Source organism: Onychomys torridus, chromosome 8 (genome assembly GCF_903995425.1).
Source record: "Onychomys torridus chromosome 8, mOncTor1.1, whole genome shotgun sequence".
In the NCBI taxonomy this organism is placed as follows: domain Eukaryota; kingdom Metazoa; phylum Chordata; class Mammalia; order Rodentia; family Cricetidae; genus Onychomys; species Onychomys torridus.
In genome coordinates this window covers 42,369,951-42,491,846 of record NC_050450.1, presented here as the reverse complement: position 1 = coordinate 42,491,846, position 121,896 = coordinate 42,369,951, and the positions used below count along the sequence as shown (strand labels likewise).

Genomic DNA, 121,896 nt, shown 5'->3' with positions numbered 1-121,896 from the left:
AACAAACTGGACGTGGTAGAGCGCACCATTTTAAGAAACTATATCTTTTGCCAGCTGGTGGCAGTGGTGGTTGCTGCTGCTGCTGCTGCTGCTGCTGCTGCTGCTGCTGCTGCTGCTGCTGCGTGCGCACACCTTTAATCCCAGCACTTGGGAGGCATAGGCAGGTGGATCTTTGAGTTCAAGGCCAGCCTGGTCTACAGCCAGAGCTACACAAAGAAACCCTGTCTCAAGAAAGGAAAGAAGGAAGGAAGGAAGGAAGGAAAAAAGTATATATTTCTTTTAGTTTATGGTTGGTTAGATGACATTGAGAAAATATTAAAGACCATCCTCATGATGGAAAATTTTTAAGAGTTGTTTGTCCTTTGGAAGACTGAAAATTATTTAAATCCAGGTCATGGTTAATAATAGCAAGGGTTCCAGCAAAAAGGCCTGCACAAAGGAAAGCCTCTTGGTGCACCTAAGCTGTCCATAATTAATCATGTCTCACTAAATTAAAGTTTGGGAAAACTTACAGGTGATGCAGAATATGCTGATGCAAAAGCTTCATGCTTGGGTACCAAATACACCATACTGATGATTATCAAACATGTTCCCATAAGGGAATTATGTCATAGAAGCATATGACAGAGAAAGAAATTGTAAACAATTTTGAGAAATAAAAAAAAAACTTTATTTTTTACAAAAGTTTTCATAAGTGCATTTTGTATTTGATGTTCATGCTGTTATAACAAAGCAAACTAAAATATAATTACAGTTAAGGTACATCTATGCATATTTAAAAAGTAATATTTTAATTTCTTGATTTTCAAAAGTTGAAAGTAGAATACGCAATTCTTCAAAAATAGCCATTTCCCCCTCCCCATGCAATCATGGCAATGATTTAACAAGGAAAAGTAAAATGAGTGGTCAGATGAATGAATGCTTAACGGGCATTACCACCTCCTGAAAACCCTTTGTGTTTGGGACTAGATTAGAAACGCTTGCTTACATTTTCAAATACACATCACCTCTGCAGTACAACTATTAATGTGTTCTCAATGAAGAGATTCTCATTCGGGGACTGGTCCTCATGGATGCTGCTCTCATTCTCATGGGATTATTTGTAGATACACAGGCAGAATTGTGCAGCATACTTAAGAGAGAGCTTAAGACTGTCAGGATCCTTTTTATCATTGTAGTGTTTTCTTAAAATTAAAACTGTCAAGAAAATACAGCCAACTTATAATTTATCAGTTTTACATTTGATGATTCATTCTTTTGTCCTGAGATATTAAGCAATTTTGTAAGTAGTTTATCTTCATGCAAAAAATATAATTTTCCATTTTTTTACATTCATTTTCTAGTATTTTGCATTTAAAATAACTGCATCACATTTGTGCTTAATACATGTGAAACATACAGAACAATTTGTTTATTATGGCAGAATAATTAATAACCATTGGTCCTCTCATGGGCAATACAATCAAATTTTAAGTGCTGATTTCAAATTGCTAAAACATTAACTGGCTGTAAAACTCTCAATGGAGACTTTTGGGGTCCCCCTCCTCAGGCTTGTGAGGAAGACAGGGCATGGCTACTCCTTGAACCTGAGTTTGAAATCCTAACACACGGAGCTAGGCCTGCATACCACACCCTATTAGTCTTCTCTACCATCTGAAGGGGATGTCTCACTACTACGTATAAAGACATCTTTTGTGGCTAATGGGGGCAATGTAAATATTGTTTTGTAGTGTTTACCCAAACTGGGTTGATTTTTTTTTTTTTAAAAAGTGAGAATTAGTAACACATTTGAACATTTGAGTGACAAATAGATACAAATGCCAAACATTTAAGAACATATTTATGATTAAGAAATTAGTCTCTGTGGCCTCCAAACTTTAAACAGTATATGGTGCCCATTGGGATTATGACAAGTCTTAAGTACTTAGCCTTTTTCCTATATTGGTCAAAGAGAAACACAAACTTATTTTTCATCACCTGAGATAAGATTGAGAAATATGAAGCAAGAAGGATTTTTCCATTGATGACATGCTGTTTCATTTCTTTCTTGTTACAAACTTAAGTAGTGTTTCACAGAGGAGCAATAGGGTATACGATGCATTTAAGGCCCACCATTGACTTTCTAAGCACATCTGCACCCTCCCATGAAGTGTGATAGTTCCCACACAGATTGGGAAGTTCAATAGAAATGCAAAATCTTTTGAGAAACAAGCAACAAACAAAGGTTGTCCATATTTAATCACATCTAACTACAAAGAAGAATAAATAGAACACAGATAAATTTTTAAATAATTTGCTTAAATTGCACTGTTAAAAATTCTGTTGGAATCAAAGTCAGCTATGAGATTTTAGTCAAGTAGGACAATGGAAAACAGCTTCTTTTATTTGAAATGCAGAACTTCTTGCCCTTAAAATAATATGAGTATCTAATTCAGGTAATGAACTTCAATTTAGTTGTCAAATATGTATTAAGTATCTAAAAAGCCAGTGCTTCCCACATGTGGCTTTGGATGTGTTATTTGTCTAGTCAGAAATGTCTTCCAAATTTAATGCACACTAGGAGTGGAGCTCAGTAGGACAGCACTTGCCTAGCATGTGAAAGGATCTGGTTTTGATCCTCCACCCTGTGAAACAAATTAATGTGAACAGAATTTGCTCATTTATTCAAAGTCAAATTTATAAGTGCAACAATGAGTCTTCAGAGAGATTATGCCCAAGGAATATACCCGAATTTTAAAAAAAAAGTACCCGAATAACTATATCAATTGAAACAGAGGTCAAGACTCAGCATGATTGAAACACATGTGTGATCAATGATGTAGACCGTGCAACAGACCTACATGATGATGCAGGTTCTAACTGATAACATTCACCTACAAACAGGTTGAGATCATCCAACAGGCCTACATGATAATGCAGGTTCTAACTGATAACATTCACCTACAAACTGATTGAGACCATTCAACAGGCCTGCACAATGATGCAGGTTGTAACTGACAACATTCACTTACAAACCAAGTTGGATTTCCTCCAGGGCTAAGGAATTCTTGTCCTGCCACACTGATCACATATGTATTTGGAAAGGTCATGTGAACTGCCTGAGTTCTCCATATACTTTCAGAGTCCTGTTCCAACAGAAGAGAAAGACTTCCCTAGGGACCTTGCTCTCCTCAGGAACAGGATGTGTAAAGCTGACCCGAATTGCGCTGTCCATGGTATCGAGGCTTTTAGTGACATTAGAATCATGGCACCCAGATTCAGGATGCATCTAAATATGTGGTATAATTAAGGTTTAATGGTCAAACTTGGTAGCATCTAGAGATTCTAAGAATGGAATTATACCATTTGCAGGTCTTGCTCTATGTTGAATTTAAACGGTTTTCTGGGAAAATTTTGAAGAAGTGCTCCATACATGTCATTGGAGAGTTATTTGGAAATAGCATCTAGTCCTCCTGGCATTTGCCTTAAAAGTCATAAGAGGGAAAGCAAAGTTGTTCAGAAGTTCAGCCATACTGTGTTTCCCAGACTTGGCATAGACATACTGAAAATGGAAAGGGGAAAGATTCTAGCAGGAACACAAGTACATGAATTGTCACCCACCCTGGGAAATCACGGAGTGTCGTCCCCTACGTTTTTTGCCACGACTCCATTTGCTGAAGTCAACAGATATCTTTTAAGCTTTGTTATGGTAAGAATTCTGTAAATACACATACCTTATATGTAGTTTTTTATGTAGATTCTGAATATTTCAGTGAGTTTGATCAACGAGAAAATGTACTGAAAGAACTTTGGGAGTTATTAAATAAATATAATACTTTTAAAAAGAACATCTACATTTCCATTTTTTATATAAAAGTAAAAATCAGACAGAAGGCTTTTGCATCAACAAGGATGGTCATGTTAGAGGATGGAAGTCAGGTCACATGCAAACTACCATGTTTTGTTTGGGCGTGACTTCCCACATCTTGCTTTAAGTTTTGAGTCTGCCCTAACTGCGACCTTTGACGGTTATTTAATGAGGTAGTCCACATTGCCTAGACATTCGCTGTATCTGGTTATTATTCCACAAATAATTAAGTACAATATATCAGTTATGGTTTTTCCTTTATGTTTAATGGAATTCTGTGAACATTGCGAATATATTACTTTTAGTGGTACACAGTTCATGAGAAAATGTCTTGATTTGTTTTTACATTGCCATTTGCAATATTTTTAGCAGCTTGCTACAATATCATTTAATAAAAATAAAGTATACTTGGTGATGGTAGAGAAAATATTGTTAGAGACTTCATGGGTTGGGAAAGGCTCAGTCGCAAGATCGGGTGCTCATTCCTTATCAGCTGCGTCCCTCCGATTCCTCTCTTTCAAGAATAACCGTAATATTGCTGCAAAGTTCATTGGACTGAGAAGAACCCTCCTTGAGCTTCACATGGAGACCAAGTAAAGCTCTTCTATTTGTTTTTTGAAGTACTCTCTCAGCTCGGGTCTCTTAGCCTTCAGTGTTGGTGTCAGCAAACCGTTTTGAACTGAGAACATGTCACAATGGATGTAAATGGCTTTAACCTAAAAAACAAATGCAGAGATATCTTTAATAGGAAAAACCCCACAGCATTTATAGCATATATGTTCAAAATAAACAGGCATAAAGGAATAGGCATCTTGACTTTAGCATACCATGCTAAGACAAAATTATATTCAAACATGTTTCCGCCCATTTGATATCTCTGAAAGCCACCCTTTCCTCTTGTCACTCACTCACTCATTCATTCACTCAGCAACTCAATAGACATGAACAGGTTGCTTGCTCTGCTAGGCACTGAGAATACAAGGAGGAGTCTTAAATACCAACACCCAAAGTGGTGTAAGTTAGTGCTTACAGAGCAGACTGAAGGACGCTGGGCAATTTTTAACATGATGTGCCGAGAATGAAGAGCACAGATCTGAGTTAGGGAAGAGAGAGGTGTAGTCAGGGAAGGTTTCACAATCAAGTGAGTGTTAAAAAAAAAAAAAAGAGAGAGAGAGCAACAGTTGAGGCTGGGGATGGCTGGTGGAGTACTACCATGTATGAGGTTTGGGTTCAATCCCCAATATCTTATAAAAACAGGGTGTGGTGTCGCATAACCAGCACTCATGAGGTAGAGGCAGGAGGACAAGAAGTTCAAAGTCACCCTTGGCTACATATCAAGTTCAAGTTCAGCTTAAGATACACGAGACCCTATCTTAAATAAACAAATAGTCAAACAGTAAACAGGGAAATGTAGGTGAAGGAGGATACCATGGGCACAGTCCTCAAGAACAAAACCAGCAGCTGAGAAGAAAGCAGGTGTCTAAAGGGATGGCTAAGTGGTTTCTTGTCATTACATAAGAAAGTCAAGTGTGGGAGGTATAAGGCTAAAGGCATAGATAGTCCAGTGGTGGAGAAAGAGAAGGTCAAACTTTATCCCAAGCATAAGAAGAAAGGCCTGGAATTTATTTTTTATTTTTTATTTTTTGGAGACAAGGTTTCTCTGTGTAATTTTGCTGCCTGTCCTGACTGGAGCTCTCTCTGTAGCCCAGGCTGGCCTCGAACTCACAAAGATCTGCCTGGCTCTGCCTCCTGAGTGCTGGGATTAAAGGCGTGCACCGCCACTGTCCAGCTGGACTGGAGATTTTTAAAGAGTGCAACAGCACATGCATTGTAGAAAGAGGGCTCCAGGAGAAATGGAAGATGGCTTTGAGAAGAGTTAAGAATGGAAGTAAATGTCCTCAGCCTTCCTAAGCTGTCTTTTAATATAGTTCCTCGTGTATGGTGACTCCCAGCTAGAAAAGTTCTTTCATTGTTACTTGTAACTGTAATTTTGCTGCTGTTATGAATTGTAATATAAGTATCTGATATGTAGGCTATCTGATATGCAACCCCTGTGGAAGGTCATTTGACCCCCAAAGGCCTTGCGCCCACAGATTGAGAAACGCTGATCTACACATAGGGCAGAGGCAGACAGAGATAGGCAAACAGTTCGGAATGAATTGGAGACACGGTGACAAGGTGTGATACAGAGGGGGGCTGCCATGAGGACTCGTTGGTGTCTGCTGTAGATGACTGCCTAGAGATGCTGTCATCTACTGAGTGCAAAGAGACGGGAAGACACAATGAGGTGGAACAACGTTACTGTGGACAGTTTTGGTTTTTGAGACAGGATCTCATGTAGCTCAGGCCGGCCTTATTCACTATGTAGCTGAGCATGCTCTAAAGCAGTGCTGAGTTGATGGGTAGACATTACTACACCAGTTTCTGCATCACGGAGGGTAGGACCCAGGGTGCTGGGCAAGCACTCTACAATTGAGCTACATCCCCAGCCCATGCCACGAACTTTTGTTGAGTCTTTTAGAGGGGGCACAGAGGATCTGATCTAGCTCTCACTACTTCTGCCTTCTATGAGGCAGAGCCCTGGCTTCTCAGACAAAAGCTCTTTGCAAGGCAGAGTGATTACACGGAAGGATGGAGGGATGGCCTAGGAGTCTCGTACTGGGCTCCAGCAGGAAGACTCCCCGGCAGTTCTCGGAGAATATTCTATCTGAGCTGGGGCTGAACACTGGAGTGGTACAGGCCCTAAGAAATTGTCTCCTGCTGAGTGGGACCAAGTTAAGTGATTTCTGTTGTTTAATGAGTTTAATAATTTCTATTATTAAAGAGTGAGCTGAGCTAAAGATTGCTTAAAAAAATAAAAAGCTAAAGATACTTTAAAACTGTATCAAAATGTGTATGTTAAAATACAAACACAGATTCAGGAATAGCTTTAGATAATCAATGTTCACTGAGCATATACAGTGTCAGGTACTGTGTTTCAGGGATACAAAGACACACAAATAGCTCTTACTCACATGGAACCTACAATTCAGCAAGAGATGCCAGAGCTGAACATAACTACTGTAGGGTGAGGAATACCAGTTCTCTGGTATCCATCCTCACTCCCTCATGCTAATGAACCCGGATTTAGTTTGGATCCAGGACATACCATGACAGTCCTGATTTCTGATTTCTCAGCTCTGCATTGTGGCTAGAGGATAGCCATGAAATCCATATTTGGTTACTGAGAAAGAAAAAAAATTTGCTTCCCTAATAAAAAATTCAGACATGACTACCTCCACCTCCTCTCCTTCTCCCGACTTGAATGTGGGTGGGGTTGAGAGCTGTTGTGGCCACCTTTCACCATGGGTGAAAAGTGACATACTAAGATCAGAGAGAAGTGGAAAGACAAGAAGAGCCCGTGTCTTTGGGGACCTGTACCCGGCTGGAATCATCCATCTTTCCACTTATGCAAAGAAGGAAAACCAGTGGACTGTGAGCCAGTTTTTTCTGTGTGCATTGACTGCATTTCTTCCTGAGAAGTCATCCCCCAGGCTTGGCAGGGTTTGGGCTGTGTTTCATTTTTATGTTCCTTTTCATCATTATGACCAAAACACCTGACAGAAACAATCTAAAGGAAGACCAGTGTCTTCTGGCTCAAGGTGTCAGAGGGATTAAGTCCCTCATGGAGAAAGACAATGCACTGGAATGCAGTAGCTTCAAATTCTCTGTGATTTCATTTCATAAAAACATGAACTTTCTGGGGCTGGAGAAATAATTCCATGGTTAAGAGCACTGGCTGCTCTTTCAGGGGACCCGGGTTCTATCACTAGCACCTACATGGCAGCTCACAACTACCTGTAATTCCAGTTCCATAGGATCTGTTGCCCTCTTCTGGCCTCTGAGGGCACTGCGTGTACATAGTGTGTGGGCATATACCCATACAGGCAAAACATACACATAAAATATTAAAATTTTTCTCAGTATGCTTGCTACTCAAAACAGGAAAGATTTCTCAAGACTAGGACTACAAGTCTTTGTACCTTATGAAAAAGTTTCCCCCCAGTGTGTTGTTATCACACATAAACCATCCTAAGACACTTGAAGTTCTTTGAAACAGGTCCCAAGTGAGAAGCTCAGAATACTGAGAAGCACGAAACATACACAGGCCACTTCTCAGGTGGTGTGACATGCGGTGTAGGTGGATATGAGAGTCAGAGACAGGAAGGCTGGGGTAGGGAGAGATAAAGAGGTTTGTGGAGGTGGGGTGAAAGAGGGGTAGGCAGGAAGGTCAGATGGTTAGAGATGAGGAAGTTAGAGAGATTTGAGCTCTGGCCCCAAACCAATAAGAGAGCACATTTTATGTCAAATGTCACAGAAGTTCTACTTTTTTTTAAATCGGAAATTACAGGGCTGGAGTGATAGATGGGGGTGTTAAAGGCACTCACTGCTCTTGCCAGGACCAGGGTTTGGTTCCCGGTACCTGCACGGATGTATACAACCATCTACACCAGTTCTAGGGGGTTCTGATGCCCTCTTCTGGCCTCTGTGGACTTTGCATATACACAGGGAGAACACTTACATAAAATAAACATGAATAATAACTTCAAAAAACTTTTTAAAAGTTTAGATATCACCATTTTGTGGTGAAATTTTTTGGGTTTATTCATTTGCTTTGTTTGTTTTTTAAAACATGGTCTTGAGTAGTTTGAGATGGTCTTCAACTCCTTATATAGCTGAGGATGGCCTTGAACTCTTGTTCTCCCTGCTCCCCCATCTTGGGATAGTAGGGCTACACCACCACACCCTTCTCCTACCTTCTTTTGTTTATGAAGTTATTATGATTTTTTTCCAAGGAGAGGCAAAGGCCAGGATACAACGTCTGCAGCCTGGCTACTAGCTCTTCTGATTTCCTAGTGGGACATGGGGAGCACTTGGGTTACTTGGGCAGGACTCTACATTCAGTCCAGGGGAGAGAGACTGGAAATGTAGCTGTGATGGCAGAAGCCACAGAGAGTGCAGCATAGGAACAGTAACATTCACAGGGAGAGCGGCATGACACTCTTTAGGGGGTGTGGACACTGAAGGGACAGAGTCTCAAGGGGAAGGGCTTAAACCAGGCAGATTTTGGGTATCTGTCAAATCAGCTCCTGGAGCGCAGCCGAGCACACAGCCCTTCCATACAGCTGTCTGCAGGACTGCTCTGCCTGAACTTGAACCACCAGATCCAGCCCTGCAAAGAATGCCAAACAGGCCCCGGGGCCTGAATCCAGCTCACAGTTTATCCCCTTAGTGAGCAGATCAGAGCAACACCGCCTTCAGGCCATCAGGAGCTGCCTTGGGTCCTTTACATTCTTCCAGAAAACACTTATACAATCGACTTGAGTGCCCAAAGTTTGGGCAGTAGATGGAAAAAAAAAAAAAAAGAAGAAGAAGAAATCAGATCCATTGTTAATGATGACCTTAACTGTGGGCATCAAACTTTGAGCTGTTTTCAGGAGGGAGGTCAATGATAAGGCATGAATTCATTTTGTGCACTAATTATATGCTTTCTAGAAAGTTGTCTAACTATGAATGTACTAAAGAAGAGGATTCTTAATCTTCATTTATGTCCATGAAACCGGCTTTCCAATTTTATTTATGTAATTATTTTTATGTGTATGAGTGTTTTGCCTGTGGGTATGTCTGTGAGCCATGTGTGTGCAGTGCCTGTGGAGACCAGAAGAGAGCATCAGATCCCTTGGAAATGGAGTTGCAGACAGTTGTGAGCCTCCGTGTGGGTGTTGGGAATCAAGCCCAGGTCCTCTGGAAGAGCAAAGACTTCTCTTAACCACTGAGCCATCTCTCCAGCCCCATATGTATATATGTGTGTGAGTATGTATGTATGTATGTATGTATGTATGTATGTATGTATGTATGTATGTATGTATGTATGATGTTTATTTTTGAGACACTGTCTCCCACTGTGCAGCTCTGGTTGGCTTGGACCTCTCTATATAGACTTATAGGGATCCACTTGCCTCTGCCTCCTGAGTGCACTACCATGCCTGGCTCTTTCTAACTTTTAATACATTTTATAGAAGAAATGAGAAAGAAAATGCCTAACAGTAGCTTTCTTTCTTGAAACTTGCCACTGAAATGAGATTTATAGAACTTTCATTAAAAAAAAAAATACTGTAGCATTTAAACATTGCATTGGAATGAAGTATCTCCACATTCTCCATTTATTTCATCTCTTAAGAACATGAACTTTCTGGGGCTGGAGAAATAATTCCATGGTTAAGAGCACTGGCTGCTCTTTCAGAGGACCTGGGTTCCACTACTAGCACCTACATGGCAGCTCACAATTAACTGCCTGTAATTCCAGTTCCATAGGATCTGTTGCCCTCTTCTGGCCTCTGCGGGCATTACACATACATAGTGTGAGGGCATATATCCATACAGGCAAAACACCCATACACATAAAATAAAGATATATAAAATCTCAAAAACCTTTTATAAAAAGCAACAAAAACCCATAAGCATTTGTATATCTGAAGAACCATAGTACTTTCAGTTCTTCAAAGGTATCAACTCAAGTTTGATTGTAGATAATAAAGACAAAATAAATAATTTAAGATGAAAGATAGAAATAAAGAAAAATAAAACATTTCCATGAGTCAGGAAAATGATAAATCCATTCCTGAATACAGTGTGTCTAAGGAGAGGTCCACTGGTTAGAACTTGAAAAAAAATCTATTGTGTCAAATTTCGTTTTGTATTGTCTATGCAAATTAATGAGGCACACAAATACAAAGAACATAATTAAATCAAAACTAAGTGTGCTCAAATATCTGCTAGTCATCCACATCACTTAATTGTTGATAGAATATTTTAACTATAACTTATCTACTTAGTAAAATACAAATCTTTCAAAGACCTCTGTAAATTACTAATGGCTGACCTAGTTCTTAGAATTGCATGTTTCTTGAAATGATGCTACAGTGAATCCATTTTTTTTTTCTGATTCAAAGCTTAGTGCAATCAACCCAGCTCAGTAAATCCAAACTCCTAAAGTTTGTATCGGATGACTTAAATTCTGGACTTAGTTATGTCATTCTTCGTGTTTCCAGTTAACCTTCAATTGCCCCTTTCCCCCCACCTTGAGATAGAGTCTCACTACATAGCCCAGGCTGGCCTTGAATTTATGATCTTCCTGCCTTAATCCCCACTATCCTTGACTGACCTATTTTTTGTTTTTGTTTGTTTGTTTGAAACAAGGTCTCATGCAGCCTCGGTTGGCCTGGAACTTGCTTTGTGGTTGGGATGGACTTGAACTTCTGATCTTTCTGAATCTACCTCTCATGTGCTGGGATTATAAGAACGTATTGTCTCCATGCCTAGTGTATGTGGTGCTGGGATCAAACCCAGGGCTACATACTAGACAGGTACTTTGCCAGGCAAGCATATCCCAAGCCTCTGCCCGTTTATTTTTGAAAAGGGAAAAGATCAAGACAAAAATGGATTGTGGATCATCCAGGACAGCTTCCGTGAAGAGCCATGTCTGGAGCATACCTCCCTCTGGGCAGGAGCCCTGCGGCTTGGTTTGCTCTGGTCAGCTGAGGTTACATGTTAACTGTGCTGGGGAAGAAGCCACAGAGCGGTGAGGAGAATGAGAACAGAGGAAAACCAAGAGGTTAACAACTTTGGCGATAAAACTAAAGACCTCTGGGATGCCACATGACTTCCCTGCATCTGAGGTTACTATGGTGAGGGCAGATTATTAGAGCAGAAACGGTACAGGGCAGACAGAAAGTCAAGATCGCTCTCCTGTCATTAATGCTCTAACCAAAGGCAATGGAGAATAGTGGAATTTTAATTGAAGGTTTCTTATAAAATAACCATAAGAATATCACACACACACACACACACACACACACACACACACACACACACACACACACACACCATCCTTTCAACCTCCTTTCACTCCCTCTCCCAGTGAGCGGGTTTTTCAGTGTCTTGCATCCTATCACCAACAGAGGGCGTGCAGAGCTTACGAATCCACAAGGTTGTACCCAGGTGGAGTCCCAGTCTGTCCTTCAAATCACCCCAGACTGCAGGGTCTGGGACCACTCAGGGGTAGCGCCTAGACCACACAGCTGATCCCAATTAAGGAAAGAAGACAACATAAGTTCTACCAAATTTGGAGATTGAAATAATCATAGGGACAAAAATGGACCTTCTACTCTGAAAAATAAAGAACGCAGCCGGGATACTTCAAATTCAAGCTGTAGCTGTCCTGAAATAGTTACTGACAAATCCAAGTTTGTTTCTCAAACTGGCTTAATTTAAACATCTGTTTCAAGAGAAAAATAATCTCAAACACTGACACTATTTTAGATTTCTTTAGCTTGAGATTAAGAAATTAAAACCATAGCTGGGTATAGTAGGTAGCTGTAATCCGAATATTTGGATCATCCTGGGCTATGCAATAAGTAGCAGGTCAGCCTGCCCTGGCCCAAAAGTACTACAGCATGACACCCTGTCCAAAACCAAACCAAAACAACAATAAAAAAAAAAATTAAAAAAAATCTTTGTACATAGACACATTTTAATTTCAGATTAAACATAAGAATTTTACATTTAAAACCAATTTAAAACTAGTTCTAAGCTACCATCAAACCAGTATACAAAAATTTAAAATTCTTATAAGCCTTGTAGATTCCTTATACTATATTTTGGGGCCATTTTTTATGTGGAAAACATTTGTTTGTTTGTTTTTGAGACAGAATCTCTCTACAGAGCCCTGACTGTCCTGAAACTTGCTGTGTAGACCAGGCTGGCCTTGAACTCACAGAGATCTGCTTGCCTCTGCCTCCCACATGCTGTGATTAAAGGTGTGCGCCACCATGCTTGGTGAAAAATTTTTGTTACAATTCTCTCTGTGTGTCTCTCTCTGTCTCTCCTTCTCTGTCTCTGTTTCTCTGTATGAGTGAATATGCACATGCATGTGGAGTTCAGAGGTCAACTTTCAGGAGTTAATTCTCTCCTTCCATTATATGGGACCCAGGGACTGAACTTAGGTCATTCGATGTGGCAGCAAGCATCTTTACTTGCTGGGCCATCTCACTGTCGTCCCCCGCACCACTTCAAAATTATGAAATGTTGATTTTATGAAAGACAATTATTTCAAAATCCAAAGGATCAAAATTTCTATCAGTCTATTACTATTTTCTGCTGGACATTTTTCTCTTTGGCTTTTACTCAAGCGCGTAGATGATTCATGAAGTAGAACTGAGCATGCTCAGTCCTGAGCCCAGCTACAGTAGGTCTCAGAGGAACTGAGTGTCCTTTCTCTGTGGGTACTTTGTTTCCTCCTCCTTTGCAGAAGGCCACTGGGCCGATAGTGTCCTCCTAGCAAGTAAGCTGCCAAGAAGGCTGTGCCCATCAAAGTAAAAATAAGGTAGGGCACTCGGGAGCCCAAGTAGGCCCATGTGACCTACCAGTGACAGCAAGGCTTCTATTTCGGCCTTATGATCACCTGTGGTTAGAAGGGCAACAAGCACAGTCTTACTTGTCCAGTGACCTATTTTAGTTCAGGAGCAGGCAGTTGCAGTTGGCTTGAAACAGGCCTTCGGGGGTCTGTCGGTGTATAGCCTTCCGGCTAGCCACACCACGGAGGTGAGAGTCTAGGTCAGGGTCACCAGGCTGCTATGCAAAGTGATATAATGGGTGTGGGAAAGGGCACAGTTACCTGTTCAAAGGAATGGAGTCCACTTTTCTTCCCCAACTCCACCATGTCGTCCAGAATGGCTTTCTTCAGCTCCTGAATTGAACCATGGAAGCAAACCAGTGAGAACGAACACATTTCAATGGGGATAGAATTAGGAAGAAGGTTTTGAAGTAAGGTTGCCCAGTGACCCAGCAGACACATGCTCTCTCAGTCCCTTCCCTGTTAAGGGTGACCTGGTGCCATGCCAATTACTATCTCTCACCAGGAGAGAAAGGGATGCAAACGGCCAAAGAGGTCACTGTGAATGAGTTAGGGCATGCTTGAAGTGTTCTGTTGGTCAGCCCGGAAGGCTATACACCAACTCCTATGCATGCTCGGGGCTCAGCGAGGGAAAGTGGAACCAGAGATGCCAGCCTATGTCTGCTGCCGAAGCAAAGAACAACAGTCCTCCCCGGTTCCGTGAAGGCAGGAGTGGTGGATGCCCTAAGGTGGAAGAACTGGGTTACTATTTCCATTCTATCCCTACCTCTCAACCCAGAGATCTACCTTCTCTTGGCTTCAGAAGGCCTGTGTTCACATCTGACTCTCCCATGAACCATCTGTGTGGCCTGGGACAAGTCACCTCCTCTCCTTTCAAGCTAGGGGACAATAGGCTAGATAAACCTGGTGTGATGGCTCCTGGACCTAAGAATTTGGTGGCTTACTCGGTTTCTAGAAAGTCAACAGGAATACCTTCAGCAACTACAAGATGACCAGCCTCTGGTTTAGGGTTCCTAGCATGTGGAGAGTAACACCAGACACCCGTCCGCATTTAGACCTCATTCCTGTTGGTTTCCTGTGCCCTTGCTATGTGACTCATCAAGTGCTCGGCAGCCTGTCAGGAAGCACCGGGGTACAGACCTGATTTGTGCAAAGCTCCTGATAGGTCCCTCTGATTCCTTTCTTATGAGCCCAGGAAGGCATGACTTCAGGGTCAGGCACGATAATGCCAACCAAAAAGGCCTACAAAGTCCACCAGAAAACACAGTCATGACACAAGCTTTTAGAGTTCTCACCTGTGGTCCGGTATTAAAAAATAATCTCTTGGTATTCTCAGACTCCACCCTTTCCTAAAAATAAGTCTTCCGTTATGAAACGTTTGTTCAGAGGTTATAAAACACTTCCACCAAGAGTGCCACACAGTCCTGACTGATTGCTTCTGACAGAGGGCTGCTCAGTAGCTAGGCATTTGATTAGCACGCCTGAGGCCTGGGTTCAAATCCAAGTACCAAAAGCCAAAAATTAAACACACACACACACACACACACACACACACACACACACACACACACATGGATACACACACACACACACGCACGCACGCACACACACACATGGATACACACACACAAAGACACACACGTACACACAGACACACACAAAGACACACATGTGCACGCACACACACACACTTTCTGATATCTCTCTCTGATTTTCATGTCAATCTCAGATCTGCACATCACAGAGGACATTAATCAGACAACTTTATTGATCCAAAGTCTGTGAGTCAAAATACATTCCCAGAACTTCCAAACTACTTCAAAAGTATTTGTGAAGAACTATTTTAAGTTTTTTGGTTATTCTTTAAAAGTGATTTAAGGTTTAATTATATAAGTAAATGCACAGGATAGAACAGAGTCAATAACTCTGATACCACAGAATATATTTTTGGTCTTTCTGACTGTGATCTAAATGATATTGACAGGAAATATTTTAATACTGATAGTGATATTATCATTGGTACCATTCCTTATATTACTATACCCATTTACTCATATGATTTTTTTGCACAGCAGGGCTTAGAGGGCAGTGTATCTCAGTGGTTAGCCTGGTTAGCATGCAGGAAGGCCCTGAGTTCAACCCACTGCAACACACACACACACACACACACACACACACACACACACACACACACACAATCAGAAAAGCAAAAATACTGAATTTGTATTTATTATTGTGCCTCAAGAAATTTCCCCCTTGGAAGTTAGTGAACATACATTAAAATTAGTAGAAATGTTTATTTCTACATGTTCAAGCAACTCATTTGCCTTACTGTAATTAACCAAACCCTAAGTAGTTAGGATTTCTTCTGTAGTTTTGCTTTGAGGCTGAGGCTGGCATCAAACTCATGATCCTTTTGCTTCTGCCCCTGGATGTACTACCATGCCTGGTTTTATGCTGTGCTAGGCACAGAACCCAGGACTCTCTACGTGCCAGGCAAGCACTCTACCCAGTGAGATAGATCCCCAAGTCCCACAGTTTCTCTTTAAGAAAGGATTTTTTTCCCTCTTAACCTGAAATGTATGGGTAAATCCTGATGTTTGACTAGAAATCACAATCTACTCTGGAGTTTTTGGCAGGCCAGTATGTGTAGGAGTGCTGGAGCACCATTGCTCACCTTTAAGCTGTCCCCATGGACATAGATTTGTGCCACAGGCTCACTCCGGATGTAGATGTTCTCAATTTTCTCTGGTGCAACGTATTCCCCCTGAGCAAGTTTAAATATGTGCTTTTTTCGATCGATGATTTTAAGGGTTCCCTCCTGTGGAGTCGAACAGACAGCATCCTCAGACAGCACTCCCATTTCCAAGCTGGAACCCCGCCTCCTCAGTACAGACTTACCCTGTACACCCCAGCACAAGCTGCTCCGCTCTGTGTCTACAGAGATGTTGCATGGGGCTTGAGGGAGCCATCGCCCACCACAGGTGGGTGACATGGCAGTTCTGCTGGACCCTGAGCATCCGCCATCCTTTCTTCTGGATCAGCCTCACCAGGTCCCTCTGCTTCCCCAGCCACCCTCACCCCAGAAGCAGGCATTCATCTGCTTCTGCTCAGATCCATCTCTGCCTCATCGGGGCTCCTCTTGGCCAGGCCCACCCTCAGCTGCACCTTTTCTCACCAACATCTCCAGGTCCACCCTCTTTGACCTCACTAGGGTCTATGGCCCCAGCTACTGCCTCCACCCCAGAGTGCCCTTGCCATTTCCTGGTGGACAGCAGACTCCTCAGAGAGCCTGGGGCCTCCACCTAACCACCAGATGGTGTCAGAAGCCCCAGCCTCTCCAGTATCCACTGGCAGGGAGTACAGGGAGTGAGAGCTGGTGCCAGTGGCCTCTGGGACCCTATTCACTTCACTGACCCAAGACCTGTTTGAGTGCCTGGGGTGCTTAAGTGAATGTTGTATTTCATTATCTCTGAGAACAGCACAGCAGGGTTAACCATTTCCATACACCTAAGTTCTCAGATCTCTTCATTGGCTCCCGGCGCTCGCCGCGGGTCAGTGACTCCCATCAGGCTGTGAAAATCTGTCCACCCAGAATACAGCTCACCCAGAATGAGGCTCCTGGAGATCACTCCCCTCAGGTCTGACCCAGGCTGGGGTCATTCCTGTTTGCCTCACCTCTCTCTCTTGGCTCAGGCCTATCAATCCTCACTCCCAGAACCCTTTCCCACCTACCTTTTCCTCCTCCTATGGAAACTACATCTGGAGCAGAAAGAGCCCTGCATACCCTCCGTCCCCACTCCATCTGTTTGATCCTCCAGGGCCAGAGCAATCTCCCCAGGAGAGAGGAAGGAAGCAGGCCTGTTTTCGCCAGCACTGGGGCTGGATCTCCTATGTTTCCCTTACGCTAGCTCCTTTGATCTTCATAGCAACAGCCAGCTGTGGTCACCTCTGTTCCTCTAATGAGGAAAATGAGGGTCAGACACATTAGTTAACTCCTCCCACAGACTTGAGAACAGAGGACTCAGGGTTGAGAACCAGGACTTTCTGGATTAGAGGTCTATGCCTTCTCCTTCATCTATTACTATAAAATAATAACCTTCTAAGCACAAATACCTCTTAAACATAACCATTGAAGCCTTGCACATGGTCTTCCAGAAAATGGGAAAAACACGAGAAAAACATCACTTATCCATTCATTCAAATAAACTGACACCAAGGCCAGAGTCGTATTTTAAAAGAAAAATTACAGATTGACCTTGTTTATGAGTAGAAACAAAAAGGCCAAACACAATGTCTAGGGAAATGGTGTCAAGGAAAATCACATCATAGCTAAGATGAAGTTAAACCATGACTGCTCATTTGGCCTGAGAGACATGGAAAGCATAAACATTTATTTCAAATGGAGGAACAATTTCAATTAAAATTCAGCCCTTATTTAGAAATGATGATAACTTTTGAGACTGACTCCATGGGCTGTTGGCAGCTTTTGAGTTTTTTGTGTCTGAGCATACCAGCTACTCCATAAGAATTTATTAACTCACTTCTTGCCTCGCCCTGAGAGGTGGGAGGCTTCATTCAAGTTCAGTGCTTCAGCTCTGAGTCTTTACGGTTCTGAGACCCTTTCTTTATGAAAAACAAACAAACAAACAAACACAGAAACCAGGCATTACAGTATGTGTCTATAACCCCAACACTTGGGAGGTTGAGGCCAGAGGATGGCAGCACTTTGAGGCCACAATTGAGGACTATACAGAAAGACCTTCTCAAAAAACCTGTCATCACCACCATCATCATCAATACAAAATAATAAATAAACAAACAAACAAACAAACAAACAAATAAATAATCCAATTGACTGCAGGGCTTTGAAAGGGACCCTTGCAAGTGCAGGGCCTCGAGTCTCAATCTTCCTTGGCTTATGGGACATCTGTCCCTCCACAAGTGTCCATGTTCCACAGACCTCTCCTGCCCCTCTCCTACACATCCATTCTGCTGGAGCTGATGGTCTACTGATCCTGGCCCAACTGTCCCTTCTCTCTCTTGTTCTCTTGGCCTGAGAGTCGGGTCCAGTGAGTGCCTGTCCTCTGCTTCTTCCCTGATGCTTGTACCCTCAACCCTACTCACACTAAAAATAAAAATAAAAGTGTATGCCTTCCCTGAGCAGAGTCCCTGTTCCAGGGAACACACTGGGGACTTGTCCTTGTCTGCCACAGGAATGAGGGTGTCTCAAAGGCAAGTGCACAGGCCCGAGCAGAGGCCAATTGGCTCACCTGGCCCCAGAGCCCGTGGGAGGGCTCAGCATCACTCATGTGTCTGATAAGCTCAACGCCTCAGATTCTGACCAAACAGCAGCAACTTTCCAGACATACAAAGAGGCCCCTGGCCGAGCGACACCAGGCAAGGGCTCTGGGTGTTGGCCACAGTATTTTGTTTTCTTAAAGGGTTTGCATAGTTGTCTGATCCATGGCAGACACTGTGCTAAGTGCTTTGTAGCCATGATCTCATTTGCTCCTTGTGACAATGACTGCAGAGGCAGACGATGTTGTATCCTCATTTTTAAAATAAAGGGGTGTGGGCCTGAAAGATGGCTCAGGGTAGAGGCACTGTCTGCCTAGGCTATGACCTGAGTCTGAGCCCCAAGGCCACAGGAGAAGGAGAACCAAAGCATGCAAGTTGTCCTTTGACCTCACAATCACCATGGTCACACCCACATACACAAGCACACAGGAACACAGAACACATAAATTATGTCATTATTAAATGAGACAATGAGGCAAACTGGTTTGGGATAAAAGTTGGGAGCCATAGCCAAAGAGCGCTGTGAAGATTCAGTTTCTACAAATGGGCCAGGGTGTGCCCCAAAAGAGGAGTGTGGCTTTGTTCAAGGTGACAAAAACAACTTCCAGCAGAGCTAAAAGAACGGAGGCGTCCCTTATCCACCGACTCCAAGGTTTTCCCTTCTCCAGATGTCCAGTGTCGCTGGCTGTGGCAGTTTGAATGAAAATGCCCCCCATAGTCTCATAGGGAGTGGCACTGTTGGGAGCTGGGGCCTTGTTGGAGAAAGTGTGTCCCTGGGGGTGAGCTTTAGGGTTTCATAAGCCCAAGCCAGGCCCAGAGGCACCCTCTCTTCCTGCTACCTACCAATCTGGATGTAGAACTCTCAGCAACCTCTCCAGCACCAGTCTTCCTGCACACTGCCATGCTTCCTGCCATGATGATAATGGACTGAACCTCTGAACTGTAAGCCAGCCCCAATTAAATGTTTTCCTTTATAAGAGTTGCCATGATCATGGTGTCTCTTCACAGCAATAAAACCCTAACTAAGACACTGGCTTTCTCAGATCTGCTCAAGAAATGTACCTCCTTCTACTTAACCACCAGGCTCCATACACCAGCAAACCCTTTCCTGGAACCCACGAAGTATAGTAAGTTGGTTCTAAGGCCCAAGTTCTGCCCTCCACACAGGCCACTGTCACTTTCATTGGGACAATAGGAGCAGGAAGCTTGGGACAAGTGTGGGGTGCATATGGAGAGGTACCCTCCTCAGTGCCTTGAATCTCACACCCACTCATTGCTGGCATGTGGAGCACCAGCCTCCAAATGTACATACCGGCAGCCATTTCCCGATGTCCCCAGTGTGAAGCCAGCCGTCGCTGTCCAGGGCCTCCTTTGTCCTGTCCTCATCTTTTAAGTAGCCTTTGAACACATTTGGACCTTTCACACATATCTGTGGGGGCAAATACCATGGCTTTGCTCACTCATGACATCAGGGATCCAACACCACCAGACTGTCACCAGGCATGAGTGTAAGTGTGCTATCTATCTATTGGAAGGCCACTGTGGAGACTGTGACAGACCAGAGGGCATGAAGTCTCTGCTGTCTCTGCTCATGACCTGCCCTTGCCTTCTCTGAAGTAGCCTACCCCTGCCCTGGCCACCCTTTCTTCATTTGCTACCCCTTCTGCCTCAGGAGTCCCTGACCCTGGGCCCATGCTGTTCTGTGACACTCACCACAGATACTGATGACTGGCCAGTCCCACTAGAGCTGCTCAGGCCCCCTCCTTCACTGGCCAACAATCTGTTTCTCCACCTACTCCCTAGGGCTGAGCAAGAACAGCCCAGCGCAGCCCACTTCATTTGGCCTACTTGAATATGGCCATGTTTCTGATGAAACATGTTGTACTGCAGCGACCCATGCCACAACTGGGCATGTATGTGGGCATCTTGATATAGTCCACTAAGGCCCAGTGTTGGGTTTTGGTTGACTCAAGTACATGGATAACTTTAAATGGCTTTGTATGCAAGTAAGGAGAAAATGGCTCCAGCCACACTGTTCTTGCTTTCAACTGGCTACCCATAGAAGCAAGAGATGACATCTTAAGCTCACCTCTCCCTCTCCTTTGCTGGTCCAGTAGTTGAGTTCCTCTGCATCAACCAGCTTGATATGATTGCAAGGCAGAGGTGCCCCTACATGCCCTAGGACAGCGGAACAAGATGACGCTTGTCAGTATTTCAGCACTGATGGTGTTCAGCACCCCAAGACATTCCCCAAGCATCCTGGCATGGTGGAGCATGCCCATGATTCCATTCTACAACTTGAGAGGTGAAGGAAAAACTACCAGGAGCTCAAGGTCATCCTTGGCTGCATGGTGAGTAGTTTGAGGCTAGCCTGAGCTACATGAGACCTTGCCTCTAACAAAACAAAACACAGACAAAGCAATAATGGAAACAAAACTCCAAGTGGGTGAAAGCAGGGAGCCTTGGGACCTGAGTACCACACCTTCACACAGGTGCTGGTCAGGTGTAAAAGGAGGAACCGAGGACAAAACTAAGCTCCAGAGAAAGCAGAGGCTGACCTTCCATTTACAATTGATTACATATTATTACACAGGACTGTTCTCTGTGTAGCCCGGCTTGTTTTGGAATTTACTATAGCGCCCAGGCTGGTTGCACACTTGTGATCCAGTGTCAACCTTACCAGACTTGCAATTATAGGAGGGCACCACCATGCCAGGCTTACATTTGGTTCTTAATTTTTCCACATTTGTTAGTATAGTGTGTGTGTGTCTGTGTGTACATGTAGTACACCATAGCACATGTGTGGAGGTCAGAGGATAGCTTGGAGGAATCAGTGGATTCTGGGTTATCGGGCTTGGCAGCACATATCTTCACCAGCTGAACCATCTCCTTGGCCCTTCTATTTGGTCCTCACAGAGTGAGGACAAACTTGCGTGGGGCCTGAGTAAGGTGGGAGTCTCATGTCCACTGTCCAGGTGGACAGAAGGTTTTACAGTGGTGCCTACATCAAAACATTTTCTTTCCAGCTGGGCACGGTGGCGCACACCCATAATAGTATCATCCAGGAGATGGGTGTTGGAGGATCAGGAGACTGAGACCAGCATGTGCTCTATGAGACTTTATCCCAAAATAAAATGTTTCCCCCGATATCAGATCATAAATCTTGCTTGTGGGTCATAAAATACAGTCATCATTTCTTTTCCCCTGGTAAGGCTATTGATTGGTGCATACAGAGATAGCCTAGAACTCTTGTTACACTGCAGATTTGGACTCAGGTCTGGGATGAGGCATGAGGGTCTGTGTTTCTCATAGACACCTAGGCAATATTGATGCTATTAAACTAAACACTACACTTAGGTGAGCAAGGAACAAGAAAACAGGGTGAAGTTACTCATTCTCAGACAAAAAAATCAAATTCCAAATTTTGTTGTTTTTACATACTCCAGCCACAAGATCCTATCTAGTCATTCACTAGCCTTTGCGGTCTTTACACTTTGACCAGCCAAAGGAGTGTTAAACAGGCGCTGGCCAAGGTCCTGAAACCTTGGCTATGGGGATAAAAAAGAAGGCTGTGGCACTTGGGTTTCTCATTCAGAAGATACATTGCCAAACCTGTTCTGATGCTCTACAAAGAGATATCAGTCTTCTCACACCCAGAATCTTAGGTTTTCTAGTAAGGATGAATAGCAAGTCAACAGTTTTACATGGGAAAATGTTTAAGGATGGCCTCCAAGGTACATGGGTGCAGAGTGGGCTCAGTGGGGAGAAGGGCCTGTCACTAAGCCAGATGACCGAAGTTTGATCCCCAGAAGCTATGTGGTGGACAGAGGGAATAGACTCTTGTAAGCTTTCTTCTGACATCCATATGTACACCGTGAGATACATATGCTCTCCTACACCAATAAATAAAATAAACGAATATAATTTTTTAAAAGGTAGAGTGAAAGTGTCTAAAAAGAATGGAAATTGTGGAATGATGGCTCAGTATGATGGACACAATGAGAGAAAAAAAAGCTAGGCACTGGAGAGCTGGCTCGGCAGCTAAGAGGGTTTGCTGTTCCCACAGAGAAGAATTTGGTTTCCAGCATCCATGTTGGGTAGCTCACAACCACCTGAAACTTCTTCTTCAGGGATCTGATGCCCTCTTCTGGCTCCCATGGGCATGTGCACTTATATGCACATACGCCACCTCCCACATACACATAATTAAAAACAAATATTTGAATACTTTTGAAAATTAGTGAGCATGACTTCCAAAGATGGTTCCTGAAGAATATCTGGTAGCAGAAAAGTGACCAAAGAGCTTATATATGGAGCAGTTTTTACCCAGGTTGAGTCAGAGTTCATAAATTAATATTCCTTATCTGCTCAGTCAAATGCACTTTGCATTTTGAGTCTACATATCATGTTTCAAGATGATGTAAAAGACTATTGCATTCACTAGCATTTTTTTTGCATACACATCATTCTAAATTTTCCAGTTTTTATTTGAGCAAAAGTAAGCACAAACATTGGCCTTAGGAGGAAGAGTCCTAAAGAATTCTCTTGCTAAGTGCTTTCCAAGTTTGCCCAGTGTCTACTCTGAATCTGGTGCTGGATGACCCAAGGGCTAACTGCACTACTACAGACCTACTTCTGTCTGCTTAGGAGGAGGACTCTCCTTGTAGTCAGAGTGTGCATGGACCTCCTTTTGAGATTGCCACTGGCCTCCTCTAGATATATCCCATGAGCCCCATCTTTAGGAAATAATCCTCAGAGGAGCTGGAGAGATGGCTCAGCAGTTAACCACTCACTGTTCTTCCAAAAGGATGGGAGTTTGATTCCTAGAACCCACATAGTACCTCATAGCCCTAGTTCCAAGGGGATCCAACATTCTCTTCTGGCCCCTACAGGCCCCAGACACACCCACTGTGCACATATGTATGTGCAGGCAAAACACTCACACACATATTTTTTAAAGAGAGAGTTGTCTATTATAAGTCACACTCAACTCACAGCCTGATTCTTTCATGCTATTAAAAAAAACAGTTCTAAAATAACTGTCAGCAGGCAGTGTGGTTATCTAGAATCTACAAAACTCAATGTGCTGGTATTATAAACATCTACCACACGGAGTTATATCCTGTGATCTATATTTTGCACAACTTCTATTTATTTAGACAAAAAACAGGACCGGTTCTTGAGATAGACCAGTGGGCAAAGATACTTGCTGCCAAGCCCAACAAATCTGAGTTTGATCCAGAAATCTACATGACAGAAGGATAAAACAGACCCGTGCAAGTTGTCCCCTGACTTCCACATGCGTGTCACGGCGCGCGCGCGCACACACACACACACACACACACACACACACACACACACACGTAAACAAAGTAAGCAAATCAATGCAATTTTAAATTACAAATAAAAAATTTTAAATAGGGAAAATATGAAAAGGAAGGTGCAAAAATTTGCAACAAAGAAAATATCAGATCCACAGTATCACAACCCAGACCTAACCACTGTTAAGTTATTTTTTTCTGTTTCTTTTGCTTTTTTCCCTAAGTTCCTGTGCAAATTTGATTTCCAGAAGGGAGTGTGGGCTGGAGTCTTGATATGGAGTGGACCACGGACTGTTCCCCTAACACCTGCCCCACCCCCACCCCTGCCACCTCCCATAAATTGTTCTACCTGAGGTCCAGTCTCCTGGCGTTGTGAAGGTACACCCAGCTGTGCATTCCGTTTGCCCATAACCTTCATAGACCTTCAAGCAAAACACAGAAACCATGATGTGAGCCACACTGTTCCAGAGCTGTCTGTGGGTCCTTCTTGGCCCGCTTGCCTCCCACTGATTATCTGCTGCTCCCAGCTGAGGAAGGTGGGAGGCATGGAGCCCTGGGCAGCTCACTCCTGTGGAACCGAATACAGCAGGGCTGTGCTGCAGCCTTTTGCTGTGAACACTGAGGTTGAGCACCTTGAAATAAAGGTTTCTGGCCAAATTTCAACTGTAGGCTCTGTTTTCACTTGGATAATGCATACTCAAGATAAATATTCTGGACCTACTACAGGTCTGATTTTATCTTTGAACTCTCCAGAGTTCAAGGCATGTAAAGCATAAAAATCGAAGCATTGTGCCTGGGAAACAGACATGTTTAACTTCCCCTGGATCCCTGCTGCAACCATGACACCATACCCTGCTTCTGCAGAAACTTGACAGATGTTCCCTGAATGGATAAACAAAGGGATACTTTTGCTTGTCTGTTTTGTTTTTCTTAGAGATAATCAAATAACAACACAGGAATGGGCTCTTCCTCTCTGATGCTCTTGCTTTGAGATGGGAGATGTTTCAAAGGCTGTAGAGTGCTGAGAGGCAGGACAGTGTGATACAGAGTCTCCAGCCCAGCACGGATGCATTTATATTTTTATTTTTTAAAACATTATTTCATGTGTATGTATGTGTGTTTGAGCATATGTATATGCACCATGTGTTCAGGTACAGTAGAGGTCAGAAGAGGCCATTGGATCCCCTGGAACTGGAGTTATAGACAGTTGTAAACCCCCATGTGGTTGTTGGAAACCAAGCTCAGTCCTCTGGAAGAGCACAGGTGTTCTTAACCATTGAGCCATCTCCCCAGCCCCTAAGGATACAGTTATAGTTCATCTGATTCCTTTTCCTTTTGCTACAACACCCAAAGTCCCAGGTAAAGGACTCTCCTAGCATGGATATACCTGGGGGTTCCCAAAAGACGGCATGGCCATTCTAGCTCTCTGTGGCTGTGGGCTTTTCTTATCCACAGAATGAAAGGCTTGCCCACCCCCCGGGATCTTCCTCTGTACAGTAGAGCATATAACAGCTGTACCCTGGCACACATCCCACTGCCCCCGAGGAAGGTCCTGGATGATAATACCTGGCACCCCAGAGCTGCTCGTAGGAATCCCAGAACTGTTGGTGATGCGGGGGCTGCTCCAGTAACAATCATCCTCACGTGCCCCCCAAGACTGGCCTGTGGGAAGAGAGAAGCTGTCAATGCTTGTGACACCTGAGATGGTCTTCATTCAAGGTCAACTTTCAACAACTGGATCCTGGATGCCGGGACTCAGGTCATGAAGGAAGCTATGTGCTGAGGAAGCCCCCTCCCCTTCCAAATAGTAAGCTTGATCAGTCGACAACTTAACCCACAACATGTTCAATCCTGTAGCCGGTTTGAGATAAGTGCTATTATTCTATGTAGCATTTTTTAAAAAAATACTACCCTTCTCCCTCTTTAAAGGATGCAGCTGCTTTCCCACTCTCTCATTATTCACAGGCCTCCAAAGCAATTACTTAGGACAATTTTCTCCATCTCCCATTTTAATGGCATTGCCTTTTTCTCATGTATAAATCAATACCATGCTTTATTTACTATGTTCTGCAGAGCACAAAGGATACTTGAAACACTTTGTTGCTGTAAGTTGAGCCAAAAGAGTTTAAATATTAATTTTCATGGCTAAAAATAGAACAGCAAAAAAAAAAGAGTGAGCTGATAGTACCGGTGAACTAGATTCCTGGGGGTGCAGAGCATGGAGACTGTGGTGACGACACAGCAAGGGCCCTTCTGCACTGGCCTGATTTGGGGGAGTTGAAGGGATGGGACACCAGAAAAGGGAGAGAGGACTCCTGGTAGTCTGGTGAGAAGCTGGTGCTATTGAAAAGTCACCATAGCTGACTGGTGGTGGCGCATGCCTTTAATCCCAGTACTTGGGAGGCAGAGCCAGGCGGATCTCTGTCAGTTCGAGGCCAGCCTGAGCTACAGAGTGAGATCCAGGACAGGCACCAAAACTACACAGAGAAACCCTGTCTTGAAAAAAGAAAACAAAACAAAACAAAGCCCCAAAAAAGAAAGGAAAAAGAAAAGCCACCACAGCTAGCTCCCTGGGGATGGCATGAGGCAGCCCAGGCCTTTGGGCCCCAGGAGTGTCTTAGTGGAGCAATGGCTTGACCTCGAGGAAGGTGGAGGCCAGAGGACCTACTTTCTAGGGGCCTTTTAAATATGTATATATGTGTGTATGGATGCATGTACATATAATATTTTTAATTAATTCTTTGAGAATTTCATACTACATTCATGCCCCGTTCCTCCTGTTAACTCTACAGGGTCCATCCCTGACTCCCTCACCTCTCCCAACTCCCTGTCCTCTCTTTTGCCTTGTTTTACATCCTATGGAGCTCAGCTCGTGCTGCCCATATATGCATGGGTATGAGGTCATCCACTGGGGCATGGACAACCTAGGGGTCCTTCATGCTGGTTGCTTTTTAGCAAATATAACACATCTCCAAAAATGGAAGGAAAAAAAAATCATGGCTCTAAAATTCCAGCGGCAGCTTAAGCTTTGACTTCCTGAGCACAGGAGTTATTTTTCTCTCCTTATTACAGGTCACTGGCACAGTCTTCTCCATTTCTCCTGTGGGATCATCCACCGGGCACAGAGTCACTGTAGACTCACAGCCCCGTCTCCTTACCTGGATCTTACTGAAGAAGAGCTCATCCCAGATGCTGTTGTTCCTGATGACTCCACTCCGGACCTCGGCCTGCTTTCGTCTTGCTGCGAACTCCAGGAGCCAGCGTTTTAATGAGGTGTCTGCCTGATGGAAGATCTGAGGAGCACAGGCAGGAGACACAGGCTCTCAGGGCCTGACCAGCTTGCTTCTAAACACACCCTCCAGGAAGAGGACCCAGACCAGCCAGCAGAGAAGCCGTGCTCCAGGGTACCCTTGTGAGAGGTCACTGGATTTGTGGCATGAAGCTGGAGGTTAGCACTATCAAGGGCCAGGAACATTTTGGAGATGGGGAGGGGAGGGTTGGGGAGGGCAGAGCAGGAGAGCGGAAGGAGGGGAGGAAGGGGACAGAAGGTCAGGCCTCTTTATCCAGAGTTTTGTAGGCTGGGGAAAAAAATGAGAAGGAAGTGCAGGGAAGAGTCAGGGGACATAAGAAAGGAAGCTTCCTTTTAGATCTGGGTTGGAGGGAAGGAAAGCCTCCCTGGCACCCCTGATTCTGTCCACACAAGCAGATGTGAAGCCCTCCAGTCTGTGGAACTCACCTTGTCATACATCCGATTCAGCAGCCGTGGGACCACAGGGAAGATGGTGGGGCGGAGAGCCTTCATGTCATCTGAGAGGAGTCGGATGTCTCCCTGGAAAAAGCCCACACGGCCTCCATGGCAATAGACAACAGACTGAAAGGAGAGGATAGAATGTGGGAGTCATTTAGGGTGGGTACTCCTGGCTGCAGCCCGGAGAATACCCCAGTCCCCACCCAGCCCTGGCTGCTGCCATAAGACACTCAAGAGTGCCCAGTGAGTGACCCACCCACCTGCAACCTTTGCACTGAGTCCCAGCCAGGCCTGAGAAGAAGGCCAAGGGGAATGATACTGAAGTACCTGTTCTTGTTGGTACCTGACCCCTCACAGGCACTCTTAACCCTAGACATGAGCCACCCTGCTCCCACCCTGGACACTCAGGTCCATGAAATGTTCTATTATCCACACTCTGTAAATGTGTCTGCTCAGGTCCCTAGAGGGGCTGCAGATTTCCCAGAGACATCTCTGCAACTGTGGTATGATGTACCATTCTCGCCAGGTACTAGAGCTGGTGGGAGACCCGGGGCTCCTGGCTGGTCCCTATGGGGCCAGAAGCACATGAGGGGCCTGATCTGCGCTCTGTTCTTTGAAACCCAGGACAGCCTTTTAAGGAAGGCAGTATTTCCAGCATGAGCATTTGTGGGAGAAGAAGGCAAAACTCAGAGATGGAAAGTGACTTGCCTAGATCAATAAAACTAGTTGACAATAATGGCTGGCAGTCTAATCCAGGTCCAGAGAGGTAGAAAGCAAGCCCCATGATAGCAGATCTCCCTTCTAGACAAGGTAGAAATATATTTGAAAGATCTATTTTATTCGCAGGCTGACCCTTTGAGTGACGTGTGCATGGCAAAGTCTTTGACTCCACCTTCCTACATGGATTCCTGCCTTTGCTCGCTCTCTCTATTCTCACAAGATCTGTCTGAGGACCAATCTTACACAGTCCAGGTCCACAGTCCTAGGAGCCGTGACAGTCCAATACCACATTGTTGCTGCTTTAGTTTGTCTTTTAGGAGTTTGTGAGTTATGGAACAGAAGCATGTTGTCTGTCACAGAGCACTTCTGCATATCTGTAATGCTCTTGGAGCAGACGCCACCAACCAGGCCCTGGCCCAGCTGAGGTGTGTCTATGAGCAAGATGAAGTGGGTGGGTGGGTCTGGGTGTCTCCTGAAGCACGGCTCCTAGGAAGGACAGGCAGGGTGGCCAAGGTCCTCAGATCCCTCTGGCCCCTTGTGCTACTTTCTCAGGATGGCATATTTGGTTCTACTTCACACCAGCAGTGACGAGAGACAGCCTGCCCTAAGTGAAGATTCTGGGCACAGAGGGTGCCTCCCTGATGCCAGGGCCTTACCTGCACCATTCGCTCAAACATGTGTGCTAAAGGCAAATAGGAAAAGTGCACATCCGCACAAGTGGGAGCCCACTGACTCTGCAAGAAAACACAAGGAGCCCAGGCAAGTCCCGGTCAGCCAGGCAGGTGTCTTACCTGGATCACTCTCTCAAACATGTGAGCCAGAGGCAGGAAGGAGATGAGCACATCGTCCTGTCTCGGAAAGATCACTTTCTGCAGGTGACGGGCATGGGAGACAGAAAGGAAAGAAACACTGACAGGAAGACAACGAGAGAGTCATAAAACAATAAAGAGAAAAATGGTCATGGGGGAGGGGTGGGCAGGGAGTGGGGGGGGGGGAGGGGGAAGGACAGCGAGAGGTGAGATGAGAGGAAAAAATGATGAGAGAGGAGGAGAAGGAAAGGGTGGAGAAGGGAGAGAGGGGACGGAGGGAGGGAGGGAAGGAGAGAGAGAGAGAGAGAGAGAGAGAGAGAGAGAGAGAGAGGCAGCATAGGAAGCGAAGTGTTAGGTCGCAGCGCCAGTGGGTGTAGGTTATCTGCAGAAGCAAAGAGCCACATGAAGCACACATAAACCAGCAGAGCCAGGCTCCGCAGGGAAGTCTCCTCTCGGACGGCCTGCACCTCCCTTGCAGTCTGTCTGTCTGTTGGTGTTGGCGCCAGCCTGACTCTCTCCCCTCCCTGTCCTTCCTGAAACATCTGCCGCAGCAGCAGCCTCCCTGGGCCACCCGAGTAGAGGCTGGTCTTGCTTTGATGGTATTTTCTAGGTCTCAGAGAGTCCCTCATCTCATCTGTGCCAGCTGGACTGAGCTACGGGTGGTGACAGAGGAGCAGAGGCCAAGCCACAAACAGGTGGCCAGACACAGCCTCCCGAGCCTCAGCCGGGAAGCAGGGCCTTCCTTAAAGGAGAAGGCACAAGCTGGGCACTAGCCCACATCTGTCTCCCAGATGGGACTGATCCCAGAGACACGAATGCTCCGGCCAGCAAAGGGGGGGGGGTTTCCTTGGAGGGACCTAACTGCTCTGTCTTGTCACACAGTCTTCACCCCCCTTTTGCCTTCTGAACCAACGTGGACAAACTTGGGGATCCTGAATCATGGCTTAGGACCTGGTCTCAACCAGCAACCATGCCTCAGTTTCCCACCAAAGCATCTCTGGGTTTGGAGTCTACGCTCCGTAGTACCATGTAGCACACACTCGGAGAAAGATTGTTTTCCCAGCAGAGGAAGGGGCTGGCCCCCTTTCTCAGGAAGGAAGCTGTGGCACATACTCACCGCGCTTGGGACAGTCCTCCTTTCTCAGCTGCTTATAAACACTAACATGCTTTTGTCAGGCCGAGAAAGCAAGCTTTGGGGACTTTACAGTTACCTTTAAGCACAGCCTTACAATTAGCAGCTGCCGCTGTTTCTCAGACTCTAGTAGTCCTTAAACACAAAACGACCAAATTAAACCCTGGCCTGCTTGAGAAACCAGTCATGGAGGCTTACTCTTGAGACAAAGGCACACACAGGAGCTCAGGGAACTCACTTTTTTTTTTTTTGAGGTGAAAAATGAAAAGCAGGTTTACACGCTCCCCACCCCCACCCTGGGCTCTTGGCGCTTTTAGATATCAAGTGAAGGTTGGGGGAAGGGTCTTTTGGGCATTGGGGTTGAAAGCTGGTCTGATGGCTGCTGCCTGTAATCTCAGCATCTGGGAGACTGAGGCAGGAGGACCAGGTATTTGAGGCCAGCCCAACCAAATGAGACCCCCAACCAAAAAAACAGCATTAGGGGTAAAAGCGGCTGTAAAAGTGGGGTTGCGCTCTGGAGGACAGAAACTCCGGCCTGCAAGCGGCTACCCAAATTACAAAACCCTGGAACAAGGACAACAATGCACAGCTGTACGCACATCCAACCTGTGGCCCTCTCTCTGAGCCATCTCAGCGTAACTGAGAATACATATGGTCTCACACCTTTGGAGACGAGACTCGAGGGTCACATGGTAACATCCAAAGGCTGGACACCCCTGCTAGGAAAGCTGGAAGTGTCCCCTTGAGAAACACCTGCATAGGAAGTTCACTTTATTCACCTCTGTCACTTTCAGAAAGCCAGAGAAATCAGCCACCACGTTCCCATGGGTGAGCATCGCACCTTTGGGGTTCCCTGGAAACAGAAGGCAAGAAGGGCTATTAATTAGGAGCTACCCTTTGACCTCCACCTATGTACCGTAGCATGGCACATCATGACGTGGGTGTACCCACCCAACCCCTGCACAAAATAAGTACATGTTAAAAGATTCAACAACAATTTTTAAACGGCTAATATAAGCTAGACATGGGGCTCACATCCATTCTCCTATTTCTCTGAAGGCTGAGGCAGGAGAATTTCTGTGAGTTAAGGCCAGCCTGGACTATAGACTGAGACACTGTCATAAAAAGAGGCTGCTTATTTTACATGATGTGTGAATTTTGCCTCCAAGGAGGGAAAAACGGAGAGAAAGAAGCAAGATTTGTGAGGAGGATTTCTTTGGAGAGGGTTACACACAGCCACAGATCTCAATCCTAACCTGAAACCTGAGCTCACACCAGCGCTAATAGGATCTAGGGAACCCAGTGAGGCCCCAAGGCAGGAGGCAGTCTACAGTCCAGAGTCAGCCTGAGGTGGCAGAGAGGATGCTGTGTTAGAAGGAACCTGTTCACCAGGCTGGTCTGCCAGGCATTTTGTCAGTCAATGAGAAATGTCCCTTCCCCACAAAACCCAGGAGAGAGTTGGTGCACACAGAGTCAGGCACTGTGGTGGGGGAGGGCTCAGGTAGCCCAGGAGAAGCACTGCCTACATCAGAACTCAGAAAAGTATCTATCAATGAAAGTGTATGTTTTAAATATTTCTCTCAACCACCGCCCAACTTCCATAACAAACTTGCTCATTCTTGATTACCCTCCCTCCCCCCAGGTCAAACCTGGTAGGAGAAGACAGAATTCCCCACTAACAAGGTTGGGGGAAAGGAGAGGCAGACAGGAGAGGAGGATGGGGGATTGTACCCCCCCTTCACACCAAACCCATAGTTTAGACTGCCACTGTGTTTCTGAATTCAGCCTCTGTGACTTGCAGTGACCATGGGATACTTTATTAACCAGTAGTGACCAGGAAGACATTTATCGAGAGAGAGAGAGAGAGAGAGAGAGAGAGAGAGAGAGAGAGAGAGAGAGAACGAGAACTTCCCTCCCTGATCAAGTGGAATTTAGTAACAGAGATAAAAATAGATTCTTTCTCATAATTATATTCCCTGAGGCCTGCTTGCTCATCCTGCAGGTGACCCATTTGGCATTTTTTAATACAGCGACAGAGGTGTTCCTCTGCTTAAGACGTGTGATGGGTGAGGTCTCAACTTATATTCTGGTGCTTTCACTCATGATGTCAACCACAGAGATGGTTCTGGGGGACAGAGAAGTTTGTGTTATTTGAAAATTGACTTTTTTCCCTAATAGGTAGTTGTCAAAATGTTTTCCTTTTGCAAAGAGAAAGCCCCACAGGACCTGCCTCACCTGCATGTGGCTCTTTATCCCAGCACTCCCTCAGGCCAGAGTCTGTTATTCCCCTTGTTGACTGTCAAGACTACAGAATCGCAGAGCACTTAAAGTATTCCAAGAGTCACCTGGCAATTTTCACCTTCAGGTTCTGGAAGTTTCTAAGGATCATTCTCCAGATAGCAGTCACAGAACAGAACTGTCACAAAATGGGTTCTTTTGCCACCGAGTTGTGTGTCTGTGGGGCTGGCTGACATGTGCATGACCAACATAACCCAGGACGGAAGATCTCAGGACCAGGAGAGAAAGTTGTCTTTACAGACAAGCATTCTCCACAGCCTTCTCAGCTAAGGCTGACAGCTGGCAGGTCTTCAGATCTGTGCCCTTTTCTTCTCCAGCATAATGCCAAAGTTCAGGCCTTTTAGAAACACAAATTTTCTTGCAGATCCAAATGTCACTTTATAAATGACCTACAGGACTCTTAAAATATTCCCAGAAATGTTCAGATTATTTCCACAAGTCATCTCTACATGTGACTCTCCAAAGGACGAAGGAGATGTGAACGTTGATCACAGCGTCTGGAAGCTGATGACTTAGGAAGCATGAGGCTGGCCTTCAGGAAGGCTCTGCCTGCTGCCCAGATTCAGGACGAGTCTACACCTCCAGAAGCATGTCTTTAAACTGAATGTAGAAAGTTTTCCAATTGCTCATATGGGGAACAAAAATCATCCTAGACAGACCTACAAGCAATCCAGTTTGCAGAATCAAACTGTAGATTTTCCTTTCTTGGTTGCTGGTACAGACAGTGAGAGGCTCCGTCACCCAGGTCAATGTCTCAGTGATACCAGCTCTCTATTTCTCGGTTCCTACTCAGAAACTAACCCTCTTCACACAAAGTGTATTCATTTAAGACCCATGAAAACCAAGGCTGAAGAGCGGTCACGTGATTCCAAGGCCTCTATAGGGAGAGTGCTGAGGTGGTCTCCCAGAGCACCAGCAGGTGTTTTTAGAGTGACTGGATACAACGGGGCTCCAGACAGTACGGACGGCTTCTGTTCTCCTCTGGCCTGATGAGGGGCCCCAAAGCACTGACTGGTTCCAGGACATTCCCACCACAGGCTAGAAGGACCTTTCCCTGGAAGATCCTGCCAAACATCAGTGTCAGGTCATATTTTTCACATTTCCCCACTGGAAGAGAAGCATAACTTTCATTGAGGCTGATGGCCAGACATTCTGCATGCAAAGAAAGCATGCACTATGCTGGGACGTGGAGGATGAGTGTGGCTGACGTGTTGACAAGAGGCTGGACGTAAGAGGCACAATACAGGCTTGGCCTAAATCCAAGGAAGTCCGAGTATGTGGTCCAGCGGGATGATTTCAGGCCAAAGGCCTGCTTGCTATCTCAGACCGGCCTTGCACCGGCCATGGCTTGAAAGCAGAAGGCCGACCAGTTTTCCAACCCCATGCATGCTGCCCCTCTGCACAGATAGGGAAGGACGGCTTGGCTTCCGATGTCAATCCACAGTTGGGGAGGCGCTGGCTATGACAGCCGTGCTTTACAGCCAGCCAGCAGCTTATTTCAACAGCATGGAATACTTCTCCAGATAAAAGAGCAGCAGCATTGACCAAGTGAGCCATTAAACACCTGAAGTGACTCTTGGAGGACAAGGAGGCCCAAAGCTAAAAGCCACAGCAGTGACTTGTTCCCCAAAACCATGTCACCAAAAAAAAAAAAAAAAAAAAAAAAAAAAAAAAAAAAAAAAGCTATGAAACTCAACACCAACAAGACTTCAGGAAATGCTATGTTAAAAGCAACCTAAGCCTGAAGGGCACTTTTAAACTGTTGGGCTGGCTCTGGAGTGTGGGGGGCTGTGTCACTTTTCTAAAGGATTTAGTAGAACATAGTTTAGAAAAATCTTTAAACCCGCTTGAGTTAATGTCTTGACTCCATCCGCATCCCATGTCTGATAAAGTCACACCGATCAAGATCTATTAGCATGCACAATTCAGCATATGTAGCCTCCCAAATGCTGTGTAGGCTGTTCGTGTAAAAGATTCAGAGATCCCGGGTCACTGTCCACTAAGAACTATCAGGCTGGCCAGTCCTTGGTCTGGAAGTGAATGCTGGGAACTTCCTGTCCACTCAAGGTGAAGCAAGTAACTGCTTGTGATGGTTTGGATGAGGATGACTCCTATAGTCTCAGGCATCTGGTGGATGAGGATGCCTCCTATAGTCTCAGGCATCTGGTGGATGAGGATGCCTCCTATAGTCTCAGGCATCTGAGTACTTGTCCTCTATTTGGTGACACTGTTGGGGCAGTTTGGGAGGTGTAGCCTTGCTGGGGCAAGTATGTCCCTGGGGGCAGGCTTTGAGAGTTTACAGACTCCTGCCATCTCTGGTTGGCTTTGTCTGCTTCTTGCTTGCAGTTTGAGGTGGGAGCTCCCAGAACTCAGTTTCCAGCTCCAGTCCACCATGTCTGCCACCCGTTTCCTGGGTGTATCCCACCACTGAGGACTCTAACCCTCTGGAACCACAAACCTTAAGTCCTTCCTTCCTTCTGTAAGTTGCCTTGGTCATGGTGTTTTATCAGAGCGACAGAAAAGTAACTGAGACATTTCCTGAGTCACCAGCTGAGGGGGGCAGCAGCACGAAGGGCGCCTTCCGGCGCTTCAGAGAAGTCCCGGGGCCTCCACGTGGTGGTTGGTGTCTCTTGGAGCCGGTTTGCTGTCAAGCCAGCCAGTCTCACAGATAGTGCTGAGAGACTGAAAGCAGGGACAGGGGCCTGTAGACTGCAAAGTGCTGTCTCTGCACCGCCTCCAGGAAGTGTTTCTGGATTATTCTTGCTGGTATACCCCTTGTCAGCACCAGGCACAGACAGACCTTTCTGCTCATGTCTTCTTCCTGGCAATCTTGCCCATGGCTGTCCTTGCACATCCCACTCCACATCTTATTTGGCACCTTTAACCACCTCCTCCCAGGTGAGGTCTTGGGGACAGTAACAGCAGAGGGCTTAAGTGGCTGACTTAGGGTACTCTATCCAGCAGCAGAAAGGGGTTTTAAGCCCACACTCCTTCCCTCGTCTCTGACACAAAGGCCAGGCAGGAACAGAAAACAGAGAGGAGAACCATCTCTCATAAAGAAATGACTCCATAGGCAGAGCCATCCTACAGCTTGTGACCTAGCTGCCTAGACTCCATTGTCCTAGATCTAGAAGGTGCTGAGTCCCCTCATCATCGGTCTACATCTGGCCAGCCCTGCCTTGCCCAGAATGGCCAATGGAAGAAGCAGAAGGGAGCCAACAACAGCAGCTGAACAGGATCAGGACCAGACTCAGTCCGTACCACAGAGGGCATAAGAGACTCCCGAAGTCTCTAGCCAGGAAGTCAGGAACAGAGACAAACAGTCATGACTAGAGATCCTCCACTTACCTGTTGTACCACTCGTGAAACACACGATCGAGAGGTCATCAGGCCGTGGAGGCTGCAGGAGGGAGAAGAGACTTATGTTGGGGAGAGCCAGTGGGACCCCTCTGCCACCCAGCCCCATGAGTGTGCTACAGTGAATGGTGTGCCGGACATGTCGCATACTCCTGTATGCTACAGTTGGAAAGATGGTCAGGTAAGCTCCCAGGAAAGAGGAAAGAAGCACAGTACGTGGATGCATGTGTGTCCAACCAACCTCATACCTGGTCCCGTTTCCCCTACTCCAGCCTGAACAGAGTTCTGTGTGGGGTTACAGAATCCAAAGACCCTTCCTTTCTACTAGGCATGGCTTGCTGTTGAGCTGTTTAAAGTACCCCAAGCTCTGCATCAGGCTCTAGCTACATTACTGGGCCCATGGTCCTAGGTCACTAGGAGGAGCCCGCTCACTAGTCCATGTGCACACAGGGAACAGCTTCTTAAAGAGGTAGCATGTAAAGTGATATGTAAAAACAAGCAAGATTCACCCAGATGAAGGGAGCTTCAGGGAGGGGACTTGTTTGGGCACAGAAACTGGGGTGCAGCACACAGGGCATGCTGAGGAATCATGGAGCTGCTCTCCAAGGCTGAGGCTGGCACAGGGAAGATGTGAAAATACCCAGGGTACTCATGGAGGGCTCTGGGAAGCAGAGCTATGACCTGCTCTAGCCTAGATGTGAGAAAGCTCACCAGAAGTGATAAGGAAGTGGTAAAGACTGAGCAGGAGGGGGTCTAGAAGCCAGAAGCCTGGCGAGAACCCCCCCTCCATCTTCTCCCTTCAAGGCCCAGTTCAGAAGGCAGAGACTGTCATTGCTACCTGACGCTGGGCGGGACCACTTGGGATGACACCCAGAAAAGTTCAGAGAATGAAAATGAACAAAGGGCAGTCCAGAGTACTGGCTCATGCTTGTTATCTCAGTGCTTAGAGGTAGAGACCGTCAGACTGATGGGGCTCCTTGGCCAGCCAGCCTTGACTACTTGGCAAGGTCTAAGCCAGTGGCAAGGCCTTGTCTTAAAGAATGGTGCCTGAAGAAAATCAGTTGAGGCGATGTTGTGCCTCCACATACACTTGCAAAAACACTTTATATATATTCATATATATATGAATATGTGTGCACATGCACACACACACACACACACATGCACTTAAAAAAACAAGGACAGCTAATGCTGGGCCTCCACATGCACTTGCATAAACACTTGTGTATATATATAAACATGAATATGTATGCACGTTTACACACATACACAAAACAAACGAAACCAAAGACAACAAAGCCCCTGGGCCATGAGGTTCACTTCTAGATCTTGGATGCTTCTGCCCACCTTATGCTCCGTGGGGTTCATAACATTCAAAGTAAGGGAAGACAAGACCTCCTCATAAAAGAGTTACAAGAGAGCCACAGGTGGCTAGGACTGGATGTCCTTTGTCTCTCTCCCAACACCTGACTCTTGCCCTCAGTCCTTCCCTGGGCTCTGAGCCCACAGCTGTGTTGGACAGCTGGGCAAGCACTCCTAGGCTACACACAGGAGCTGCTTATTGACATGGAGGTACTCGTTGGCCTCTCCACCCAGCCCTGTGCAGGGAGGGGGCTCCAAGAGAAGCGGTCTCATTCACTATCTTGCTCACCAATGCCTGCTGGGAGATTAGCTTACCACAGGGGCCTTGTGATTCTCTTGGCCACAGTCCTGAAAAAAAAGAAAATACTATTTTTAAAATTCTCAAGGATTATTATAAAATTTAAAAAGACAAAAATCACTCACCATGGTAGGCCTCGCTCTTACACCAAGCCCAGAGTTCAGGATCCCTGACTGGACATGGGCTGTGGTGACAAATGCCACTTGAGTGGTCCCGCCTCAGACATATTCTAGCCTGAGGCTCCTGGGGAAAAGGGGACACAGGCCTGCCCCATGTGATACAGACAGGGGCCTGATACTCAGGGAGAAGCCAGGCACCATACACATACCGCTTTGTCTTGGACATATTGGCGGACATACACAAGACCTAGGCTAGTAGATGAATAGCCAGTGCTGGGGGGACAGTGGGGAGGAAAGGAGAGGGGCTGCCGGGGCAGGTGTGGCTAATGTCACAAAGGGTTACTAGTGCACAGGGTCATGGGTGCAGTGAAGGACAGATAGAGTCATGAAGACAGCTGGAAGGCTTGGGCGTCTACATCCCATAGAACATGGTAGCGTCAATAGCTGTTGAGCAAACCAGAGGCCCAGGAGGCCAGGATGTCTCACATCACTCTATTAGCCCATTCTCTGCCACCAATCTGATGCCCCTGGAGGGGCCATGTACAGAAAATTAATTCCATTGGCTGCTGGGAGGGTCTGGGACCTATTGACAAGAACCTTCCCAGGTCCCTGGACTACCCAGTCCTGTGGTACACACAAGTTTACACCTTCTGCAAGAGAGGAAGCTTGAGAGACCATGTGAGTGCCTCTCAGGCTGGTGCCATTACCCATCTGTTGGTGCCTGGTGCCACTGGCTGGGCCAGTCTCAGAGTCTCAATCAAGAGGGTGCCTATAAGCACCGATTCCAGGTCTCCCTCCCCTGTTCCTTGCCAGTCTGCCTTGTCTTGCCATTGATGCATCCGAAGGGCCCAGAACAGCCATCCCAAGGCATGAGAGGGGTGAGTGGCGAACACTGTGACTTGGCAGCCAGCCAGCTCTAACCCAGCAAACATCCTAGATGCAGAGTCTTACCTCTATGGCCTGCATAGACTTGATGTTCACCCCACACTTCTGTCCTCTCTCTTTCAGGGCATCATCAAATGGCTCCATGAGGATGATCAGCTTCAGCCCTGGAGTCTCCTTCCTCTCCACATGCTCCAGCAGAAGTATGGCCTTCTGAGGTTTATCCACGATCACCGTGCAGATGTCCGCTGCAGAGGCCAAAGGGGAGAGTCAGGCTGAGCAGCTCACGACAGGCCACTATACCAGCTTGTGTGTAAGTAAATGTGTAAAACAGGCTATGGGGGTCATGCATCATGTATGCCATGAGTACTAAGAGGAGTCGAGGGCAAAGGCCTTTTAAGGCAAAAGCATCCTGAAGCAGTTCAGTTTTTCTTCAGGCAGCTCCCATCAGCCCAGGTCTGCCTGGGACATTTACCACCACGGCAACGGTGCTGCCAAGCTGCAGGAACCTTACATGGCCACAGCCTCCTAGAAGCTCCCTCATGGCATCGCAGACTTGTGGAAGGAGGCTTTAGGTGAAGCCTGAATAAGAATTGTTTGGACTCAAGAGGCCAAGACAGGGGTCATCATGCAAACCCCTAGTGTTCTGTTTTGTTTTTTAGATTTCGAGATGGAGTCTCATATAGCCCAGGCTGGCCAACTGGCTATGCAATTGAGGATGCCTTTGAATTTCTGATCCTCTCTCCAACTTTTCAAGTGCTGTTATTTCAGTCATTTTCCACTGCGTCTGGCTAATATCTTAGTATTTTCTGAAAACTGAAGTAAAATGACTTTTAGGAATACCCAATGATCAGTATGATCTAAGAGGCTGGAGGATAAGGGCTGGTTGCTTATTCCGGAGGGAATGGAAGCTGGGGCTCACCTGTATTGATGATGTAGCGGATAGCCCCTGGACCCAGGGTGTCATAGAGTGGAACCACCACCATGGAATACGTGTAGCAGGCCAGTTCTGCAATGATCCACTACAGAAATGCAAAGTTGGGGTTGGAGGGAAAGGAGATATGATAGGTACACTGAGTCTGTGTGCCGGGGCTAGCCCAAAGACCTCTAGACATGCTCGCTATGCTAGTGTGTAACCTCTAGATGTCATGTCCAAACAGACCAAATCCACTGGCCCTGCATGGGTCTCTTCATCATGACTTTTCCTCCTCTGTGGCTCTAAGTATGTGAATGGGGCTTGGGTAGGGCATCCATGCCTGCTGCAGGGAAGAGCTGGGGATGCAGGTGGTAGCACCACGGCCCCAGGTCCCTACTTTTTGTCAGCTTCCAGGCCCAACCAAGAGTGGAAACAAGACTTCTGATTCCCTAGTCGGCTGATGCCTCTGAAAGCAGTCAGACTGATGCTCACCTCTGGCCGATTCTGTGCAAAAACACCAATGAACTGCTCTGTGCCCACTTTACAATCATGCTGGAGAAGTCCTGACCCCAGAAATTCAGCCCTGTTGGCCACCTGCACACAGATGGGTGGGGGTAGGGTGGGGTGATGGAGAGAGGAGGAGACTTCAATGGGGGGCTTGTCCACACAGTTTTCCTACAAGTCTGTCTGAGCTTTTGGACTCCCTACCCAGGCATGCAGAAAGCCTCTGGAGGCAGAGGAGAGGAATTGGGTGGGAAGGTGGGGGGAGGGGATAAAAAGGGAATCCCTCTAGCTGGTCAACATTCCATCACAGATGTGGGAGGGGTTCATGAAGCCCCACCTATCACCTGGGAGATGTCCAAGGTCAATGGCTGGGGGTGGGGATGGGTCATATTCTTTAGTGGTGTAGTCACTGATAAGTCGTTCATGTTGCTGCAACTAAGCCCCTACCATTCCCATGTAGCAAGCCTGCTGAAACTCCGTGGGTCCCAAAAACCAGACAGGAGGGTAGGAGGGGGGCTTGTCAGGAAGGAGTTCATGGGATGAGAGGGGGTGATGGGGGGCAAAAGCAACTCAGACACATTATATACATCATGACACTGTCAAAGAGTTAAAAAATAACTATAAGAATAAAAAAACAAGAATTTTGTAGACATTATATATCAGGATTCAAATGGGTACTTTTTTCAGTTTCTCCAAGGATTTTGAAGAAGACTCTTTAATATCACACATGTATTTATTTGTATATTTTAGTCTGTTTTAGTTTAACTTGATGGCTTCATTTAATTCTTTTTTTTTTAAAACCACATTTGAAAGATTTCTTTTTACCAAAGCATCTGAATTGACTGTCACTATACATGCTTTCTAGACAGTTTCTCGTACCTGTTCAGATAAACCTGACATTGAATTCACATTGTTTTCTTTTCATATTGTGTTCTATAAAAATATATAAACTCCTAAGCCTCCCCCAACCCATCAGGGTACCAGCTCTGCAGGGCTGGACAGGTGGGGCCTGTGCTCTCACTCACCTCTTGGTAGGAAAGCCACTGGTAAGGCTGATGTGGTTTCCGGAAGCCAAGACAGGGCCCATTCCCTGCAGAGAGACAAGTGGGCTTGTGTCAGGGAGGGGAGTGGGTAGACTCACTGCTGCCCCTGTCCACCAAGCACAGTGTGGAAATCATGTGCTGTGGGTGCCTCTGGGTCCAGGAAACTTCCATCGAGCAGCTTCCATTGTCTCACCTATTGTGGCCCAAGAAGGTCATAAGAATGCAAGAACAGCTTCTCTCCAGGGTCTGGGCGGCTAGGGGTGCGATAATGTGGTACCCAGTTCCTGCTACGATTTATATGACAGTTGCTATGGGAGATCTAGAAGGGCACTTTCGTTTGGGGAGGCCAGTGGGAGAAGGTTGCAGGATGGCCTTCTGTGACCACCTCCCTTTGACTCATACCCTGGGACTCTTGAGGCATCTCAGTGGTACAGGTTTCAAACCATGGTTGACAGTGTGATATGACAGTAGCCTCCCCAGGGGCTGCCCATAGGGGTGTACAGAGTCAGTCCAACATCAGGCGAACAGTGTGAAAGGTTGAAGTAAGCTGAAGGCAGCCCTGAGCCACGTAAGTCAGCTGCCTCTCTAACTGGTGGAAAGACCAGGGTCTCTCTGCTGACCTGAGCACTGCCGTGTCCCTAATACCACCCTAGAGACCTGTTCAATGCTTGATACAATTCTCCATATGCTCCTCCTCACCTGAGATGCTAAGCCCACGGCGGAACACCTGGTACATTGTCCGGGCATCATCGTAGTAGTGGGTAAGCAACTGAGTGCTTCCCCCAATCACAGATCGCCGAGCTCCACCGCTGTCCTAGAAGCCAAACACACCACAGAAGTTGGTTGAGGCAAGCATGGACATCAGAAATGGGCTCTAGTGTGTACACAGCTTGGATGCATTCCTGCTTCATATAGTTGAGGCTTGGAAGTGCTCATATTCATGGCCTGCTCACACCAGAGCACACACACCCAATCTGTTATGCATCCGCACTCAACGGTGTCTCACTTACACACACACCCAACAACTACACCACCTTTGTATACTAGATCAGCACACACAGAACGTCTACAATTTTCAGGAACTCTTGAAACATGGCTCCACAATAGAAGGGGAGTCTATTATCACTTAGAATGAGGATCAACCTGCCAAAGGTACCCTGTACGTGGCCATCCATTGCTATGCCCCTAGGTCAGTTGTATGTAGCCTTGAGCTAAGAAGGTTGGCATCCATCATGGCATGCTAGCATGGATTGCTGAGGGTTGTGCTTTAAGGTGCTTTCCCAGGACTGAAGCCTAAGAGCATGTGAAGGAAGGACAGACCAGGAAGCAGCATCCTGGGCCCTCAACAATGCTGATCCAGAGAGGGACAAGGCAGAGGGCCTCTGTGATGGTGCTGGGGACGGGACTTGGGTGTCTGTGTCTTCCTTCTCCCCAGGGCCCCCAAGCCCAGAGCTCTTCTGTACCACAGCTCTGCCTGCTCTCTCAGTGCTATTTGGGTTATCCTGGGATGGCCCAGAGCCGGCTAATTATTGGAACATTGAGTCTAGAGAAAAAAAAAAAATTAGCCCCATAGAACAAGCAGCCACAAGCAAAACCACAGGCAGCTCTCAGCTGTTTGGAGTGGAAAGTTCTTCTTGGCCAGCTCTGCTTGAGAAAGACCGATGTGGGAAGTTAGGGGTACATGCAGTCAGACCCACTTCATACCCAGGCAGCAGGTGTGACTCTGCAAGAGACTGTACCAGGGGCGGGGGAGGGGCAGTGCTTGTGTGTTGGACAGGGACACTTGGCTGGAGCTTGATGCAGAGCAGGCAGTAGCAAGCACACACGAACGGTGCAGGAGCACAGGGTGCTGGGGAACTGTGGGTAATCTGTGGAGCTCTAGATGAATATGAGGTGAGAGCAGTCTAGAAAGGGTCACAGACCCAGGAGTGGGGGATGGACTTTGCGGGAGGGCAGAAGCCAACCAGGGAAGGGTTTTCAGCTGGGGAAGTGAAATGGTCTGAATGATGTGTGTCCCAGTAAGTACCCGAGGGCTCGTCTCCCTAACCTCGTTTCTTGCCCCTGTCACCTTTGCCCAGTTCACACTCTGTGTGCTCCTGAGGGACAGGGACAGAGAACTCTTCCCTGAAAGGGTGGCCTTCCTTAGCTTTTTCCCAGGCCCCATCCTTTCAGTAAGACTCACATGGTCGCCCCATTCTGTATGTTTACAGACTGGCCCGGAGTCAACCCTCCCTCTCCCCTGAGCACCAGGCCACTGTCACCCAAGCCAGGTGCCCAAAGCTGCCTCCTCATCCCTACTCTGCAAGCGCCACCCTTCTAAACCACAAACAAGCCAATCCCTCTACGGAAAACCCCAATAAATCCATGATGTTCATCCTGAGAGTCTCTAAGTTCTGTCCAGGTGAGTTGTAATTATAAGCTGAACCAAAGTTCAACCGTTCTTTTTTTGGGGCGGGGGGGGGTTTCGGGGCGGGGGGGGGGTTCGAGACAGGGTTTCTCTGTGCAGCTTTGCGCCTTTCCTGGATCTCACTCTGTAGCCCAGGCTGGCCTCAAACTCAGAGAGATCCGCCTGGCTCTGCCTCCCAAGTGCTGGGATTAAAGGCGTGCGCCGCCGCCGCCGCCGCCGCCGCCGCCGCCGCCGCCGCCACCACCACCACCACCACCACCCGGCCCCAACCATTCTTAATGGTTTCTCCACACCACCCTACCAACACTTTGGTGCTCTTTTGAGAGCCTAATTTACAATCGAGAACTCAGTGAGACAGTGGCTCCGAGCCGAGAACCACACAGCTCAGGAAGGCACGTGCCAGCTGCCAGCCTAGGATGTTCTCCAAGCTCACCACCATCCTGCTGCTCTTTGCCAGCCCCCTCAACTGCCCAGCACCAAACACAAACCAGCACTTCCCAACATCTCACACTTTCAAGCACACCTGGGCCTTTGCACACATCACCCCCACTACTAGGAAGATAGCCTGAGAATTCAGATCCCCATTAGACAAGGATCTGTGCCCTTCCCAGCTGGCAAAACATTGCCAGGTTGGTGGTCACCAAGATGTATGATCAAGAACAAAGTGAGGTATACAAGTTTGTGTAGCATGATCTCATCATTTAAAACTGGGGAGCTGGTTTTGGTGGTATACACCTGTAATCCTAGCACTGGGGGAAGCAGAGGCAGGAGGATTAGGGGTTTGAAGCCAGTCTAGGTTACATGAGACCATGTCTAGAGAAAACCAACCAACCAACCAACCAACCAACCAACCAACCAACCAACCTACAGAAGGGCTAGGAGTGGGGGATATCTTTCCATTTGCTCCTGGCCTGGACAGAACTGCTAACAGAACTAAGCTCAGCAGTGGAGGCAGAAGTTTCTCAGCATGTGGCCTTGGTTTCTTATGAAAAATGTGAATATATTATCCATGAAAAATGCACACTAGAGTTTAGAACATGGGGAGAATTAAAAGAAAAAAACCAAACAAACAAGAACCAAAAAAAGGGGGGTGGGTGGAGAGATGGCTCAATGGTTAAGAACACTGGTTGCTCTTCCAGAAGACCTGGATTCAATTCCCAGCACTCACATCACATGGCAGCTCACAATTATCTTTAACTCCAGTTCCAGGGAAATCTGGCACCTTCACACAGACACACATGCAAGCAAAAACACCAATGCAAGTATAAATAAATAAATAAATCTTAAAAACAAAAACAAAAACAAAAATCCCTAAGTTCCCTAAGTTTGGAGAAGCAATCTCATCAGCCCTTATTGACAAGCCAGTGTGTCTTCCTTGCCTCTATCCTCCTTGTGAGCCCAGGTTCTGTGAGGGGCAGGGCCCTGGAATGAGCTCACCTCTGGCCCCAGTAAGCCAGGACTGGGGACAGAACTTGGGAGTGATTTTACCCCATAGTACCCGAGGACCTGCTTCCAGTGGTTGGCCAGGCTCTGCCTAGGGTCCATACAGTTAATGGGGCAGAGGGAAATGTTTAAGCATTAAACTTCTGGGAAGAGAAAAATAAACAAAGCTAAGATAGAAAGGACTCAAAGTGCTAGATGGGTCTGGTGGCACCAGTACCTCCTTTGATGTTGCAGGGGTTCGAGGACCATCTTGCTGGAGACCTTGCCCAAGGCTGCCGCAGAGCAGGTTGGCTGGTTCCCAGGGGACACCAGGATTCTTTGGGCCACTTGGGGCCAAACAAGCTACAGGTTTGACTGCTACCCTCTGGAGCTACTTTGCATGATGGGCCAGTTCCTGCCCTGCTCACCTCCACTTCTTCTGACTGCATCAGGAGGTTGCATGGTGGTTGCAAGGCTTTTGGCCGGTGAGTGAGCCAGTAGGCGAGGATGGCAGCCAGAGCACCCATGCTCACGAGGGTGGTGGCTGAGAGGCTGCGGAAAAACTGGCCCAAGTCCCCTAGCTCGGGGAGCCGCAGGATCCTCAGGATCTCCTGGGTCTGCATCTTCTCCAGAAGTGAGAGGACAATCTCTGTAGGAAACAAGAGACAGATGAGGGGGGAGACCAGACAGGCAGGTTATAGAGGGGTCCTAACAGATGGGTCAGGCCCTGGGGTAGTCAGATATGCAGTCTCCTGGTGCAGCACAGTATAGCCCAGAAGCTGGACACCTGGAGATGCCTTTCCAGTGAGAGACTGGAGCCCTCAGTATTGACATCTAACAGCCTCTGGCTAGCTTTCCTGAGAACCACATGCCTAGGCCTAGGGACATGGCTGACAGCTATGCCACATATTCCAGGGGCCACTATGCACTGGCAGTTCTGGGCAGAGAGTCTCTCAGGCCTCAGGGTCCTTTGTGACCCTGGTTGCAGATCTTTGCTTATGTTTGCTCCTAGGATATGGAGAAGATGGACAGAGAACAGACACACTCATCACTGTATACAGGATGAGTGGGGTGGAGGGATGCAGGCTCTGCCTGATTTGCCTCTGCGCTCCCAACCCTAGGCTTTGCCCCTGAAAGAGAGGGGGCAGGGGAAGCTGGCACAGCCCATGGACTAGCCCAGATAGATACCTCCAGGCTTCATGACTGGAAGACAAAGGCTTATATGACTATATCACCACTGTGGCTCTGCACCCCATACACAGGCTACCAAGAGCATTAATGGGGTGGAGGGAAATGTTTAAGCATTAAACTGATGGGGAGAAGAAAATAAGCAAGGTTAAGATAGCAAAGACTCAAAGTGCTAGATGGGTCTGGTGGTTCCAGACCAGGTAAGTTTTAGGTGCACCTCCATCCACTGAAGTCCAAGGGAATGCAGCGAACCTCTCAGGGAAACACAGAAGATGTCCTGGAGGTGAGCAGGGCATCTCCCAGAGATATCTTGTGTCCACCTGTTAGCTGCTGGGTAATGACACATTGGCAGAGCAGGTACAGGTTGCTGGGCCATGGGTTCCTCACCTTGTCAGGACTGAGGGGGTACAGAGGACTTGTTCAGGGGTCAGATGCTGGCATTCACACTGGGACCCCTTAGTGTCACTACCCAGTAAGACCTGGAGCTGGAAGATCCTGGGATATGCATAGGTCTGCCACCCCAGTGATCACAGGGCAGGCTCTTGACTGGCCCACACTACCTGCAGGCTGCTTCCTCGTGGGTCCTTGGCATCATGGAAGCAGTGGCTATCGTTTTTCTTCTTGGGAAACAAAAACAAATGCCAACTGTGGTGACCCTGGAGCCACGGGATAGGAGCCAAACATTTGTTTGACCTTTGAGGGAGAAGGAGGAAGCAGCTTAAATTCCAATAACTAGTATCTGTGTTAAACTGTAGCGTTACCACACGGCATGAGGTCAGCAATGTGCAAAAACAAAAACAAAACAAAACAAAACAAAAAACCATTATAGACACAGGAAAGACACTTCTTCAGTTCAAGTCTCTGGCTTATTTGTAAACTACACATGGTTAAGCATACCCAACCTTTTTGAACCTTCACTTTCCCATATTTGAAATGGGCACAGTACTACTGGGCCTAGTAGAGTCACGGAACTACAGACATGATTTAAAGACATGCTTGTCAGATGGAGGAGGCTGCTCAGCCTTGGAAAGAGAAGCAGAGGCAGGTCTGACCCAGGTGGTCCAAACACTGGACAGAGGCAGTGTGGTCCAGACCCTGTGCTTCCACGGGAGTGTAGTTTTGCAGACACACAGCAGGCCCTCTGAGTTACAGGGACACTCACCAACCTGAGTTGGTGCTCCTGGGAAGCTGTGAAAGTGGCCCCTGGTCTGGCAAAGACATCATCCCAGATCTGTGGAGCTTGAAGCCCAATTTTACCAGCAATCTTTTTTTTTTGTTGTTGTTTAAATGTATGTGAGTGCTTTGCCTACACGTATGCCTATGCACCACATACATGCCTGGAGCCCGTGGAGGTCAGGAGAGAGCATCACATCCCCTGACACTGGAGTAATAGGCAGCTGTGAGCCACCCTGTAGGTGCTAGGAATTGAGTCTGGGTCTCTGGAAGAGCGGTAAATGTTCTTAATTGTGGAGCCGTCTCTCCAGCTCCCACCAGCAGCCTTAAATGAGACCAATGATGAGGACAAACATCCCAGAGGAAACATACACACACACACACACACACACACACACACACACACGCACGCACGCACGCACGCACGCACACACACACACACACACACACACACACTCTGCAGGGTTCTCTCATCAGGGCGGAGGCACAGCTAGGGACTGCAGTGCCTTCACCAAGGAAAACCTCTCTAGGGAGGGAGGGAGGGCTCTGGGCAGGTGGCCAGCTGGCCTTCTCCTCTCGGGACATCCACTTCCCTAAAATGTATATGGGAAGGCTAAGTTGCAGTTAGACCCACCAGATGAGTGACTCACTCCTAGACGCCTCCACCAGCTCTTGGGGGTGGGCTCTGAGCCAAGGGCTGTTTCCTTTAATGAAATGGACTGACTCAGTGGGCCCCTATCTAGCCCCCAAGAACTCCACTATACAGTTTAAAACAATATTAAAGAGGCTGAAAGAATATCTTGGGACCACCAATCCCTGGTGCTTGGCAGTTGCTTACAGACAGACCTCAGACTGTAGCACAAACCAGGCATTCATGACGCTGGCATCACCACAGAGAACACAACATGGACCGTCCAGGTCACCCATCCATCCTCCCACCCCTGTATCCCACGGCTTCCACCTGGCCTCTGTTCTCATTAACTCGGAGCTGCATGGTAGACATGAGGGAGTGAGCAGTATTGTACAGTATGGTCTAGGCTGCGATCAGACAGAAGAAGGCAGAGGAGGTGCCTGACTCAGCTATGACAAGGCAGAGCAGGCTGCTGGCAGGAAGTGACACAGTTGTGGAGGCTGAAGAGAAAAGGGTGTCCCAGGCAGAGGGAAGCCAACACACAAAGGCAGAGAGTGCCTGGAACGCACGGGGAACTGAGCATTCTATGCAGGTAATAAAGTCTTTGAGCCCTTGAAGTCCTGCCCAAAGGTCACTATCACAAGCCTGTGAGGATAGTCTCTGAGCTTCAGGAAGAGAGGGACTTTTCTAAACTGCCTGAATTCCTGATTCCTAGAAAAACTTGTCCTCTCCACCACACTGTTCGGTGCTCACAGCAGCCCCTACACTCACTGCAAGGAAGTGGAACACAGACTCTTTCATTGAGTCAGGGACACAGTATACATCCCCTTGTCTTATGTGGCCACCCCACCCCTGTCACCACAGACCCATTCCCACAATTCCCTCCTTTACAGTAATGTTGAACACACAGAAAAACTAGCTCTTGCCTGGTAAGAAGGATCCAGGTTCAGGTCCTTGGAGGTGGTGGGGACATGAAGAGCCATTAGAGTCTAGCAAGGGATCAGTCACATCTTACACATCATCTTACACACACTGTGAGTCTCCTCCCACCTGGAGCAATGAAGGACAGCCCACAGCTCCTCAGGTGGCTGTCCACCTAAGCAGCCATCTACAGTGGCTACAGCTCCTTTGGTCCCAAGTTCAGCCTGTACCCCTCCTTGGCAACCAGAGTGTTCCATTTCTCCAGCTTTACCTCCTGAGCCAGAGGTACTTGCTTCTACTCTGAGATTCCCTTCGGAACTGGGAGACACTGCAGGGCAGGGCTGTGAGTCCAGGTCCTCTGAGGACACTGGCTTCGGAGCCAGTGTGCACCACGGAGCCCTTGGCATGTGGGAGGGGAGAGCAGAGGCTGGTTCTGGGAGTCTGGTCTCTGGTTATTTGACACGGCCTTGGCCTGCTCTGACCTCTTCTTACCTGGGGTGGTCCCTGAGGTCCAGGTCCAGCTGCCTCTTTCCACGCCCCAGGAGGCTTTTCTGGTTGCAGCAGCTATGGCGGGTGGGGGTTTACAGACAATACCTCGGGGATCATTAGTGCTGCTGTTGCCAAGCGAGCTGCTATGGGTGTTTATAACTATTCACCTGGCAGGAGGGCCCTCCCTCAGCATGAACTAACTTCCTCCCAAGGTTTCCCCTCCAGCGAGGACCCTTTAGGAATACCAAGTGGTGGCCCAGGCTGGAGACCCTGAGACATCCCTCAACAAGCTTGCCCTGGGGGTGGGTGGCACAAGCCCATTCCCCTTGTGATCAAGGAGGGGAGAGGACAGAATCAAGGGAGCCATGATGGGCTATACATCAACCCCAAGGTGACAAAGTAAAACGGTAGCAAGATACCAAGCACAAACCCTGTAGACATGGCCCTGGGAGAGGGCGAGTCAGCTTTGAGAGATGCCTCTGCTGTTGCAGCCCCCCACCCCAGTACTCTGTGCCTTCCTAGGCTACCTCTATGCTTCAGTGTGGAACCACTGCTCCTATAAAGCTTCCAAACCTCACCATTCTCCCACCCCAGAGCCCCAGCCCAACCACTACCTAGCGCAGCCCAGATTCCCAGGCTAGCCTCTTCATCCATCTCTTTTCTCTAACCTGTGTTTACACTTGCACCAAAGTTAATTTCCTGTTACACAGATGTGACTCTCTCATGCCACTGCTCAAAAACCACATCTGGTTCCCTACTGCCTTAGGACCTGAAGTCTAGACTCAGCAAGCTGGCCCTGAGGATGTCCACACTCCTCTGAATCTCCTCATGGATTTCCCTAGAATCAACATTGGTCCTCTCAGCATCAGTGCAGCCTGGTCCAGTGGGGTCCTGGACCTTTGCAAACCTCGACGGCCTTCAGTAATAGACAGCAACCTGAACCAAGCCATAGAATCACCAAAGAACCACCTCACCTCCACTGTAGAGCTCAAATCACAACCTCACCAGGCCCCAGGGTGCAGCACTCTAGTAAACAAGCTGGGGAAAGAGCCAGAAGGTGGATTTCAGCTGGTCTGACCAGACTCAAATCCTGACTTAGACTCTTGATGGCTGTGTGGCCATGGGCAAGTCACCAAACCCCTCAGGGCCTCTTCTCAAATAAAATCATGGGCAGGGAGCAGATGCCAGGCACTTGGAGGCACTTGGTGGAGAGCAGTTAGCTCAGTTGGTTACTTCATGTCTTGGCCAGGCAAAGGGGCTACAACACAACTCGCAAAAGGTGATACATTTACATCCTACCTTTCCAGAAGGCTCCAGGCACTGAGGAGGTGGTTGAGCTGGTCCTGCTAGAACCAGCTTCCCTTTCTAGGGCTTATGGAGCCCAGGGAAAGAGGTTACCACATCTTGATCAAAGTACAAAAGTTGCGAAGGCCCTGCCCCTGGGGACAGCTGATGGCAACAGCCGCCTGCCCTGAGAAGCTGGGTGGTGGTAGAGGCATTAACTGTGGGAACAGTCGCTCCCCGGTGGCTGTGGGAGCAAGTCTTGCAGGGACCAAGGCACAGAGCAGCTCTGTGAGGAGTTGTTGGCCCCTCAAGGCCTCCACTGCCCCCCCCTTCATCTGCACATGGGGCGGTACTAGCTCAGGCCAGCTCAAAGCCAAGTAACTCTGCCTTAACCCTTACTCTGCCAGTCTGTCAGGGCCTCAACTCAAGCCCTCTGCCTTTCCTGACCCCACGTTTGTCTTTAGTCTGGGAGGGAAATTGGCCATGAGTTTTCAGAGGACAAAGTCTCTTTGCACACACACAGACAGACAGACAGACAGACAGACACACACCCCTGAGACATTGATTGGAGGCCAGAGAACTTGGCCTTAGCATCCCCCAATCTGCTGGATTTCACTTCTTCTTTAGTGGATCTTCTACTTTATTTTTTTAATTAAATTTGCTCAGTGTGTGTGTGTGTGTGTGTGTGTGTGTGTGTGTGTGTGTGTGTGTGTGTGTGTGTTTACAAGAGTACCACAGCATGCATGGTCAGAGAACAACTTGCAGGAGTCAATTCTCTCCTTCCACCACATGGGTTCCTAGGATCAAACTCAGTCCATCAGGCTCGGCAGCAAGTGTCCTTATCTGCTGAACCTTCTTGCCATCCCTCCTCTACTTTCCTTGGACAGATTGAGACATGTCTTTCAGAAGGACAGACACCTCTTATAGTGATTCTCAGGGAAGCTTAAGGCACAGGAAATCCAGTGGCCACAACCAGGGCTCTGGTGGGTGGAAAGTGCTGCATGCCAAGGGGCACGGAGCTGAGGAGAGTTGCCAGGGTTAGAAAAACTCCTGCCTCATGGCCACATCTGAGTAACCACAACCTGCAGGGCTGTGCAGCAACCCCCGCTGGGCCTAGCAACTGTCTCCTTGGCACAGGGATTCAAGCTCAAGTCTGCATGACAGAGGGGCTTCGACTCCATTTTCCTCTTGGGTTTTAATTAGATTCACGGAGCCACAGATGACTGAGACACAGGCCTTCCCAACTCAGGCATTGCCAGGAGAGGCCCCTTGTGTATCCCTTGTGAGATAGGGTTGCTGTGTTACCAAGTGACTCCCGCCTGATCTCTCTGGGGAGCCCAATTATAGCTCTCTCTTCAGGGTGATTGAAGTGCCTCACATGAAAGGCCCAACAGAGGCTTACAGAACCACTTCCCTGGCTACCCCGACTCACCGTGACCATGTCTCCATCACCTGCCTTCACCAACCTTCACGCCCATCCTCAAGACAGCATCTCTCAAAATTTCCACTCACCCCCAAACTCCTGCCAGAGACCATGGCCACACACTTGTGAGGATCAGACTAGGAAGCCAGGCTCAGACTGCACTTTCAGAGACTCAGAAATAGAAGCAGCCTTGAGATCAGAGTAGCAAAGGGAAACACAGTGTCTTTTTACAGGCGCCTAGATAAGCCTCGGCCTCACCCAGGCACAGCAAAATCACAGACCAGAGAGATAGAAAGAATGGCAGCCGCCCCTTTGGCACTATCTACAGGGTAGAATGACCAGGAATGATGGCTGTGATGGACTAAGGGTCTGTGGATGACTGAACCTTCACTGTTCCTCCTTCCACACTGTACTGGGACAGTAGGCAGAACTCCAGGGATACTGGTGAGGGCCATGGTCACCACACAGGTAGAGGGACACTCCTGGCCAGGTCTCATTGTGCAGGAGGGCAAGTCCCAGGCGGCATCATGATCCTTCCCCTTACAGGTAAGTCCACGGTAGGATTGCTAATGCCTTGGCCTTAGGGCCAGGGATCCATTTCATTGCTAGCCTGGACTGGGGACACACCATAAATGCTGCAAGTTCAAGCTCAGTGAAGGACACATCTACTCTCCTGGCAGAAACACATGCCCAAGAGTCCAACTGCAGATGGTCAAGGCAGAGATGGGACAGCTTCCTCTAGCTAGGACCATGCTCCTTGAGGTAGAAAGGTTCCTGGCAAGACACACTTGAGGTTCCTAAGGTGGGAGGGAGAAGCTGAAGGGCAGCTTGCTTGTCTGCCTGCCATTTAAGGACATCGTTGTTCTCTGGGGGACACCTGCTCAGAGAGAAATGCCAGAGACACGTCTTCCCTTACAGAATAAGAGCAAGGGTGGGGTTGCAGTGTAGGACATAGAGGACAGCTAGGCTAGGACCGAGTGACACAATGGGTTGGTATGTCATAGGAAGAGCCTGAAAGCTGTTGGCACCTGACAAGATCCCTTAGTGTGGGGAAGGGATCCAAGCCTGGCTGTACCAAGGACCAGGACCTGAAGCTAGGCTGGCGAGAGGCTCTTTACCACAGAAGGTAAGAGAATACAGCTGGCACTGTATGCCATGCCTTCCAAGGCACAGCCTGTAGGTCACCTGACTACTATCTAGTACCCTGAGGCCTAGGGATACAAAAGTGTCCCAGGCAAGCTGTGTTTCTCTGTCTTGGCTGAGAGTGCCACTGCTGTAGCCTGGAACCCACCTGGCTTCTTTACCCCACACTTCCACATACGTACAAGTGTGTGTGTGTGTGTGTGTGTGTGCGCGCGCGCGCGCGCACCTTACACATTAAGCATTGATTCAATCTTCCCTTGGGTTCAAGGTACATTTTCTGACAAAGATAAATTGCTATCCTTTCTGGCTGCTGCAGGAAGAAATTAAAGGGAATTTTCTCCACTGCAGCAGAAGGCAATGCTGATCAACAGAAGTCTGCTACCTTCTGCATCAGCACGCAGGGCAGGGCTGGCTGGCACTGCCTCAGCCTCTGGCCCCATAGCAGCAGTGAAGGCCCACAGGGTTAACTTGGGGCTCAAGCTCTGGGTCCTTGGCTGAGCCAGGGACTGGGAACTCAGGCCTCCTTTTCAAGGGCAGGATGAATGGGGGAATATGCAAATGGCTGCCCTGCCTCCCTAGCTGCAGGGGAGGGCTTGCTGCTGGCTGGCAGGCCTGCCTCACTCCACTCTGGGCCTGTCACATGAAAGGCTTTGCACTCCTGTTGCTGGCTCCTGCAGCCAGGTCAGGCTGGGGCTGTTCTCACCAGAAAACAAAAATCTCTTTCAGACCAAGGCGGAGTGAGGCCCAGCCGGCCCAGGGAATGCTGTTGGAGGCTGTTTGTGCTGACCTACTGAGGGTACCCATCCCTGAAACCTGACTTCCCATCCAAAGAGCCCGACATCTTTGCAAAGGACACTAGAAACTTCTGTGGCCACTGAGGAAAGCACAAGGGGGAGGGTCAGGCCCACAAGGAGGACCATCCCTTCTGAAGATGTTGATTTTGTCCTTTTCAAAAGCAGCGATGGCTGAGCTGGAGATAACAAAGGTTGTTTTGTTTGGTTGGTTTTTTTGTGTTTGTTTTGTTTTTGCTTTTGTTTTGTTTTCTTTTTCTTTTCTTTCTTTCTTTTTTTTTTTTAATAAGGAGACTTGGATAACTCTTGTGGTGTTCATGATGGATGCCAAGGAAGGGACAGAGGAGAGCAGGGCTATCAACAAGAACTTGCAGTGCACAGAGAAGATCTTTAAGGACGGGGGCCATGCACATCCTCCACCTGGTGCCCATGTTGCCTCTCTTGAGGCAGGGTAGAAAGGCAGGGAAATTTGGGTGGATATGAGGAGAGGCACAGGGCCCCCAACTCTGGAATACAGTCGGAGCCTCGCGCTGGGAAACAACAGCACAAGCAAGGTTTCCAGCACAACCAACACCTGCTTAAAGGCTTTTTGCCTTTCCCAGCTGTAAGCCTGTGATTTCCTAGGACTCTCACCAGAAACTCCATTTACATAGAAAGGTCATGTACTAATGCCCTTGTGCACCCCCAGTGATGCCTGTCATGTTTCATGTGATCAGAGTATAACATCATCCAAGACATCTCAGACCCACCTCACATATCAAAAGGGGGTGAAGGTTTCTTAACAACCTGTTGCATTATAACTTGAGAGCAATGGTGTGTATAGATATACAGACAATGCATCATGACTCTTCTCTGAAAAGCTGGAGCTCATGATTTCGGCTGTGTCTCACTTTCTGGGAGCCTCTCTTCCTCTTAACCTTGCAATGCCTGTGTTAAAGTATCTTTATTAAAGTCTCAACTGTGCGCCATTGACTGGCTGGTCCTGAAATTCTTTTCTGCACTGAAGCCAGGATTCCTGGCTTGGTCCAAGTAGGGGTCCTTAAAAGGTCTGGGGGAACTCCTCAGGCTGATGAGGGTGACAATGGGTCACTGTCCCTCTGACCCCTCACCTCTGACACCCTGATACCCCAGGATCACCAAGACCTGTCCATCAACCACAGAGTAAATCTTGAATCCCACAAGCACCCATGTGAGACTCAGAATCCTGCTCTTTTTTTCCCCCTGTCCTCCCCCCTCCCAGTGATGCAGCAGGCAGGCATCCTTTAGCCTGAGAGGACTTAACAGCTCATTCTGCAATCACACAAGAGGTGAGAGGTACTACAATCCAAGGCATATGATCTTGCTGGCTTTGCAGCTTTAAGAAAAGGCACAGCCTTGGTAGGTGATGGGCCACCTGCCATTAACCGCCTGTCTCCTACTTTAGGTCGTGGTCACAGAGCATATTTATGAAACTAAGATACTAAATGTGTCTCCATGAAGGTTCAGAGAACCATCCCGGAAGGAGAATCAAGAGGCAGAGGAAAAGGAGGAGAGAGGTCACTGTGGGCCCAGAAAATGGGAATTTCACAAGTCACACCTATCCTGCTGCCTGGCCTACAGCAGGGATGCCAAAAATGCATATATCCAAATCCCCAACTAGTCTACTGGCCAAGGAAAGGACTGCTGTCCCCAGACATGGCCAGGCTTAGAAGATAGCAGAGTGGCAGTTGAGTAGGGGTGAGTTGAAGGTGTACCCCAGAAAACCACATCCTATCAGCTGGGAGGTACAGTTGCCACCACCACTGTCTGCTAAGAAGGGTGCTAGAGTCTAGGAGGCTTCATGTAGCCCCAGCTCTGGAAACAGAACAGAGGGGCAGGCAGCTACTTCTGAAGCCAAGGCAGTCTCTGCCAGCCCAGATGGCTTCTACCTGACACCCCCACCTCCACGTTGGTAAGTATCTTCCTTCCATTGGCCCGAGAACACCCTGTCCAGCCTCTAGTCGCTTCCCTATCTGATCTCACTGTCTGGCCCACATCCTACCTTGCTACTCTCTCTGTGTTTCAGCTCTGACCATAATGCCACATAGCCTCTGGCTGACCTTGCTGTCCAGGTTGACCTAAATGCTGATCGGCCTTTCTGCTCATGCCTCCAAGTTCACAATGGTCTGCCACTAGAGCTAGGGCAGGAATAGGTTGGCAGATAGATCTCTCATGAGTGTCAAAGTCCCAACAGTCCAACATTAGAAGGAGAAATAGGGCTGATAATAGGCCCAGTCCCGTTTATTCCTCCCAGATCCATCGGTATCAGTGGGACAGACAGCTCTGGATGTGAGTTAATGCTGTTTGTCTCAGAGCTGCCCACTTAACCAGGGTTGCCTTCTTTCTCCCCTCCCACAGTGGCCACCAATCACTGGGTTGATTCCTGGTTCCAATGCGTACCAATCTGGATTTGCTTATCCCAGGGTCTGGAAACTGAGCTTTCGATTGTTAATGCTCCAGAACCTTAAGAGGCAGCCAGCTGGGAATGCAGGCTGGACTGGACAGGACCCAAGCCAGAAGCTAGCCACTCTCAACCTTCCACAGATGCCCTCTAGCTGAATGCCTAGTCCAGGGTGGGGAGATAAAGGACATTTCTGGGAAGAGCAGGTGGCTAGGGTCGGGTGGGACTATTTGGAATGAAATGATTTGGGATCTGAGATTATTGATTAGACCTTGGAATAGATAGGGGAGTTCAGTTCAGAATTTCTGTCCCAACATGTGTTCCCTGTTCTCACCTCTATCTGTCACAGACCCCGAGTCTCCCATGAGTCTGGAGACTATTTGGCTATGACCACACCTGATGGGTGAGTGAGTGACAGGAAGCCATCTCCAGGCAACCTAAGACAACATCCAGGCCCAAAGCAACTTCTTCCTATAGTACCTCCTTCCTCTACAAATTCTGAGGTCCAGCAGATAGTGAATGAGAACTATGGCCCGGCCTTCAAGGTAAGGGGCTGAGACGGTCACACCAGGCTAAAGGCAGGGACCTTGACTGGGGCTCCTTCTCAGTTGTGCTGGACAATGTACTCATAGATGCCTGTCTACAGGGAGACCAGACCTTGGAGTTCCAAGGAAGCAAGAGCCCCCAGAAAAACCCCCTTCTACAAAACCATCCATCATGCAGCTGTGGGCCATCCCCCCCTTCCATCCATCTACCCACCCATCCACCCATCCACCCATCCACCCATCCACCATCCACCATCCACCCATCCACCCATCCATCCATCCATCCATCCATCCATCCATCCATCCATCCATCCATTATTCCTCTCTCCCTTCTGGAGCCCTCGAACATCTCAGCCTTGACCATATCAATGATCAAGCAGAATTTGCCCCTGCAAGGTTAGGCCATCAGCTGGCAATTCTCCTCAGCTATTCTGGGCAGAGCAGTCGGCACTCCTTCCAGTTTGTCTGTTTGTGTTTTGAGAGACAATCTCATGTACCCCAGGCTGACTTGGCACTTGCTATGTAGTCAAAGCTATCCTTGAACTCCTGGTGCTCTTGCACCTGCATCCTAGGTACTTCCGTTGCCGGTCTTTCCTCCCCAGGTCCCTCTTGCCTAGAGTGCCTTTTCTTTTTCTACTTCACTTTTACTTGTTAGAATCCTGGCTCTCCTCTGGGATGCAAGTCCGAGAATATGTTCTGACCCTCAGCTTCTGCAAGTTGCTTCCCACTGAAATTTCTCTGGGTCTCAGTGCTTCATGGTGTAAGTTGGTGATAACAGCAAGACAGCATTGTGGGAAGACTGGGGGGGGGGAGCTTGCAGAATCATAGAAACGTGGTGGTTGACAAGGTGAAACAGAAATGCAGACTATACGTTTACAACCCCTCCCCAAATCAACGAATGTCCAAGTGCCTACTGTGTGTCTCGTGGTAGGTAAACAGCTCACCTTCTACTATGGAAAAGTTTTGTTTCTTTTTGCGAACAAGACAGACCACCTCCTTACTACCTCGTGTATAGAACAGTCCTGAGTTCTATCACAGCTGAAGTCCAGCCAGGTTCAACTTCAGGAAGGTCAACCTAGAGCCCTTAGAACCACAAACCCCAGCAAATCAGCGAAGAGCAGGATGGCAGGTGATGCTGCCCCCTAGTGTCAGCGAGCTCTTGCTCTCTCATGCGCTGCCTTACCATTCCCATGCAGGGTGTGGAGCAGCTCAAAGATCAGAATCTTCCCACAAGGCAAAGGATTCCCACAAGGCAAAGGCACATTCAAACTTGCTTCCTTTGGGAGCCATGCTCCAAATGCCTAATTTTCCAGGAGTACCACCATCAATCCCAACTCTTAGCTACCTTTCGGGGCTTCCTTCGATTGCCCCAGGCCTCAAGCCAGTCATTTCCCTAGTGGACCCTGAGGCTAAGGGTGGATGGGCTCTGATGGGGCTCTGAGCCAGGCTGTGCATGTTTGCACCTGTTTGGCTAGATACCTGTCACTTCAGCCTCCTGTTGCCATGCCTCACTTCAGTAGGGCCAGGTCTATGTCCCCAGAGCAGGGATCAGGACTGGAGGTTCATCCTTGCCTTGTTATGGAGCCCAGTCCCAACTCAGGCCAACTCGGGCTACATCTATTCTCATAACATAACAGTCCTTCACAACACTCCTGGCTTCCAGTCTCTTCCTCTTGACTCAGCCTGGCCACAGTGTCTAAACAGAGGACTCTTCTGTGCCCCCTGATAAAAATCCTCATCTCCAGGACCCCTCCAACAACCCAGATTCTCAAGGCAGAAGACCCTGAAGACTCAACCCCATCATGGTTCTCTCTGCATGCTTTCCATAGCTCTGACTTCCTTTATTTGACATTTGGACTACCTCTCTCTGACAAATGCCCTATGTCCTGCAGAAGCCCACATAGATGTCCCTGGTGGGTCAGGTCTGAGGTTAAGCAGATTGGGCCTTGTATAAGAGTACAGGGCTACATCTGCCGAAAGGAAGGGGTGACCTTCTAGAAATGTGTCCATCAGGAGTGGCACCTCTTTTCCAGTCTGTACACAGGTATCACTGAGGTGGGCAGGAGTCCCAATCCATTCTTCTCACTGTCTGAGTACTTGGGTGTTTGGAGGGCACATTTCTTACCACACTGAGCACCTGACTCATGCTGGACCTATATCATTGTCTCTTTGTTCACAATTCAACATTCAGGTTAGGTCTGGAATGGTCAAGTACTGTGCAACCCAGAGCACATGGCTGCCCCTCTTCCAGGTTACTCTTTCCCCCAAGTTTCCCTGAGAGCTCTTGAGGTCAACTTTTGCCAGATCAAGCCTTGTTTCCTTTGAGATACAATAAGTAGCAAAAAGCACAGAAAGAGTGACCTTGACTCAGGAGTACCCTCCTGTCTGATTGAGTGGCAGGAACCTGGTAGCTACACCGGGATCCTGGATTACAAAGCAGAATTCATCCTCAGGGGTGTGTGCGTATATGTGTTAGCATGCATTTCTCAGATCCTTCCATTCCCAGAAAAAGCCTGAGATCTAGTTCCAAGGAGGACAGACACATGATCTATAAAGCCCCCTCAATGTATCCGGAGTATAGCATTGAAGAAAAACTGTACATCAGACTCAGCCTTCTAGCAAACAGAACAGCTTGGCCTGTGTGGAAGCAGCTGCCACCTACCACAGGAAAAGCTCCACTTGACTCTCCGAGGCCCTTGTAGAGCCCCTCAGTGAGGAGGCATGACATAAGGCCAGCCTGAATCGGTGACAGTTGTATGCCAGCTGTAGACAAGAAGCCCTCCTGGTTAGTGGTGTCTTTTACGAACTTGTAATGACTCCTATCACAAGTGTGGCCCGTAGCCTCTGACACCGTCCAAAACCACAGAAGACCAAAGCTTCAGAACCAAAGACCAAAACTCTGAATACATGCTGGGTGGGGTTCTTCCTGGAATAGGACAAAGAGGACCAATTACTGGGGGGAGGGGGCAGTGGTGTTCATAGGCTGTTCATCATGGAGGCAATAAATAAATACCACCACCACCACCACCACCACCACCACCACCACCAGTTATTTTGATTAGACACGACCCCAGCTCTAGCCCGCCCTTGCCTGTTGGACACACAGCAAGACCAGAGTGGCCCTGAGCAGCCTGTCACTAGACACTAGCAGACAGAAGGAGCTTAGGGAGCTGAGGGGATTAGAGAGGCCTTACTCTCCCCAGCTCAGGGGAAGTGTCCCTGTGGCCTAACTCAGGACAGCTGTGGGGGTGGGGAAAATAAATATCTGGTCCATCATTCCCCCAGGTTCAGGCCTGATATAATCAAGCACTTGGCATGGGTTGATCAGCTAAAACTTCAGCTCAAACTCCAGGCTTCCAGGTATTATTCATATGGCATTGGGTAAGTCAGTCTTTGAACCTCAACAACAAAAGAAGCACCACCAACCTACTAGGTTTTGCTATGAATACTAAAAATCCAAACACATGCCTCATGAAACCATCACCCTTGGCCCTTTCTTTAGCTCAGAAACAACTTTGCCACCACTCTGGTAGAACTGTCTGAATACCAAATAAGAAATACTAACATGCATAGAGCATTTGCCCTGGGCTAGGCAGGTGTAACCAAGTTAAAGGGCCAAACATTTTCACATAAATTATCAGGCTTATTCTGCACAGGGTTGGGGCCAGGGTTGGGACAGAGACCCTTTAGAGGTACTAGCTGGAGACTTGGAGAGGGGAGAGGCCAGTACAGGGAAGTAGTATTGAAGGGGGGGGGGCTGTGGAAAGAGTCCAGGTGTGGGTGTAGGGATTTGGGGAGAGTGCTAAGCAGGGATCCATCAGGGGTCCTGTAGCCTCCTCAGAGGGTGCAGGGATGAAAGCTGACTCCTGCAAGGAATAGGGGAAGCCAGGACACAGCCCTGGGCAGAGCTTAGGGGCAAGTAACCAGCCAATCTTTATCCTCTGGCTAAAGGGCAGCAGGGGCCGGTAGTGAGAAGGCTCTGGCTAGATTCAGGAAGCCCAGGTCAGCTCTGGGCTTCACCCACCGCAGGACCTGCGGGCAACAACAGAGATCAATGGGTTTTGATCTCTGGAGATGGACACCGACATGGAGTCTGCCCTTCCCTTGGCTTGGGGCCTAATCTGATCACCAGTCCTCACCGCAAGGGGAGAGGGGCTTGAGGACTGAAGGGAGGTTGTGTGTATGGGGGGGTGGGGAGTGGTGTCTCAGTGAGCAAGGCCCTTCCTCTGAGCTGACACAGCTGCTTCCCCAACGCAGCCCGGGGCCACCGCCAGAATTGGGGGCCGGCTCGGGGACCTTGAAGGGACCGCTCAGCAGCCGCAACGGAGGGCTCCGCAAGGTGGGGATGTCACACCCGCATCCTGGGCCAAGATACTACAGCCTCCCTGGAGATGGAGGTCGGGATCGGACCCGGACTTACCGGCAAACAGCCACAGGGAGCCCCCGGACACCAGGAAGAAGGTCAGCATGTCGGCGAGTGGGCCTAGTCCGCCCCGCACTGCTTCCCGGGCCCACAGCCCCGCAGCCCCAGAGCCGCCGCTGCCGCCGCCGCCGCCGCCGCCGCCGCCGGGTATTTTTAGCCCCCGCCTCCCCGCGCCGCTGCGGAGACCCGGCGGGAGGGGGAGGGCGCGGCGCGCGCTCCTCTCGGAACCCGACTCCCAGCCCCGCAGCGCGGCCGGGACTCCTGGGCCAGGAGACAGCTGCGTCCGAACCGCCGAGCCCGACTGGGGGAGGGGCCGGGCCGCCCGCCCCGCAACGTTCCGGGGAAAACGGGCTGAGGGTAGGGGAGGGGGGGACTCACGGGCGCACCTCCACCCACGAACGACCCTTACCTCCGCACGACCCGCCGCCAGGGCTTTATGGCTAGGCAGGCTCAAGTGGCAGCCGGGGTCCTTTACTTCTGTCCCAGGAAGTGCACATGCTGATGGACCAGTTCTCAGCTGACTCGGACGCCCCCTGGGACATGATTTTGTAGACACTGGGAGTCACGTCTGCAAGGCCGAGGAAGGAGGGAGCGACCGGGGCTATCTAGGTGAGGCTAAACTGGATAATGCCCAGACTTAATGAGAATGCGCAAGGTCAGGTTGGAGGCCACACAAGGTCACCAGGAAGACTCACCAGCTGCCGTGTAGTCAGTCACCAGTCCCGAGGCATGTCACCTGAAGCCACAGGCAGCCACATGGAATCACAGATGCCTCCCAAGGACACAGGCAGTGATGGTTATGTGTTTGGTACATGAGAGCTCAAATTCCTTAGCTATATGATAAATGGCTATACAGCCACCAAGTTGCTGATGGCGTTGGAATTCCTCTGTGTGGGAACAAAAGGAGGAAGCTTGGTTCTGCGATTTTCCAAAACAATAAAGGTAGGTATTCTGATGGGGGAGGCTCCATGGGCATCTTCAGGTGGATTTCACGAAGTTCCCCCTCCAAACTCCTGCGGTTCTTCAAGCGTTCAGAACCCACTACACCTCCAGCACCGAGGACAGCGCTCAGGCAATCCAGCCCTCCATACACACAACAGCTGGGCACTGGTTGAGACCAGGACCAGGACCAGGAGGAACAGAATGAGAAACCAGACCACAGAGGTCAGGGAGCAAGGGGTGGGTAGGTAAGATCAGTTGCTCTCTGTGCACTTGAACTCACAGCTTAGCTGCAACTCTCTCTCTCTCTCTCTCTCTCTCTCTCTCTCTCTCTCTCTCTCTCTCTCTGTGTGTGTGTGTGTGTGTGAGTGAGGAGGGGGTCATCTGGTATCTTTAGTTTTGGTATGTGTAACCAGGACTATCTGTGTGGGTGGACCTTAGAGCCGTACACTCTACAGACATATCTACAGTAAGTCTCTACAATAGACCATTCTATCCCATTACAGGAACCGGGTCCGGGGAGGGCTGCTCTTGCCTGACGTCAGACTCTTCCTGGCAAGGGTTTTGCTGAAATCCAAAACTTGGCACGCACCTCCATGAGAGGATCTCAGAGGCGATGTGGCAGGATTTTTCCCAATAGGTGACACAGCAGTCAGAAATTCCCACTGTGTTCCCACCAGCAACACACTATTGGAAAGCCTGCTCAGGAGGAGACCCAGGCAGGGGAACTTCTAGGTTGGGCAGAAGGAATGGATCTTTTCAAGTCATACTGGTCTAGGGAGTTGACCAGAAAATGTCCTCATAGACTAAGGGAATAAATGATTAGGTCTGAACAGAATAGGGGTCCTAGGAGCCAAGCCACAGGCTCCGGGACCCAGTCTCCTGCAGCACCAAGGTGCAGGAGCATTTAGGCCCTTGGGTGGCTTCTGGCAGCCTCTTCTCCAGAGTGATGTCATGGGACACATTTAGCCTGGCCTCCTGCAGAGTGTCGCATTCAGTTTCTCTTCCTACAGATGCCTCTGCTTCTTGAGAGTATTACAGTTCAAAAGCCTATGCTGGAGCTGAGCTGATGACAGCTTAACCGAGTAGGGCTCTGTTTTCCCTCCAGCAATTGGCTCCTCCTGAGGGGTATAGATGGGAAGGCTCTAAGTTGTCTGTGGGATCATGGCCAGGTCTCTCTTCACACTAGGCCTGTCCCCTCTACTGAACACAACTTGTTCCCTTCTGGGGTGTGTTACCAAGGACCCCCCTCTTCCTTGTAGATCTCCATCATGAACCAGGCAGCTGTGATGCTGAGACCTCTAGACTTCATGGGTCCAGCAACCACGTAACACGGCAAGAGAAGAGTCGGTACAGGGGGCTTTTGCATCAAGCTGTAGAGTAGCTGTAGCCTTCCACTCATTCATTCATTTATTCATTCCCTCTTTAAGCTACTGTGTGTTTCTGTGCCATCTCCTGGGAGGAGTTAGGGTGTAGGCAGGTGAGTCAGAAGAGGCAGTAACAGCAGTGTAGCATGGTAAGCCTGGAAACAGAAGGATGGCCCTAACCTAACCCCGAGGAGGTCTAGAGGGAGGAGCATTTGTACTGGACCTTCAACCTTACTGCAAATGCTTAGATAGGAGGTGTCCCCTGGAAAGATGCCGAAGGCTTGATCCCTAGGTGCTGCTGCTACGGAGAGATAGTCAGTGTGCTAACTCAGCGGGATAATCTCTTAATAGCTGAGTGGCCTGTGGGGAAGTGAGACCCGGATGAAGGAAGTAGGCGCTGAAGGCATGGCTTTGAAGGGTGCGTCTTATCCCTCATTTCTTCCTCTCCTTCCTCTTTTTCTAGCTGCCACAGAAGAGCAGCTCGGCTTCCTCTCTACCACAAAGCTCTTCCTCTCTGCAGGAAGTAGCCAAGCAGCAGTGGCCCGAGACCTGTGAGAACATGATTCAAGACAAAACTTCAAGTTGACATTTCTCAGGCATTTTGTCAGAGTGGCAGAGACTTGACTGACACACCAGCCGTCACAGTAGAGCAAAGGCTCTGATTCTGTCATGGGGTTGACACCTGGGGGGTGACCTCTGACCCTTTCTGTCTCCGTTGAGGGGAGTAGACACTGGCCTAGAAGCTTCTGGTACCAAGTAACAACTTGTTGCCATTTCATCAGCACAGTTGAGTGACCAGAGTCTCTGTTTACACCAGCCTCCGCCTACTGCTTGTCTGGTCTGCTAACGGCCATGAGAAACAGCCTGAGATGGATGGCTTCAGAGGATCCTGCATGTAGAATATCTGAGCCATAACTCATGGTATCTGAACCATGTTTTTCAGTTCTGGGGATGGAACCCAGGGATTCACGGGTGCTAGGCCAAGTGCTCTATTACTAAGCAACACCCATAGTCATTCCTGTCTGTTTTGAACGTACTTTGATAACACTGCCCACATGGTGAGTACCTCTTTCTGGTGGGACCCAGAACACTCACTTTCCAAGCCTTCCTTGAATCTAGGAATGGGTAAGCAAATTAGGCTGTGCCAATGAGCTGTGTCTTCATGAGCCTCTGATCCAAACGTCAGGAATGAGTGGGAGAAAACCCTGCCCATGCCATCCATCTTGCTGGCTTCAGAGAAGTGGCAGAAGCAATGGATGGTGGGTGACTGTGGGAGCTGTTCTTGGAAATTTAAGACTCTTTTGAACCTCCCATAAATGCTATGAGTTACGTAACAGTTTTTAGGATGCTCTTTTTATGCTAAAAAGAGTCTGTATGGATTTGGTGTTGTTGTGAACAACCAAGAACTCAGATTTTCTCCCTTGCCAACCCATTGCTTGAGGTCTTTTCAGCCCTTGAAAGCCTGTGGCTATGGAGCTAAGCATAGAGCATGACACATACCTTGTCCCTCATGGCTGACTATACTGTGGAAGTGGAGGCTCTGACTAGTGAGGCTTGATGAAACAGGGTCTCACTATGTAGCCTTGACTGGCTTGAAACTCACTATGCAGAGCAGGCTACTCTCAAACTCACAGAGACCCACCTGCCTCTGCTTCCCCAGTGCTGGTAGTGCACAGGTACACACTGCCATGCTTGCCTCTGAGCTAAATCCTTGAAACTCAGCAAAGAATCCACCCAGAAAAAGAATCCACTCAGAAGAGCCACCCCGTCTACCACAAAGACGTTGCAGACAAAAAGCAACAGCTAGGAAAATGTGATGTCCAGCTCCTATCCTCCAGTGAATAGAGGTGGGTTTCCTCTCAATGAATGAAGTTGCTCATGGAAGGCTGGAGAGATGAGGCAGTGATTAGGAGCACACACTGGTCTCGTAGGAGACTAGAGTTCAGTTCCCAGCACCCATGTCAAACATCTCACAACTGCCTATAACTCCTGCTCCAGGGACTCTGACATCCTCTTCTAGCTTCTACAGGCATTGTATTCACACATACAATCTTCCACCACCCCACTCACCCTCCAAAATCTAAAGTAAAAGCAAATAAAAAAATTTAGAACTTGTCTAATGTAGGCATTATTGGAAATGCGGAGAAGTGTACATTAGGGTTACCTGTGGACTGGTGAGATGGATCAGCAGTTAACAGTGCTTGCTGCCAAACCCGATGACTTTAGTTTGAGGCTCTGGACTCACATGGGTGGATGGACCCCCACAAGTTGCCCTCCAACCTCCATATGTTCACCATGGCACAAGATACTCCCTCCCCCATACACACATAAATAAGTAAATGTAATTATTTTTTAATTTAAAGAACATTTTCCTTGGGGGGAGAAAACTCCACAGTTGAATCAGCTTGAGAAGCTCTCTGCTTCAGGGAGCTGCCGTTGCTAGCATCACACAAGAATTAACCATTTACTTGGAAAGGGTTCTTTTAGTTGGAAACTCCTGGATGAGCTTACCAGACAAATACAACTGAAGAAATTGTTTTCCTTTAAAAAGCCAATTAAATGACTGAGGAGTTCGTGAGAATCTTCTCAGGAAGATAAATTGAAGCCCGTGTAGGCTTTGAACTTGTGTCTACTACCCCAGGGATGAGAGGTGCTCAAAATTCTGGCTCCCATAGGATCCCAAGAAGGCTTCTCTGCATGTGCCTCTGGCTGTGCAAGGTTGAAGTCCGTTGCAAAACAAACTCCAGTGTAAAGACATGGAAAAGGAAGTAGAAGAAAATATAGACAAATGTCATATTGGCTAGGGATGGGCAAGGTCTTTCTATGAAGAAACCACAAAGGAAAAGGTTGGTAGATTTGAAGTTCTGACACATGCAGATCTCAAAGGTCTGTATGCTAAAACCACCATTAAAAAGTCTAAAAGATGAACAGGCTGAAAAAATCTTCATGCCACTCGGCCATAAAGGATTTGATATGTTACCCAAACCAATAAGAGATAGAAACAGAGAGACACACAGAGACAGAGATGAAGACAGAGACAGACACACACAGAGGTAGAGAGACAGAGATACACACACACACATACACACACACACACACACACACACATGCTGGGGGTGGGGGAGCTGCAGATGTAGATTGTAGACACTTCAAGGAAGAAGAAATGATGCTCTCTTTTGCCATCATTTCTTTCTGATGCCTATGGAGGGGAGACAGGAGGCAGCTGCCAGGGTGGCCTTGTCTCCTCCTTCCAGAAAGTGTAACATAGAACTCTCTTCCCTCTAACCCTCATGGCCACATCTCTGATCCCAAAGCCCCACTGAAGGAGGGTATCAGTCACTAACTTAAACTCTATTTTGTTCTTTTATGGTTCAATTTCTGCCTCCTTAGCCTCTCCCTCCTGAGTCCCTCTTTCCTTTATCTGACTTGGACTCCAGGGATGACAAGGCTGGTTGATGGACATGTCTATGACAAGGGACTGAAGTTGTCCTCCAACAACAGCAATGCTAGGACGGATGACCCAGCAATGGCAGCAATTATCTATGATGGCTAGGCCCTTCCCTGGGGCAGGAGCAGACATCTTCAGTGATGACAGTGATACCAAGTCCAGACTGCCTCAACGAACCAGAACTGAGATAATGGCCTTTCTAGGATTGCATAATTATGCATACAACTTGACCTTAACCCAACTCATTCTCTGTTTAAACTTAAGCTCACACAAGTCTCCCAGAGACAAACTTTGGGTCACTGAATCCTTTTATCTGTCATTCTTCCCAACACAGCCACTTGGATTAGACTTCCTCTCTCTATCCTTCACTGTTATCCATCTCTCTCTCTCTTTTTAAAGCTATTTTGTGTGTGTGGGAGGTACAAAAATGTTCTAGGTTGGCCTCAAACTTGATATGTAGCTGAGGATGACCTTGAATTTTGGATTTTCCTGTCTCTACTGTCCAGTGCTGGGATTACAGTCATCTACCACCACGCCCAGTCTGCAGTGATGGGAGGAGACCCAGGACTTCATGACTGATGGATGAGCACTCTACCAATTGAACTATATACCCTGGGTCTTAGCCATCTCTTTAATTGCTGTGTTGGGATAGGGGGGCTGAGCTTAGTCTGTTGGGATTCCCAGAACTGAAACTTTTGTGTAAAACTCCAGCAACACTATCACTTTTTCCACCTGCTCAAGACGCAGGTTATTTTCCTCAGTAGCCAGTGAGGCATCAACCTCACCCCAAGTCAGGCCGGATGATTTCCAGCAATAAATCAGAGATCGTAACATAACGTGGGTGTCTGAGGATTTGACATCCTAAAGATCTTTTGGCAAATTGTGCCACAAAGTTCTTATCTATTGATGCCTGTCAGTGGTTTTAACACAAAGCAAGAAAAATCAAGATTCTATGTGCATAACTTATCACTGCTACCACCACCTCTGACCCTGTGGTCTCTGGGAATTTGCTCAAGACCCCCTGTTTTGGTGTGTGGTTAAAAGACTCCAGTGAACTTTGGTTGGAGACAGGGCTGAAGATGGCCATAAGGACCTTAAGAGGTGGTACATTCCCTGGAACCAGAAGGATGCACCCCATTCTCAGAGCTCTTGAGGAACTGAGAGAGAACAGGTGCACTCGGTTTTCTGGCTGCTGCCCAGGGGAGGAAGAGGAAGGAGCCCAGAACAGTCTGTCCAAGAGGGAGGAAAAATATCAGAATGCTTGGGCTGGAAAGCTGCTCAGGGGTTAAACATTCTCTCTCTCTCTCCTAAAGTTAGGGATAGAGAAATTTTTATGGGGAAAAGGAGAAAGCAAGAGCTAACTTTGCAAAAAGGCATGTGGACTTCAAGAGCCACTCTGGGTTTCAGTAGCACGCATAAACAGAACCTCAGCCAGCTCATCTCTGAAGCTATTTTAGTGTCTTTGTGGTTTGGGGAGGGGGCAAACCCAAGGAAGGATGAAAGAGAAGGTCCCCTGGATCTGTAGAAACACCAGGACCGACCACAAGTGCTGAGCTCTGATACAACAGGAGGGAATCCATCCGAAACACTAGTGCATTCTACATGTCAGCCCCACACAAAATAATTTCCAAAAAAGGCAACAAAAATCACAATCTGCATAGTGAAACCTCCCAAACATGAGAGTGGGCATGGAACACTAGCCAGTTGGGGAAGACCTCCAGTAGAAGTGTGTGGTTAAAGAGGTGGCAACTTTGCAAGGTGAATTCCCAGTGGCAGCAGGGTGAGGAGTGCAAGACCTGACTAGATGGAGAGTCAAACTGAAAGCCACAGGGCCACCCTCCCCTGACACTGGATCACCCCGTCACTGTGAGGCATGCATGTCTTTCTGTCAATCACCCCTGTCACTCCCTGTGCAGGCCCGCATGTAACTCAGCTACCTGGAATTGGTAAAGCAAAAGTCGGTGCTGGGAACTAACTGCTCAAGGAAGGAGAAATCACAAGGCAGATGTGAACCTCTGGAGGCCCTGGGAACCATTCCCTTGAGGCAGTCTTCTTATGTCAGAATCAACAGAGGCCTGCTGGATAGGAAGAGGCTAAGCATCGATTTAAACCCCCAGGAAAGACCAGGAGGGTGATGTAGTGAACGGGGTGCAGCCCAATTAAAATATTAAGTTTTATAAGCTGGTCATTGCAGCTCCTGTCTGCCATGCCAGCATGCTGGAAGCCAAGGCAGAGGACAGAGAATCTGAGCTAGCCTGGGCTATACATAGCAAGACTCTGTCTCAAAAACACCTCCAGGAGCCTATCTATCTCTGTACTCTGTATATGTAGAACATTACAGAGTGCCAATTCCTCTCCAAAGTCACATTTATATTTAATTTGTTCGTTCTCTCTCTCTCTCTCTTGAGTTTAACAAAAATGATTTTAGATTTTTTTTGGTGTGTGTGCTAGGGACTGGAAAGATGGCTCAGCAGTTAGAGTACTGGCTGCTCTTGCAGAGGATCTGGGCTTGATTCACAGGACACACACACACACACACACACACACACACACACACACACACACACTACACACACACATTGGCTCAAACTGTCTCTAACTTCAGTTCCAGGGGATCTGATGCCCTCTTCTGGCCTCAGTGGGCACCAGGCACACACGAAGTAGTGCACAGACATTCAGTAAAAGAAACCAACCTGGCTAGAGACACAGCTCAGTTGGTGAAGTGCTCACCTCACATGCATGAAGCCCTGTAGAAACTAGGTTGTGATGGCTGGCTCGTGCTTGTAATTACATATTTGGGGAGGTAGAGACAGGAGAATCAGAAGTTCAAGGTTCTCATTTGCTATGGAGAAAAATTCCAGAGCAGCCTGAACTATAAGAGAGCCCATTTTAAGCAAAAACAAAATAAAATTTAAAAAAATTGACTAAGTAAAATGGAATAGACAAATTGCAAATGGCTAGTAAGTATTAGTTGGCCCCACAAGTAGTCAAAGAAAATATCAATAAAAACAAAAATAAAAAAAAAAAACTAGATGTAGTAATTCACATGTGCAACCCTAGCATTTGGGAGCTAGAGGCAAGAAAATTGTGAGTTCAAGGTCATCTTCAGCTGCAAAAAAGTTCAAGGCCAGCCTGAGCTATGTGAGACCCTGTCTTAAAGCAAACAATAACATTAGGATTTGTATCTTTCCTCAATTATCAAAAGCAAGGCATGCCCATGGGTTCCATGGAAAGGGATCAAAGTCATGGGTTGGAATCAAAGAGGATGGCAATTTGGCAAAATATAGACATTTTAAGCTGGCTGTGGGGCACATGCCAGTAGGCAGATGGTAAAGAGAACGAGGCAAGAGCGTCTCTAGTTCAAGGCCATCCTGGACTACGTCTTTGCTGGGCATGGTGACATACGCCAGTAAACATAGCACCTGGGAGGAGGAAGCAGGAGGTCTTTCTGTCAATCACCCCTGTCACTCACTGTGCAGGCCTGCAAGGTCATCCTTGGATACATAGTGAATTTAAGGCCAGTCTGGGCTACATGAGATCCCATTCTCAAAAGAAAAAAAAAAAAGAATTAAATAAATACAGTAGACCCAAGAAATTCAGTATATAAATTAATCTTCAGGGAGTGGTGTGCAGAAATATGAATGCTTCACACAAACATTCAAGGATATTCTGCATATTGTTGCCCCTAACGACTGTACAACAGGCACAGTATCTAACAATAGTAGGTTAGAAAAATAAATATTTGTGCGCCCACAAGATAAAATACTATGTAACCATTAAAAGTAATGGTGGGAGATAAAAGCCCTATTCTCATGGAGCCTATATTCCATTGCAAAATGTATCAGCCACAACACCAAGCACAGGTCCAGTGAATAAAAAGAAGATGAGTTTGGAAGGGAGTCAGTACAGACCCAAGCCATTGTGTCACAAGAAAATACCTAGGGCTTTGGAGACGACTCAGTTGGTAAAGTGCTTGCTGAGGGAGCATGAGGACACAAGCTCCATCCTCAAAACCTGTGTGAAAGAAGCTGGGTGTTATGGTGAGTGCCTGTATTTCTAGTACTAGGGAGGCAAAGATGGGAGGGTCCCTGGGGCTCACTGGCTAGCCCACCCAGCCTGCTCCTGGCGTGTTTCAGACCAACCAGAGGCTGTCTTCGAAAGCAGAGCGAACAGCTCCCGAATAATGTCATTGATCTTATTCTCTGGCCTCCACCTATACATGCCTGTGCACAAGGACCCACAGATGAGGAGGTCCCTGCAGGTGTCAGACAAGTGAATTGCTCAAAGAAAAATGAAATCCTGGTGTAGACTGAATTCATCAGCCTGGATTAGACTTGGGGAGTCTGCTGACAGGCAGTTTGTTACCAATATATTTAAGCCCAGTGCAATTTGGAAAGAAGTTTCCTGGTGTAATACAATCCTGATGCACAAGGAAGCGTAATTATGTTGAAACTCAACTCAGGACACATGTCATGTCTTCCAAGAGGATGGGTTCTAGAGATAGTCTGCCTGTTCTATCTTAAGGGCCTAAGGGTCTAGCCTGGTCTCGGTCATACAGATAGCATAGAGGTCATTTGGGTTATTAGTCACCTCTGGTCTTGGTTGTGGATGCTTGGGGGAGCATGTGGCTATCATGGTCATCTAGATTACTGGCCACCTCAAGTCCTGGTTATAGAAGCTTGATAGGGCCTGGCCGGGCATTTAACACAGATCACCAGGCAGTTAGTTAATCATCCCAATTCTCAGCTTCCTGGATGGAAGAACAGATTTTTCACCTTTCCCACAGATCTCCAGAAAAACCAGGAATGTTAGGCACACAGGATGGACTTTCTTTTCTGTGGTTGCAAGGGACCTTCATGCTGAGCTCCCAACACACTGGCACGCACAAACAAAGAAGTAAATGCCTCTGAGTTGGGGGTTGAGGGTAGGTTTTGCATTCTTTTCAATGCTTTTCTGAGTTCTTCAAACTTTTTATTTTATTATTTTATTTTTTGTGATACTGGGTGTTAAACTCAGGGCCTTGTCTAGGCAAGTCATTCTGTCACCAAACTGCATCCCCAGCCAACAAACTATTTTTGTCATGAACATAACTCATATTTGTGACTACAAAGAAAAAGGCTAGAAGCTTTAAAAGAATGCAAGCTAAGGGCTTGGGAGACGCTTGGGGGAGATGGAGTACAAAAATACTTCTAGGCCTGATGACCTGAGTTTAATCCTCAGGAAAGAATTGAATCCTACAAGTTGTGTCCTCTGACCCCCATGCTAGCACAGTGGCACCCTTGCCCCACACTACACCCCTCCACACATCCTAACAGAAACAAATGACTATAATTAAAGATGTAAAAGAACCTAAGCTGGGCTGGCTCCGTGGTAAAGAGCACTTCTCGCTCTCACAGAGGACCCGGGGTTGACTCTCAGAGCCTCCGTGGTGGTTCACAACCGTCTGTAACTTCAGTTCCAGGGGATCCCACACCTTCTGACCTCTGTGGGCACCAGGCAAGCAGGCAAAACACACACGTAAAAATAAAATAAGTAAATCTTAACCTAATAATAATAATAATAATAAAGAATACAAGCTAAGACCTACATCATAGTTGGTTTCTCCAAATCTAGGACTTGTTTTCCTGAGCACAACATCCATCATCCTCCACTGTAAAGACGGTCAGGATGATGGGGGGCACCTGCCATTCTGGGAGTGAGGGTGAGGGGGTATCTGGGAAGGGACCTGGCAGAGGAGTGGGTGTGGGATCCTGACAGCAGAGTGAGAGGTGGGAGGAAAGAAAACTCCAGGCAGAGGAACATCTTAGAGATCTCATTTTAACACCTTCCCCTACAGCACTGCCTGATCCCGATCACGGAGCCTTTCCCGTGAGTCACAGCCAGCTCATCCCCAGGCCTGACCCAGGCCTGGAATCCCCTGAACAGCAGGGACAGGACTGTTGATTGGCTTGACTCAGCTCTTCCTAACATGGCCTTCTCTTTTACTTTCTTTTTCCTGTATTTCAGACAAGGTCTCTGCTATGGTTCTAGACTTAGGACACAAGCCTTCCTTGGCTCCACAAACTCTTCAAATACCTCTGTTCTCTTCCCTATCAGTCATCTGTAACCTCCATCTCTGCTGCTCACTTCATGTTGCTGACATGCCAGTTGTCACTGATGGCCACTGTGCAGCCACATCCAAGGAACTTTTTTTTTTTTTTTTTCTCAGCCAATGGGAATTGTTTTCCTTTCTTAATTTTGAACTTAACAACATAGTCCCAGGCTTTCCACCTAGCTCTCTAGCTGCTCCTTTGTGTTCTCATGTCTTCTCCTCAGATCTGCCAGAGCCCGCTGGGCCACTATCAGGATGGTCTTTCCCAGGTTTGTATGGGTAAGAACTATCTGTATGCCAGTAAAAGCTACAGAACTATATCCCATCCTGGCCTCTCTCTTGAATGTTGGCCTACTTCCTCCTGCCCCTGGTAACTCCCATTGGACATGTAAACAGCTGTTGCAGTGAACTGTGGTCTTGTGGTTGTTAGTACTAGCATACTTTCCTAGACTACATTCCTCTCTTTCCTCTTTGGTAACCAGACATTCTTCTATGAAAATGGTGTAGCCCATCCTCATTGCCATAGTGACAGGTAATATGAATGAATGAAATAAAAATGAGCAGAGGTTCATGGATTCTAGTACAGGGTTCATTGACAGTAGCTTCTAATGGTGGGTGTCATGACTTGAACCAAAGTAACCTTTTCCCCACTGAGAGAAGGAAGGATGAGGACGGATACATTCATGGGGAAGTAGACAGAAACTGCCAAGATCCTGCAAGTGGACTTTGCAATTATTAGTGTCAAGATATTTCTGTGATGGCCAGGCCAGTTGTGTTGTGTTTTCTGTTGTTCACTGATGTTGACACCCTGACCCGTGCGATTGTACAAATAGGACTCATGGACTCTTGTTGCCCTATCAAACTGTTTCGTGGCCCCCTCATTTCAGCTCATCAAATATGTCTCTGAAGGGACACAGCTGGTTCTTGGATATATCCTTGACTCCTTTAATAGCACAGCTCTATTCAAAACATGAGTGGGACTGGGTGGTGGTGGCTCACACCTTTAATTTCAGCACCCGGGAGGTGGAGGCAGGTAGATATCTGAGTTCGAAGCCAGCCTTGTCTGCAGAGTTAGTTGTAGGACAGCTAGGGATACACAGAGTAACTCTGTCTTGAAAAACAAACAAACAAAACAAAAAGCCACAAAACCGCCTCCACCACCACCTCCACCACCTCCACCACCACCACCACCACCACCACCTCCACCACCACCACCACAGACCAAGAGTGAGGATGAGGAAGGAGATGGGGCTCAGGAGTGAAGAGCACTTGTTGCTCTACCAGAAGACCTGAGTTCATCTTACAACCACCTGTGACCGCAGTTCCAGGGGATCTAATGCCCTCCTCTGGCCTCCATGGGCACCCGCATATATGTGACATACAAACACACACACACACACACACACACACACACACACACACACATACACACTCCAAAACAACAATAAATCTTAAAATAATGCAAGGGGGAACCAGGGAACCATCACCAACTCAACCTAACCCTGCCTTAGTCCCTGAGGTCTCCACCTGAAGAAGTTTCTCACTGGTAACCCTGCCCTCACTCCTAGCCCACTGCTATCCACTCTGTCATGGCAGCCAGATCACTCTTTGAAGAACATAAATTAGATCATGTCACTAGCCTTCTCAAAAATACCTGACTGGGAATAGAAGACCAAGTCACGTGACCTCACCTGGTCTCCTGTCTGGGATCATCCCCTTCCCTGCTTGCCTCCTGACTATACCAGCCTGTTCCTCCTCAGACTCCCTGACTTCCCATACTGCTTTTGTATATCCCTCCCCGACTCTTCCTATGTTACTCTGAACTCAAATGTCCCCTTCTGAGGCAGGTCTCGCTGATGACCCGATCTCATAGGACCCATCCAGTCACACACTGCCTAGTCTATTGTCCTGTTTTATTGATAATACAGCCATTGTCTGAGATTCTCATCTGTTCTTGGTAGTCTCTCTCTCTCTCCTGCCAGAACTCCCTGGTGAGAGGCTCTGTCTCATTCTCTGTAATATTTCAGGTCCTAACACTGTGTTTGGACCAACTGCAATTTCCATTACATCTGTGATCATTATAGAAGTGACTGTGGCTGCTAACATAGGAATCTCTGCCCACACAGCAATGGGCACAAGTTCTCTGCGAGGCTTCCAGGTAGAGTGAAAGAGTGGAGGCAAGTGAGAGGTTTCTGGGGAGAATCTGTGAGGCTTTGAGAGACCAGGGTTCCAGAGGTTGGTTTACAACGGTACCCAGGCTCTATGGAAAAATGTCAAAGAAAAGGGGCCTGAGAAACTACTGTGCTTGTAGTCATGGGAAGTCCCAACTTAGAGAGGCCATGGGGTCAGGGTATGTGTGCAGAGCTTTCAACTCACTCTGAGGCCTTTAGTCACAGATTCCATGTCTTTGGAACTCGGAGCCATATTGACTACCTTGACCACTATGGGGGTGGATGATGCCATCTGTGAAGGAGTGGTCACTGCTGCCGTGACAGGTCTCAGATGAGATCTGAGATGTTGCTGGACTGGGCCACTAAGGCCCAGGCTAGGGAGGGGTTGCCACACATACTTCCTGGCACAACTTCCTTTCTCCTGTCTGATGGGCAAATGTTGCTGCGGCCTTGGCCACAGTTTCCTGTCTCCTTCTGAGAGCACAAGACACAGTGTCAACACTGCCCTACCCGCTAGTGTTAGACCGAGACAGGGGCAGCATCTCCAGAAGACAGAGTAGACGTGAAGATGGCCACACTGCCCTCACCCACCCATTTCATGATGGGAATACCATGACTTGGAGGTATACTCAGAGGCAAGTCTGATAATTTGGGGATGGCAACTCTGGGCATACTTGCTCCCAGCATAGTTCTTTTGAGAGAATCTATAGGTTTTAAGAATTTTCCACAATTTGCTGATTGTGCTGGTTGGCTTTTGTCAACTGGACACAAATCTAGACATATCTGGGAAGAAGGAATCTTAATCAGGAAAATACCCCCATATGATTGGCCTGTAGGCAAGTCTGTGGTATTGTCTTGATAAACGTTTGTTGTTGGAGGACCTAGTTCACATACTACACTAGGCTTGTGGTTGTGAGTGCTATAAGAAAGCAGGCTAAACAAGCCATAGAACAAAGCCAGCAAGCAGCATTCTGCCATGGCCTCTGTGTCAGTTCCTACCTTCAGGTTTCTGCCCTGCTTGAGTTCCTGCCCTGACTTCTCTCAGACTATTACCTAGAAGATAAAATAAACTCTTTCCTCCCCAAGATGCTTTTGATCATATTTATCACAACAGTAGAAACCTAAGACACTGACCAAGGGGTTCATGGATTGTGGCCCAGTACTGCTGGTCTGTGACCATTACCACAGCTCTCACTGGCCTCTGAAGGAATACCTGTTACTCACGGCCCCTACCTTCCATCTATGGCTCTCCCTGGGTCCCAGTTTCACCCTCTTCCAGACTGCATCCTCTGCTGACATTTTTTCCTTGACTTCTTTTCCTTCCAGAGTCATCTCATGGGGCTCTCCCCAGGAGCCTCCTTAATCTCCCACTGTCATAGAGTACACTTCTCCATCCATCCCCTGAACATTGAAGTTTTCCAGGAGGCTGCCATGGATCTAACCTAGAGCCGCCCTTACCACCATATTCAACATCCTCTCTTAGATAAACCTGGTTCCTTTATTTGTCTCTACTTCTTCTAAGGCATTTATCGCCTTTTACACTTCATTTAAGCTTTACCTTAAGAGTATATGTATTTTTAGTTTAAATATTTATGTAGGCATGTTTGTATGTGTATGGGCACACATGCCACAATAGGTGTGTGGAGTTTGGAAGACAACTCTCAGAAGTCTTTTCTCTCTGTCCACCCTTCTGCGGGTCCCTGAGATGGAGACTGAACCCAGGTCATCACACTTGTCATCTAGTGACTTTATCCTCTGAGCCATCTTTCTATCCCAGGACCATAATGTTGTAGTATCTCTTTTATGCTGAGTTTTATAATGATGGGAGAGTGGGGACATTTGGCTGATTTGTTCATTTATGTATCTTAAATCCTTTGAACTGTCTTTGGAAATTATTAGGTCTTTGTTTGGTGTTGGGGATTGAGCCCAGGACCTTGAACACACTAGGCTTTACTGCTGAGCCCTGGTATCATGGACAGTAGTAGACAATCAGTGACTGCTAGGGATGCATCCTGCTAGGATGCACTGCTCCTTGAAGGCAAGGTCCAAAGCTAAGTCATCTCTTGGACTCAGCACTTGGTGCAGGATTGAGTACAGAGCGGGCAAAAGTAAAGACCTTGCCTAGTATTCAAGGATCTTGTCATCTATGACTAAGCTTAACTTCTGGCCTCACCAGCAAAATGGCATGGGAAGAGGATTGGCTGAAAGAGTGACCAGCTGGGTGGTTTTACCCTTCTCATTGTGGGTCACTGTTGGCTGCCCAGCTTGCCAATTATGGAGTCATTGCATGTCTTGAAAAGTCAATAGAAGAAATAAAAACTTTTACTTGAGAGCCATCCTATATATGATGATATGCACAGGCATGTACCTGACGCTGAACTTACACACACACACACACACACACACACACACACACACACACACACACACTTGGAGAAGCAGGAATTTGAATGTTGCCAGTGTCCTACGAGCTTCATATCCCTTCTTCTCCTCTAGAAGGCTAAGAGACCAGTAGGTCTGATAGAATACCATGAATCAGCAAGCGCCCAAGAGAAGAAACAGGCCCACAGATGACTGAAGCTTTTAAAGACAGTGACTTGGGGCTGTTGAGGTGGCTAAGTGGATAAAGGTACTTGTCACCAAGACTGATGACCAAAGTCCAATCCCAGAGACTTACAGGGTAGAAGGAAAGAACTGAATTCCTTGAGTTCTTCTGATCACTACATAATCAATCATATCCACTCTAGTAGTTCATACCCCTAGAAAAGGTTTTAAAAAAAAAATAGTGTTCTGAGTGGTGGTGGCGCACACCTTTAATCCCAGAACTCGGGAGGCAAAGGCAGCTCTGTGAGGTCAAGGCCAGCCTGATCTACAGATCGAGTTCCAGGACAGCCAGGGCTGTTACACAGAGAAACCCTATCTCAAGAAACCAAAACAAACAAACAAATAAATAAATAGTAATTATATTTTAACATTTAGACTAGCATGTTTTATCTAAATATTCACTAACAATAATGTTTACAAACAAAATAATATGTACAAATACATATAAGTATTCAAATAAATAAAATGTATTTGAGAAATGTTTCAGTCTTTAAGCAATAAATAAAAATTCAGATAGACTTATAGCCACAAAAAGTAGTATATTTTTATAAGTAGCAGCCAAGAGATTTTTCAGTCATTGACTTCTGACTAAACACAATTTAAAAAAATGAATTGGTAGCACTAAACAATTGATCCCAAATGGAGAATTTGAAGTGCAGGGCTGGGGAGATGCCTCAGTGGGTAAAAGCACTGGTTGTGCAGGCCTGGAGACCAGGGTTTGAGCCCCAGAACCCACATGGAAGAAGAGGAAGGCTTAATCCTGAGAGTTGTTGTGAGACTTCCACAGTTGTACTGTGGCACACACACACACACACACACACACACACACACACACACACACACACAGAGTTTAAAAACACAACTTTAGATGAAGGGAAAAGCCAAGAACGTGGGGAGGTAGAGTTGAACAAACAGAAATTTGGAAAAACAAAACAAAACAAAAACAGTCTCTGGTGGACCTAAAACTTTTAATAAGGAGAATACGTCGGGAAAGAGGTGAACGGAACCCAGGAGTTCTGACTCCTTGTGTTTTCTGAGGGGAAAGTAACCCCTGATTTTAGACATTCATCAGTAGAGAGTACTAACATTCCTAGGGAACTGTTAAAAGGATAGGAGCAGAGACCAGAATCTCCAAACTAGAGGGATGGCGACAGTGAGTTACCTGGCTGAGAGAAACAATAAAGCCAGCCAAATGGAAGGTGTAAACGCAACCAAAATAGAACACTGTGCTGTGAAAAACAATTAAGCAGCACAGTACCACAAACTAAAAAGTGAAACTTGGTTATGCACTCTCTGTGAGACAAGCCTGAAATGTGACGGTTGAAAGTGAAGGAGCAGAGAAGACACACATGACCAACAGCTGAGAGAAAATGACCAGAGCCGTGCAAAATGAAGGACAGACCGGACTTGAAGCAAATAGCCTTTCCAGAACAAGAAAGCTGTTTTTATCACAAAGAATTGTTAAACTTAAAAGACGGTAATTTGGGCTGGAGAGATGACTCAGAGGTTAAGAGCACCAACTGCTCTTCCAGAGGTCCTGAGTTCAATTCTCAGCGACCACATGGTGGCTCACAACCATCTGTAATGAGATCTGGCGCCCCCTTCTGTATACATAATAAATAAATAAATCTTAAAAAAAAAGACGGTCATTTAAGATTTGCGTGCATATTTCAAAAGTATGAAGAAGATGGGCAGAAGTACAAAGATAAGAAAACCCCACAGTTTCAGTGTAAGATTTCCCACACATTATTCTGACTGGATAAACAAGCAGACTAAAAATTCAGTAAGGATGCTGGATCAGTTCCTTCTCTGTTGCCGAGATAAAATGACTTCACTGAAAGCAACATAAGGGAGAACAACATTTCTTTTGGCTTAGGGTTCCCAAAGGACAGGGTCCCTAACAGTAGAGAAGGCATGGTAACAGGCCAGGACACACGGCAGCAGGACCAGGAAGCTGGCTGATCACATTTTTATCCACATTCAAGAAGCAAAGAGGGACAGCGGGAATGGAGTGGACTATAACATCTCAAGCCCTCCCCTAGGGACAAACTCCCTCCAGCAAGGCTTCACTTTCTAAAGGTTTCACTATCTCCCCAAACTGTGCCACCAACTGGGGACCAAGAGTTCAAACACATTTCTTTCTTTCTTCTTTATTTTAATGAGACAGGGTTTCTCTGTGAAACAGTCCTGGCTGTCCTGGAACTCACTCTGTAGACCAGACTGGCCTCGAACTTACATCGATCTTCCTCCCTCTGCCTCCTGAGTGCTGGGACTAAAGGTGTGCACCACCACCGCCTGGCTCAAACACAATTCCTATTCAAAACACTGCAGATAGTGGGATCATTAATCTTGTCAATTTGATGAGATCTAGAATGACCCAGGAGACAGGCCTCTGAGCATGTCTATGGGGGACTGTCTAGATTAATTGAGGTGAGAAGACACACCCACCATGGGTGTCACTATTCCCTGGGCTACAGTCTTGGACTGTATAAAAAGGAGAAAGTGAAATGTGCACAGGCGTTCGTTGCTCTGTTCCCAGACTGTGGAGTCAATGTGACCAAATGCCTGAAGCTCCTGCTGCCTGGACATCTCTGCCATGGGGACTGCACTCTTGAATTGTGAGCCAGAATAAGACCTTTCTTCCTTGAGTCAACTTTTGTCAAAGTATTTTATCACAACTAGAAAAGTAGCTAAGAGATATACAAATAAGAATAAGATTTGAATAACACACCAAGATCACCTGGTCAACGAATGTATATAAAATGCTGCATCCAGTAACAAAAGATTGTAGGCTATTTATAAATATACATAGGGCATTTATAAAAACTAACCATATACCAGACAATGCAACCTTAGAAAACTTGAAAGCATGGCATTATCTATCATTCTTCAATATGGTAGCTATTTAGGCATATACCAGACACTTGGAATACAGTTCATCCTAGGATGGTGGTGCATGTGGAATAATACACTGTATTTTAAAGGCTTTATCCAAGGAAGGGGGATATAAATAGTTGTGTAAATACACAACACATATATTTTAGATCTGTTACATTAAACTGAATAGATTATAAAATTAATTTCTTTCTGCTCCTTCTTACTTTTTAAAAAAACTAAGCATGTATGTGTGCATGCACACACACCCACATCCACACCCACACCCACACACACCAGTGCATGTGTGGAAGTCAGTGGACAACATGCAGGAGAGTAGTCTATACTTTCCTTTCATCATGTGGTTTCCGGGACTTGAACTCGGGTCCTCAGGCTTGTTTCCAAGCATTCTTATCTGCTGAGCTATCTCATTGACCCCATCCTTTTTCATTTAAAAAACACAGCTATTAACAAATTTAAAATGACACATGGGTTTACATTGTTTTCCATTGAATGGCACTGATATGGGGCACATTCTTTGACCATAATGCAATTAAGTACAACTCAATAGTGAAACACACGACTCAAAAACAAGAAAATGAAGAACATCCAAACACTATTATTGAGAAACATACTTCAAAACATTTGTCTGGCATCAAAGAAGAAACAAAAATGAAGCTCAGAAAATATTAGAATTGAATAATAGCATATAACATATGCTATCACATTTTGTGGGATGCTACTGCATAGAACACCATTCAGAGCAAGGGCTCCAAACTCCAGCCCAGTGGCCAAATCGAGATGTTTAGTTTGTAAATAAAGTTTTATTAAGACACATTCTGTCATGTTGTTTCTTGAGACAACCTCTCATTCTATCCCAGGTGGCCCTTTAACTCACTATGTAGCTCAGACAGGTCTTGAATTTGCTATGATCTTCTTGCTTCAGCCACCCAAGCATTGGGATTGCAAGCGTAAGTCACCATTTCTGGAAAGACACACAGTTTTATTGAGTTGTTGCCTACCACTGCTTATGTTCTGTGCCAACAGGATTGTGTACTAGAGCTGTGGGAGGCCTGACGTAGTCACAGCTGACCTTTACAGAACAAAGTTAACTCAATACCACATGTATGGTATGATATATGTCAATATACACACAGGTATATAGATAGGAAAATAATAAAGGATGGAAGTTAAAACGTTAAGAATCCATGTTAAGAAATTTGACAAAGAACAGCAAAATAAACTCAAAGGAAAATAGTAAATAACAGAAGGCAATGAGGGAAAATGTATAACAGAGGAATGACAAAGCTCAACATTTTGTCTGAAGAAACAAAAACAATGACCACGTCTCCCATGGAGAAACAAAACTAACAGGTGGCATCCAGGCATTGCTACGTGAGTGACACAGATTAAACAGAGAAGCTCATATTTTCTTTCCCTTTTGGTTTTGGTCTTTCAAGACAGGGTTTCTCTGTGTAACAGCCTTGTCTGTCCAAGAACTTGCTCTGTAGACCAAGCTGGTCTTGAACTCACAGAGATCCGCCTGCCTCTGCCTCTAGAGTTCTAGGATTAAAGGTATGCACCACCACCACCTGTCAAAGCTCACATTTAAAAATTTTTATTACATTCATTCATTTGTATGTGCCATGTGTGTATGTGCACAAGTGCACATATGCACGTGCACACACAAACATGGGTGTGCCATGGCACATACATGGTGATCAGAAGACATTATGGGAATTAGTTCTTTCTTTCTACCATGTGTACCCTGGGGATAAAACTCAGTTCATTAGGCTTGGTAGCAAGTGCCTTTTCCCACTGAGCCATTTCTCTGGGCTGATAAGTTCCCATTTCAAAAGCCATACACCAGCAAAACCAAGAAATAGGATGTCAAAGTAACAGAAAAGTACAGAAATGAAAATAGATGAATAATTGTACAACCTATACAAACATCGTATCCAGTAAGGGTGCTCTCACCCCAGATGACTCCAGTGCCGTGTGCTATCAAATACATCAGAAAGACATGGTTCCTGTTCAGATAGACTCTTCTGGAAACTACAGCATGAGGAAATGAAGCTGTGACACCAAAACTGGGAACTGTAGAGAACAGGACACTACAACCAGAGAGAACGGAGACTCTACTGTCCTACCCAAGGCACTTCTGGAATGGAAGAGCTATAACTAAAGAATGATTCAAGGCAGGTGATGCTGCACTGCCCAGCACAGCTCCCACACTCAGCAAACTATTCTTCCTTGTATGAATGAACAAATGAATGGATGGACGGATGGATGGATGGATGGATGGATAGATGGATGGATGGATAGATAGATGATACCAGGATAACATGTGTAAACTTAAGTTTTCCCAGGCAAACCAAGACATACAGTTCCCTATACCTTACATGTGAATGTTAAGTCCAAACAAAACCTACAAAATAAGATATAAAAACTAGCAGTACATAAAAATGGTCACAGTGGATTTATCTGGACTATGGATTATTTGAATAATTAGGAAATAGATTTGTGTGATCCATTACATTAGAAGAAAATATCTGTAATGGTCTCACTGTATGTGGAACAATCAGCATGTGTTCACCCTAAAAATTCTTAGCAAACCTGGGAATCAAGGGGAACTTCCTTAATCTGATAAAACGTATCTGCCATTGCCTGAGAGGAAACATCATGCTTAATGGTAAAACGATGAGATACTTTACTCTGAAGTCTGTAATGAGACAAAGATTCCTGAAGGCATGACTTCATGCAGCATAATGCAGGGTCCTGACCTTGCAGCAAGGAAGGACAAAGAAGTAAAGAAGTAAAGTGCATGAAAACAGGAGAAGTAGACAGAAATCTTCATAGATGGATGATCTATGTGTGTTGTTTTTAGTAATTTTCCCAAATGCCAAGATTTAAATCTGATGAACATTGTATAAGCCTTGTGCTGAAAAAAAAATAAAACCACTTTACTGAGAGATATTTTAATATCTATTTATTTTTATCTTAGGTGTATAGCTGCTTTGTCGGCTTATATGTATGTACACATGTGCACATCACAGAGGCCAGAAGAAGGTGTCAGACTCCCTAGAACTGGAGTTACAGGTGGTTGTGGGCCACCTTGTGAGTACTTGGAATTAAATGTAGGTCCTCTGCAAGAGCAAATATGCTTAATTACTGAGCCAGCTCTCCAGATCCAATTGAGAGATATTAAAGAAATAAAAACAGAAACAGATATGAAGCGGGAAGTTTCTTCAGTTCTTCCTGGCCCTGTGGTCGGGACGAATATCTCTCATCTGTGCCCCGTAGCTGTTTGGTCTCAAGTAAACACACAGAGGCTTATATTATTTACAAACTGTATGGCCTATGGGTCAGGCTTCTTGCTAGCTAGCTCTTATAACTTAACTCAACCCATCTCTTTTAATCCGTATGTTGCCATGTGGCCATGGCGTTACTGGTCTGTGGGCATTGTGTTGCTCCTTGAGCGGCAGGCTGGTGCCTTCCTGCTCCACCTTACTTTGTTTGTCTCATCTTTAGTTTGAATGTAAAGCCAACCCTTATCCTGCCCTGCCAGAGGCCAATGCAGCTTTATTTATCAACCAATCAGAGCAACACATATCCATAGAGAACAGAAAGACATCCCTTTCTGTACTTCCTTTTTAAAAAGATAGGCCATTTTCTTTCTTTTTAGTTTTGTAATTGCAGTTATCTAGTGTATGTGTGCACACATGTGTGCATAGGTGCACACATGCACATGTGTGAGCACCCCCCCACACACACACATGTGCATGCACAAATGAGCCTGCCACTGTGTACTAGTGGTAGTCAGATAATTATTTGTGTGATTCAACTCCCTTCTTCCACCATGTGGGTGCTTGGGGTTGGATTTCGGCCATCAGGCTTGGTGGTGAGCACCTTTACCCACTGAGGATCTCATCTGGGCAGACAGTTCAGTGGGTGAAGTGTTCACTGAACATGGATGAGGGCCTGAGTTTGGAGACTCTGCAATGCATGTAAGAAAAAAAAAATTCGGGTGGTGGTGGTGGTGGTGGTGGTGGTGGCGGCGGCGGCGGCGGCAGCGGCGGAGGCGGCACCCGCCTTTAATCCCAGCACTCGAGAGGCAGAGGCAGGCGGATCTCTGTGAGTTCAAGGCCAGCCTGGGCTACAGAGTGAGATCCAGGAAAGGTGCAAAGGTACACAGAGAAACCCTGTCTCATAAAACCAAAAAAGAAAAGAAGAGAAAAGAAAAGAAAGACAACTGTGGAGTCACAAACCCATCACCCCAGAGCTGGTGGGGGAGAGGTGCAGAGGCTAGCTGATTTTTGCAGCTGTTGGTCAGCCAGTCTAGACAGCTAGTGAGCTCTGGCATCAATGAGAGACCTTGTCTCAAAAGATAAGAATGAGAATGATAGAGAAGGATGCCTCCTGACTGTGACCTTTGCTCTCCACATGCATGGGACACACACACACACACACACAGAGAGAGAGAGAGAGAGAGAGAGAGAGAGAGAGAGAGAGAGAGAGAGAGAGAAACCCTTGAAGGAAAAAGACAAGATGGGATAATTTTTCTCTACCATACATACCAAGATGTATATTATAAAGACATCTGTGGCGCTGTAATGTTAGTTCAAGGAGGGATGCCTAGGAAAGTGCTAACAGACTAGAGAGCAAAGAAAGACCCACACCCACACCCATGAACCTTTGAAACATGACAGAGGCAGCAAGGCAAATCAGCAGAGAAAAGGCAGCCTTTGAGACAGTAAAAGTGGAACAAATGAGCATCACTACGGAAACAATTCAATCAAAGCTTGGCTCACACAGCCCCGAGTGATTAGAGGTGTCACTATGAAAGGCAAAACCACAGAGCTGTTTCAGACAGTTCAGAAGAAAAAGGCCTTAGGACTCTGAGGTTCAGATGGAACTCCTACGCAAGATACAGGGGCCCATAAGGTTTGAACTACCTTAAAATTCATAACGTTGGTTCCTCAAAAGATGCACGGAGTGAAAAGGCAAGCCGAGTGGGGGCTGGGAGGGGGGTGGGATGCTGGCGAAGGAGATAATTCACAGTTTTAGCATCCAGGGTGTTTATAGTATTCAAAGAAAGGAGATGACAGATAAGTTCCTAGTAAGCAGGCCAAACCCCTGAGCACCATGGACGTTCGGCTGGTCTGTCAGTGTGTGAAGAGGCTGGGGAGATGGCCTAGTTTGGTTTTCTGAGGCTGCAATAAAAACAGCTAAGGGAAGACAGGACTTGTAGATCACAGTCCATGACGAGGGAAGCCTGAGCAGGAGCTGGAGGCAGAAATTGAAGCGGAGACCACAGAGGAATGTTGCTTACCAGCTTGCTCCCCATGGCTTGCTCTCTCTCTCTCTCTCTCTCTCTCTCTCTCTCTCTCTCTCTCTCTCTCTCTTTTTTTTTATCCAATTCAGAACCACCTGCCCAGGTGTGGCACTGCCCACAGTAGATTGGGCACCCTCCCTCAATCATTAATCAAGAATGATCCACAGCCATGCAACAGGTCCATATGATGGGGGCAACTCCTCAACTGAGGTTTCCCTCGTCCCAGGTTTGTGGGGATGTTTGTGGCAAGTTGACAAAAGCAGATGGTTTAGCTCCTAGGAGCAACTGGAGTTTGGTTCCCAGCCTATGCCAGGCTCTCAGAACCATCTGTAACTCCAGCTCCAGGAGACCCGACACCCTCTTCTGTTCTCCTCAGGCACCTGTACTCATGCACACATTCCCATTTACAGACATACAGGATAAACATCCTTTAAAAAAAATTTAAGGCCTGGTGGGTGGTGGCACATGCCTTTAATCCCAGCACTCAGGAGGCAGAGCCAGGTGGATCACTCTGAGTTCGAGGCCAGTCTGGTCTACAGAGTGAGATCCAGGACAGGTACCAAAACTACACAGAGAAACCCTGTCTCAAAAAAATTGAAACAAACAAACAAACAAACAAACAAAAAACCAAAACAAAAAAACAACCAACCAAACAAAAAAACTTTAAAAAGAAAACCAGAAAAATCTTGGAAAAGACCCTCAACATTGTTGGTAATCAGCACAAAGGAAATTCAGTCTATTATAAGATTATCATTTATGATCAGTATAAATAAAAATAATTTGATAACTTCAGATAGTTTTACACACTGACAAAGGATGTTAGGCAAGAGGGATTCTTAAATACCACTAAGCAGAGTATAAATTATACAAGTTGGTAAGACTGTTTAACATTATGCAGTAAAACCGAACATATTACGTGACATATAAGGTCAAATAATATATGGCATATAATATAACATATTATAATATATAGTAAACAAAGGTTTTGCCTTCCAGTTTTAGAGGTGAGGAACCCTAAAGTCAAGGTATTGGCAGAGCTGCATTCCTTTAGGAAGAATCTTTTTTTTTTTTTTTTTTTTTTTTTGGTTTTTTGAGACAGGGTTTCTCTTTGTAGCTTTGCACCTGTTGTCCTGGATCTCACTCTGTAGACCAGGCTGGCCTCGAACTCACAGAGATCTGCCTGGCTCTGCTTCCCGAGTGCTGGGATTAAAGGCGTGCGCCACCACCGCCCAGCCTTTAGGCAGCATCTTACACACAGAGAGAGGACTGCAAGGGTGGGAGACTGGCACAGGGGTGGGCAGGCATTGTACTCCAGGCAGGTGAGAGGCCAGGAGTGATGCAGAAGAGGGAATACCAGCTGAGACTCAAGACACGGAGGTTCATGTCAGACTAGAAAGCAGCTGAGGGTCCCCAGGCTGAGGAAAGGGCAGGGATCAGGGCAGAGACCATCTTGAGATGGGTGCTCAGTGGTCCCTGTCTCCAGGGGCAGAGATTTGAGTGGTGGAAAACCTTAGGAAGAGTCTCAGGTTCTGCTTAGGAAACACCTGGGCCAGAGGTATGTGTGTACTCCTGTGTACATGTGTGTATAGCTCAGTGACAAGAAGCACACTCACATGGTGCAGTCACCACTGCCCCCCTTTCCTCCTTCCCAAACTGAAACTCTGTTCCTGTGACATACTGGTGCCCCGTGGGTACTTCCTCCTCACTCCTAGTAACCACCTTTCTACTCTCTACTTCTGTGAATTTGGTTGTTCTAGCGCTATATGGTAAGAACTATACAGTATTTGTCCTTTATGTTGGATTATTTAGTACACAGTCCTCAAGGTTCACCATATATGTGTTAGAACTCCTGTGGCAGGTGTACATTGCATGCTGTTTATTCTCTCTTTCACCTGCTCAGGGACACGGGACCATGGCTGCCTTTTGGCTGCAATGTTGGTGTCATTACCTGAATGACTTTGTCACTACAACTCACACAAACAAATTCCTGGTGTCAGGGGATTTGGGGCAGAGACTTTGGTAATGATTGGGTCAGGAAAACCAAGCCCTCATAAACTGGATTGGTACCTTTGTAAAAGAGACCCCAAAGAACTCCCTTCCCCCTTCTTCCATGTGAACTTAAGGAGAGAAGATGGCTATCTATGAACTAGGAAGCTGGTTTATCCTTTCAACAAATCTAGTGTTGATGTTAGACTTTCCAGCTCCTGGAGAGGGAGGAATAGTTTTCTATTCTTTATCAGTCATCCTGTCTATGGCATTTTGTTACAGTAACAGAAACAAGCCAAGGCAGCAGTTATGAAAATTGGTATCCAAAGGAGACACTAGATGACTTAAAGAAGATAACTACTGGAGACCAGGTTGAAGACGATGATCCAAACCACAAGAGAGACTCCTGGGCTCCAAAGCCACCTCCTATTTGCTGTTGGTGACTTCATGACCCTGCTGACATGGACATCCAGGCAGAAATAAAGTGTGGTCTTTTCAGACCATGGACTCTTAATAAACATAGCTGGAACCTTGCCCCAGCGTCATTAGAGTGCTTGACACTTACTGAATGTGACTCAGTAGTTCAATCTGAAAAAGTTCTCCTTGCTGAAAAGGCCTATTGTAAGCCTGTGAGACCCAGCACATGAGGCAGTGCTTGGGCCACATTAGTGCATGGCAGGTAGGCAGATGTTTTAACACTGGACTCCTGCAAACTGCAGGTGAGCCCTAGAAGAGGTCAACTGAGCCCTTCCCTGACTTACCGGCTCATTCTGGTTCACCTGAGTTGGTCTTCATTTTAGAAAACTGAAAGTCGATCCTGTGCACCTGCCCAACCTGGTGAGTGCAACTCTCATCCCCCATCAAGACAGCTTTGTTCTGCAGCAGAGTGGGATAACCACAGAAATCCACAACTGGTCAAATGCAGACAACTGACTATCGGATGCCCAGCACCAGGGCTGAACATCCAGGTTCTGGACTGCTCACCACACATCCCCAGCTGCTGCAATTCATAGCTACCCACCATCTGCACTGGAACCTAAGGGTCATGCATGAATGGAGGCCACTCCTGCCCCTCAAAACATCTGAGCTAGATCAGCAGGCCTGAGCTAAGCTTGAGTCCTTCCTGGGGGTAGATTCAGCCCCTGCAAAGGTGGAGATTCTGGCAACTTCTTGAACAGAGTCTGACAGATGAGGGGGGTCTGAAAGAAGGGCTTTCTCTGAAAATATGGAGACAATCTAGGATCTTCCATCTTGATGGTCTCCTACTAAATTGACATCTTATAATTATATACACATGTGGGGGTACAGTGTAATGTTTCTACCTACACAATGTTTTTGGTAAATCAGGGCCACTAGCTTATCCATTAACTTAAATATCTATCATTTCTTAGATGGGATATTAAAAATCCTCTTTATTGGCTAAAAAAAGATACTACTATCTGCCATTTATGGCTCCCCACTGTGTGCAGAACATTAAACACCTGCTAATGGCTGGCTGCCTTTTGTGTCTCCCAGCACAATAGATCAGGTCTTACTCAGCATCCTGTTAAATTCTTATCTAGTCTTGAGGGGATAGGTTAGCACTAGCAGGTAGCCTCGGGGTGACAGCAACCTTGAAAGAAGACATCACTGAAGTCACCCAGTGTCTGTCCATCAGAGCTTTTTTATATGGAGCTTCATGGGACAGTTTTAGAACATAAAAAAAAAAAAATGGGAGCATGGTTCACGCTTGGTGATGCAGGCTCCTAGGAATTAGAGATGTGGCTCCAGACTCTGGCTACCAGAGCAGGAGAAACTCTTCATTGGAGCTAAGGGAGTATGGAGAGAAAGGTTACACAATGAAAAAAGACCAATTGTTCCCTAGACCACAAGCAGCCCTATGAGTCCTAAGTGGGATGTTCATAGGAAGAAAGACTTGGCTACTCTTGGGGCCTGGCCTGGTCCTGGTGGACCACCATAAGTCACTGAAAAGGAAAGAACAGAACATACGAATCTAGAAAGCTGCTGGGATGGCTGAAAGAGGCAGGGCCTGAGAGTTGTGATAGGAATTCAGGTGGGTAGCCTTGGTCCACAATACGGGTGACTGAAGGGACCACGGGAAGTGGAGCAGAGGGGTACAAGGAGGCAGGTATGGCCGTGAGGAGAGGCATAAGGCAGGGTGGGGCTGACGGTGATAATGGAGCCTAGGACAGGGCCTGGGTGAGCCCATTGAGGAGACAAGACAGAAATACCAGGAAATACTGGAAGAGAAAGTCCCAGAAGGAATCAAAGAAATTGACTGTGGAACAGAAAGCATGACCTTGGCTGAGTCAAAGTGAGACAACTTCTGGAAAGTCAACACTGAAGACAAAATTATTCCTTACAAAGCTTGTGAAGGTACACTTTTGATATCTGAAATGCCAATTAAAATGGCTATGTGCTTCCTCTGAGAGTTCAGAGCCTCTCCAATGGGCAACTAGAACCACTAGAACAAGTATGAGCACAATGGCGGGGTAGCTCACAATAAACAAACTACTACAAACACTGAGACTGCATGTGAGGCCTCTGTAACCAGGGGTTCAGTCATGGGCACATGTGATCCAGTGACTTTGCTCCTGGGATGGCAAGGAGGAAGATTAGTGCCCACATTCTATACCGTGCTCCATGCTATGGCACCTCAGAGAACCAAGTCCTGGGAGAGTTGCTCAGTGCTTTAGCAAGACTTTGGGAGATAATACGGAGTTTTCAGAGATATACTCAGTTTCCTTGAGTAAGCTGAGTACACTAGAAAGCCAGACAAGGTGTGGAGAAGGGGAAAGTCAGGTGCCGGGCAGAGCCCAGCTGGCAGAGTATCAGAGGTGTTCATGCCATAGCTGATCCAAATATAACCAAGTCCAAGTGCATGACAAGGGGTACCATGTAGGGATCTGCAGGGGGGTCCCGGCTCACATCTTCCCCTATAAGCCCAATATGGGGTTGTGGGGACATGGGGTGGTAGTGAAGCTTGAGGAGAAAATTCAGAAGAACAAATTAATATCTTTTCTTGGTGTGCAATCTTTCTGACAAGAACATTGATGTATGTATCATTTTCTGAAACAACATGGGTAAAAATTTATTATCATTATCATTATTATTATTAATTATTATTGAATTGAAATAGAATGGCATCAGTTTCCCCTCCTTTTCCTCCTTCCAGCCTCATGTTTCTCTGCAAGCTGATAGCCTTTTTCTTTTATTATTATTATTATTATTATTTGTTTTTTTGAGACGGGGTTTCTCTGTGTAGCTTTGCGCCTTTCCTGATTATTATTGTTACATATATTTGTTTATAGAAATTTTATATATATATATATACACACACACACACACACACAACCTGCTGATCTGTTTTTTGTTGCTTGAATATATATGGTTTCATGGCTGATTATTCTGCATTGAATAATCAAAAAGAGGCCCTGGGAGAGGCTAATTCGTCTCCTAGAAGTCATTAGTTGCCTATAGTTCCTTGTCTAGAGTTGAACCCCACAAAATTTTCCTCCTTTCACATTCTCATGCCCAGTGATACTCCAATTGTTCCAGTCTTGTTTGTGTGGTCACTAGAAACCTACCCAGCTTTGCAGGGCTAGTGAGGTCTTGGACCTTAGAAAAGATTCTATCACTGCCACTTTGCTAGACAAGCATATTTCCTTACTGTATTCTAAATCTTATCCTTAAACCTATAGAAAAATGTAGATATCAGCCCTCATCAAGGAAACTTCTCTTTACAGCAAATAGAGGTCTTCATCGAAAAACCACAACTGGGCACAATGCAGAGATTATGGGTAGCCCAGCCCCAAGTGGATACATTTACGCCACAGCTCCCGTGTCTATGGTTTAGGGAACATCACTGAAGGGGATGGAAAGTCTGTAAGAGTCAGAACAGCAGAGGTCTGCTGTGAAACAGTCTCTCCATGGGTAAAATTTGAAAAGGTGTTTGGAAAAGTTTCTTCACCAAGGAAAGGGAGAGCTGGCTGTCTTCGGGGAGAGCCGGCTATCTTTGGAGAGAGTGGGCATGGGTAAAGGGCAGCCAGTGTTTACAACTCACATGGGTCTGTCTTTGCCCAGACTCAGCCAAGTTCTGGCCCTGCCATCTTGAAAGAAACTCTGACTCTTAAGATGCTTCTTCTATCTCTGCCCGAGAGGCAGAGAGAAGTTTGCCTGGCAACGTCATCTACACAGCTACTTAGCCGCCATTTATCTAAAGGCTCACCCACCTGGACAAGCATTTGCTGAGGGCCTGCAAGCCTCAATGTTTTCACCCTTTGAGACTGGAGAACACAGAGAGGAGGACTCTGCATCTTTGCTCCTTCCTCAGCTCTTGGTTTTGTCCAAGATAAATATGGCAAACCCAATAAGAATGTGTGTTCCCAATGTTCATATCCCAGGTAAGCACCAAGAAAATGACAGGCACTGTCAAGAGAGTGACAGGTCCATAGGTCATTACAGACAATGGGAACAAGGCGGCCACTCCTAGTTACCCAAATATTAGAAACACCTACAGCCCTAACCCCACCTCTGCTTGGGAGCACGTCCTCTGCCTTGCTCCAGCCCATCCTTCAGGGGTCAGTCAGCAGTCTCTTCTGCCAGTCCTCTCAACCGTCAAGTCTCTGCTCCATACTTGAAACCCGATGACAGTGGCCAGCAGGAAGGCAGTGAGTCCCAGTATTGGAATTTTGGTCTCTCCTGCCAGAGAATCTTTTGTTCTTAGACTCCATTTTCTGTAGGGCTAGAGAAGAACCCAACTGAGCCATGGCCTGGGTGTAAGTCAAGTTGTCCAAGTGCATCATTCCAAATAGAGATTATGTACCTGTCTTCACTACCAGTGGTCAAGTACTAGGATTAGCCTGGGGCCTGTGAAGCCTGTGTCTCTATAGTGTGGGATAGAAAGCTGAGGAAAGATGGGTGAAGTCTCTGGGTGAAGGCTGCAGAGCCTTGTGGGGCAGCAATCTAGCCTTCCTGTCTGGACCACCCAATGGGCCGTTTCCTGAGCCTCTCACTCAAGTGGGCACAGGATTCTTACCTGATGATGCTGCTGAGCCATCCAGGGGCCCCAAGCTGCCTACTGTAGAGACAAAACCAGGCCACATGGTCAGGGCCACCCGCGGAAGCACAACTGAGGTCATGGGCAGACAGTATCTGTCATGTGATGCCATGGAGAGAGGAGCAGGGGAGCTTGTCATAGCCACTGAGGCCTGTGAGTCCCTGTCAGTGGTGGATACCTCAGAAAATTCCACCAGGCTATGGGGGCGGGTGATGACAAGAAGCAGGTGTGACTCTCTAGGGTGACTACCCTGACCCTGTATCACATAGTGGATCCAGTGAGGCCAGAGCAGATTGTTCAGATGAGGCATAGAGACCACAAAACCTCCAGGGCCTCTGTGTCACATTGCTGGCCTTAGCCTAGAAAGCGCATGAGGCTGCAGCCTCCAAGATAGTAATCAACCCGCCCGTGGAAGAGGCTTCCCGGGTTGGGCTGACGCAAGTATCAGGGGTGGAATAATCACTGTCTTCCAGGGGTTAAACACCACCAAGGCCCACAGGGAAGGGAGGAAGTGGGTTTCTGTGATTTTACCAAAGCTGTTTCTGTAGATTAAAACCTCAAAGAAGACTCCTATGGAGGCACAATTTCTGTTTCTTGCTAAAATGACATCATAGAGGTGACAAGTGCCCAGTTACCTGCAGTGGGGGCAGCCGGGTGGACCCCTGACAATCACATTGGTCGTATAGGAATGGGATTTTTCATTGTCCCTGGTTCCTTGGGCAGCAGCAGGTATCGAGTTGCATACAAAGGGTCTCTCCTGGGACCATATCTGCCTCCTTTGAGCAGGCCTTTTACTCTCTTCAAGCTTTTGTGGCCTACTCTCTTGGGCCCAGCACCCTGCCTCAGGGGTGTTCCACTGACCATCAGAGGTGTGGGTCTTCCCAACTAACTCACTGTCTGACACTAGGCTGTCAAACCACCTCAAGGTCACCCCAGAAAACAAACTCAGGCAACTCAACCCTACTGTCCCTCCACCTCTGACCCCATCTCACTCAGGGTCTGACCTATCTCATAGAGGACACAGAGGCCATTTTTTCCTCTCTTCCCACTAAACCTGGGACCCCAACACACTGTACCTTCTGCACTAGACAGGTGGGACCCTCACAGGCAGCCTTGTCCTAAGGTCTCTGTCTAGGGGATGCTGTGACCTCTGGTGAGGGTAAGTGTAAGTCCCATCAGGCATGTGTTCACCTGGCACTCGGTGAATAGGCCTATCTTGTACACCGCCAGCCGGTTTGCCCCTGTCTGGAAAGGTCCTTCTCTAAATCTGTGACTCTGCTAGCTGCCCCCATGCTTCAGAGACTCTTGTAGAGGACCTGGGTTCAGTTCTCCGCACCCACATGGCAGCTCACAACTATCTGTAACTCCAGTTCCAGAGGGACCAACACCCTCTTCTGGTTTCTGCAGGTACTGGGCAGGCACATGGCACACATACATACATGCAGGCAAAACACCACACGCACAGAGTAAATATAAAAAGTGAAAACAAATTTTAAAAAGGACACATTTGAAGAGTCTTCTGTTTTCTTTCCTGCTCCTCAGCCCAAGGCCACTGGCTTCTACCCGACACCATAGTGTGGCTATTTCCAGAAGCTCAAGACCTTCTCATCAAAATAAGACACGTCCTCCTCATCCTTCCGGCTCCTCCAGCCATGCTGCATCATCTCCTAAATCCATCCCTTTCTGTGCTGGCCAGACTGACCGATTCACATTCGGTCCTGGTGATGTCACCTCAGCATCTTGAGCCCAGACTCCCTGAACCTCAGGGTCCTCATCTGTAAAATGGAGACAATGATAGCCCTGCCTGATAGGCCTATCTTCAGGATGAAAGCATTTCACCACAATAAGGACTTCGCTCATGACACCTCCTAAGTGCCGCTCGATAGATTCAGCTGCAACAGCCCTGAGCACCATCTAGATCGTTCCATCCCCATCAGAACCGAGCCCAGCCTCTCCACTCTTTAGGTCCAGGGGGATCCTCCAAGCCCTTGTCTGGCTGCTTCCCAACGTCTCAGCCATCTCAAACTAGACAAAGCTTCCTGGGACACTTGAGTGTATCCTCCCCTTGCTGGCAACCAACATGTTTCAATGCTATAGCATGAAGAATAATTCCCTTTCAATAAACTTTGTAATTACTTTTATTGATTAAAAGTGTTGTTATTAGTACTTGAGATAGCTTCTTGTCACATTGTCCAAGTGACTTCAAACTCCTATGCTCAGATGATCCTCCTGCCTCTGCCTCTGAGCGGCTATGACTACAGGTCAGCTACCATATATCCAGCTTAGTATCATACTTCCGACAAGAAATAAACACTACTAATGCCAATGTTCCCTCTTTTCTCTTTTTTCTTAAAACAAAACAAAACAAAATACCCCCCCCCAAAAAAACCCAACCCCAAAAACCTGGTTTCTTTTGTGTGTGCTAGATGTGTATGTATATATGCATGTCTATACATGTATGGCATGTATTCTATGTGCACATGTGTGGTGTATGCATATGTGTATGTACATGCATGTGTGTACACCTGTGTGTATGCATATGCATGCCTGTGCAACTGTGTATGTGTGTGTAGAGGGTACATGTGCCAGTGCATTCCCATGAGGCCAGTGGAGAGCCTCTGGTGCCCTGCTCTATCACTCTCCACCTAAGGAGAGTATCTCCCACTATACCTGGAGCTGGGCTGGCAGCCAGCAAGCCCTGCAATTCTATCTGTGGTTTGCCATGCTTGGATTACAGCCACATATGGCTATGCCTGGTGGCATGTGTGGCTGTGCCTGGCCTTTTATGTGGGCGTTGGAGATTCAAGTGCTCTTACGCACTAGCCATCTTCCTGGTCCCTGTAATTTTTTTCTGAACACCAGTGCCGATTCATTGTACAAAAGGGAAGGTCTCCTTATGGCATTTTCATAAGCTTTGCTCATACTCTACTACTGCCCCCACCGTCTCTACACGTCCAAGAGTGCTGCTGGCGGGTCTTCATTGCTACGACACAAAACCAGGACTTTGAAGGAGGCAAAGAACAGAATGCTTTGTCACCACAGCCTTAAAACATGGTTGTGCACGCCTTTAATCCCAGCACTCAGGAGGCAGAGGCAGGTGGATCTCTGTGAGTTCAAGGCCAGTCTGGTCTACAGAGTGAGTTCCAGGACAGCCAGGACTACATACACAGAGAAACTCTGTCTTGAAAAACCAAATATCCCCGCCCCCAAAGTTCATTGTTTTTGTTTTTAATTCTTTCAAAAAAATCTTACTTTGATAAAAACAGAGGTTTTCCTCAGTGAAGAATCACACTCTGCATGCTCCAGTCTCCAAAGTGCTTATACCAAAAATAACAGCAAGCAGTAGTAGGGAGCTCAGGAAACAAACCCTGGTCCTGGGGCACTGGGGACCCTGCCTCAGTTAAAGTCACTGGTAGGTTTGAATCAGAGCTCCTCAAATGTCACCAAGGGTCTCATCAGAATGAAAACCTTTGGTTCTGAAAGCCGAGAATGCCATGCTGACATGGCAGTCCTGAGGACCACGGAAAGAGGAATGGGGCATTTGTTCACCTTTCCTGGAGGCTGGGGTCTGCTTTGTCTACAGTGCCTGCACACAGCAATTGTGAGTCATTTGGTTGGGTAATGCCTCCTGGGCACTCAGACTGGACCTAAGACTCCCACATGTCGCCTGCTGAGATTTCCCTTAGTTAGGGAGCATGCTCTTATCCGAATCCAGGAGACAAGTCCCCTAGCACAAGCTCTGCTTGTCCCAGACACTCTTCCCCTCAGTCAAAGCCTTTACTTACTTCCCTTGCTGCTGCTGCACCCTTATCTTTCACCATAGTTGCTTCTGCTCTGAAGACAGAAGCACTCAATTTCCCCTGCCTCAGCACAACGTGCTAGTCTTCACCTTCATCTCCCTATGCTGATCACATCATACCACATCCCAACCCAAGGCCTGGTTTCTCCACCTGATTCCCCGTAGCCCAGCCCAGTTATCTTGAAGAAACATTTTTCTAGCTCCATCACATACATCTTCTTAGCAAAACTCCAGCTCCACATGTGTCATGGCCTGTTGACATGCCTCATGAGCAAGGGACCTACCTCATCCTTCAGGGACTGTCCCCTGGCTCTCTACCCTTCTGGCTTTCCCACTTTCTCTCTGGATGTGGTTTCTCAGGTCCTTTGTGGACTCTCCCATAACTGTCCCTGTTCGCTTCCCACCCCTGCAGGCCAGCACCCTCTGCACTCATGCTCCAGGGCGGACTGGGATATAAACCCCTCAATATAGATTTCCTTCAGGGAATTGCTCTCCTTTCTCCTCTCTCCACGTACCCTCCTCGCTCAAACTTGTCAACGCCACCTGCTAAGCCTTCCAGTACCGTGCTTCCTCCATCTCCCAGTGACACTCTTCCCAAGGACCACCTTTGTCCTTAAGTCCCCAAGCCTATTATTACCTGTGCTATCAGAAGGAAGATCCAGCACTTGCAGCCATATCTCCATCAAGGGCTTTCCCCCTCTAGACATGGGCCTCAGCACATTGTCCTACTGCTCTGTCCCGACAGGAGATTGCTTTAAGAGAAGGCTGAACTCCATCTACCACCTGCCAGGAAAAAGGGTCAAGGCGGAAGCTGCCTAAGGACATAACTAGCTCTAGCTACCACCTGCCAGAGGGCTTGACTGTGTGTCAGAATGCCCCCCAAGCTTAGTCTTCTGCAGTGACTCCGGTGGCCACCTCACCAGGTAGGGTTCAGTAAGGCTCGGGTTTGTACAAGGGATGGTAGGATGAGGTCCCACTGCACAGAAGGCCTGAGCTGGCGGAGCCAGGCTACTCCCACTACTCTTTTCCACTACGTCCATCTCTATGACAAAGGAAGAAGATGGCCTTTGAAGAAGCACTCTTGCTTCCCATGTTGATGATCTCGAATACTAGAAAGTGATGAATAAGTCTGTGGTTTGCTATGGAGGTTCCATGTCAGATAAAGCTCCTTCCGATGCCTCCCCCTCCCCCCGCCACCGCCCCGCCCCTACAAGTTGTAAGCACATATAAGGTGGAGGCCACTGTGGCTTCTTCAGAATCCGCTTGAAGGACCAGAACGAGACACAATGGTTCTTGCCAGCTCCACCACCAGCATCCTCTCCATGCTGTTCCTGCTCCCGATGCTGTTCCACTGGGGACTCCAGACTCCAGTCAGGCACTCAACTCTCTCAGGCACAGCCAGCACGCTCAATTGCCCCTTAATTGCCAAGGAGATTATGAGGAATCTCAACGTGAGTATCTGGCTGAGGTTGGCCTGCTGTAGGCTGGCTCCCACAGGCGCCTCAGGCCCACAAGCTCCATGGTTCTTTCTCCTTGTGTCCCCACAGGCATCCGAACTCACTGACAATGATGCCAGAGATCTACTTAGGGTAAGAGCTTGGCCCGGCTTTGGGGCGTACTTGGGTCACATCCATCTCCTGCCTAGGTGACTTCAGCCATGTCACACTCCACTCTGCCTTGTTCAGTGTTTGCATCTGTCTCAATGGGGTTGTCAAGAGAACCACCAAATGACTCTCCAGGCCTTACCCTTAGCTGGGGTTCAGTACATGCCACAGCCTTGGCTGGAAAAAGTTACATTTTAGGATATATGATGAAAAGACAGCTGTGGGTGAACCCTCTCACAGGCCTCTGGCTCCATGTTCAGTGGGGAAGCCCTGGACTGGCAAATGGGCTGTCCTCTGTGACTGTGTCTTGTGTCCTTCCTCCTCCTTAGAGCTGTTTGTGTTTTCCTCTCCCACCAGCCCCAGACATTACTTTCCTAGTTCTAGCCAGATGCAATGGCTCTGGCTCATCTTTGTTTGCTTGGACCTAACAGGAAGTCCTTTCCAAGCCTGTTGGATGTCTACATGTCCCTTCCTTGGGGGCATGCTAGGACCCACAAGGGTATTCTTGTAGGTGTCTAGGAATTCTTGTTTGGGTTGAAGCATTAACCTTGGCATCTGGCATCTTCGGCATAAGTATTTCCCCAATTCTCTGCCTTTTCCAGAGCTTGTCTGGGGAGGTGTGTTTTCCTTAAGTACAGAAAAATCTGCCCAGGCCCTTCGCACAGCCCACAGACAGCCAGGGGTTAGGACTTGGTGCTTGGGATGGGCCGGTCTTTGCCTGGGATAGGCACTTGCTCTTAGGTCCCAAGAAGGGACCAGGAATAAGGCTGTCCAAAGAAACCTCTAACAGCAGGCTCAGCTCCCTAGTGCTCACATTCCTTAGCTCTCACACTCCCCAGCTTTTACCTCCCCAGCCTCCCACCCCCAGCTCTTTCATGGAGGATTCTTTGCCCTCTCAGGATAATACCTCACAGAGAGCAAACCTGTGCGAATTCCTGAAAATGAGAAAGCAACTGAAGATAGAGACTATCAAGACCAATCTTGAGGTGTGTAAAACTGCTAAGGGCTTAGGGGATCCCTGCCTTCATTCTTCCCAGCATTTGGTGTGGAGGGAAGTAGGGCCTGTTCCTTTTTTGAGGGATCTGACTGTGTCCTGGTGTCTCTCCACAGAACCTTGAGCGTTGCCTGCCAGTGGCTGTGAATAACTCCAAGGTAAGCTGCCCTTCCCCCTCTACATGCCCTGTAGGTAGTGTCTATCCACAACCAGACTTATAGCTTGCTATGGCCCTCAGCAGCCTGTTTACCTCTAATGCCATTTTCTCCGGCCCCTCACAGATGATAGGCATCTTCCTTGAAAAGAATTCGGATGACTTCCAGAAGAAATTGAGATACTATGTGAGCCAACTTAAAAATCTGCGGCTAACACCAACCCCTGGGTCACCTCATCCAACATCTGACTCTACTTTTTGCCCTGAGTCCAAGGAATGATAAAACAACGGAATGACTGGAATCTGAATGTCCCTCTTGGTCCATGCCAGGAGTAAGATTTCATTTTGCCCCATAGCATCAGATGTGTGATCAATTTATCTACTCTCTGAATTATGTTCTCATTTTATTCCATCGAGGCTATTTATTTATGTATTTATGTATTTATGTGTTTATTTATTTATTTATTACCTTCTGCAATGTGAAGTATATCTATTTTAGCTGAGGAATGGTTTCTCCATGTTTTGAAAGAAAAAATGACCCCAAGGGAGATGGAGACATGTTCTTTGGTTCCTTGTGTTTTAAACAGGCTTTTAAACACTCGTGGAAATAAATAATTTTGAACAAATGAGCTTTTTTTTGGTCCAGTGTCTCTGTGACAGTCTGGGTGAGACTTGTGGGTCATGGTCTTTGGGTGCAGGATAGAGCCTGCCCCCCTGAGCTCCTTCACCTTCCTGCCATCCTCTGCACATGGGAGCTAAGGAAATGACCTGCCATCCCCTCAACTCCCACATCACAAGCAGCCACACAGCACGCCACACGTGCAAGATCTTGGTCTGGACATTTAACCTGTGCTATTATTGAATACTTTCATCATCCTAAACTAGAGCGTGCGATTTCTGTTTTATGGGAATATGGCAAAGTGTGGCAAAGCAATGTCCCAGTAAACACAGCTTCTAAGAAGTGCCCCAACTCTAGGACTCAGGCTTGGCTCCTCTGGATCATTATGCCGAGGACTGAAATCCCATGGAATGCCACCCCTAGTGGACACGTGCAGCAGTGCCCGCAACTCCTTCCCTAGTGGAAACCTGGTACCAGTCTGAATTCCCACATGGTGTTGCCCTCTGAGGATGCAGGCTACTCAGACTCATAAACTGTACTCCTTCTAGAAGTTCCCACGCCTACCTAGGCTTCCAGCTTCTCTTGGCTGGTTTACTCTTCCTGCCTCGTGCCTGACTCCAGACTGGCCCTGGGATACATGGCCTATTGAGCCAGACTGAGATTTCAAAATGCATCTTTGACCATTAACCCCAAATCTTTGGGGGCCTTCATGGGCTTGTCCACAGTCTGTATCCTAAGGCTGTCAGGTGCGACCCACCTTCTCCTCTTATATTTCCCCGCGTCTATCAACCTCTTGGGAGCTCCAGCAAATGTGGCTTCCCAGACTTCCCCCTACCTCAAACCACTCACCCACCTTAGCTCGGTCCGACTGGAGGACCACCACTGCTACTTCCGAATTGTCCAAGTTGACTCATGAAGGACTCTTCTCTGCAAGGGGAGGGCAGACATTTAATGATATCCGCTTCCAGAAACCAGCCTGGATGGTGGCGACCTGGCGTTCAGTCTGCCACCTGACTTTTTGGTCCTGTGTGTCTCTCTCTCTGGCTCCCTGGAACCCTGCCTGGTGAGGAACTGGGCTGGGACGGGAGCGGGGGGGGGGGGGGGGGGGGGGGGTTGGGGACACAGGACAAGAGGTCAGATGAGCCACCTTCCTCTCTTAGGCAGTAGTAGCCTCCCGGATTCTTGAAGAGTCCCCTAAAGACAGCTTTGGGGACTGACACCAGACTCTGGGGCTCATTCCCCTCTATTTTTCTTTTCTATCTTTATCTCTTGAAGTTCCAAGTGAGGAACAGCCCAGCTGCTTGAAGATGTAACGAGGATGTGGGCAATTTATCTGCTGCTAGCTCAGAAATGTATTCTTCTACATCCTTCCTCCCAATACACTTTTAAATTCCCGAAGAAATAAACCTCTCCCCCCTCCCTCCCTCCGGCTCCTCTCAATCCTGACATAGGGAAGGCCTTGGGGTGCTCAGAGGGCAGAGAAGTCAGAGACATTACTGCAGTTCTTGAAATGACCACTAGGTGGAGATATGTCCCTAGTCTTAGGGTGCACCTCAGAACTATGGGGAAGATGGGGTCTGAGGTGTCCAGTTAACTTGGAATCTAGACCTCCAATCCTCGTTAGTGTCCACTTTCACCCACTTGCCTTCACTCACAGATTTTTGAGGGGTCTGGTTCTATTTTCAACCTATCTGAGACGGCATGTGTGCTCCCCTCCACGTGGTCTGCTGCCTGCTGCCTGCTGCCCTGGTCAGCCATGCTTCTCCCATAACTAGTTCACAGGGCCAGAGTCAGTGGTGAGCTGAGACCAGCTCATACTGGCTCATGGAGCCAAGTGTTAAATGTTTAAAAAAGAAATTCTAGAACTTCTGGGTAAGGTGGTAGATTAGAAGCAGCATGTGTGTGCAGAGATGAAAACCAGATAAAACCACAATAGATCTATTCACATATGAAAAGGAGCTAAAGAAAACAGAAATAAGCTGACTAGGAGTTTCTCCACAAAGAAGAAGCCACGTCACTGGTTTCAGCCACCGGTATCCTGCTGGCCAGCTGCAAATTGAGGGTAGGTGGAAACCTCAAGAGCTAGAGAGAGGGGGCCCAGGCTCTGGAAACACAACTAGAGGTTGGATAAAGTGTGCAACAGATTGTGGCTGGTGCAACTCAGAGGCTAAGACCAGGAGACACTCATCAGAGAAGACAACTGCCCCTCCCCTGCCACTGCCTGTGAGCTGCACTGGACTATGAGAGTGCTGTGGGACCTTGATGGCACACAAAGGTAAGCTCTTGCATGCAGGCCTCACACCCTCTGGAACCTGCCACCCAAAGCCCGGGGCCTTAAAACACCAGAGGCAAGGTTGGAGCTTGCAAGCAGCAGGCCTCAGAGCAGGGAATGCGGGCAGAGGGTGGATTTTAGTGGCCAAGATCTTCCTCATTTGTAAGGACACACTGACTTGACTTGTTGAGACTAGCAGCCCCTCCCTACTTGTGGAGACTGATACACTTACAGTCCTTATTTTCTGCAAGAGTTCCTTTGCTCCTCACAACTCAAGCCTGCAGCTCTCCTCATTCCGTCCTCACCACCTCTTCCCTCCTTTCTCCATTTCTTCCCCATTTCACCAGTTACATCTTGATCCCCTTAGCCCTAAAGGAAATGATAAAACACATGTTCCCCAGTCAGAGCCTAGGAATGTGGTATCCAAAACTTATCAGGAACATCCCCCAAGTGCACAAATGTCTTCTGCAAGCCAACACCAGGACAGCTGATAACTCATGTCCGTTACCGATGTTGCCTACCCTTTGAATAACAGCAGGTGTAGCCAGCTCACCAGGAAGACTCGCATAAAATAAAACCAGGAACAAGAGGAGCAGGGGAAAGTGAAATCCTCGCAGATGCATAAAACACAACCAAGAATCACCAAAACTAGGAGACTACACCCGTTACAGCACCATCGCTAGCTCCTCACAACTCCTCTGTCTAAAGAAAATGAAATAGCAGAAATGCTGGAATCCAACCTCATAACAGATAAATAACTACATAAAGCGCTCCCCGGCTCCCACTGCCCAAAGCAGTGAAGAAATCAATTCAGGACGGAAACAAAAGGATCAGTAACTTGGAAGAGAAACTCAAAACCATGGAGGAAAAAAAAATCCAACAAGGAAATTGCACACTGAAAAAGAACCAAACAGAAAAGTTTAGAAATGAAAGAATCAATAAATCAAATTAAAAAGACAGTGGATGGGGTGGTGAGACGGCTCAGTGGACAGAGGTGCTTGTGTGAGGGTCTAATAACCCAGGTTTGATCTCTGGAACCCACCCACAAGGTGACAGGACAGAACCAGCTCCCAAGGGTTGTTCCCTGACCTCCACTCTTGCACTGTGGCACACATGCACCTGCGTTCATTCTCTCTCTCTCTCTCTCTCTCTCTCTCTCTCTCTCTCTCTCTCACACACACACACACACACACACACACACACACACACACACACACACACACACACACACACACACACACACACACACACACACACTTCCAATAAAATATTTGCAAACTGAATTCAAGAACACATTAAAAAGATCATATATTATGACCAGATTGGTTTCACATCGCAGATTCAAGTTTGGGTCAACACACACTAATCAGTAAGTAGAGTACACCACACAAATAGACTTAAGGACAGAAATCATACTATCATCTCTATAGGTCCAGAAAAGGCATTTGACAAAGTTCAACACGCCTTCATGATGAAAGTCCCAAAGTCATTCAGAAGGAGCATACCTCAACATAATAAATATTACATGTGGCAAACCTGTAGTCAACAATAAACTAAACAGGCAAAAACTGAGAACATTTCTTCAAAACCTAGAACAGGATAAGCATGTCCAATTTCTCCACTCTTATTCAGTATAATAATAAAATTATTATCATTATTATTATACTGAATAAAATATATATAACTTATATATAGTATAATAAATATAATAATATTATTTAAGTCCTAGCCAATAGGCAAAGGAAAAAATTAAAATAGTTATAAATGGAGAATAAAGAAGTCAGATTAGAACTAGGGCTTTGCTATAGGACCCTGCTGCCACATACAAAGCCTTATGATAGGAGCATGCCACTTGATGCAAATTAGATGATTCCTCAGCTACTGTCCCCAAACCTATATATTCCATACACTTTGGAATAAAGTTGAGTTGTTTCACTGAAAAAAAAAAAAGAAGTCAGATTATCCTTACCTGCAGATAGCATGAATATGCTGAAAAGACCTTATTTAGAGTTTCCAACAGAAAATCCTTAGGTTTGATAAATACTCACAGCAAAGTTCAGAACACAAAAATCTGCATACAAAAAATTAGTAGCTTTTCTATATACTAGTGAAAAAATTTTCTGAGAAAGAAACTAGAAAAACACACCATTCACAATAGCTCCAAAATTTAAAATAACTAGACAGGTGGATATTAAACCTAGCCAATGAGATGACAGAATTCCACAATAAAAACTTTAAGACACTGAAAATAGAAATTATGGGCAGAATAAATATTGTGAAAATGGCTACATTACCAAAAAATAGTCTACAGTTTCAATGTGATTTCCATTAAAATTCCAGTGACATTCTTCACAGAACCAGAAAAAATTTCTGAAACTGTTCTACCCCAAGTAGCTGAGAGAATCCTAGGCAGAAAGAATAACGCTAGAATTTTCATGATATTTAACCTCAAATTATGCTACAAAGTCATAGTGACAAATACAGAGAGAATTGATATGCACACCAATTGGACAGAATAGAGGCCCCAACAATAAACACACACAGCTATAGTCACCTAATATTTGACAAAGACATTAAAACACACACTGAAAAAAAAAAAAAAAGGCAGCCTCTTCAAACTGGTGCTCGGGAAACTGGCTATCCACATGCAGAATAGTGAAAGTAGGCCTCTGTCTCCCACACTGCATAAATGTCAATTAGAAACTAATCTAAGACCTGAATAGAAAGCGCTAAAAGTGCTAGAGAGAAAACACTCAAAGCACAGACGTGAACAAAAACCCTTAGAAGGACCCCAGCAGGAGAGGAACTCACCCTAGGAACTGACAATCATATCAGTGAAATGAAGTTTCTACACAGCCAAAGAAACTACCAGAAAGTAAGGAGGCAGAACACTTTAACTAGCTATACAACAGACAGAGGGTTAATATCTATCATATACAGAGAACTGCAGAAATTAAACAATGAACCTCCACATCTTCCAACCAATAAATGGGATGCTGAGTTGAATAGACAGATCTCAAGAAAAGAAACAAAAGGTCAATAAATATTTGGAAAAGTTCTTAGCCATCAAGGCTACTCAAAACTATTTTGTGATTCCATCTTACTCCAGTCAGAATAGCGCGCGCACACGCACACGCACGCACACACACACACACACACACACACACAAATGGTGGTCTGTATGTGGAGAAAGAGAAACTCTTACTTATTGGGAGTATAAATTGGCACAGCCACTATGGAAACTGATATGGAAGCTTCTAAAAAAAAAAAAAAAAAAAGTGGAACTACCATGTGACCACTTCCATATCTAAAAGACTCTGAATCCTACCGCGGAGACACTTGCACATCCTTGCTATTCACATTAGCCAGGAAATGGAATCAGCCTAGATGTCCATCAACGGAGGAGTAGACAAAGCAGATATGGTTTACATAGTGGAGCTTTATGCAGCCATAAAGAAAAATGAAATCATGGGATTTCCGGGGTGGGGGGAAGCATAGAACTGGAAATTACTATATTAAGAGAAGTAATCCAGACTTAGAAAGACAAATATCACTTATTTTCCCCCTAATAAGGGTCCTGTATTTTAATCTTTGTACATGTGTCTATATGTGGGTGTGGTTATAGGTCATGAAACTAGAAAGGGGACCATAAGAGGGGACACAGAGGTCTTACAAGAGGTGAGGGGGGACAGTGGGTAATAGCATAACTTCCAAAGCAGAATTGGGGGAAGGGGACCAACAGGAGGGGTATGGGGAAGGCTGAGGGCGGGATGGGGTTTCAAAGAAAGTGTATTTGAAATTGCATAATGAAATATACTACTTTGCATGCTAATTTTTTAAACTCTAAAAAAGGTATAATAATTGCCAGACAATGATTAGTGAGTGATCTGTAGTATGACAGTCTTTAGTCTCAGTGATAGAATTTACAACCGTGCAAACTGGGAAACATTTCTCTGCTGTGATAACACACTAACCAAAAACAATTTGTGGAGGAAAGGATCTCTTAGGCTTACAAATCCGTCTGTCACCAAGCAAGCCAAACAGGAACTCGAGGCAGGAACCTGGAGGCAGGAACTGAAGCAGAAACTGAAGGAGTGCTGCTTACCGGCTTGCTCAGTCTGCCTTCTTATAGGACTCACGGCCATCTGCCCACCTACAGTGGGCTGGGCCCTCCCACATCAATCATTAATCAAGAAACTCTCCCTCAGACCCGTCCACAGCCAATCTGATATAGGCATTTCTTTAACTCAAGTTTCCTCTTCTCAGCTGACTCTGTGTCAACTTGACAAAAAGCTAATTAGCACACCTCCCCAGAGACTCCTTTCTGGAATTCTGCTCCCCTTTTACCAGCTGCCAGAGCCTCCCTCACTGGGAGTGGGGCAGCAGTCCATCCATCATTTTACTCTTGCCCAGTGTCTCACTGAAGGACCCACTTCGTGATGCTCCTGTCCCATGGCAGTGCCTTGTGGTTCATGGTGCATGTTGGCTAAGCACCCATGTGGGAGGCTCTGTTCTAGCCTTGTGGACCTGTCAGTGAACTAAATAGAGGGGCCTCTGGGGGTTACTTTAGATTGGTTTGTGAAAGTCTCTGTGAGGAAGCTGACATGTAAGTGGGGACCTGAGTAAGAAGAATGTGCCAGCTGTGTGACTATCAGAGGGGGGAAAAGCTATGGGCAGAGGGAACAGCAGCCGGGTACCACAATGTGAAGGAGGGCCTGGGATGTCTGCCATCCCCCCAGACTCTCTCCTTCTCTCCCCAGTTCTGGGTTGGGCCCTGGGGTGCTCCAGGTCTGCACTGCTGAGGAAACTTACAATGAGCAGGAATTAGTGGCTGGGTCAGACACAGACACAGTGCAGGAGGATGTGCAGGTATGAGGAGAGAGGTCAGAAACACAAGGCTCATTGCAGGCATGGAGTGGCAGATGGAGGTGATGTTCCTGAAGTGGGAATGGGCCTTCACAGACATCTTGTGGACACATTAATGTCCTTCTGGAATTGTCCAGTCTGCAGCCTACAGCCAGCTTGAGTCAGGAATGACCACTGGCATGTCTCACTTAAGTTTACCTTTGACCCCCAAACCTCAGACCCTATCTGGGTTTAGCACAGCCTGGCCCAAACATAGCCCTGGGTTGGAGTCCAGAATCAAGTTGTGGTTGGTTCTTGGTAGGATTTGGGGAGTATCTATATGCTTTGGATTTAGACTGAATGTGTACTCCTAAATATTTGCGTAATGGTATTTGCTAGTGGGGTTTTGAGAAAGAGATTAAGTGCACAGGGGCTCATAAGTGGGAATGATGTCTTAAATAAAGGATTTCTAGTCCAGAGAGATGGCTCAGTAGTTAGGTGTGTGGACTGCTCTTGTGGAATTCATGTCCTAAAACCTATGTTGGGGGCTCACAACTGCCTGTAGAGCTACCTCCAAGGAATCTAGCGCCCTCTTCTGGCCTCTGAGGGGACTTGCACTAGTATGTACATAGGCCCCATCCCCCCATAATTAAAAACAAATCTTGAAAAATTACCCCTGGAAGGTCCTCAAGTCCCCCTTTCATGTGAGGACAGTGTGACAGCTGCCCGTGAACCTGGAGGTGGGCTAAAGAGCACTGAGCTGTTAGTTCCTACTCTGTGGACTTCCCAGCCTCCAGAACTATGAAAGAAAGAAAGAAGGAAAGAAAGGAAGGAAGGAAGGAAGAGGAAGGGAAGGGAAGGGAAGGAGAAGGAAGAGAAGAGAAGAGAAAAAAGAAGAGAAAAGAAAAAGAAAAAGAAAAATCCCTGTTGTGCCCAATCCTTTATAAGGCCCATACAGACAGGCCCTTCGTCATGCCCAGCCACTGGCAGGAAAGGTGCTGACCCCCTGATCCAACAGGAGGCGGGGCTGGCTTGCATCCTCTGTGCAGCTGTCATGGTACCCAGACTGCCCTCTGTGCTAGGTCAATAAGTCCAAAGGGCAGCAGAGGGCAGCAACGGTCCACAGCAAATCCTAGAGCGGGCCACCTTCCTGTATCTGAGGTACTTCTTCTGGGGAGTAGGTCACACCAGCTAATCACGAGTTTCACTTTCATCTTTTATCTTAACTTTACAAGTACAGCTTTTCACTGGGGGGACCCCATATATATATGTGGGGGGGGGACCAGAAAAATGAATCAAAGGGAAATTTCCAGAATGGCAAGTATCTAAGGAAGGTAGAAATAGAGAACCTGGTTAAACTCACCCCACAATTCAAACCCTCCTAGACTAGGAAGAGGTCTTCCCTCCCTGGCTTTGAATTCCCATGTGAATTGGTTGCTGAGGCCTCCCCAAGCAGAGGCAGGGTTAATGAGATACAGGCTAGAACCTTTGGGGGCCTCCTGGCTCTGTCCAGTCAGCCGTCACAATCCAGGGACAGGGGGCAGTGCAAAACAAAAAGGGATGGATGGATGCTGATCTCAGGTGCTTCCCACTGGAAGGGATGTCCAGGAGCTCACCCAAGCAGTGGGACTCCACCAGGTACAAGAGGATGGGCAAGACGCAGGGGGGAGTCAGGCAGAGGGCACTGAGCATCAAAGGCACGGGCATCTAATAGCATAGGATGAATTAGGCACAGGGGAGTCTAATCACACTGGACCATTCAGTGTGACCGAGTACCAGGTGACCAAGGTGGAGGCTGGACCCCTTCTGGCCTCAACTGGTCCCTTCACTTCATCATGCTTCCCCACTCCCAGGATGGCCCAGCCAGCATGACAACCATGGAGAGGAGAAAACCAGATGACCACGGCCTGGGGTTTGGTGGGTGTAGAGATGCAGAGAGTTAGGATGGGACCTTGAAGATACTGAGCTCACACCAACAGGAAAGAGCCAGGGCAGAGGAAGGGAGTTGCAGGCAGAAGCAGAGACCAGCCCCGCAGAAGGGAGGAGGAGGTGTTCCTGTGATGATGAGGGCACATGATGGAGAGGGAGAGCTGGGCAGAGGGGATGGAGTTCTCATGGGGTGAGTAGGGTGACCCTTTGAAACCTTGAAGTTGGGCTCGTGGATGTGGATGTGTACTGGGCAAAGATGCTTTCTTCCTGGAGTGAAAAGGGATGTAGACAATCCCCACAAGGACTGAAGAAGTCTGGGGTCACCCCTACTATGATGGTGGGAGAGACTGAGGCACGGTGTAATGCAGACAATGGGACTCACAGGCTGCTGAAGCCCTAAGCCACAGTGTGTCTGCTGGTGCCACTGGGGTATAAGAGCCTTTCACCTGACCCAGGGCCCTCCTGGGGTCTCCCTCTGGACATGGGCCTCCACTGATAGCTTGTGATGTACCACATCCTCCCAGATGCAGCCCGAGTGTGCACCTGTCGTCACTCAGCTCCATCTGCGTTCACCCAACAACCCCCACATACACTTTGACATGGTTTTCGGTCCCCCTTTTCTACTTCCTTGCCTCCCCTTACACCAGAGTTTAGATCCCTCTGTGATTGCCTCTGTGTCCTCAAATCCCCCTTCATGCCTCAGAGAGACAATGTTCAGTAGCTCCTTGCAGTTCCCACTGTCGCTGGTCACCATGGCTTCCTCTATTTCTCACAGCCTCTGAAGACCCCAGGTTCACCTTCCACTTCCAGCCTGGGTCATGCCGACATTTCCACCTCCCTGGGCACTCCATGATCCCCAGGGTGTGTAGAACTCTAGTCTCAGGACTTCTTATTGTCCCCCTCAGATGGGAGGCTTCAACCTTGGCTCTTGGGACTTCCTTTAGTAGCTTCTCCCGTTGAACCTTGCTAGGAGTGCCCAGGGCTGTCCTGGAGACTAGTCTGGGCAGCAGAGACAGCTGATGTGGAGACAGGGTGCCTCTATGAGCAGGGAGCTCAGGACACATTAGAGAGGAGGCTGGACGTTAGGGGTTCATGTCTGGCAGCAGGACATGGGCCTCTCTTCTTTTTCCCTTCTAGGGGCATATTCTGGGACGTATTTTGTGTCCTGGCCCCATGTGCTAGGGTGAGTGCGGTAATAAAAATATTGAACAGCTTGGGCAAATGAGATGGCTTGGTGGCACTTATCATCAGAGTCTTATTTCTAGGACTTGCAACAGTGGGTAAAAGCACTTGCTGCCACACCTGATGACCTGAGGTCTATCCTGGGCACTCACGGCAGAAGGAGAAAGCTGTCCTCTGACCCCTACACACAAGCCATGACATGCATGCACCACACCAATAAATAAGTGAATATTGAAAAAAAAATTAATAAATAGACAGCTACTGCTAGCCCTCGGCAGGACTATGTGCTTCGAATCCAGAAGGGTGGAAAGCCACCTGGGCCAAGAAATGTTGCTCAATTTGATATCCCTGCCCTCCTCAAGCAAACAGAGTTAGGCTACTTATTCCTACAGGGCATGATCCTGGGTATCTGATCGCCTATAACTGCCTCCTCCTAGCCAGGATAGGGGCAGGAATAGGGAAGACGGTCTTGTTTCCTAATTGGCTCTTTACAGGGAAATGGGTGCAGCACAGCCACTTTGTAGCCTGTCCAGATTCCTGCACAGCATTGCACAGGCTGCCTTTGCCTCTTGAGGGTATGCATGGGGACATCTTGGAGCACTAGAGCAGGTCTGCATAGCATGGTGACTATATTTCTCCATCAGGGACAATTTAATCCATTTGTTCTTCATGTAGAATGCTGACCTGCCCAGATCCAGGTGATGATTTCTTCTCCTTGACAGTTTGGGGAACTGAGGCTGGAATGAAGGCCTCCCAACTAGCCCAAACAGAAAACCTAAGCAGAAAAACTTCATCCACTAAGCTCTTGGCAAAATTTAGGAAGTACCTTTGGTGCTAGTCTGCAGGCATCTCTGCAGTGACCTGCAGAGGTCTCCATCCCCCTGTGAAGATGAAGAGTGGGCCCAGAGTAGGACAGTGGTTTGGAAGCACAGTTGCCAGAACTGAAGGAAGGTCTGCACTCTGCACCCATGACAGTCAAGACTGCTGCTTCCTAGGGGGTACATGAGGGACTTGGCACCAGCCTACCAGGATACACATAGTCTAGGAGTGTGGGGACAGGTGTGTGTTTAGAGAGGAGTAGTTAGGAAGCTAGTGGTCCTAGGCATGAGAGGTCCTCAAGGACTCCTTCCTGCCACCAGTAGGCACTCCCAATTTATGGTTACCTTTTATGACCTCTGTCAGCCTTCAGCTGGGCCTTGCCCATGTTGAGGGACCATAGAGACTCAGGGGAGGTGCTGAAGGGACATTGACAGCAGCTGGGATGGGGGTGGGTATCCAGAAACAAGGATCCTGTGAATAAAAGTTCAAGGTCAGAGCCTTCTGGGACCTAAAATCCTGAGAGGCAATTGACATGCTGGACCAGACAGGGGATTGGGGAGAGTGAGGGAGCCTGGAAGACCCAAACATTTCTATGAGTGGTTCCTTCCAGGACCCTGTCCTGCTGAAAATATAAAGCAGCAATTGCCGCTTCAGTTGTGACCCCTCAGTTCCTGAAGCTGGCAGGTGCCAGAGCCAATCCAGGGTCTGTGACTCCCGCTGCACCTAGAGCGGAAAGAAGGGCCCTCAGCATGCTGGGATGCTGCAACGGCTTCTAGCCTCATTTCTCCTTCACTTATTTATTTTTTACATGCATTCCCGATGATTCTTTCGAGGAAGGCAAATAAAGGTAGTGTCCCCTCTAGGTGCCCGATGATCTCTCAGTTGGCGATAAAGCTTGGGGCGGAGATTCGGGGCTGGGGCATGATCCTAACCCTGGAGGGAGAATCCTGGGTAAAGAGAAGGCCACGCAGTGGCAGGGCATTGTGGGAGGCAGACCTAGTGCTTTCATGGGTTGTGTGCCCACAGGACCTACCTGCCTGTGTGGGGATGGCATAGTTGATAGGTCCTGGGGAGGCAGCAAGGAGCCCTAAGCAAGAAATAAAACCAATAAGGAGGTCTTATTAACCCTTGATCCATCCTCAAAAGCCAGCATCCACTGGGACACCCCAATGCCCTTCCAGAGTTAGGCCTTAAGTGCTGGACCAAAATATTGACCAAGTGTTTGGGGCCATTATTGGCTTTCCCTTTGCCTCATCCAGCCCAGTATGGCTGACATCTCAAACCTTACTGCTAGCTTGTATTTCCCCCCCCCTGAAGTAAACGACCCCTAACTCAGCTGGCTGACCTGGACCCTGAGCTTCAGAACCACTTCCTCCGCTGAGCGCCCCATTTGCTGTCATCACGGCCTTCTTCATGGCTGTTTGATCTTTGTGCATATCTTGGTTGGTGTTCTCAACCATGTGCCAGTGAATCGAGGCCTGCTGGTCCCTGTCCTCTGTCCCATAGGGACACAGACATGAGCTCTCTGAGAGCTGAGAGCATATTATATACCCTCTTGGAGGCTTGGCTGAATGGATTTGTCAGGATTTATCACTGCCAGGAGCCTGAGGATACCCACGTAGCCGGGACAGAACCAGAGGGAAACTTGGTCTTTTAAAATGTATTGGGGGAGGGGTCAGAGAATGTGGGAGGGGCCACATTGGAATGGAGACACCAAAGGCTGGAGTTGTGGCTCTATGTGTCTGGTGTGGCAGGGAGGGATAAGACCACCTTCTCAGGGAAGCACAAGCCATCCAAGGTGTTGTGTCATAGTCATCAGAGTGGAGCAAAACTCCATAAGCTTTGACCTGGATGGAGGCTAGCTCCCTACCACCTTCACCACATCTGTCCAGAAAGATGCTCCTGGGGACCGGGATAGGACAAGGCCCAACAGTCCTTGAATATTCCAGAAATTCTGGGTCTTCTGCCAGGTTAGGACTTCCCCAGGATGGGGAAGGTATCAGAATGTTGCCCACCCCACCCCCTGAAAGTCTTCCTATAAACTTTCCAGCAGCAGACACAGCATCCATCAAGTGGATGATGCAATGGAAGTCAGGGAGCGGTACTTTCCTGGGATATTCCAGAATTCACGGTGGCTGAGTAGAGAGACAATGTCTAGATAGATGGCAGAGTCTGCTGGGAAAATTCTCCTTCAGCTCCAAGATGTCCTTGGGACAGTCACAGGCCACTCACGCCTTCCTGCCAATGTAGAAGTGTCCCTTTATAGCTGCCCTGATGGACAAGTGTGCTAGGCCCACCATTTTCTGGACGAGGCAGGTGACCAGAATTTCTCAAGTTACCCCCCCTCCCCAGGGTGGTAGAAAGCATCTGTGTGCAGGAATAGGCGTGAGTTCGGGTCCTGACTCTGTTGACAACCTTGCCTGTGGACTGAGCTGAAAGTGGACCTCAGACCCCACAGAGGACAAAGACCTCCCTAAGAAGTGTCAGTTGCAAGGATGAGCCAGACCATCTTAGATGCTCATGTGTCTGTCCTGTGGGATGTGAGGGACTTTGGGGCCCATTTCCTTCCCCCAGTGAAGACTTCCTCTTGTGATAAGGATCCTGGGGCAGCCACGGCTTCTGGTTCCCTCAGGGCCCATGTCAAGGGGCACTCCCAGGAAACTCCTTCCAGAGGGTTCTCTCCTGCCTTGTGGGCAGGGAGGCCAAAGCGCGGTCACTCCACTCATCTGGTCCCCACCTCCGCCCTGCCACAGCCCTACCAAGGCCCTTGAGTCAGCAAGGCTGTCTGATGCTATTGCCGCTTCTTTCCACGCGTGCAATCTAGGAATCCCTGCCCGTGTCGCCGCCTCCACCCTGATGTCATCTTTCTAGGAGAAAGATACGAATCTGCCCACACACTGCATCCCCAAACCCTTGGAGCTCTGCCTATATGCACCAACTTTGGTTTTCTCCCTTTCTGCTATTCCCCAAGGCTTTTGGCCACTATCCTGCCGCATGTTGGGTCCAGGAAACATGTCTTTAGCAGCCGTTTGGTCTTTCTTCCTGAATGACTCTGGTGGCCTCGTCCTGAGTTCCACCTGTTTATCCGACCCATGAAAGTCCTCACTTGTGTCCAGTTTCAACAATCCACTGAATCACCTTCTTGGACCCGAAAACATGTTGCTTAGCCTAGAGGCCTCCTCTCATATCAAAAGGGCACTGCCAGAAACCCAAAGGCTCTCGCAAAGCAAGTGAAATAAGTGGGGCTCACATTGGAGGCACCCTTGTGTAGAACCTCCTCTATCTTGACCCGTTCCTGTGAGTACGTGCACACCAGCCCCCCAGCATACCCAGATAGACATACGCAGCGCCATGCCCTCAGACTTCCTGCACGGGAGGTGTGGGCCGGATCCCTTGTGCAAACACAAACACGTGCTGTCTTCTCCAGAACCCATTGTGAAAATCAAACACTTGTTAGCCCCTCAAGAGCCTGCTGCTTTTCCAGAAGCAGTTCCTGCTTCCACAGAAGGTCTTCTGAGGGGGAGGTGGGCTGGAGCAAGGGGCTGTTCAGGAAACTAAGCCCGGGAGAATTTGCTAGAGAAGCCAGAGGCCCCTGTGCCCGATACCCAGCAGCTGCCATCTTGTAGTCAGCCTCAGAGACTCCTGGTGGGACCAATAGCGGTGGTATGCCCTCTGAAGGGGCAGGTTGATCTGAAGAGGAGAAAGGGGCTCACATCACTCAGAGGACCAGAGTCAGCAGTCAGATTGGGGGGCCTGACCTGCCCCAGCCAGGAGCTCCAGCCACGCTGTGAACCTTTAGGATTGAGCACGACTTTGTAAACTGGGATTGTAAGAAGTCAGTTGGGATGGTACCATAAGGGAACATGCTGTAGTCTGGCTGGCTTCTACACCCTTCGATGCCATTCCCTCTGCTCTCAAGGTCAGGGCGATGGGGGTGGCGGGGAGGCTTGGCTGGGCCGAGTTTGCCCATGACTCTGTGTCCTCAGTGGGAGTCTAGAGACCATCATAGAACTGTGCCATTTGGCTAGGCTTTGTCCAGTTAGATAATGGGATGGGCTTGTGAGGGGTCCAAATCTCAGAAGGCGGCTGGGGAGAGAATGGGACAGGGCTGGGGCTGGAATGAGCCACTAGAGAAAGTACATCTTGCCTTGAGGCCTCCAGGGACAGCAGGTGGGATGCAAACAGGAGCCCCACTCTGTGTCTCCCAAGCCCCGCCCCAGCCACTCCAGGCCAGGAAGTCCAAATTTGCCTTGAGGCCCCTCAGAAGGAGAGGATAGCCAGAGGCTGGGTCAGACTGCCCAGGCAGGGTGGGAGAGGCCCCCAAGGAAGCCAGCAGGTGGGTTGCCAGTTCTTGGAAGGGCTCATTAATGAAAACCCCCAAGCCTGACAACCTGGGGGAAGGCTCACTGGGCCCATGTGTAGCTGATAAGGGCCAGGAGATTCCACAACTCAGGTAGTTCCCCCGCCCCCCTGGAGTTCTGTGGTCACCATTAATCATTTCCTCTAACTGTGTATATAAGAGCTCTTCTGCAGTGAGCCCAGTACTCAGAGAGAAAGGCTAAGGTCCTGAGGAGGATGTGGCTGCAGATCTTACTTTTCCTTGGCATTGCGGTCTGTAGCTTTTCCGCCCCCACTCGCTCACCCGCCCCTGTCACCCGGCCCTGGAAGCATGTAGATGCCATCAAAGAAGCCCTGAGCCTCCTGAATGACACGCCTGACATGGAGGTGAGTGAGGGAGAGAGTTTGGCTGTTTCCAGACCACCTGCTGGCCCCTGCCTGTCAGCTTGGTAACATGGCACTTTCTTTTTACAGAACGAAGATGTAGACATTGTCTCTGAAGAGTTCTCTGTCCAGGTAAGCTGCTTCTCTCTGATGTAGCTTCCCAGGGTCCCGACAGAGCTGTTTTAAATAGCCCTTTGCAAGGGTGTCTTAACTCTTCTCTGTCAGCTGACTGCTGGGCGGAGGGGGCAGAGTCTGGGTAGCCAAGATGTCCATAGCCATTCCTCGGCGACAGTCATGTGCACGCTTTTATCGTCCATAGCCATGCCCCTGTGGCGGGCAGTCATGTGCAGTCTTTTATCAACTGAGCAATAAGTTTGGGCAGAGCTAACATTCAAAGGTCGGGGCTCTGCAGGGGATGATGGGAAAGTGAGAGTCACTTTATGAGATGGTCTTGTTTACCTTCGAGTCTTCACTGTGCCCTTTGACCATGGAGAAAGGATATTGATGACAGAGGGGCACAGAGGGGTTTCTGGAACAAAGCTTGCCCACAAAGAGGCTTGGGGGATTTCCCCACTCTGTCCAGCCCCTTCTCCTAGAATAGTAGCAAGTGGCCTCCGCTTGCAAAGTTGGGGGGCTTGGAACTGGGAATCTCTTGAGGTAACAGGCTATAGAATGTGGCCGTGCCAGCTGAGGGTGGTCTGGGCTGGGCAGGGAGAAGGGCAGTGGTCAGACAGTGTTATGACTAGACCTATCCTGTGCCACTCGGGGGGAACATAAAGGAGCGAAGAGAAAGTAGCCTGTCTTCTGTGAGCACTTGGCCTTTGCTTATCAATGAATGGATGCTTCTCGCAGAGGCCAACATGTGTGCAGACCCGCCTGAAAGTATACGAGCAGGGCCTACGGGGCAACCTCACCAAACTCAAGGGCGCCTTGAACATGATGGCCAGCCACTACCAGAAGAACTGCCCCCCAACCCCGGTGAGTGCACAGCGTTCGGGTCCTGAGCAGGACTGTTTTAGTCTGGGAGGGAGAGGCCAGTGAGGAGGGACCTCTGGCTGTTCAGGATCCTGACAAGTGTCACTGGATGTGTCACGGGAGCCCCTCAAGAACAGGCCATGGCTCCTGTTCATCCCCAGAGGCTAAGCTGAGGAGCAGCAGAGTCCACTGCTCCCCGCCCTTGTCATGCATGTCATTATCCGTTGTGAGGTCAGAAGTGAGGCAAGCCCGAGGAAACTCAGAAGAGCCAGCACCTAGGCACCACTTCCTGACAGGACTTTCCTGTGGGGTTCTCGTATTCCATGGATTCAAGGATGGGGCTCCTAGAATGGGCAGACACCCCAAATACTCCCCTTTTCTTTTCCTCATGGAAGAGTGAGTCCTGTGCCTTCTTAGAGGTGAAGAGATGTGCTTGCCTCTCACCTGGAACCAAAGAGGCTGCCCCAGGAATCCAAAGACAGGGGCAGGCCTCCTGTCAGGGCACAGTCCCTGGATGCCATTGGCAGACCTGTGCATGCCTTAGGCAGCGCCTAGGCAGTGGTATAGTCACCTGATCCTTTCAAATGGGTTTCTGGCCTCTGAGTTCTCAGTGGTACAAAGAACTACACAGCTACGTCCCTGTGTCACCCACTCACCTGGACTCAAGTTGTTTTTTTTTTTTTCTTCCTTATCCCCTTCAGGAAACTGACTGTAAGACACACATCACCACATATGAGGATTTCGTAGACAACCTTAAAGGCTTTCTGTTCGACATTCCCTTTGACTGCTGGAAGCCAGTCCAGAAATGAGGCGGCCCAGGCCAACTCCCATCCAACCTCTCAGATTGCTGCTTTTGCTCCTGCAAAATGAGCCAGGAAAGCAGGAGTTCTGCCTCGAAGGGACCAAGGGTGGGCCACAGCGACATTGGGGGCAGTACAGACCTTCTCTGAAAATGCTGACGCTCACACAGCAGCGGGGGACAAATGAGGGATATTTTCTACTGATAGGGACCAGTAATATTTATTTATATATTTATATATTTTTTAAAATATTTATTTATTTATTTATTTAAGCTCACAACTATATTTATTCAGGATGTCTATTATCCTAATAATAAATTATTCAAACTTGTGTTTGTGTGGTTATCTGGTTTATTTTTAAGAGGGGAGGAATTGGGGTGGTAGGTGGTGGTGGGGTGGCTTCTGAGGTAGGGAATCAATAAGGGCCAATGCTGTCATGGTCAGAGGGAGGTAAGATCAAGGCCTGGGTATAGCATAGGCCTGGGTACAGTACTCATAGCCTTGGTGGACCTTCTGGGGTGCTCAAGAGCTTCTGCTCCAGAGAAAGGACTCAGGGTTCACCAGGAAGTTGAAGTAACCAGTTCACAGACCTGGCCCAGAGAAGGGGTGTCATCCTTTCTAGGAAATAAGGGGCTTCTGGGGTTGGTGGTCACTGTCTAAACAAGTCAACCCTGGCATCCAGTAAAACTACTGTCTCCCTTGAGACCATGGACTCTGTGTCCCTACTCTGTCCTCACACTTGGGGCCTCAACCACTTAAAGTAAATCAGCAAATAGACTAACTGTTCAGAGAAAAAGAAACCAAACCACAGGGGTCAGAGCTCAGCATATTCACTCAACTTTCCCCCAAATGGGTGATCTTAATCTTTAGCAGTCAGAATGTCAGTTTGGTGTATGTTGGGGCATAGCTATAAGGTGATACTTTTCTTAATAGGTTTTTATTTTCCCATTAAATTTTGACTCTCACTGGTATTTTCTACTAAAATCCACAGCCTTGGGGCTAAAAGAAATGTAGTTATCCTGTCTTTGCTTGAACCAGACTGAAGATCTTGTCCCTAATTTGTTACCTTGTGTTTCTTCTGAGGACCACCAGGAAGTGAGTGTGTGCCCAAAGCTGGGGATTGGGCAGTGGGACCAGCCTTCTTCCTGCAGGTGGCCTGAGGAAGCTGGCTGTTTAAGGTCCCTGCTAGTGCTAGGATGCAGTGATCACCCACTGATCCCTGTGCTCCAGCCTGCACAGCATGATGGCTCAGGCCCAGCCAGACATCTGCCTCCCGCAAAAAGACCATGACACCATTTGCAATTGCAAATAAAAATTCTTAGAGCGATCCTGAATCTCAGCAAAGAGAAGAATCCATGGAGCAATAAGGTCCCCTCTGTTTTCTTTAGAAGCCATTGATAACTGATAAGCGGCATCTACATTCCCTTAGACTCATCTGTGCATATGTAGGTGCCCTTCCACTGAAATGCTGGCAAGCAAGCTGAGCGTAGATTTACTGTGAGTTACCTCTGAGACTACGCATCTCTATGTGTTCCTGGCTTTTGTACTTTGGGGGTCAGAAAGCCATTGTGCCCCAACAAAGGTAGCTGCCATTGGCTCTCCAGAAAAATCACATGACTCTGTGCTGATATTGAGCAAGAACTGTCTGAGGACTAGAAGACATACCGCATAGGGCTGACTTTCCATCAATCCCCACACACTCACGCCTGTGACACTTCACAACTTCTCTTATTTGCGGGCCTACTTCAGTAGACCCCAGAACACCAGTAAGGTAAGAAGCGTCTAATGCCTTCAACCTTTATGACCACAGCTGAATGGGGAGAGAGGGATTGCTTTGATCAGCAAGCAGGATGGAGATAAAAATGAGAAATGTGCCGGGTGGTGGTGGTGGTGGTGGTGGTGGCTGCGGCGGCACCGCACACCTTTAATCCCAGCACTCAGGAGGCAGAGGCAGGCGGATCTCTGTGAGTTCGAGGCCAGCCTGGTCTACAGAGCGAGATCCAGGAAAGGCGCCAAAGCTACACAGAGAAACCCTGTCTCGAAAAACAAGAGAGAGAGAGAGAGAGAGAGAGAGAGAGAGAGAGAGAGAGAGAGAGAGAGAGAGAGGCTGAGGATTGGAGATCAGAACCTCTGGCTCAGTCAATAGACAAGCCAGTGGCTGAACTTTGCCAGGCTCTCCAGATACCATCCCAACATAGCCATCCCAAGGGGGAGATGAAGGTATCCGATGCCTCCACTGCATAGCTTGCAGGATCCACAAGTCTCCTGTGAGGTCTTTGGTCCAGGGTGAGCAGGGGTGGGTGAGGAGGGTGTCTGCTAGTATCCTGCTGTGCAGGCCCACCACCCCAGTGCCTCTACCCCTGTTTCAGGAGCTTTGCTATGGAAAGTTTACAAAGGACTTCACCTCTACCCTGAAGGAGCTGTCTGATAGATATGACAAGCAGGACCCACACTCAACAAAGACTTACAAGGACATGAAACTCCACACAGAAATCTGCATAAGGCTGGAAGTTGCTGCTTGTTTTTAGGGGAACCTGAGACTCCATTTGCTTGCACAACAGCACGGGATCCAGAGACAGAGGTCTTTGAACATGACTTGCCTCCTCCAAGGTGGGGGATTCAAGCCATACATGTATCCTTTAAGATCATCTCAAAGCCTAAAAAAATCTCCTCATTGACAGGTTGAAGAATGGAGAGTAGAAAACTGTACGGAGTTGGAGGGGGCTCAACTCAAGGATACTTCTGGAGGCCTCTGCTTGTGTCCTACCCAGGATCCATGTGGGGCAGGTCTGAGACAGGTCAAATCGGTTGGTCACTGACTCAGCTGGACAAAGGAAAACCAAGCCTGTTCCAGGTTGCTACACCCTTGAGGCCTCTTCTGGACTGAAGAGCCCCTTGGGGAGCCTTGAGGAGACTGCAGTGTAGGGGAACATATGGAGACTGAGCTGTGCTTCCTTTGCCCTCTGCTTGCATGGTCCCACAGACCCCTGTTTGCTCACCCTCGTGACCTTATCTGGGATAGCTTGTAGGATCTGCGTCATTCTCTTTGCTTCCTTCCCACAGCTCTGGTCCTCAGACTCTAGATCTCAGTGTCACAGGTGATCCCCTACTCTTGCTTAGACGGGGGTGGGTGGGGTGGGTGGGTGTCTCTGAGTTACTTCCCCGTGGCTGGGAAGGCAAGTTTCCTTTGTTTTGTTTTGTTTTGTTTTTCCTGTGAAGAAGATGATTTTAATCATGTGTTCCTCCAGCCTTCAGATCCACCAGAGGACTGTACTACTGAGCAAAGTGGTTTATCCATGTTCAAGAAAGCCTTAAGGAGAGTTGTCAGCCGGGCAGCGGTGGCATACACACTCAGGAGGCAGAGCCAGACAGATCTTTATGAGTTTAAGGCAGCCTGGGCTACAGAGGGAGATCCAGGACAGGCGCAGAGCTACACAAAGAAACCCTATCTCAAAAAACAAAACAAAAGAAGAGTTGTCATCTCCATAGAAGGCTGGAAATCATGTCAGAAGACTAAGGATAACTTCTAGGGCTCCATTTTTTTCCTGGGGTTGGAGCTGAAGGAAATGGGGTTGGAGGGGGTCTCAGAAATTATTCGCTATGGGTAGAGAAGGGAAGGGAGTCTGGTGCTGGGCTGGAAGACAAGGCTGTGGGTGGACCATAGTGGAGGATACCTGAGACTACACATCTGTAACTTACCTGTTAGTGCTTGCTGCTTCAATAATGCCTGAGTGTAAAAAAAAACTGGGTGCAGCCTTGTCTGGGGCCTCATGGACTGGGAGGGAGAGGGAGGATGCAGGAAACACTTTCATCATGGAGCACTTGACCTGGAGTCCTCCACACAGGAAGTACTCCTTTGACTGCTTCCTGTTCCCTCATCTGATCCAAATCTGATCTTTTCCCAGAATCTCCTTCTCAGTCTAATACCTACCTACCTC

The 121,896-nt window shown here is 47.6% G+C and overlaps 3 protein-coding genes across 8 annotated transcripts; 2 read left to right on the top strand and 1 right to left on the bottom strand.

Moving 5' to 3' along the window:
* Positions 1–1,732: 1,732 nt before the first annotated feature.
* On the bottom strand, positions 1,733–61,867 carry Acsl6 (acyl-CoA synthetase long chain family member 6). Of its 5 annotated transcripts, none has more exons than XM_036196555.1 (21): positions 61,780–61,867; positions 45,369–45,589; positions 41,811–41,925; positions 41,094–41,158; positions 40,057–40,158; positions 39,571–39,670; positions 38,718–38,896; positions 37,665–37,697; positions 35,979–36,030; positions 31,112–31,185; positions 29,183–29,260; positions 27,660–27,794; positions 27,082–27,216; positions 25,490–25,585; positions 24,273–24,345; positions 20,692–20,780; positions 19,915–20,031; positions 15,979–16,122; positions 14,442–14,543; positions 13,563–13,634; positions 1,733–4,563 (listed from the first exon to the last, which is right to left on the bottom strand). In XM_036196555.1, the coding sequence occupies exons 2-21, from the start codon at positions 45,561–45,563 to the stop codon at positions 4,426–4,428; spliced, it is 2,094 nt and encodes a 697-aa protein (XP_036052448.1). In that variant the 5' UTR covers positions 45,564–45,589; positions 61,780–61,867; the 3' UTR covers positions 1,733–4,425. The 5 variants fall into 5 exon arrangements, with proteins under 5 accessions (XP_036052448.1, XP_036052447.1, XP_036052445.1 ...); XM_036196554.1 differs by lacking the exon at positions 29,183–29,260 and adding an exon at positions 29,048–29,125 and having other exon boundaries at positions 61,780–61,843; XM_036196552.1 differs by lacking the exon at positions 61,780–61,867 and adding an exon at positions 61,368–61,504.
* Positions 61,868–98,329: 36,462 nt separating this feature from the next.
* LOC118588659 (interleukin-3-like) lies at positions 98,330–100,075 on the top strand. The gene is made up of 5 exons (XM_036195224.1): positions 98,330–98,494; positions 98,591–98,632; positions 99,502–99,633; positions 99,758–99,799; positions 99,923–100,075. The coding sequence occupies exons 1-5, from the start codon at positions 98,330–98,332 to the stop codon at positions 100,073–100,075; spliced, it is 534 nt and encodes a 177-aa protein (XP_036051117.1).
* A 15,961-nt stretch (positions 100,076–116,036) lies between these two features.
* Positions 116,037–117,967, top strand: Csf2 (colony stimulating factor 2). 2 transcript variants are annotated; one of them, XM_036195010.1, is made up of 4 exons: positions 116,037–116,186; positions 116,274–116,315; positions 117,036–117,161; positions 117,860–117,967. In XM_036195010.1, the coding sequence occupies exons 1-4, from the start codon at positions 116,037–116,039 to the stop codon at positions 117,965–117,967; spliced, it is 426 nt and encodes a 141-aa protein (XP_036050903.1). The 2 variants fall into 2 exon arrangements, with proteins under 2 accessions (XP_036050903.1, XP_036050902.1); XM_036195009.1 differs by having other exon boundaries at positions 116,037–116,202; positions 116,281–116,315.
* Positions 117,968–121,896: the final 3,929 nt, after the last annotated feature.

Coding starts and splice junctions, on each gene's coding strand:
- Acsl6 (XM_036196552.1), bottom strand. CDS start 61,416: ATGCTGACCTTCTTCCTGGTGTCCGGGGGCTCCCTGTGGCTGTTTGCC. Junction 25,586..27,081: donor TCTTCTTCAGTAAGATCCAG/GTAAGGAGACGG, acceptor CTCTTCCCACAG/GCCAGTCTTGGGGGGCACGT. Junction 16,123..19,914: donor ACATCGGGAAATGGCTGCCG/GTATGTACATTT, acceptor TCGACTCCACAG/GAGGGAACCCTTAAAATCAT.
- LOC118588659 (XM_036195224.1), top strand. CDS start 98,330: ATGGTTCTTGCCAGCTCCACCACCAGCATCCTCTCCATGCTGTTCCTG. Junction 98,633..99,501: donor ATGCCAGAGATCTACTTAGG/GTAAGAGCTTGG, acceptor TTACCTCCCCAG/CCTCCCACCCCCAGCTCTTT. Junction 99,800..99,922: donor TGGCTGTGAATAACTCCAAG/GTAAGCTGCCCT, acceptor GGCCCCTCACAG/ATGATAGGCATCTTCCTTGA.
- Csf2 (XM_036195009.1), top strand. CDS start 116,037: ATGTGGCTGCAGATCTTACTTTTCCTTGGCATTGCGGTCTGTAGCTTT. Junction 116,316..117,035: donor CTGAAGAGTTCTCTGTCCAG/GTAAGCTGCTTC, acceptor TGCTTCTCGCAG/AGGCCAACATGTGTGCAGAC. Junction 117,162..117,859: donor AGAACTGCCCCCCAACCCCG/GTGAGTGCACAG, acceptor TATCCCCTTCAG/GAAACTGACTGTAAGACACA.